At 36.7% G+C, this 144,179-nt stretch overlaps 1 long non-coding RNA gene and 1 other non-coding gene across 4 annotated transcripts; one reads left to right on the forward strand and one right to left on the reverse strand.

Annotated features, from left to right (window-relative positions):
- Positions 1 to 12,115: 12,115 nt before the first annotated feature.
- LOC147369914 (uncharacterized) lies at positions 12,116 to 84,151 on the reverse strand. Of its 3 annotated transcripts, XR_015168103.1 has the most exons (5): positions 83,861 to 84,151; positions 83,086 to 83,193; positions 76,176 to 76,258; positions 36,202 to 36,338; positions 12,116 to 12,852 (listed from the first exon to the last, which is right to left on the reverse strand). It is a non-coding gene; the product is annotated as an uncharacterized LOC147369914 (long non-coding RNA). The 3 variants fall into 3 exon arrangements; XR_015168101.1 differs by lacking the exon at positions 83,861 to 84,151 and having other exon boundaries at positions 83,086 to 83,386; XR_015168102.1 differs by lacking the exons at positions 12,116 to 12,852; positions 83,861 to 84,151 and adding an exon at positions 18,631 to 21,263 and having other exon boundaries at positions 83,086 to 83,387.
- Positions 82,104 to 82,175, forward strand: TRNAY-AUA (transfer RNA tyrosine (anticodon AUA)). Its single transcript has one exon. It is a non-coding gene; the product is annotated as a tRNA-Tyr (tRNA).
- Positions 84,152 to 144,179: the final 60,028 nt, after the last annotated feature.

A 144,179-nucleotide genomic window follows, 5' to 3' on the forward strand; every position in this document is an offset into this window, starting at 1 on the left:
CATTCGGCTCAACACACACACAGACACACACACACACACACACACACAAATTCCTCTTTAAAGTGACTGGCCAGATAAAGCTTCTTTAAAAAACATTTTTTACTAGAAATCTGTTTCAGGCAAAATGATTTTACTGACATAAAGTTCTGAGAGGGCACCAACTCATACACAGACTTACAATCCTCTCACAGAGTCATTGTACTCTGCAAAGAGAGATTTCTAATCCCTTAATCTTTCCCTCTGTGTTCTTAAATTGCAATTTAAATCTGTCCTTGCAAATTCTAGAAAATTTATTTTGGCTTTGCATAATTCATCACTGACAAAATTACCATTTAGCATACTTAGTATGCCTCTGACCAGGAGAAAGGCTTGAAGTTTTCAGGACACTCAACCTGAGTATAACTTAGGTCAAAATTATTTTCACTTGACTTTGGTAGAGTGAGTTAAAATAACTAAATGGATTATTTAAAGACAACACTGAAAATGCAAGTGGATAATAAAAATAAAAACATCAAAATTTGTGGGATGATTAGAGGGAATTTTTTTTACTTTGAATGTATACATTAAAAATGAAGAAAAGGTGAAAATAATTTGTCTAACCATAAACGTTAAGAAGCTACTCTGACTTCCTTAAGAAGTCTTCTTGTAATGCCCAAAGATACTCTTTCATTCTATCTCATTAAATAGAAAATGATGACATAGCCACATCTATATACAAGGAAGGTTAGGAAAAATAACATGTAGCCTGAAACAGGTCTGCTTTATATACAACTGAGATTTCTTGGGAAACGAGAAGTAGGGAATGCCGCATAGCTTAATACAGAGATTACACCTAAGAATTTCCCTTGTAGTAACCCCATGAAGTAACACTTTCCACATAAATACATCTATTTTCCCCTAGGCAGAAATAATGTTAAAATGGAAATTGGCAGCACTCCTTGAGGGATGATTTAGACCAAACTACAGTTTGCATAATCCATGAAGGAAAGTATAATAGAATGATGATATCTATGTTGTCTTGTTTAACACTAATTCATTTAATCCATAAGTATATGGAATGTCTACCTTATGACAAATCCTAATTTACATATTGACAATACAAAGATAAATCAGACAAGATCCCTATTTATAAGGAATTTATATTCTGCTGAGGAGGCATAAACTATTGATAAAAATAAAGAAAAATAATCTACTATAAGTACCAGAAAGAAAATAAAACAGGGTGATATATGGTTGCAGGTAGGGAAAACTTTTGATGAATGTCAAAGAGAGTCTTTCTGAGGAGGTAGCAATTGAGCTGAGAAGGGAATTAGTTAATAACAGTGATTGCGTGTCTCCAAATTATTCTTTATAAATAGCTACCGGAGTCAGTTATCTTATATACTGTACACTAGCTCCCCAGATTTAGATAAAATTTATAGTTACCTTATGATTTAAATGCACCAGCTATATCATGAATGATACTTAAATTATTTAAACTACTTTACATATTTGTGACTGTTTCCTATCTTAAAAAGGGATAATTCATCTAGCCCAGTAAAAGAGACATATTTGTTCAACTAATATTTGAGAATGGAACTAAGAACACTCAATAGAGAAAACACAGTTTCTTCAATAAATGGTATTAGAAAGATTGAATAGCCTGTAGAAGAATGGTATAAGATAGTATACTTTATAAGATAGTATAAGATAATATAAGATAGTATATTTTATGAAGGGTATAAGATAGTCTTATACCTATCTTATACCATTCATAAAAATAAACTCAAATGAATTACAGCTTAAATATAAGATTTGAAACCATAAAAATTCTAGAAGAAAACTTGAAAAATATATTGGACCCAAGTCTTAGCAATAATATTTTTATGACACCTAAAGCACAAGCAAAAACAAAAAATTAACAATTAAAATAAATAAATGGAACCACATCACAAAAAATCCTCTACACAGTAAAATAAATAGGCAGTCTATAGAATGGGAGAAAACATTTGCAAATTATATACCAGATAAAGAGTTAATCTCCAAAATATATGAAGACCTCATACAGTGGTTAAAAGTGATTAAAAGAAAACAACTCAGGGGTTAAGAGAAAAAAAAATCCAACTTTTAAAGTGAGCAAAGAACCTGGACAGACATTTTTCCACGGAAGATATTCAAGTGGATAACAGGTGCATGAAAAGGTATTTAACAATGCTAGTCATTAGGGGAATACAAGTCAACACCACAGTAAGATATCACCTCACTCCTGTGAGAATGGCTATCATCAAAAGGAAAAGACATGACAAATGCTGGAGGCATTTGTAGAAATGTGAACTCTTATTCTGTTGGTGAGAATGTAAATTGGTACAGCCACTATTAAAAAAAAAAAAACAGTTTGGAAGTTTCTCTAAAAGTTAAAAAAAAAGAACTACCATATTATTTAGCAATTCTATTTCTGGGTATATATATATATATGTAGAGGAAAGAAAATCACTATGCCAAAGATATTTCTGCACCCCGTTGTTGATTGCAGCATTATTTACAATAGCTAAGACATGTAAAACACCTAAGTGTCCATCAGTAAATGAATAAAGAAGAAGTAGTGTATATGTGAGTATGTGTGTGTATAGACACACACAATGGAATATTATTTAGCCATAGAAAAAGAAAAATCTTGTCATTTGTGAAAACATGGGTGGACTCTAAGTGAGAACATTATGCTAAATGAAATATGTAAGAGAAAAAAAATACTATCTGACCTCACTTATATGTGAAATCTGAGAAACGAAACTTCATTTAAAAAAGAGATCAGATTTGTGGTTACCAGATTTATGGGTGGAAGAACTGGGTGAAGGTGTTCAAAAGGTATAAACTTCCAAGTATAAGATAAATAAGTATTGGGGATGTAATGTATAACATGATGACTATAGTTAACGCTTCTATATTGCATATTTGAAAGTTGTTAAGAGATTAGCGTTTGCCATCACTTCATGGCAAATAGATGGGGAAATGAAAATGAATGAAATGAAAATAGTGAAATGAAGTGAAACAATGAAAACAGTGACAGATTTCATTTTCTTGGGCTCCAAAATCACTGCAGATGGTTACTACAACCATGAAATTAAAAGAGTTTGTTCCTTTGAAGAAAAGCTATGACAAACCTGGGCACCTATTAAAAAGTAGAGACATTACTTTGCCAACAAAGGTTCATACAGTCAAAACTATGGTTTTTCCAGTAGTCATGTATGGATGTGAGAGTTACACCATAAAGAAGGCTGAGCACGAATTGATACTTTTGAACTGTGGTGTTGGAGAAGATCCTAGAGAGTCCCTTGGAGTGCAAGATCAAACCAGTCAATCTTAAAGGAAATCAACCCTGAAAATTCAAAGGAGGACTCTTGCTAAATCTGAAGCTCTAATATGTTGGCCACCTGATGTGAAGAGCTGACTCATTAGAAAAGACCCTGATGCTGGGAAATTTTGGGAATTAGGGAAAGATTGAAGGTCGGAGAAGGGGACAACAGAGGACGAGATCATTGGATACCATCACTGACACAACCAATATGAGTTTGAGCAAGCTCAAGGAAATGGTGAAGGACAGGGAAGTGTTGCAGTCCATGGGGTTGCAAAGATTCGGACAGGACTGAGCGACTGAACAAACAAACAAAAAGAGTAAAATCCTATGTTTCTATCAAAAGAGAAAAAAATGAGGTTTGAAGCAAATATTAATTATCATTATTGTGGATAAAAACACATAACATTGTTTACCATGTTAATAATGTTTAAATGTACAGGTCAATAGTGTAAAGTATATTTACATTGTTTTGCAAAAGATCTCTAAAATTTTTCATCTTGCAAAACTGAAACTTTATACCCATTAAACACTAATTTTCTCTCCATCCTGCCCCAAGTCTTTGGTAACTACAATTTTACTTTCCATTTAAGTGACTATAACTATTTTAGATATTTAAATGAGTGGAATCATATAGTATTTGTCCTTTTGTGACTGGTATATTTAATTCAACAAAATATCTTCTAGGTTCTTTCATGTTCCAGCATGTGACAGCATTTCCTTTTTTAGTAACTCCTCAAAATATCCCATTCTTTGTATATATCACGTTTTCTTTATCCATTTATCAATCAATGGGTATTTAGGTTGTTTCCACATCTCAGCTACTTTAAGTAATGCTGTAAAGAATATGGAGGTGCAGATATCTCCTTGAAGTCTTGATTTTAATTATCTCCCACAAACAAAAAGCAGGATTGCTAGATCATATGGTAGTTCTATTTTTAACTTTTAGAGGAACTTTCATACCTATTTTTATAATTGTTGCAACATTTTACTTTCCAACCAACAGGCTAAATGTTTCAATTTCTTTAAATACACCTCAACACATGTTATTCTCTGTTCTTTGATGATGGCCATCCTAAGCCTCATAAAAAAATCAAAATTTGAAAATGTAAGTAAAGTGCACAGTGTATTTTGTTTTGGTGTCTTATATTATTTTGTGCCTTTTTAGTACTGTTATAATCCTACCAGTGAATTGAGTCAAACAGTTTGTCAATTCAATCAAATATTTAAGTTTACCAATGTTTGCCTCAGTCACTGAATCTCTAGATTGCATTGATATTTTGTAGACACATTTCCAAATGTTATAGGAAAACACCTTCACAGCTGGAATCTCTTTGACAACTAAGCAACTTTACAAACTTTATTTTTTCCCCCATGTTATTAGGAAAAATGTAGATGAAACAGCTGTAAAAATGTCCTAATTATGTTTATAAATGTGCTAATATGGTTAACTTCTGAATGAACATGTTATAAAACATTTTGCAGACGTAAAGTGCCAGTATAACCCTCTTATCACTATATCTGGAATGAAGCTAGAAAGATCTGGACATGATAAAAGCAGAAGCTTCATTCCAGGACCCTCATGTATTTTCTTTTCCAAGTGAACAAACATCCAAACCAATGATTCTAATGCCTCAGATACAAATTGGGGAAGTCAACCAAGGCAATGGCCACTTGAAAAAATAAAAACAAAAAATTAGTTATGCGAGGCAAAAGAAAACTTTGCCATTAAAAAAAAATGCGTGTACATATAAATCCAGGTAAACACAGAGAAGAAATGCATATCCTACAAAAGAGTTGGCAAACTGTTTCTGTTAAGAGCCAGATTGTAAATATTTTATGCTTTGTGAGCCATAGAGTCTGTAATATTTACTCAATGCTGCCATTATTATACAAAATAGATACAAACAACATTTAAATGAATGGGCATGACTGTGTTCCAATAAAATATTATTCATGGACACTGACATGCAAAATTTGTATTGTTTCCATATCACACAAAATATTGTGTTTCTTTTTTAAATCATTTAAAAATTAAAAGCCACTCATAGCTATGGATTATACAAAAACAGGCAATGGTTTGGTTTTGGTTTTCTTTTTTTTTTTTAATTTTATTTTATTTTTAAACTTTACAAATTGTATTAGTTTTGCCAAATATCAAAATGAATCCGCCACAGGTATACATGTGTTCCCCATCCTGAACCCTCCTCCCTCCTCCCTCCCCATACAATCCCTCTGGGTCGTCCCACTGCACTAGCCCCAAGCATCCAGTATCGTGCATCGAACCTGGACTAGCAACTCGTTTCATACATGATATTATACTTGTTTCAATGCCATTCTCCCAAATCTTCCCACCCTCTCCCTCTCCCACAGAGTCCATAAGACTGTTCTATACATCAGAGTCTCTTTTGCTGTCTCGTACACAGGGTTATTATTAGCATCTTTCTAAATTCCATATATATGCATTAGTATACTGTATTGGTGTTTTTCTTTCTGGCTTACTTCACTCTGTATAATAGACTCCAGTTTCATCCACCTCATTAGAACTGATTCAAATGTATTCTTTTTAATGGCTGAGTAATACTCCATTGTGTATATGTACCACAGCTTTCTTATCCATTCATCTGCTGATGGACATCTAGGTTGCTTCCATGTCCTGGCTATTATAAACAGTGCTGTGATGAACATTGGGGTACACGTGTCTCTTTCCCTTCTGGTTTCCTCAGTGTGTATGCCCAACAGTGGGATTGCTGGATCATAAGGCAGTTCTATTTCCAGTTTTTTAAGGAATCTCCACACTGTTCTCCATAGTGGCTGTACTAGTTTGCATTCCCACCAACAGTGTAAGAGGGTTCCCTTTTCTCCACACCCTCTCCAGCATTTATTGCTTGTAGACTTTTGGATCGCAGCCATTCTGACTGGTGTGAAATGGTACCTCATAGTGGTTTTGATTTGCATTTCTCTGATAATGAGTGATGTTGAGCATCTTTTCATGTGTTTGTTAGCCATCTGTACGTCTTCTTTGGAGAAGTGTCTATTTAGTTCTTTGGCCTATTTTTTGAATGGGTCATTTATTTTTCTGGAGTTGAGCTGTAGGAGTTGCTTGTATATTTTTGAAACTAGTTGTTTGTCAGTTGCTTCATTTGCTATTATTTTCTCCCATTCTGAAGGCTGCCTTTTCACCTTGCTAATAGTTTCCTTTGTTGTGCAGAAGCTTTTAAGTTTAATTAGGTCCCATTTGTTTATTTTTGCTTTTATTTCCAATATTCTGGGAGGTGGGTCATAGAGGATCCTGCTGTGATGTATGTCAGAGAGTGTTTTGCCTATGTTCTCCTCTAGGAGTTTTATAGTTTCTGGTCTTACTTTTAGATCTTTAATCCATTTTGAGTTTATTTTTGTGTATGGTGTTAGAAAGTGTTCTAGTTTCATTCTTTTACAAGTGGTTGACCAGATTTCCCAGCACCACTTGTTAAAGAGATTGTCTTTAATCCATTGTATATTCTTGCCTCCTTTGTCAAAGAAAAGGTATCCATATGTGCGTGGATTTATCTCTGGGCTCTCTATTTTGTTCCATTGATCTATATTTCTGTCTTTGTGCCAGTACCATACTGTCTTGATAACTGTGGCTTTATAGTAGAGCCTGAAGTCAGATAGGTTGATTCCTCCAGTTCCATTCTTCTTTCTCAAGATCGCTTTGGCTATTCGAGGTTTTTTGTATTTCCATACAAATTGTGAAATTATTTGTTCTAGCTCTGTGAAGAATACTGTTGGTAGCTTGATAGGGATTGCATTGAATCTATAAATTGCTTTGGGTAGTATACTCATGTTCACTATATTGATTCTTCCAATCCATGAACATGGTATATTTCTCCATCTATTAGTGTCCTCTTTGATTTCTTTCACCAGTGTTTTATAGTTTTCTATGTATAGGTCTTTAGTTTCTCTAGGTAGATATATTCCTAAGTATTTTATTATTTCCGTTGCAATGGTGAATGGAATTGTTTCCTTAATTTCTCTTTCAGTTTTCTCATTATTAGTGTATAGGAATGCAAGGGATTTCTGTGTGTTGATTTTATATCCTGCAACTTTACTATAATCATTGATTAGTTCTAGTAATTTTCTGGTGGAGTCTTTAGGGTTTTCTATGTAGAGGATCATATCATCTGCAAATAGTGAGAGTTTTACTTCTTATTTTCCAATCTGGATTCCTTTTATTTCTTTTTCTGCTCTGATTGCTGTGGCCAAAACTTCCAAAACTATGTTGAAGAGTAATGGTGAAAGTGGGCACCCTTGTCTTGTTCCTGACTTTAGAGGGAATTCTTTCAATTTTTCACCATTGAGGATAATGTTTGCTGTGGGTTTGTCATATATAGCTTTTATTATGTTGAGGTATGTTCCTTCTATTCCTGCTTTCTGGAGAGTTTTTATCATAAATGGATGTTGAATTTTGTCAAAGGCTTTCTCTGCATCTATTGAGATAATCATATGGTTTTTATTTTTCAATTTGTTAATGTGGTGTATTACATTGACCGATTTGCGGATATTGAAGAATCCTTGCATCCCTGGGATAAAGCCCACTTGGTCATGGTGTATGATCTTTTTAATGTGTTGTTGGATTCTGATTGCTAGAATTTTGTTAAGGATTTTTGCATCTATGTTCATCAGTGATATTGGCCTGTAGTTTTCTTTTTTTGTGGGATCTTTGTCAGGTTTTGGTATTAGGGTGATGGTGACCTCATAGAATGAGTTTGGAAGTTTACCTTCCTCTGCAATTTTCTGGAAGAGTTTGAGCAGGATAGGTGTTAGCTCTTCTCTAAATTTTTGGTAGAATTCAGCTGTGAAGCCGTCTGGACCTGGGCTTTTGTTTGCTGGAAGATTTTTGATTACAGTTTCAATTTCCGTGCTTGCGATGGGTCTGTTAAGATTTTCTATTTCTTCCTGGTCCAGTTTTAGAAAGTTGTACTTTTCTAAGAATTTGTCCATTTCTTCCACGTTGTCCATTTTATTGGCATATAATTGTTGATAGTAGTCTCTTATGATCCTTTGTATTTCAGTGTTGTCTGTTTCATGCCTTCATTTGCCAACCTCTGGTTTACAGTGACTGCTGTAGGGCAAAGTTTATTTCATTCTGTTTTTGCTGCCATGGACTATAATTGTATGTGTTGCATCTTTTCTTTTTTTTTTTTATTTCCAATAATAATGACCAAGAATTTAACCAGTCATGAATGACTTGGGAAAGTCATTTATTCCCTCTGGAACTATATCTTTTTCTAAGTGTCAAAATGATAACTCAAAGTGTTAGTCATTCAGTCATGTCTGATTCTTTGGGATCCCATGAACTGTAATCCACCAGGCTCCTCTGTCCATATAATTCTCCAGTCAAGAACACTGGAGTGGGTTGCCATTTCCTTCTCCAGGGGATCTTCCCAACTGAGGGATTGAACCCAGGTCTCCTGCATTGCAAGCATATTCTTAACTATCTGAGCCACCAGTTCAGTTCAGTTCAGTTGCTCAGTCATGTCCAACTCCAGGGAAGCCTTAACATATAGCAACATCTGAATGCTGTCCAGTACTTAATAGATGTTCAATAAATCCTTACAGATAATTATGAATCTTATTTTTTTATTTTCAAGTCTATTTTGCCTATAAAAATGATTATGAATCTTGGGGTCACATTTTTTTTTACCTTATACAATAGTATTTTATGATATTTAGCAATCAATTGTTTATAAGTAACTATTATCTGTCTATTGCAGATCTAGCCACTGCCATACAAAAAACAATTTTGCTTTTATTGAGTAGCTCATAATCCAGTAATATGGCAGAGAGATTTATAAAACATGGTATTTTTTATAATATGGAATAAGTATACATTGACTTTAATGAATGGATGAATAATTGACATAATTCCTAAAATGCACCAACTTTCTTAGTTACAAAAATTACTAAAGAGAATAGAGACAGCTTGTGATGTTTATCATTATACCTAGAGATGCATATGCATTGATATAATTTACTTTCAACAGTAATTAAATTATTTTATTTACTTTCAACAGTAAGTAAATTATGGTAAAAGTATAAATTATTATTTTTACTCTCAAGTTAGCTAATTTAATAGGGCAGTAGAACTGTGCTACTTGTAGAGTGATTTTTCATGTACTTTTAAAATTTATTATGTTTTAATGGTACATTTTAGGAATTATATCAATTATTCATCCATTCAGACTTCCCTAGTGGCTTATACAGTAAAGAATCTGCCTGCAATGCAGGTGATCAAGGTTCAATCCCTAGGTGGGGAAGACATTCAATTAAAAATATTTGTGACTTAGAAATGGATTTATTAATTTAATTTTACAAAGAAGAAATATGAAACTTGGTAATTTGTTACATTATACAATCTAGTTAAAAGAAGCATTTAAATTAGAAAACAATTTTACTGACTGTTTGGTATACTCTCAACAATATGATATTGATCCTAGTTCTTTACCTTGCAAAGGATGACAGTTTTCTTGTTGCTATGAATAAAATAAAATCAAACAGTATGATATCATAAGGACCATAAAATAAATATTCGAAGTGTGTGATAAAAATGAAACATACCTGTCAAGTGTGGAACATGAAATAAAGCTGCTTACTTACAAAAATGATTAGAGGCAAGATCCATCACCTATGGATTTTAAATGCAAACATAAAATCTTTTGGACTTTCATATCAAGTTCTAGGTGATAGTTTAGGGAAAACTGAACCTCTTTATGGAATCAAAAGAAATATGGGCACAGAATATAGACCAAAAAGCAACTTCTGCTTCCACAGAACACAAATTAGGTAATTTGGGTCATCTCTTATGCCAGAGACAAAATATAAAATTATTTGTCTGTAAACATTAAAGACCTAAGAAAATTGTTTGATTCCAAAAGACAGAGGCTCTTGGGGAAGGAGTCCAGCATTTAGGATCCTTTATCTATGACAGCAATGCCCCTGCTGAAGAGGAGAGACAGAAGGCAGACCTTTTTATACTTTGGTAGAAGTGCTAGAAGTTTTTTGTTTTATTTTTCAAATTAGTATTTGTCTTTAGTGAATGCCCTTTCAGTTTGAGGAGGGTTCAGAAAAAGATACAGCATATGAGATTGTAATTTCCATGTACAATATGATAATATGCAAAGTTGTGAATTTCAAGAAAGAACTAAAAACTGTGAAAAGCAAGCATTCTAATAAAAATTTCAAAAATAAACTATAAAATAATTGAAATTAAGAGTTGTTTGGATATTTTTAACATATTCAGTTCAGTTTGCTTCAGTCGCTCAGTCGTGCCCAAGTCTTTGTGACCCCATGGACTGCAGGACACCAGGCCTCCCTGTCCAGCACCGAATCGTGGAGCTTACCCAAACTCATGTCCATTGAGTCGGTGATGCCATCCAACCACCTCATCTTCTGTCATCCCCTTCTCCTGCCTTCAATCTTTCCCAACATCAGGGTCTTTTCAAATGAGTCAGCTCTTTGCATTAGGTGGCCAAAATACTAGAGTTTCAGCTTTAACATCAGTCCTTCTAAGGAACACCCAGGACCGATTTCCCTTAGGATGGACTGGTTGGACCTCCTTGCAGTCCAAGGGACTCTCAAGAGTCTTCTGCACCACCACAGTTCAAAAGCATCAATTCTTTGGAGCTTAGCTTTCTTTATAGTCCAACTCTCACATCCATGCATGACCAGTGGAAAAACCATAGCCTTGACTAGACGGACCTTTGTTGGCAAAGTAATGTCTCTGCTTTATAATATGCTGTCTAGGTTGGTCATAACTTTTCTTCCAAGGAGTAAGCATCTTTTAATTTCATGACTGCAGTCTCCATCTGCAGTGATTCTGGAGCCCAAAAAGTAAAGTCTGCCACTGTTTCCCCATCTATTTGCCATGAAGTGATGGGACCAGATGCCATGATCTTAATTTTCAGAATGTTGAGCTTTAAGCCAACTTTTTAACATATTTGGCAGCAGTAAATAGAGAAATTCAGTTTGAATAGGTCAGAAGAAGCCAAACAGATCCTTAGTCAACAGAATAGAACAGAAGGAAACAGAGTAAAACTGAGACAGATAAAGGATACTTTTGAAATATAGGAAACAGAGAAAAAGTAAGGGATTTAAAAGATATGAGGAGGTTTAAAAAATTATAATTGAAAATTAGAGATTTCAAAGAATAAGATAAAAGGAATGAGTCAGTAGCAACATTTGAAAAGACAAAAGGAAGAGAAGTTTCCAAAGTTGATGAAAAATAGACTCACAAATTCAATAAGTCTTACTCATTGTCACATGGGAAAAAATATTTTTTAAAATCATACTTTGTCACTTCATGATAAAACTGCTCAAAATAAAATATTAAAATATATTAAAAGTATTGAGAAAAAATTAGAGAAATTGCCAAAAACACAGCAATAGACTGGTGGCAGAAATGACGGAAGCCACAAAAAATAGAATGGTATCATCAGTGTTTTGAATTAAAAGAAATTCCAACTTAGATTTATATATAGTTTAAAAGCTTTTTAAAAATAAACCCCCAAAAACAGTTTCTAAGATAAAAACTGAGGTAATTCATACACTTATTAAACTAAAGAAGTCCTAAAAACACTGTTTTGTAATTATAAACATATTTGTGACAGAAATAATAAAAGAGGAAGAATATATATTAAGTTTTCAGTCTTTTACATTATTGTAACAAGAATAAATCTATCACTAATAATGAAAAAAGATGACTTAGAAATGTTTGTTGTAAGTTGCTACATAAGCATTAAAATAGTAGTTTATAACTTCCAATTTAATAAAGGCATAAATAATGAAATACTGCAACAATATGAAATGCAAAAAAGGAGAAGAACAGTAACATACTGCAGGTAGGGTAAATTAAAATATTTTTTATGAAAGTAGTAGGTATAAATCTAAATATATCTATAATAATATTAAATGTAAATTACATAAGTTCTGTGGTTAAAAGGCCTAGATCATCAAAATTGCTAAAAAGAAGATAAGACAACTATTACTGCATATATGAACTCTCCCAAAACTTAAAGCCATAAAAGACTATCACAATAGTACCACAAAATTATTGGCTAAAAGCAATAGAAATTTATCTCTTATAGTTCAGGGTATAAGATGAAATCTAGATGTTAACAGGACCATGCTTTCTCTGAAGGATCTATGACAGAATTTTTCTTTGCCTTTCCCTAGCTTCTAGTGGTTGCTGGCAATTCTTGTTATTCCTTGGCTTGCAGACAGCTAACTCCATCTGCCTCCGAATTACATATGACACTCACCTGTATGTCTGCATCTAAAATTCTTCCTTTTTATAAGGGCACCAGTTATACAGCATTCAGGACTCTCTGCACAGAATTCATTTTCTTGAACTTATAATACTGGATTTCCTAGTTCCTTCCCAGCTATAATTTTCAAGCCATTCCCAGCTACTAGAAGATGCCATATTTCTTGGCTCTTGGACTTCTTCCTCTATTTTCAAAGCCAGTATCACAGGTCGAACCCTGTTCATATGAAGAACAATAAGATATCACCTCAACTCGTCATAATGGCCATCATGAAAAAAATCTACCAGTAATAAATGCTAGAGATGGTGTTGAGAAAAGGGAACCTTCCTACGCTGTTGGTGGGAATGTAAATTGGTACAGTCAACATGGATATAAGTACCAGTCACTCAGTTCAGTCAGTTCAGTTGCTCAGTCGTATCCAACTCTTTGCGACCCCATGAATCGCAGCACACCAGGCCTCTTATCCATCACCAACTCCCGGAGTTCACTCAGACTCACATCCATCGAGTCCGTGATGCCATCCAGCCATCTCATCCTCTGTCGTCCCCTTCTCCTCCTGCCCCTAATCCCTCCCAGCATCAGAGTCTTTTCCAATGAGTCAACTCTTTGCATGAGGTGGCCAAAGTACTAGAGTTTCAGCTTTAGAATCATTCCTTCCAAAGAAATCCCAGGGCTGATCTCCTTCAGAATGGACTGGTTGGATCTCCTTGCAGTCCAAGGGACTCTCAAGAGATCTCTCCAACACCACATTTCAAAAGCATCAATTCTTCGGCATTCAGCTTTCTTCACAGTCCACTCTCACATCCATACATGACCACAGGAAAAACCATAGCCTTGACTAGATGGACCTTTGTTGGCAAAGTAATGTCTCTGCTTTTGAATATGCTATCTAGGTTGGTCATAACTTTCCTTCCAAGGAGTAAGCGTCTTTTCTTTTTTTTTTAGCATCCAGTTTATTTATTATTTTTTAATTTATTATTATTATTTTGTTTACTTTACAATATTGGTTTTGCCACACATCAACAGGCATCTGCCACGGGTGTACACATGTTCCCAATCCTGAAGCCCCCTCCCATCTCTCTCCCCATACCATCCTTCTGGGTCATCCCAGTACACCAGCCCCAAGCTTCCTGTATCCTGCATCGAACCTGGACTGGTGATTCATTTCTTATATGATATTATACATGTTTTAATGCCATTCTCCCAAATCATCCCCCTCTCCCTCTCCCACAGAGTCCAAAAGACTGTTCTATACATTTGTGTCTCTTTTGCTGTCTCGCATACAGGGTTGTCATTACCATCTTTATAAATTCCATATATATGCGTTAGTATACTGTACTGGTGTTTTTTATTGGAAATAAAAGCAAAAATAAACAAATGGGATCTAATTAAAATTAAAAGCTTCTGCACAACAAAAGGAGTAAGCGTCTTTTAATTTAATGACTGCAATCACCATCTGCAGTGATTTTGGAGCCCAAAAAATAAAGTCTGACACTGTTTCCACTGTTTCCCCATCTATTTCCCAAAAAGTGATGGGACCAGATGCCATGATCTTGGTTTTCTGAATGTTGAGCTTTAAGCCAACTTTTTCACTCTCCTCTTTCACTTTCATCAAGAGGATTTTTAGTTCCTCTTCACTTTCTGCCATAAGGGTGGTGTCCTCTGCATATCTGAGGTTATTGATATTTCTCCCGGCAATCTTGATTCCAGCTTGTGCTTCTTCCAGCCCAGCAATTCTCATGATGTACTCTGCATGTAAGTTAAATAAACAGGGTGACAATATACAGACTTGACGTACTCCTTTTCCTATTTGGAACCAGTCTGTTGTTCCATGTCCAGATCTAACTGTTGCTTCCTGACCTGCATATATGTTTCTCAAGAGGCAGGTCAGGTGGTCTGATATTCCCATCTCTTTCAGAATTTTCCACAGTTTATTGTGATCCACACAGTCAAAGGCTTTGGCATAATCAATAAAGCAGAAATAGATGTTTTTCTGGAACTCTCTAGCTTTTTCCATGATCCAGCAGATGTTGGCAATTTGATCTCTGGTTCCTCTGCCCTTTCTAAAACCAGCTTGAACATCTGGAAGTTCATGGTTCACATATTGCTGAAGCCTGGCTTGGAAAATTTTGAGCATTACCTTACTAGTGTATGAGATGAGTGCAATTGTGCGGTAGTTTGAGCATTCTTTGGCATTGACTTTCTTTGGGATTGGAATGGGAACTGACCTTTTCCATTCCTGTGGCCACTGCTGAGTTTTCCAAATTTGCTGGCATATTGAGTGCAGCACTTTCACAGTATCATCTTTCAGGATTTGAAATAGCTCAACTGGAATTCCATCACCTCCACTAGCTTTGCTCATAGTGATGCTTTCTAAGGCCCACTTGACTTATCATTCCAGGATGTCTTGCTCTAGGTGAGTGATCACACCATCATGATTATCTTGGTCATGAAGATCTTTTTTGTACAGTTCTTCTGTGTATTCCTGCCACCTCTTCTTAATATCTACTGCTTCTGTTAGGCTCATACCATTTCTCCTCTTTATTGAGCCATCTCTGCATGAAATGTTCCCTTGGTATCTCTAATTTTCTTGAAGAGATCTCTAGTCTTTCCCATTCTGTTGTTTTCCTCTATTTCTTTGCATTGATCGCTAAGGAAGGCTTTCTTATCTCTTCTTGCTATTCTTTGGAACTCTGCATTCAGATGCTTACATCTTTCCTTTTCTCCTTTGCTTTCACTTCTCTTCTTTTCACAGCTATTTGTAAGGCCTCCTCAGACAACCATTTTGCTTTTTTTCATTTTTTTCCCATGGGGATGGTCTTGATCCCTGTCTCCTGTACAATGTCATGAATCTCAGTCCATAGTTCATCAGGCATTCTACCTATCAGATCTAATCCCTTAAATCTATTTCTCACTTCCACTGTATAATCATAAGGGATTTGATTTAGGTCATACCTGAATGGTCTAGTGGTTTTCCCTCCTTTTTTCATTTTAAGTCTGAATTTGACAATAAGGAGTTCATGGTCTGAACCACAGTCAGCTTCTCGTCTTGTTTTTGTTGACTATATAGAGCTTCTCCATCTTTGGCTGCAAAGAATATAATCAATCTGATTTCGGTGTTGACCATCTGGTGATGTCCATGTGTAGACTCTTCTCTTGTGTTGGAAGAGGGTGTTTGTTATGACCAGTGCATTTTCTTGGCAAAACTCTATTAGTCTTTGCCCTGCTTCATTCCGTATTCCAAAGCCAAATTTGCCTGTTACTCCAGGTGTTTCTTGACTTCCTACTTTTGCATTCCAGTCTCCTATAATGAAAAGGACATCTTTTCTGGCTGTTGTTAGTTCTAAAAGGTCTTGTAGGTCTTTGTGAATCAAGGCAAATTAGAAGTGGTCAAACAGGAGATGGCAAGAGTGAACGTCGACATTCTAGGAATCAGCGAACTAAAATGGACTGGAATGGGTGAATTTAACTCAGATCACCATTATATCTACTACTCTGGGCAGGAATCCCTTAGAAGAAATGGAGTAGCCTTCATGGTCAACAGAAGAGTCTGTAATGCAGTACTTGGATGCAATCTCAAAAACGACAGAATGATCTCTGTTCATTTCCAAGGCAAACCATTCAATATCACTGTAATCCAAGTCTATGCCCCAACCAGTAACACTGAAGGAGATAAGCATGGAGGCCCCTTAAAAAACTAAAAACAGAGCTACCATATTATTCAGTAATTCTACTCCTGTGCATGTATCTGATGAAAATCATGGTTTGATATGATATATGCACTGTTTACAATAGTCAATACATGGAAGTAAACTAAATGCCCACCAACAGAGGAATGGGTAAAGAAAATGTGGTACAATGGAATACTATACAGCCATCAAAGAGAATGAAATAATATCGTTTGCAGCCAGCTGGATGGAACTAGAGATTGTCATACTGAGTAAAATGTCAGACAGAGAAGCATAAACATAACCTGACATCACTTACATGTGGAATCCAAACAGACATGATACAAATTAACTTCTTTACAAAATAGAAACAAATTTATGGACTTAGAGAAGGAACTTACAGACTTAGAGATCTTCCCAACCCAGAGATCAAACCCAGGTCTCCCACATTACAGGTGGCTTCTTTACCAGCTGAGCCACAAGGGAAGCCCAAGAATACTGGAGTGGGTAGCCTATCCCTTCTCCACTGGATCTTCCTGACCCAGGAATTGAGCCAAGGTCTCCTGCATTGCAGGTGGATTCTTTATCAACTGAGCTATGAGGGAAGTCTGATTTATTTACAAAAGAGAAACAAGCTTACAGACTTAGAGAACCAACTTATAGTTGTCAGGGGGAAGGATGAAGGGAAGGAAGAGTTAGGGAGTTTGAGATGTATATGTACATACTGCTATATTTAAAATGGATAACCAACAAGGATACTGTATAGCACAGGAAACTCTGCTTAGTATCATATGGCAGGCTGATTGGGAGGGGAATCTGGGGGAGAATGGATACATGTGTATGTATGGTTGCGTCCCTTTGCTGTCTGCCTGAAATTATCACAATGTTGTTAATCAGCTAAACTCCAATACAACAAAATAAAGCTTAATTGAAGATGAATGAATAAAATTTGTATTATATCACTATAAAGTAAGCACACAAAGAAGCATATCAGAATTCAGAAAAAATTTGAGAAAATTAATGCAGCATGTGTTTTTTTCAAAAACAAACCAAATTGATAAACTTGCAGCAACACTGATCAAGGAAACACAGATTTTCAATATTAGGCATGAAAGTGAGGGTATCATTAGAGAGATATCAAAAAAATTAATATTAAGGGCTTCCCAGGTAGTGCTAGTGGTAAAGAATCTGCCTGTCAAAGCAGGAGATGCAAGAGATGCAGGTTCGATCCCTGGGTCAGGAAGATCCCCTGAAGAAGTAAATAGAAACCCTCTCCAGTGTTCTTGACTGGAAAAGTCCATGGACCGAGGAACCTGGTGGGCTACAGTCCATGGGGTTGCAAAGAGTCAGACATGACTGAGTGAGCATACACACACACACATACACACATTAAAGTGTTAATTCTATAATATTATAAGAAAATTTATGACAACATGACAGCTTAGATAAAATACATTTCTTGAATTGCACTAATAAATGGATACAGTATGACATACAAATCTGAATAACCCTTTATCTTTGAAAATAATATATCAACAATTTTCTGGTAGAAAAACACCAATTTTATTGGTTTCACAGGAATTATGTCAAATATTTGAGGGAAAAAACAATATATATTGTACAATATCTTTCAAAAAAAGTAGAGAAGATGGAATATTTCCCAACTCATTTTATGGGGCCAAAACAACTCTGATACCCATACTGGCAGACATTATAAAACAATATAAACCAATTTTCTTTCATGGTCAATAATCCTTAAAATATATTAGCAAATAAATCTGACAGCATAAAGAGTATAAAATATCTCAAGTGGCATTTATGTCAAGAATGCAAAGTTGGATTAATATTGGAAAAGAGATCAATATAATGCTTTATATCAGTAGAATGGTAAAAAGCATGTGACTTTCACAATAGATCCAGACATAAAATCAATTAACAAATATCATAACCCATTTATGATTAGGGGCTTCCCTGGTAGCTCAACTGGTAAAGAACGTACTTGCAATGCAGGAGATCCTGGTTCTATTTCTGGGTTCGGAAGATCTGCTGGAGAAGGGATAGGCTACCCACTCTAGTATTCTTGGACTTTACTGGTGGCTCAGCTGGAAAGAATCTGCCCGCAATGGGGGAGACCTGAATTCAATACCTGGGTTGGGAAGATCCCCTGGAGATAGGAAAGGCTACTCACTCCAGTATTCTGGCCTGGAGAATTCCCTGGACTGTATAGTCTGTGGGGTCGCAAAGGGTCGGACATGACTTAACGACTTTCACTTTCAATTGATTTATGATTAGAACTCAAAAAACTCAGCACATTAATATTAAACAAAATTATCTCCACTCAATAAGTAGTTCTCTTAGTCTCTCAGTCATGTCCGATTCTTTGTGATTCCATGCACTGCAGCATGCCAGGCTTCCCTGTCCATCACCAGTTTCAGAGCTTGCTCAAACTCATGTCCATTGTGTCCGTGATGCCATCCAACCATCTCATCCTCTGTCATCCCACATTCTCTTCCCACTTTCAATCTTTCCCAGCACCCGATAGAATCCATAGAATAGCTACAGTTGCCATTCATGTTTATATAGGTTGGCTCTTAATTTTATACATAGGGTGTGTATATGCTTTTGGATCACTAGAACTAAATAATTAATTCTTTCTGTGTAAAAAATTTTAGTTTCCATTAAAACATAATTGAACTAGCATTGATCAGGGTTGTCAGTGGCTTCATTATAAGAGTTTTGTATTCTGCTATGCACTCAAAAATTGCTAATGAGTAGAATATCTGATAAGGAAACAAAACCCACCTCCTACACTACTGAATCTAAAGTAAGATTAATGGTTAAGTGTCAAAAAAACGCTCTTTATTCTCCCTCAGAGGTGACTCATAAAGGTTTGCAATGATCAGGAAAGGTTTGAAATAGGAGAAGAAATACTTCTTGAATAACAAAAGTTTAATCAAATATAAAATTTCCACCTCTATCATCTTTTATTAATATTTGGATAGATATAGATACTAGCCTTTTTTTCATAGCAGACTTAACTGCAAGCATTAGAGTGATAACCCATTTTCCCACCTTTGATGATGCGTATAAAAACATGGCAACCCACCCCAGTACTCTTGCCTGGAAAACCCCATGGACGGAGGAGTGTGGTAGACTACAGTCCACGGTGTCGCAAAGAGTTGGACACGGCTGAGAGACTTCACTTTCACTTTCATAAAAACAGCTACTTTAGAATTAATAGTTTGTTTTACCACACTGAAAAATTTCTGTATAAAATTTTTGTATAAAAACTTCTGCATGAAAAGATACTTGTGGTGTCTCCAGACATTATTTAGACACATATGAGAGGTCTTAGATATAGTAATACTGACCTCTGCCAAGAATACAACTTTTATGTAAGATCACTACCTCAATTGCTGGTGATTGTTAACAAAGGACGCCTTGAAGTTTTTAGTTTATTCACAAACCACAATCTGAAAGGGCACGGTGTACCTCTATCAGCAACTCTGTATCTCTGAAAGTTTCTCTACAGTGCTTCTTCACCACTCTTGACCATGAGAGCAAGGTCAGCTTCTCCTGGACCCTTGTCACACATATGCCTCATTAAATGCTTAATTTTCTTTACTTTTTTATAAGATCCAGCATTAGTGGTGGTGCTGCTGAGGGTGGATTTAATGACAAGTTTCAGTTACTGTATCCAACTTACAGAGAAAAGTAGGAGTATGACCATGTTGCCCAAAGGGGTATAGATCATTGATCCATACTATATTTGGAGCCAAAAATATTAATTGCTTAAACCCTGATCACTAATGTTACTAGCGATTTTGTTTTACAAAAAAGAAACCAATATATTCTAAAAAGAAACATGGTTCAATACATAATCAAACAGCCACATCACCTTTCTCTTCCAACTCAAGTTCTGATCAGACTAAGAAATTCTCTACAAAGAATTAATCTGCATTACTTCACTACATACAATTTAAGTGATTATTTTGTGGTAGGTCCATGAAGATTAAACAAAAATGCATTTAAATAAAAAAAATAAGCTCACATATCATCTACCAGAGAAAATAAGAAATATGAAGAATTTGCAATAAAATGGTTAGGGACAACATATGCAGAGAAGACATAAGGAATAGGGGTATAGAAATACAATTCTTATTCATGAAAGCCATGAATTTTTGCTACAATTAGAACATAAGGAAGAGATTGCAATTGAAATCTGGAAGGTCAGTTTGCAGTCAGATAGTAGAAGATCTCGAGTGCAGTGTAAAGATGTTGGATTACAAAAGGTCTTAAAGGTTGGTAAGGGAAGTAATATGACCAAACAATAGGTTTAGAAACACACTCTGACTAGCATGTGGAACATGGTTTAGAGTGAGTGAGTAGAAACGAGCAAAATGGGGAGTTTTTTTGAGCTCAGGTGAGAGACAAAATTGATACAAGGAGTAGAAATACTTACTTTACAATAAAATGGTAGGTTTTATATGCAGTAAAGTAAAAGGAAAAGAAAAGGGACAGTTCATTAAGAAGAATGTAAGAAAATGATAAGAGTTTACACATATAGGCTTTAGAATCTAAGGAAATCCAGAGGTTGAGGTGAAAATTGGAAAGGAGCAGAAAATTAGATAAAGGAAAAATAGGAAAGCACAATAAATTCATATTTTCCCATCATCAAGTAATTATTTTGGACTATATACATTTTTTTTTCCTGAAACAATATATTACCAATTCTTCACCCTATAGGATGATTGTACAGTATCACAACTCATAACTCAGTTGAAAAAGAAACCACCTGAGATGCAGGATTCCCGGTTCAATTCCTGGGTTGGGAAGATCCGCTGGAGAAGGCATAGGCTATCCACTGCAGTATTCTTGGGCTTCCCTTGCGGCTCAGCTGGTAAAGAATCTGCCCACAATGTGGAGACCTGGGTTCAGTCTCTGGGTTGGGAAGATTCCCTGGAGAAGGGAAAGGCTACCCACTCCATTATTCTGGCCTGGAAAATTCCATGGACTAAGTCCATGGGGTCACAAAGTGTTGGACAGGACTGAGAGACTTCACTTTCACAACTCAGCAGCACTGCTTCCAGAAACTTTAAAATCCAACATCCAACAAATAAATTATTTTCCTGAATTCAGGCCTTTTTTTGACCTACCCATTAAGGACTACTGTAAAATAGGTTTCATTGTTAGCCTTGGGCTTCTAGTAAGCATTTTTGCTTTCTTTAAAGGGAGACTATCACAGACCCTTATACCCTGGGTAATTGCGATATCAGGATAACCTTAATTTTGTTCGTGGAGATTTACATTCAATTTCCATTAACTGTAATAGGAAGTCATTACCTAACTGGCACAGATGATTGGTAATTCAGAATAATTCAAGATAGAGTTACTTAATTTGATATTTTCTGCTACAAATGTCAACAACTTCCTTTTAACACTAAATGTGCATCATGTTATCTACTTTTAGGTAATTCTGTACATAGGCAAAACTATTCATTTTATAGGATATTTTAATATTGTAGGATGGTTGATATCTTTAAAAAATAAAGCCATTTTAATACTCAGTTCTTAAAATTATTCAAAGAAGTATCTAATAACCTTAGAAATAATCTAAAGAAAATTTTCTTCATCTCTGATATGAATGGAAACAGCAGAGTAAATATTATCAGTACATATCAAACAGAAAATTAAACATAAAGCCTTGGTGTTAATATTAAATTTTTAAAATATCCACTTATGAAGCTATGTAATTGGACTGACTATATTATATGAACTCAAATATATAAGCAGACAAATAGATTTGAATTTAAATTGTAAGAAAGTGAAAGTGTTAGTCACTCAGCCGTGTCCTACTGTTTGTGATTCCATGGACTGTGACTCCACAGGCTACAGCCTGTCAGGCTCCAATGTCCATGGAATTCTCCAGAAGAAATATTAAATTACCATGTATGTGTATGAAATCATAAAAGTATCAGCTGATCTTCACTAAGAATAGGGTAGTTGTAGAAAAAAATCATTAATATCACCGTTAAACTCTACCTTGATATTTAAATTGTGTTTTTAACCAACATTTATAGTTACATGTTTTCCATGTATTTTTGGCAGACTGAATTATTATAGAATAATTAATAATAATAATTGTTATTATAGAAACCCACATATTTAATTAAAAACTAGCTCAACTGTGGATGTGAATAAGGACTGGTCATTTTGCAATATGACCACCCATGGTAGTTTTATATGCCACTGGGAGAACCCAAGACACATGAAAGGGGGCTGAAACAACTCTGGGGCAAAACCTAGAGGAGTTAAGTTCTCAAGCAGCACACTGGCCAATCGCACAATCCTCACTAGCCATTTGATTTCAAGAAACCAACTTCAGAGTGGAAAGTAAAGGTTTCAAAACAAAAGAAAAAGAAATGACAGATTGCCAGCCTCCAACCAATACCCCAACCAGGTTTATGTATGTACAAATCTTACAAGAACTCACTTAGTTGCAAGTTAAAGGAAATCTTGCCCTAGAAATAAGGGGGCTCTTTTATTGCATACACAGTTAAATTAAATTTTAAAAGATGGCCTTTAGAATTCTGAGTTTAAATTAAGGACTTCTGGGGGGAATTTACATTTCCCTGTGTCTTTGGAATGTAAATATTCTATATGATCTTCCTAGGACATTCTCTGTGGGTGAGTGTATGTGTATGTGTTTTGAAAGTTTGACCTCTGCCATGCTATTTTTGAGAGTAAATTCTAGATGTTACTTAGGTTACATCTTCCCTGACTCTCTTATGGGAAAGCATCTTATTGGTTTGAATTACTATTAATATATATTTTATTAATGGCCAAATGATGGATCCTTTTTAATTGGAGAAACTAACATGATGGCAAATCTATAGTGCCCTCATTGTAAACAGCTATTTTATTGGTACCTATAAACACAAAAATCAATTAAAGGTATAAAAAACACAATGATTAGCTTAAAAATTTCTTTAGTTTAAAACAAAAGAAAAACTGGTTTTTGAAGCTTTGTTTGTGGTTTTTTGATTCCCCTCTAAGGGTCTTATAGATGCTAAAAACCATTAGAATAAGTAATCATAACAAGAAAAAAAAATTGTAAGGAAGTCCAGATAGTATTTCCAACAAAGTAGAACTTTTAAAAAGAATATCTAATAAATAAAGTAATATTTAGATGACATTTAAAACAGGATAAATAAAATGGATATTTATATGGTTAAAACAGACAGTTTTTATATTGCTATACTGCCTAAGGTCGAAGGGCCAAAAGGGACTCCCTACTGGTCCTCAGTATTAAAAGCCAAAGAGTGAATTCTATTTACTTCAGTTTTAAAATACATATTTAATGGGTTAGAAAAAATTTACACTGAAATACCTGACCGCAATTATTTGGGACAATATTTATGCCAAAGGGCCTGAGTTTCTCAGCTCAGCTCCCCTCTGGCAATCCCAAAGCTTTTTAAATAAAAATAAAATGAACTGGGAAGCTCCTCTGTTCATGGGATTTCCCAGACAAGAAAACTAAACCAGAAATTAGTGCCTGGAGTGGCATATCAACAATAATTTTCAATTGATTTAGAATGAGCCTCCCAGCTCTATGGGACAAAATTTGATCATAAAATATCTCCCAAATATTGGTCAAAATCCTGACCAATAGGAAGATCTTAGAAATGGAATATTGGTAAACAAAGGATGTTCCAGCCATCAGCATTTGCAGCCACTACTAAGAGTGAGCTGGTGAGCTCTGAGGGAACCAAGGAAGAAGAGAATAGATGCCATCTAGCAGCCATCAGACTGCAGCCAATGCCTACAGGGAGCCCTAAGGAAACTTAGGATGTGAACACAGGATACTAGCCTCAGACAGCTGAGGTGCATATCAAAGGAATGATTGCAGTGAGCCCAAACTCTTGCATCTTTCTGTGTATAGAAAAGCATTAAATTCCTTAATTTGGGACACCTGATTTTCTTTAACGGTAATCATTTGATGTTCCCAAGTACCTGCCCCTTGTTGCAAAAACTCCTGTATATGCTATCCCCCACCCTCCCTGCCACCTTCTCTGCAGTTTTCTCAGGGTTACTTGAGATGCTGTTTCCCAGGACTGATGTCCTAAAAATGTCCACCAAACCAAACATAACTAAAAAAAAAATTTTTAACTTTTTAGGATTTTGTTTTTAGTGCTTATCTAATTCATTGGATCTGGGATGAGTGGTCTCAGACTATCCTCTATCAACTTCCATGATAATGCCAACGTTGCTCGTGAAAAGTCCATATTTTGGGTAGTAAGTCCATTTCTCCTAATTTTCCAAGTGATTAAGTACACCAAGTTACTAAATCCCTTGATTCCCAAAGGTCATTAAATCTATAATGGGTAGAACCCTAATTATATTGCTATTATTATCCTACTAGTGACTTGCCAATGTTTTTGTTTTTCCCAATATTACTTATATCATTCTCTTTGGCACATAACTTGTATTTGAGTTCAATTGATTTAATTCAGAACAAACTAAATCACTATTAGTGATTTTCTCCAACAAGTATATTGTTAGTAGAAGGAGAAATGGAAGTTAGGCAGAATGCTGACAACCTTTAGGAGAAGTGAGAAGTTAAACCAGTGTTTGGAGGAATAATAGTCTACAATAACACTATGATACCTTATTTGCATCTGTGGTATGGCTGGTTTAATACAGAAGTACTGCATTGTGTCTCAACTTTGACATGATGATTCAATTCAATTGGCACAAAAATTTCATTTGAATCTAATCTTTAAACCTACATATTTCCCCTTGTGCATTTAGTCAACCATGCCAAATCATTGTAACACAGTTCCCGACTGGTATAGAGATTTTTTTTAGCATGCATAATGAAGTTCATTGTGAATTGGAGTAAGGTTAGAGCTAGGTCTGCCAGCTTGCTTTAAGTTAGAATGAAAAGGTATAGATAGTTGATTTGTATTGATGTAACCTGTAATTTAATTATGTTTCAATTTTCCAGAAGCTTTTAAAATGTGTTGTGCAGTGAAGCTGGATGATTACACATTGTCTTCCACTAATAGTAGATATAAATTCAGCACGTTTTAAAAGCTTGCATGAAAGTGTCAGTTTACAAAGTGATATCGATATTATCCAGAGTAATGGATTCCAAGGAGAAAACAGAGAAAAAAAAATAAGATAAATAGAAATACAACTATCTTTTAAATAGACTCACTGCTGAGGTAAATTTCCACTCAGGTTTTCAAAGGAAAATGGTAACCTAGCAGTCAGAAACAACTGATGGTCTGTAGTAGTTTGAACTGTTTGTCAAGAAATGGACTCACTCATATATTGACAAGTCTCCAAGTAATGTTAACCCAGACATGACATCTCCTAAATCATTCATTTTCATCCTAGGCATGAGAGACAGACAAATGGCTGACAAAAAATAATAATAAACAAGTGTTCCTAATGTCCCTTTCTTTCCCCAATTTTGTCTGCTTAGGACCCTGTCCTTGGTCCACTTCTCCCAGTGACACTCAAGTCCTGGACATTTCTACTCTCTTTCCCCTTTGAAATTAAGAAACTACTCTTTCCAACTATTCTCTTGTTGACAATGTAATCTATTTTAGTGTATTAGTGGTTCACACTTATCTTTATTAATAACTCAGAGGAAATTATGGAACACACTATTTTGATTATTCTCCAGTAAGTATATTGAAGATTGAAGGCAGTAGGAGAAAAGGACAACAGAAGATGAGATGGTTGGATGGCATCACCAACTCAATGGACATGAGTTTGGGTAAACTCCAGGAGTTGGTGATGGACAGGGAAGCCTGGCGTGCTGCAGTCCATGGGTTCGCAAAGAGTCGGACATGACTGAGTGACTGAACTGAACTGAACAGCCTAGAAAGTAACAGTAAGCACAGCAATTTCAGGTACCTTTAAAATCTTTGGGGAATCCTCTAGATTTTAATTTGGGATGTTTGCACACCTATAAATTGCAACACATAATTAACTATAAGTTGTGTCTATTTGTGAGGATGTTTCTATGGAAAAGTAAATGAGTTACATGAGTCATTTGTTTTATTCTAGGCATTTTTGTTTTACGATTAAAATTGAAGTATATTTACTATGTGACTAGTACAGAACCAAATAAACATTAGTAATTTATCTAATTAAAAATGCAAGGGCAATTATATCTCAAGGATTTATTTTATATCACTAGGATCAGAGACGGCTTCAATGTAACATTTTAACTCAAAATCAATTTAAAATCCAAAGTTAGTAGAATTTACTCAGAACTGATAATATAAGTATATACTTGAGCGCACACATGCACACACAGACACACATGCTCATATTCTGGTAGCTGCATGTTTGTCTTTCTATCCCCAACATCACAGGGGACAACTTGGTAAAAAAAAAAAAATGCGGGAGTTAAAGTAGAAAAACATTTAGATAACCTGGTAGCAGATAAGACTCTATGTAACTAGCTGGTCCTTAAAGACAATGAGAAAATTTCAAAAATCTAATAATTCAGTTCAGTTCATTTCAGTAGCTCAGTGATGTCCAACTCTTTGTGACCCCATGGACTGCTTCCCTGTACATCACCAATTCCCGGAGTTGATACAAACTCATGTCCATTGAGTTAGTGATGCCATCCAACCAGCTCATCTTCTGTCATCCACTTCTCCTCCTGCCTTCAATCTTTCCCAGCATCAGGGTCTTTTCAAATGAGTCAGCTCTTCATATCAGGTGGCCAAAGTACTGGATTTCAGCTTCAACATCAGTCCTTCCAATGAACACTCAGGACTGATCTCCTTTAGGATGGATTTGTTCGATCTCTAATTACACACTTGAAAGTCTTTGTAGCAATCAACATGAAATTTAAGTTCACTTCAGGGCTTACTAAAATTTCAGATCGGATCAGATCAGTCACTCAGTCGTGTCTGACTCTTTGCGAGCCCATGAATTGCAGCACGCCAGGCCTCCCTATCCATCACCAACTCCCGGAGTTCACTCAGACTCACATCCATCGAGTCAGTGATGCCATCCAGCCATCTCATCCTCTGTCGTCCCTTTCTCCTCCTGCCCCCAATCCCTCTCAGCATCAGAGTCTTTTCCAATGAGTCAACTCTTTGCATCAGGTGGCCAAAGTACTGGAGTTTCAGCTTTAGCATCATTCCTTCCAAAGAAATCCCAGGCCTGATCTCCTTCAGAATGGACTGGTTGGATCTCCTTGCAGTCCAAGGGACTCTCAAGAGTCTTCTCCAACACCACAGTTCAAAAGCATCAATTCCTCGGCGCTCAGCCTTCACAGTCCAACTCTCACATCCATACATGACCACAGGAAAAACCATAGCCTTGAGTAGACAGACTTTTGTTGGCAAAGTAATGTCTCTGCTTTTCAATATGCTATCTAGGTTGCTCATAACTTTCCTTCCAAGGAGTAAGCATCTTTTAATTTCATGGCTGCAGTCACCATCTGCAGTGATTTTGGAGCCCAGAAAAATAAAGTCTGACACTGTTTCCACTGTTTCCCCATCTATTTCCCATGAAGTGATGAGACTGGATGCCATGATCTTGGTTTTCTGAATGTTGAGCTTTAAGCCAACTTTTTCACTCTCCACTTTCACTTTCATCAAGAGGCTTTTGAGTTCCTCTTCACTTTCTGCCATAAGGGTGGTGTCATCTGCATATCTGAGGTTATTGATATTTCTCCCAGCAATCTTGATTCCAGCTTGCATTTCTTCCAGTCCAGCATTTCTCATGATGTACTCTGCATATAAGTTAAATAAACAGGGTGATAATATACAGTCTTGACCTACTCCTTTTCCTATTTGAAACCAGTCTGTTGTTCCATGTCCAGTTCTAACTGTTGCTTCCTGACCTGCATACAGATTTCTCAAGAGGCAGGTCAGGTGGTCTGGTACTCCCATCTCTTTCAGAATTTTCCACAGTTTATTGTGATCCACACAGTCAAAGGCTTTGGCATAGTCAATAAAGCAGAAAGAGATGTTTTTCTGGAACTCTCTAGCTTTTTCCATGATCCAGCGGATGTTGGCAATTTGATCTCTGGTTCCTCTATCTTTTCTAAAACCAGCTTGAACATCAGGAAGTTCAGGGTTCACATATTGCTGAAGCCTGGCTTGGAGAATTTTGAGCATTACTTTACTAGCATGTGAGATGAGTGCAATTGTGCAGTAGTTTGAGCATTCTTTGGCATTGCCTTTCTTTGGGATTGGAATGAAAACTGACCTTTTCCAGTCCTGTGGCTACTGCTGAGTTTTCCAAATTTGCTGGCATATTGAGTGCAGCACTTCCACAGCATCATCTTTCACGATTTGGAATAGCTCAACTGGAATTCCATCACCTCCACTAGCTTTGTTCGTAGTGATGCTTTCTAAGGCCAACTTGACTTCACATTCCAGGATGTCTGGCTCTAGGTCAGTGATCACACCATCGTGATTATCTGGGTTGTAAAGATCTTTTTTGTACAGTTCTTCTGTGTATTCTTGCCATCTCTTCTTAATATCTTCTGCTTCTGTTAGGTCCATACCATTTCTGTCCTTTATCAAGCTCATCTTTGCATTAAATGTTCCTTTAGTATCTCTGATTTTCTTGAAGAGATCCCTAGTCTTTCCCATTCTGTTGTTTTCCTCTATTTCTTTGCATTGATCGCTGAAGAAGGCTTTCTTATCTCTTCTTGCTATTCTTTGGAACTCTGCATTCAGATGTTTATATCTTTCCTTTTCTCCTTTGCTTTTTGCTTCTCTTCTTTTCACAGCTATTTTTAAGGCCTCCCCAGACAGCCATTTTGCTTTTTTACATTTCTTTTCTATGGGAATGGTCTTGATCCCTGTCTCCTGTACAATGTCATGAACCTCATTCCATAGTTCATCAGGCACTCTATCAAATCTAGGCCCTTAAATCTATTTCTCACTTCCACTGTGGAGCTATCCCACGTTGAAGGTCAGGAAGGGCGGCAGTGAGGAGATAACCCTCGTCCAAGGTAAGGAGCAATGGCTGCACTTTACTGGAGCAGCCGTGAAGAGATACCCCATGCCCAAGGTAAGAGAAACCAAGTAAGATGGTAGGTGTTGCAAGAGGGTATCAGAGGGCAAACACACTGAAACCATAATCACAGAAAATGAGCCAATCTAATCACACTAGGACCACATCCTTGTCTAACTCAATGAAACTAAGCCATTCCCATGGGGCAACCCAAGACGGGCAGGTCATGGTGGAGAGATTTGACAGAATGTGGTCCACTGGAGAAGGGAATGGCAAACCACTTCAGTATTCTTGCCTTGAGAACCCCATGAACAGTATGAAAAGGCAAAATGATAGGATACTGAAAGAGAAACTCCCCAGGTCAGTAGGTGCCCAATATGCTACTGGAGATCAGTGGAGAAATAACTCCAGAAAGAATGAAGGGATGAAGCCAAAGCAAAAACAATACCCAGCTGTGGATGTGACTGGTGATAGAAGCAAGGTCCGATGCTGTAACGAGCAAGATTGCATAGGAACCTGGAATCAGGTCCATGAATCAAGGCAAATTGGAAGTGGTCAAACAAGAGATGGCAAGAGTGAATGTTGACATTCTAGGAATCAGCGAACTGAAATGGACTGGAATGGGTGACTCAGATGACCATTATATCTACAACTGCGGGCAGGAATCCCTCAGAAGAAATGGAGTGGCCATCATGGTCAACAAAAGAGTCTGAAATGCAGTACTTGGATGCAATCTCAAAAATGACAGAATGATCTCTGTTCATTTCCAAGGCAAACCATTCAATATCACTGTAATCCAAGTCTATGCCACTGAAGAAGCTGAAGTTGAACGGTTCTATGAAGAGCTACAGGATCTTTAAGAACTAACACCCCAAAAATATATCCTTTTCATTATAGGGGACTGGAATGCAAAAGTAGGAAGTGAAGAAATACCTGGAGTAACAGGCAAATTTGGCCTTGGAATACGGAATGAAGCAGGGCAAAGACTAATAGAGTTTTGCCAAGAAAATGCACTGGTCATAACAAACACCCTCTTCCAACAACACAAGAGAAGACTCTATACATGGACATCGCCAGATGGTCAACACCGAAATCAGATTGATTATATTCTTTGCAGCCAAAGATGGAGAAGCTCTATACAGTCAGCAAAAACAAGACCAGGACCTGACTGTGGCTCAGACCATGAACTCCTTATTGCCAAATTCAGACTGAAATTGAAGAAATTAGGGAAAACCACTAGACCATTCAGGTATGACATAAATCAAATCTCTTATGATTACTAAAATTTAAGCATAGTCAAATCTTAACTTTTTCTGCATGGTTAGAAGGAACACTGATTTACTCTATAATCTGACATCTCATCTATTATGTTTTTACATCGATTAGTTCACTAAGAGCAGAGTTCATCTGTGCCTATTTCTATTCTATTTTAGCAACAAACAGAACCATAAAACAATATTACTCCATTAATATTTGTTTGCTTTCTAGTTATTCTCAAAAAGATTCTATATATATTTATATTATATAGTTCTATTTCCCCAATCTTTTCAATTCAATAGTTAATTCAGAAAATCTCTCTGAAGATGGATTGCCAATATTTTGACAAAAATTTCTTGGCATAACAGCTTCCCATTTAGCTGAGAAACTGTATTCTAATTAAATTCTTTCTAAGAAGTTATGCAAATTATTGGCAACCTTAGTGCTCCCAGCATGTATCTTTTTTCCCGTTGCAAGATTTCAGGATTTTCATGTAAAATTAATTTACTAGCTACGATATCTTTGGGTGTGTGGTTCATAAAGCTATATTGTTTGGATATATCTCATTCTTTTAAAAGAAAATATAGGGGATAGAGACATTTTTCAATTTTCATTTATTTTCTCTGACTGCAAGGTAAGGTCACTTGGAGGCTAAATCAAAATTTTTGAAAATCTTCAGTCAGTTCAGTTCAGTTCCTCAGTCATATCTGACCCTTTGCAAACCCATAGACTGCAGCACACCAGGCTTCCCTGTCCATAATCAACTCACGGAGCTTGCTCATCTCATGTCATCAAGTCAGTGATGCCATCCAAACATCTCATCCTCTGTTGTCCCCATCTCCTCCTGCCTTCAATCTTTCCAGCTTCAAGGTCTTTCCCAAACAGTCAGTTCTTTACATCAGGTGGCCAAAGCATTGCAGTTTCAGATTTAGCATCATTCTTTCCAATGAATATTCAGGACTGATTTCCTTTATATTGACTGGTTGGATCTCCTTGAGGTCCAAGGGACTCTCAAGAGTCTTCTCCAACACCACAGTTCAAAAGCATCAATACTTTGGTGAAAAGCTTTCTTTATAGTCCAAATGTCACATCCAAACATGACTGCTGGAAAAACCATAGCTTTGACTAGACGGACCTTTGCCAGCAAAGTAATGCCTCTACTTTTTAATATGCTATCTAGGATGGACATAGCTTTTCTTCCAAGGAGCAAGTGTTTTTTAATTTCATGGCTGCAGTTGCCATCTGCATTGATTTTGGAGCCCAAGAAAATAAAGTCTCTCACTGTTTCCATTGTTTCCCCATGTATTTGCCATTAGTGTTCTGAATGTTGAGTTTTAAGCCAAAATTTTTACTCTCCTCTTTCACTTTCATCATGAGGCTCTTTAATTCTTCTTTGATTTCTGCCATAAGGGTGGTGTCATCTGCATATCTGAGATTATTAATATTTCTCCCAGCAATCTTGATTCTAGCTTGTGGCTTACTAAATTCACTAAATTTACTTACTAAATTTTAATCCAGCCTGGTGATTTACATGATGTACTCTGCATACAAGTTAAACAGGCAGAGTGACAAAATTCATCCTTGATATACTCCTTTACCAACTTGGAACCAGTCTGTTGTTCCATGTCCAGTTCTAACTGTTGTTTATTCATCTGCATACAGATTTCTCTAGAGGCAGGTAAGGTGGTCTGATGTTCCCACATCTTGAAGAATTTTCCAGTGTGTTGTGATTCACATAGTCAAAGGCTATTGTGTAGTCAATAAAACAGAAATAGATATTTTTATGAAACTCTCTTGCTTTTTTGTTGATCCAGTGGATGTTGGCAATTTGATTTCTGGTTCCTCTGCCTTTTCCAAATCCAGCTTGAACGTCTGGAAGTTCACAGTTCATGTACTGTTGAAGCCTGGCTTGGAGAATTTTGAGCCTTACATTGCTAGTGTTTGAGATGAGTGCAATTGAGTGGTAGTTTGAACATTCTTCGACATTGCCTTTCATTGGAATTGGAATGAAAACTGACCTTTTCCAGTCCTGCAGCCACTGCTGAGTTTTCCAAATTTGCTGACATATTGAGTGTGGCACTTTCACAGCATTATCTTTTAGGAATTGAAATAGCTCAACTGGAATTCCATCACCTCCATTAGTATTGTTTGTAGTGATGCTTCCTAAGGCCCATTTGACTTTGCATTCCAGGATGTCTGGCTCTAGGTGACTGATCACACCCTCATGGTTATCTGGGTCATGATGATCATTTTTCTATAGTTCTGTGTATTCTTGCACCTCTTATTAATATCTTCTGCTTCTGTTAGGTCCATACCATTTCTGTCCTTTATTGTGCCCATCATTGGATGAAATGTTTCTAATTTTCTTGAAGAGATCTCTAGCCTTTCCCATTCTATTGTTTTCCTCTATTTCTTTGCGCTGATCACCGAGGAAGGCTTTCTTATCTCTCCTTGCTATTCTTTGGAACTCTGCATTCAAATGGGTAATCTTTCTTTTTCTCCTTTGCCTTTGCCTCCTCTTCATTTCTCAGCTATTTGTAGGGCCTCCTCAGATAAGCATTTCGCCTTTTTGCATTTCTTTTTCTTGAGGATGGTCTTGATCATTACCTCCTGTACAATGTCATAAAACTCCATCCATAGTTCTTCAGATCTAATCCCTTGAATCTGTTTGTCACTTCCACTGTATAATTGTAAGGGATTTGATTTAGGTCATACCTGAATGGCCTAGTGGTTTTCCCTAATTTCTTCAATTTAAGTCTGAATTTGGCAGTAAGGAGTTCATGATCTAAACCACAGTCAGCTCTCAGTCTTGTTTTTGCTGACTGTATAGAGCTTCTCCATCTTTGCCTGCAAAGAATATAATCAACCTTATTTCAGTATTTATCATCTGGTGATGTTCATGTGTAGAATCTTCTCTTGTGTTGTTGGAATAGGGTGTTTGCTGTGATCAGTGCGCTATAAATGGTATCATTGATGAAATTGTTCAGTTCAGTCCAGTCACTCAGTTGTGTCCGACTCTTTGCAACCCCATGAATTGCAGCACGTCAGGCCTCCCTGTCCATCACCAACTCCCGGAATTCACTCAAACTCATGTCCATTGAGTCAGTGATGCCATCCAGCCATCTCATACTCTGTCGTCCCCTTCTCCTGCCCCCAATCCCTCCCAGCATCAGAGTCTTTTCCAATGAGTCAACTCTTTGCATCAAGTGGCCAAAGTACTGGAGTTTCAGCTTTAGCATCTTTCCTTCCAAAGAACACCCAGGACTGATCTCCTTTAGAATGGATTGGCTGGATCTCCTTGCAGTCCAAGGGACTCTCAAGAGTCTTCTCCAACACCACAGTTCAAAAGCATCAGTTCTTCGGCACTCGGCTTTCTTCACAGTCCAACTCTTACATCCACACTTGACTACTGGAAAAACCATAGCCTTGACTAAACGGACCTTTGTTGGCAAAGTAATGTCTCTGCTTTTCAATATGCTATCTAGGTTGGTCATAACTTTCCTTCCAAGGAGTAAGCATCTTTAATTTCATGGCTGCAATCACCATCTGCAGTGATTTTGGAGCCCCCAAAAATAAAGTCTGACACTGTTTCCACTGTTTCCCCATCTATTTCCCATGAAGTGATGGGACCAGATGCCATGATCTTCATTTTCTGAATGTTGAGCTTTAAGCCAACTTTTTCACTCTCCTCTTTCACTTTCATCAAGAGGCTTTTCAGTTCCTCTTCACTTGATGACTTTGTATCAAAGCCCAAATTTCAAAAAGGCACAGACATCCTTTACATTCATCATTGCATATTGTGTGTTTTAGCAACCAGCAAAAATTCCTGTTTTGTTTATTTCATTTTTTACCATATATAATACTTTACTCTGAAATCCAAGAGTACTTTTCCTCTTTTTTGTCCACATCAACTGCCTGCTTCCTTATTCTATTGAATATTTCATTTCTGACTGGCCAGAAATTAAGTAACTTATGTTCAGGTTTCTCAGAAATGAACTGAAATATATTTAATTTAACTTTTTATCTCTTAAAATCTAAAAATAATTGAGACAAAACCTCTTAACAGACATTTGTTGAATGAACTTCTCTATATTTGCCTTGACAAGACAGCATTTCCCATCAAGTTCCCTAATAGACTCACTGAAATTCATTGCCAATTATGATAATAAGACTGAATTACCATAGTCAATGTTATTAATCTGTCTGTGGCTCAATCTCTTTGTTGTAATATTGGGATAAAAATAATGTTTAATTATAGAATTAGTATGAGGATTATAAAATATATATTTGTATATGTATATTAATACATATATTATATGTATTGATATCCTTATACGTATGTATTACATGTATTCTATAATATGCTTGGGTCAGCATCCTGCAGATATCATTCATCATCATCATCATTGGCTTGTCCTAACATATGATACCCTTAATTCTTTGAGAGAGAAACTGTTACAAGATAGACAGTTGTAGACATGTGACATGGATAAAGCCAAATTCAGAAACTCAGAATGGAGAAGGCAAACATCAGAAATAATATTAACATTTTAACAGGTTGAGTAGAAACTAAAATAAAATCTTAGGGTTATAGGAAGAACCTGAATTTGAGTCATGTGATAACAAAATGGCAAAGGAGAATGGGAAATTACAAGGCTGATGGGTGTTTCTCTTTTGAAAAATGACATAGAAGACAGCAGGATAGGAATGAGTAAACCATTATAATCACCTTCCCCCCCAAAATATGCATCAACTTAAGCAATATCAAAACCCATTTTACCCGAAACACCCATCTTTTAAACAGACTGATCAAGTCAGCATAATTCAGTTGAAGGGAAACAATATAGCACAATATAATTTTCCTTTAAGAATAACATATTTTGCTTTGTTTCTTACAAATTTAATCTGATACCACATTTTATACATTTATATTTTTATAAGTGAGCTTTTATTATGGTTGAAGTTAGGCTTTGCATATTATATTTACCACATATTCTGAAATTCCCATCTCAGTTTTCCAATCAATTCTATTATTACAAGAGAATAACACAACTATACATTTTAAGTACTTACATGATACCAGTAACCTCTTTAAATCTGTTTTAACCCATTTAATTCTCCTTATAGACCAGTGGAATACTAATGAGAGGTGAGGACAAAAGTAACTCGGTCCTAGACATCATGTTGCTGATGAGTGTGCTACTGTAGTAAAAAAAATAAAGTGGAAGCTTTGTGATGAACCTAGAGACACCATTAGTATATTATTGTGGAATAACTTCTTAAATGAATCAAATAATAGTTTATTTCATTTCTGGCTATCCCTTGTAAGTGTTTTCAGAACATTAAATATATTTTATATAAACAATTAAATTGCCTATGACCAAAAGAGGCCAATGTGGGTGCTTTGCAGTGAAAATTGACCCCTGGACCTCTCATTCAGCCACTTCTATCCCAAGGTAGCACATGTACACATTCAAACATCCTTCCCCTTGAGAAGAACACAGTTGACAATGGATCCAATGCCTCTGGGTGGACCAGAACTTAGATACATAAGTTAAGCCAAGCTTATTTTTACCATAAAGGGGACAAAAAGAGTTGTGCTGTATTTCAGTGTATTAATCCAAGGAGGATAACATACCTTGTACAGTAGTACCAGTTTGCAGTCAGGACACACAGCTGTGATAATGACCCCTTTCTTCCAATTCTTCACTATCAGTTTTTGCTCAATGCTGATGTATCACAAGGAAGAACTGTCCCTGATTGCTTACTTTTCTCCTGAGATTAAGTGAGAGAAATAGTAAATATTAAATCAATTCCTTTATCTTACTTAGGGAGAAACCTCAATAAATCAAAATAATCCTTTGCCTCTCTGAGGTATGTTTGATAAAAGCAAATTAAAATTTCAGCATAAACATATAGAGTGATTTTTCTGTTCAAAGAAGATGTAATTATTATATTCTATAAGAAAATGGGGCTTCCTAGATGAGCTAGTGGTAAAGAACCTGCCAACACAGAAGTTATAAGAGACATGGGTGTGATCCCTGGTTCGGGAAAATCCCCTGGAGGAGGGCATGGCAACCCTCTCCAGTATTCTTGCCTGGAGAATCCCATGGACAGAGGAGCCTGGTGGGCTACAGTCCATGGGTTCGTAAAGAGTTGGACATGATTGAAGAGACTTACCACACGTGTGCCTAACAAAATGACCAAATTCAATCTGACAATTATTTAAAGCTTTCCATTTTGAATATCAAGTTTAAATAATAGCAGACAAGGTTTTAAGACATTTCCATTAAAAATGTTTATATCTTAACGCATATCACTTTAACTATTCCCTTTAGAGTTGGAACAGTATCCATTCAATATTTTGATAGTTTAAGATTGTCTGTTCCTTTCCTACATTTCTTGTTCAAATTTGTCTTCCTAAATATGCTGAAATCAAAGGAATACTTTTCCACAGAGGAAATATGTAAAGAGATTAACCACTATGTATCAAGAAAACCAGTGGTATATAAATTATGCCCCCTAAAGTTTAATATTGGTGTCTAATAAATATACTTTTCTGTAAAAGGTCTAGTAACATATGAAAAACTAGAAAACCATAAGAAAATTACACAAAAATGAATGATATATAAATAACAAAAAGATTGTAAATGAGAAATAGATTTCTATATCCCTAAGGTCTGAAAAATATATTATCTGTGTAGCTGTTTAAATATATATTTTTACTGATTTGTGAAATTTTTACTTTATAAATCTGTCATTTTTTTCTCAATAACTACAGAGACAGTTCTATAGCTTATGAGGAATAACTTAGAGCTAAATGATATAACTATAGGCACCCCATAACTGTACCTCTGTTGAACTCCAGGAAACAATTTGCACAGTGAAATTAATCTTTGAAGAATTGGCAGCCACAATATAGATATTAAAATGACAGGTCTCTTTTTGCTTGTTTTTGTTTTTATCAATTGTTGAACAGCTGTGTTCTTACACAACTCAAACTGCTATAAAATGATTTCAGAAACCTGGGTAAATGAAGGTATTCCAGGTGACAAAATCGTGAATCAAGTATTTCTACATTCATTTTTCACAAAACAAAAATCTCTGTTCTTATATTCTACCAATCATATTCTCCCCTACATAGAAAGCACAGAAAGGAAATCTTCATGTTTTGAATCATGCCTTTTGATTAGAAAACACATTTCAAATGTCTATTACAAGTTTAATTGACTAATCAAGTAAAATATCAATATAATTTGATAGTAAAACCATTAGGAAAAAAGCATCATCTGCTATGAACTTTTATAGCAGTTTTAACTAAAGTTAATGTGGACACATACCAAAGCCTTTATCTGTCAAAGTATAACAAAAAGAAGTATATACATCCTAAGTATACATCCTAAGTATAACAAAAAGAAGACATAAAATGTGAAGATCTCATATCAAGCTACATGTACTAATCAGATAAGTGTTGACGTGGAACAATCAGTGATGAAGAAAGCTTTGAAAATTTCAGGGCAATTCAGGAAGATATGACTATCAACAGAATAATTTAGGGCATCACATAATTTCATGGCAGTAGAAATTTTGTGACCATTTTATTTGATGTTGCCAATATATTGCATGGCACCAATATATTATAGTATAGATTCTATTAAAAAAAAAAAAAAAAACCCACATTTGTTTGTCATAATGCATTCACTGATCCTTTTTAATGTTAATATTTAAGTCAGTGTATTTCATTACAATTATCCAAATTGTGGATTATCCAGTCACTGTTCTTTCTGGATAATTATCTTATGGCCATTTCACCATTGGGACTTCCTAAAATACTCAAGACTAATATATTCATATTAATAGTGAGTAAAAAGCTCTACCCTCAAAACATAAAATTTTCTTGATAAATTAAGGAAAAATTACATTTTGACATGTTGTTATATTTTATTTTTAAATATATTTTTGTATTGATAAAGTAAAATTTAGCCATGTATGAAAAATTTTTTTTAAAAGCTACATGCATTTTTTGTGTGTGTGTGTGAGTTTACTTTTTATTTTTGGCAGCTAAATACAAGTTCCCTGGAATGGAGAGTGTATTCAAGGTTTTCCTGATTTTTCTTTTTTTTTTAAATTAATAAAAAGTGTTTTTTGGGGGATATGTGCATCAATGGATTGTATAAAACAGTATCTCACCCCTCTTTTGATTTTTCAAATTAAAGAAAGTTATGAGGGTAATTCTTTCATTTAAACACTTTTAAATCAGTAACATCAAAGATGGTGATTTAATTCAAACTAGTAAATTACTTTGTTGACACACTTACAATTCAGAATTGCTTAGGATAACAAAAATGAGAAGACCGCAGAAAGTGGTTATTAAAAATAATAATAATTTTCTATTTCCAGTCTAACATATAAAGAATTTAGAAGGCATAACTCCTGTTATCACAAGAAAAAGTTGAACATAAAACAACTGAACATCAACAAACTGAAAACCAACTCTTCTTAGATCAGAGAATTGAAGTAACAGGGCAAACTACCTCCCTGAAAACTTGAGAGAAAGGAGGATACCAAGAACCACATCTTTCCAGAATCAAACAATTCAGAAGCAGAAACCCACCACTGGAGCCAATATTAACAGGAATGTTTAACTATGGGGCTTTTACTATAAACAGTGAATTTCCAGAGAATCTGTGTGGACAAGCTTGAGTGTTACTCTAGAGGATCAGTTTTCATAGGGTTTTGCAAGTTTTACCTTTAGGAGCTCAATCAGTTTCTCAGGATGAAGATTTAAGAAAAATTCATTAACCAACCTAAGGGAGATATACAATTCCAGCCCCCTCTAGCCTTTCTGCCTCATGAAAGTGTGCAGAACAGGTCAGGAAGAGAGCTCAGAGGGAACTATTAAGGCTATAGTCTAGGGGGACAAAATCACTAAAAGACTGAGAGAAAACCATAGGCTTATAGAATACTTTTCTTCCCACATCTTACCATCACCTCAATCAGACTCCTGTAAAAGAACAGTGAATTACATCTAAAAAATCTGCAGGTTTCAGACTCTCTTTTAAAAAGAGTCTCTAGGGAAGCACAAGACACCAGGTGAGATGAAAACAAGGACACTAGTGGAAATTTTAGCTCCTAACACTACCATTGCAGAAAACAGTGAGCACAGCCTACCTCCTAGCCAGAAACAAACCGTAAAATCTCACACTAAAGGCCTCTTTACAACAGTTCCTTTCACAAGATAATCATACGAAACTTTCAACAAAATAGTTGCAAGTCAGTCTAAAAGGAAAATAAAAACACTTTGAAGAGACAAAGCAAGTAACAAGACTCAGATATGGAAGAAATTTTGGAATTATCAGACTGGGAGACTTAAAATTACTATGATTAATACAGTAAGTGCTCTAAAAGGAAAAGTGGACAACATGCTAAATCAGACGCCTAATGTTATCAGAGAGGGAAACTCAAAGAATGAACCAAAAAGTTATAAAAATTAAAAATATGAGAGTGGTCAAGATGACAGAGGAGAAAGATCCTGTGTTTACCTCCTTCCATGGGCATACAAAATTTACAATTATTTATAGAGAAACTATTTATGAGAAATACCAGAAGACTAGAAGAAAATATCTGAAGCTAAAGATAAAAAGAGGGAAACACAATGAGATGTGTAGGAAGGGCAGAGATGTGCTATAGTGAAGACCCATACCTCTGGTGAAAGTGAGTGAAAGTGAAAGTCGCTCAGCTGTGTCTGACTCTTTGCGACCCCATGGACTATACAGTCCACGGTATTGTCCAGGCCAGACTACTGGAGTGGGTAGCTTTTCCCATCTCCAGGGGATCTTCCCAACATAGCGATGGAACCCAGGTCTCCCGCATCGGATTCTGGTAGGCGGATTCTTTACCAGCTGAACCACAAGAGAAGCCCTTTCTCCAGAGGATCTTCCTGACCAAGGAACCGACCTGGGGTCTCCTGCATTGCAGGTAGATTGTTTATGGGAGGATAATTGCAATTGCAAAGATACTCCTCAAGGAGTAAGGAGTCCAAGACCCACATTGGGCTCTCCAGCTTGAAAATCCAATCCTGGAAAGGTGAACCTCCAGAAAGTTTGTCTTTGAGGTCCAGAGAGGTTTATTTTTGGATGAGCCACTGTGCTCTAGGGAATACAGACTCCATCTTAAAACCTCACACTCTCTAGAATGCAGGGCAGAAGCAGTAATTTGAAAGGAGCCTGGGTCAGGCCATCTGCTGATTTTAGACAGCCTCCTAAAGAGACAAGAGGCAAATGAAGCTAAACTGAGGGGTATAGACACTGACGGCAGACATTTGTGGGAGCTCATTCTACCACGTGGACACTGGTGCTGGCAAGCACCATTTTAGAATCCTCCCTCCAGCTTTAATAAGGATCCACCTGGGGAAGGAAATGGCAACCCACTCCAGTACTCTTGCCTGGAAAATTCCATGGACGGAGGAGCCTGGTAGGCTACAGTCCATGGCGTTACAAAGAGTCGGACACAACTAAGCGACTTCACTTTATTTTCTTTCTTTCACTTCCACTCACTCTCTTGCCGTTAGTACTGGGATGCCTCAGACAAAGCAATTAGCCTGAAAGGGACATAGACACACCTACCAGCAGGATAGCTGTCTTAAGACACTGGAGACCACAGCTTCCCTGGAACTCAGTACTGTGCACCAGAGGGCTCAAAATATTGCCCTGGACACCAGTGTATCATCAGTTGACCCAGAACCACTGAGGCCCTTCAGAAAGATGTCCGGATTTGCCTCTGCCTATCAGCAGACTATCATTTTCTTCAGAACCTACCAGGGCCCTACAGAAAGAAAACCTAGGACTCAGCCCTGCACATCAGCGGGTACTTCTTAGCCAGGACCAGTTTCATAAACCAGTAGGCAGGCATCATCTGCAGGATCCCTTGGTCTCTCTCCATCTACGAGAGGATGAGCACCTGCCCAGGACAAGTACAGTCTTGCAACCTGCCTTGTCAGGAACCAACAGTACCTTGGTACTCAGCCCTGAAGACCAGAATGCCAACACAAGCTCTTGAACACCTTGGGCCTCTTAGTCAGCTTTCCCAAGATCCAGCCTCCCCCACTAGTCAGGCAACATTAGGTTTGAAAAACCTTGAACTCACAGACAACTGTGTCAGTTGTTTCTGACCCACTGTTCACTGGCCACTTCCAAACAAGGCAGGGCCTGGCAACCAACTGAACCATGAACTAGCCACGCTTTCCAGATCATCCATATAGTTTGCCTACCATAACAGATATACCTCTTGAGAAACCTATATGCAGGTCAGGAAGCAACAGTTAGAACTGGACATGGAACAACAGACTGGTTCCAAATACAAAAAGGAGTATGCCAGGGCTGTATATTGTCACCATGCTTATTTAACTTATATTCAGAGTACATCATGAGAAACGCTGGGCTGGAAGAAATACAAGCTGGAATCAAGATTGCTGGGAGAAATATCAATAAACTCAGATATGCAGATGACACCAGCCTTATGGCAGAAAGTGAAGAGGAACTAAAAAGCCTCTTGATGAAAGTGAAAGAGGAGAGTGAAAAAGTTGCCTTAAAGCTCAACATTCAGAAAACAAAGATCATGGCATCTGGTCCCATCACTTCATGGGAAATAGATGGGGAAACAGTGGAAATAGTGTCAGACTTTATTTTTGGGGGCTCCAAAATCACTGCAGATGGAGATTGCAGCCATGAAATTAAAAGACGCTTACTCCTTGGAAGGAAAGTTATGACCAACCTAGACAGCATATTCAAAAGCAGAGACATTACTTTGCCAACAAAGTCCATCTAGTCAAGGCTATGGTTTTTCCAGTGGTCATGTATGCATGTGAGAGTTGGGCTGTGGAGAAAGCTGAGTGCTGAAGAATTGATGCTTTTGAACTGTGGTGCTGGAGAAGACTCTTGAGAGTCCCATGGACTTCAAGGAGATCCAACCAGTCCATCCTAAAGGAGATCAGTCCTGAGTATTTATTAGAAGGATTGATTCTGAAGCTGAAACTCCAATACTTTGGCCACCTGATGCAAAGAGCTGACTCATTGGAAAAGACCCTGATGTTGGGAAAGATTTAAGGCAGAAGGAGAAAGGGACAGCAGAGGATGAGATGGTTGGATGGCATCACCAACTCAATGGACATGAGTTTGGGTAAACTCTGGTAGTTGGTGATGGACAGGGAGGCCTCATGTGCTGTAGTCCATGGGGTCGTAGAGAGTCGGACACAAGTGAGTGACTGAACTGACTGAACTAAGCAGTCTAACCAATAATGAGCTCAAGGTAATGATTATAAAGATGATCAATAAAATCAGGGGAAGATTGGATGAGCATATAAATTTTTAAAATGAGAAGTTATAACAGACATCACAGGTAAATATAAATGATTATGAGATTACTACAAGTAATGAATGATACAATAAAATGATAGTATAGAGGAAATGGACAAATTTCTAAAAAAAAAATTCCTAGAATCTCCAAAGACTTAACCAAGGAGTAGAATATATGAACAGAATATTTACCAGTAATGAAACAAAACCAATAATTTAAAACAAAACAAACAAAAGATACAATTCCCCCTAGCAAATGTATTTAGAGAAGAGTTAACACCCAATTTTTCAAATTATTCCAAAAATATGAGAGGAATGAATGCTTCAGGCTCACTGAATGAGGTCAGCATCACAAGAGAACCAAAAAAAAAAAAAGTCACAAACACACACACACACAGAAAATTATAAGCCAATATCCACTAATGAACACAGGTGAAAAATCCTATGAAAATATTAGCAAGCAGAATTAAACAATATTTTAAAAGGCTTATACATCATAAACAATTTGGTTTAACCCCAATGATGGAAGGATGGCTCAATATCAGAAAGTTAATCATCATGACACTGTATATTAACAAATTGAAAAATAAAATTGATATGATCATCTTGATAGATGCAGAAAAACTATTTGACAAAATTCAACATACATTTATGATAAACATTCTCAACAAACTGGTAGAGAAGAAACATCCCTGAACATAAAAAAGTCTATACATGACCAAACTACAGTGAACATCATACTCACAGAAAGGATTAAAGCATTTTCTTTAACACAGGGAACAAGAGAAAGATTCTGCTTTTCACCATTTTCATTCTATTTAAATACTCTTTGCTTAGTATTGGAAGTCCTGGCCAGAGCAATCAGATATGGAAAATAAAGAATATAAATAAAAATTTCCAAACTGGCAAAGAAGTAAAACTGTCAGTGTTTTCAGATACTATATTTAATAAATCCTGAAGACATCACAAAAATACTATTTGAACTCATCAAAGAATTTCAGAAAGTTGAAGAATAAAAAACTGACCCACAAAGACTTGTTGTATTTCTATACACTAACAAAAAGTATCAGAAATTAAGAAACAATCCCATTTATCATTGCATCAAAAAGGATAAAGTACCTAGGAATAAGCCTAAAAATGAGGGGAAAAAAAAAACTTACTCCAGAAACTATAAGATGCTGATCAAAGCACAAGCAAATGAAAAGAAATACTGTGTTTCTGAACTGAATGAATCAATATTGTTAAAATGACCATACTTCCCAAGACAATCTACAAATAAAACACAACCCTTATGAAATTATCAGTGGTATTGTTCACAGAACTAGAACAAATAATTTCAAAATGTATATAAAAACAAAAAGACCCCAAATAGCCAAGACAATCTTGAGAAAGACTATAGCTGGAGGAATCACTTTCCCAGATTTCAAACTATACAAACTCTAGTAATCAAAATAGGACAGTACAGGTTAAAAAACGGACATAAAGGTCAGTAGAATGAAATAGAAGCTCAGAAATGAACCCACTTATATAGGCAATTCATACATGACAAAGGAGGCAAGACCATATCATGGGGAAAAGATAGTTTCTTTAATAAATGGTGTTTAGAAAACTGGACAGCGGTATACAAAAGAATCAAACTGGACTACTTTCTCACACCATATACAAAAATAAACTAAAAATGAATTAAAGACTTAGAGTAAGACTGGAAAGAACAAAGCTGCTTTCCTAGAAGAAAACGTAAGCCGTGCACTCTGACATTGGCCTTAGTGATATTTTCTTTTGGATTTGTTTCCTCAAGAATGGGATAAAAGGGGAAAAAAGTTAAACAGAGTTACACTTCACTAATAAAAAAAAACTTCTGATAGTGAAAGAAACTATCAATAAAATAAAAAAGCACCTTACTGATTGGGAGAAGATATTTACAAAGAATCTACCCCTTCATCTTCAGGTTCACCTCTTACCAAGTTGATGGTCTCATGGAGAAAGTTTTGCCAGTACAACATGTGGAAAGATGTGACTTGTGTTCTTATCAAATCCAGCTCTTCAACCAATCCTCTGGACACATGCATACTGTATGGGGATGCTACCTCACAGACAGTCCTTCAAGACTTCAATAGGTAACTTTTCACCTAATTTTCTAGAAACAGAGAAAGTTACGCAAAATGATAAAACAGTGGAATTTGTTTCCACTGAAAGAATAAAGAAAAAAAAAAAAAAACAACCTGAAAAATACAATTAGTGAAACAGAAACAAGTTACCAGCTAAAGAGTTTGAAGCATTAGTAATAAGACTACTGATTGAATTTGGAACAAGAAGAGAAACATCATGAGGATTTTAACAAGGAACTAGACAAAAAGAAGAAACAGAACAGAAGACTACAATAAGTGAAATTTAAGGAGTCAAAGAAATTAACAGCAGAATATGTAATACAGATGATTTCATGAGTGCTCTGAAAGAATAATAATAATCACCAACCAAAATGGCAAAAAGGAAAATAAATGACAAATCAAAAACTGCTTAAAAGATATCTGGGATAACAATAAGCATAGTAACACTTGCATTAAAGGGGTCCCAAAAATGAGGAGAGAGAATGGGGTCAATAATATATTTGATGGGAAAAAAATTAAATAATATATTTGAAAAAATATATATGTGATGAAATTATTGCTGAACAATGATCAACTTGAAGAATGAAACAAATATCCAAGTATAGGAAGTACAGAGGGTTCAAAAAAAGATGAATTCAAAGTTACAGCAAGATATATCATAATTAAAATAGCAAAATTTAAAGATAAAGAGAATTATAAAAGCAGGAAGAAAAAAAAATCATGTACAAGAGAACTTCTATAAGATTATCAAATAATTTGTCTGGAAACATTGTAGCCAGACAGAGAAGGCAATGGCACCCCATTCCAGTACTCTTGCCTGGAAAATCCCATGGACAGAGGAGCCTGGTAGGCTGCAGTCCATGGGGTCGCGAAGAGTCGGACACGACTGAGCGACTTCACTTTCACTTTTCACTTTCATGCACTGGAGAAGGAAATGGCAACCCACTCCAGTGTTCTTGCCTGGAGAATCTCAGGGACGGCAGAGCCTGGTGGGCTGCCATCTACGGGATCACACAGAGTCGGACACGACTGAAGTGACTTAGCAGCAGTAGCAGCATTGTAGCCAGAAGAGAGCTTGGTAATAGAAAAACCTGCAACATATGATATTCTATTCCAACAAGATAATCATTTAGAATTGAAGGAAAGATGAAAATAAGCAAACACTAAAATAATTTATCAATAGGAAACCTACTCTAAAAATGTTAAGGGTCTTTTCTAAGTGGTGCTCAGCCTTCTTTACGGTCCAACTCTCACATGTATACATGACCACTGGAAAAACATAGCTTTGACTATTTGGATCTTTGTCGGCAAAGTGATGTCTATGATTTTTAATACCGTCTGTCAAGGTTTGCCATAGCTTTCCTTCCAAGGAGTAAGTGTCTTTTAATTTTATGGCGACAGTCACTGTCTGCAGTGATTTTGGAGCCCAAGCAAAGAAAATCAGTCACTGCTTCCACTGTTTCCCCTTCTATTTGCCATGAAGTGGTGGGACTGGATGCATGATCTTAGATTTTTGAATGTTGAGTTTTAACTCAGCTTTTTCACTTTCCTCTCTCAACTTCATCAAAAGACTTTTAAGTTCCTCTTCACTTTCTGCTGTTAGAGTCATATTATCTGCCTATCTGAGGTTTTTGATATTTCTTTTTGAAATATTGATTACATCTGTTATTTGTCCAGCCTGGTATTTTTCATGATGTATTCTGCAGATAAGTTAAATAAACAGGGTGACAATGTACGGCCTTGATGTCCTCCTTTCCTAATTTTGAACCAGTCAGTTGTTCCATGTAAGATTCTAAATGCTGCTTCTTGATCCATATACAGATTTCTCAGGAGGCAGGTACAATATTCTGGTATTCCCATCATTTTAAGAATTATCCACACTTTGTTGTGACACACACAGTCACAGGCAAAGAAGCAGAAGTAGATACTTTTCTGGAATTATCTTGCTTTTTCTATGATCCAACGATGTTGGCAATTTGATCTCTGGTTCCTCTAGCTCTTTGAAACCCATCATGTATATCTGGATGTTCTCGGTTCACATACTACTGAAGCCTTGATTGAAGGATTTTGTATATTATATAACAAGGATGTGAAATGAGCACAATTGTATGGTAGTTTGAACATTCTTTGGCATTGTATTTCTTTGAGATTGGAATGGAACTTGACATTTTTGAATGCCGTGGCCAATGCTGAGTTTTCCGAATTTGCTGACATAATGAAAATAGCACTTTATTAGAATCAGTTGTTAGGATTTTAAATAGCTCAACTGAACTGGAATTTCATCACCTCCACTAACTTTGTTTGTAGTAAAGCTTCTTAAAATCCACTTGACTTCACACTCCAGGATGTGTGGCTCCAGATGAGTGACCACACCATCGTGGTTAAATGGGTCATTATTTCTGTATAGTTCTTCCGTATTCTTATCACTTCTTACTATCTTCTTCTTCTATTAGGTCTTTACTTTTTCCGCCCATTATCATGCTCATCCATGTATGAAAGGTTACCTTGATATCTCTGTTTTCTTGAGGATATCTCTAGTCTTTCTACTGTTTCCCTCTATTTCTTTTCATTGTTCATTTAAGAAGGCTTTCTTATCTCTCCTGGCCATCTTCTGGAATTCTGCCTTTAGGTGGGTCTATCTTTCCCTTTCTCCTTTGCTTTTCGCTTCTCTTCTTTCCTCAGCTATTTTTAAAGCCTCCTCAAACAATCACTTTGACTTCTTGTGTTTCTTTTCCTTTGGGATTATTTTGTTCCTTGCCTCCTATACAATGTCATGAACCTGCGCCCATAGTTCTCCAGGCATTCTGTCTACCAGATCTAATCTCTTGAATCTATTCATCACCTCCAGTGTATAATCATAAGAGATTTAATGTAGGTCACAACTGAATGCCTAGAGGTTTTCTCTACTTTCTTCAATTTAAGCCTGAATTTTGCAATAAAGAACTCTTGATCTGAGCCACAGTCAGCTGCAGATCTTGTTTTTGCTGACTGTATAGAGGCTTCTCCATCTCTAGCTGCAAAGAATATAATCAACCTGATATCATTATGAGGAGCTGGTGATGTCTATGTGCAGAATCCTATCTTGTATTGTTGGTAAAGGGTGTTTGCTATGACCAGTGTGTTCTCTTGACAAAACTCTTTGCCCTGCTTCATGACCAACCTTGCCTGCCACTCTAGATATGTCTTGACTTCCTACTTTTGCATTCCAATTCCCTATGAAGAAAAGGAAATCTTGTGTGTGTGTGTGTGTTTTAGCTCTAAAAGGTCTTATAGGACCCTTCAATTTCAGCTTCTTCAGCATTTGTAATTGGGGCACAGATTTGGATTACTGTGATGTTTGGTACTGTGCCTTGGAAACAAACAGAGATCATTCTGCCTTTTTAAAGACTGTACTCACATAATTCATTCTGGATTATTTTGTTGACTGTAAGAGTTACCCCATTTCTTCTAAGAGCTTCTTGCTCATAGTAGTGGGCAAGAATATAATGGCCATCTGAATTAAATTCACCCATTCACATATATTTTAGTTAACTGATTCCTAGGATGTCAATAGTCACTTGCCATCTCCTACTTTATCATGTCCAATTTACCTTGATTCATCAACCTAGCATATCAGGCCCCTATGCAATATTATTCTTTACAACATCAGACTTTACTTTCAACACCAGACACATCCACAACTGAACATTGTTTCTGCTTTGGCCCAGCAATTTCATTCTTTCTGAAGCTATTAGCAATGACACAAATTGAAGAGGAACTAAAGAACCTCTGAATGAGGGTTAAAGAGGAGAATGAAAATGCTGACTTAAAACTCAATATTTAAAAAACTAAGATCATGGCATCTGGTCCTATCACTTCACGGCAAATAGATAGGAAAAAAATTGGAAAATTGGCAGATTTTAGCTTCTTGGGCTCTAAAATCACCCCAACCATGAAATTAAAAGATGTATGCTCCTTGGAAGAAAAGCTTTGAAAAACCTAGACAGCATATTACAAAGCAGAGACATATCTTTGCTGACACAAGTCTGTATAGTCAAAGTTACAGTTTTTCAGTAGTCATGAACAGATGTGAGAATTGGATCATGAAGAATGCTGAACACCAAAGAATCAATGCTTTGAATTGTGGTGTTGGGGAAGACTCTTGAAAGTCCCTTGGGGAGCAAGGAGATCACACCAGTTAATCCGAAAGGAAATCAACCCTGAATATTCATTGAAAGGGCTGATGCTGAAGCCCTGATATTTTGCTCACCTGATGCAAAAAGCTGACTCATCGGGAAGGACCCTGAGGCTGGGGAAGATGGAAGGCAGGAGGAGAAGGGAGCAATGGAGGATGAGATGGTTGGATGGCAACACCAACTCAATGGAAATGAGTTTTAGCAAACTCCAGAAAATAATAAAGGCCAAAGATGCCTGGCATGCTGCAATCCATGGGGTCACAGAGAATCAGATGACTTAGCGACTGAACAACAACCACTTCCCTGATAGCATATTGGACACCTTCCAACCTGGGGAGCTTGTCTTCCATTGTCATATCTTTTTGCCTTTTTAAACTGTTTATGGGCTTCTTAGGCAAGAATACTGATGTGGTTGCCATTCCCTCCTCCAGTGGACCATATTTTGTCATAAATCTTCCCTGTGACCTACCTATCTGTCTTGGTTGGGCCTCCCCTGCATGGTTCATAGCTTCATTGCATTACACAAGCCCCTTTGCACTGACAAATCTCTGATAAACTTTTAGCCAGGCTCATTAATAAAGAAATAGAGGACCTAAATAAATAAATCAAGAAATGAAGGAAGAAAAATAACAACTAGTATCACAGAGATATAAAATCAGAAAAGAATAGTATGAAGAATTATGTGCCAACCAATTGGACAACCTTGAAGAAAGGAACAAGATTCTAGAAATATACAATCTTGCAAGATTGAATCAGGAAGAAATAGACAATCTGATGAGCTAGATCACTAGTATTGAAACTAAATTTATAGTAAAACAAACAAAAAAAAACCAAACCTCTCAGCAAACAAAAGTGTATGAAAAGTCTTCACAGCAGAATTCTCCCTAAGACATAAAGAAAGCTAATACCTATTCTCTTCAAACTATTTCACAAATATGAAGAAAATGTAACACTGTCAAATTCATTCTGTGAGGTAAAAATTACTCTGATACCTAAACCAGAAATAGATTTTACAAAAAATGATAGGCCATATACATAAATGCAAAATAGACATTATATACATAAATTAAAAATCCTTGAAAAAATAATGACACTAAATTCAACCTTACATAAAAAATTATTATAAACCATGATCAAGTATGATTTATTTCACATATGCAGTGCTGACTTAATATCCACTCAATCAATGTGATACACCACACTAATAAGAGGAAAAAATAAAAATCATATTAAGTACTTAATTTTTTGAAAGTCGTTCAGTCATGTCCAACTCTCTGCAACCCCATGGACTATACAACCCGTTGAATTCTGCAGTCCAGAATACTGGAGTGGGTAGCCTTTCCCTTCTCCAGAGGATCTTCCCAACCCAGAGATCGAACCTAAGTTCCCTACATTGTAGGCAGATTCTTTACCAGCTGAGCCACAAGGGAAATCCTAAGATCTTAAAGCATTTGACAAAACCATTTGATAAAAGATAAAAGTCAAGATCCATTTGTGACAAAAACTCTTATGAATGTTGAAATAGAGGGAACATAATCCTACATAACTAAGACTATTTATGACAAACCCACAACTAACATCAAACTCAATTGTGAAAAGCTGAAAACTTTTCCGTTAAATTCAGGAACAAGATAAGGATGTCCACTCTCATCACATTTGTTCAACATACTATTGCAAGCCATAGCCACAACAATCAGATAATAAGAATACATAAAAGACATATAAATTGGAAGGAAAGAAGTAACATTGTCACCTTTCAGACAACATAATACTATATATACAAGACATTAACATTTAGACCAAAAAAACAAAGCTATTAGTGCTAATAAATGAATTCAATAACATTGCATGACACAAGATTAATACACAGAATTCTGTCATTTTTCTATACACTAATAATTAACTATCAGGGTGTAAAATGTAAAGAAAAAAATTCCTTAATCTCAAGATAAGTATCTAGGAGTAAACTAAACCAAGGAGTTGAAAGATCTATACTCTGAAAACTATAAAACATTATGAAGGAATTTGAAAGCAATAAAAAGTAATGGAAAGATATCTTGTGTCTTTGATTAGAAGAATTAATATTTTAAAATGTCCATATTATACAAAGGATCTATAAATTTTATGCAAGTCTTATCAAAATATCCATGATATTTTTCACAGAACTAGAACAAATAATCCTAAAATTTATATTAACCAAAAAGACTGCAAATTTCCATAACAATTTCGAGCAAAAAATGGAACACAAGAGAGAGCCTAGAAATAAACACATGTACCTATCATCAGTTAATCTTTGATAAAGGAACCATAATAATAAATGGAGAGATGCCAGTCTCTTCCATGCATCTGTTGGGTAAACCTGACAGCTGAATGTAAAATAATGAAATCAGAACTTTTCCTCACATCATCTTAAAACAAAACAAACAAACAAAATAACTTCAAAATGGAAAAAAGACTTAAGTGTGACCCCTGAAACTACAAAACTCCTAGAAGAGAATATGAGCAGAACACTCTTTAACATAAATTGTAACAATTATTATTTTATCTGAACCTAAGACAAAAGAAACAGCAAAAGTAGGAAAAAAAAAACAAAAGCAAACACCTATGTAATCCCCTCAAAAACAAAACAAAAACCTGGAACTTCATTAAAAGGGTTTATACAGCAAAGGCGGAGAAGGCAATGGCAACCCACTCCAGTACTCTTGCCTGGAAACTCCCATGGACGGAGGAGCCTGGTAGGCTGCAGTCCATGGGGTCGCGAAGAGTCGGACACGACTGAAGCGATTTAGCAGCAGCAGCAGCAGCAGCATACAGCAAAGGAAACCATCAACCAAAAGAAAAAAAAAAACTGCAGCTTTGGAAAATATTTGTGAATTATATGACTAATAAGAGATTAATATCTAAAATAGATAAACAGCTGTTATAAATCAATATAAAAAACCTGATTACAAAAATGATAGGAAGACCTGAATACACTTTTTTTTCCAAAGAAGATATATTTAATGAACAAACACAAGAAAAAGTGCTCAACATCACTGATCAACAGAGAAACTATCTTAAAACTATGATGTGATATCAGCTCACACCTGTCAAAATGGTTATCTTCAAAAAGTGTACAGATAATATATATTGGCAAGGATGTGGAGAAAAGGAAATTCTAGTACAATGTTGATGAAAATGTTTATACACACCCACACACACAAACATACACATAATGGAATATTACCTAAACATAAAAATCACTCTAATGACAGAAAGTGAAGAGGAACTAAAAAGCCTCTTGCTGAAGGAGAAAGAGGAAAGTGAAAAAAAACTGGCTTAAAACTCCACATTCAAAAACTAAGACCATGGCATCTGGTCCCATCACTTCATGGCAAACAGATGGGGGAAAATTGAAACAATGACAGACTTTATTGTCTGAGGCTCCAAAAATCACTGCAGACAGTGACTTCAGCCAAGAAATTAAAAGATGCTTGCTCCTTGGAAGAAAAGCTATGACAAATCTAGACAGCATGTTAAAAAGCAGAGACATCACTTTTCCGACAAAGCTCCATATAGTCAAAGCTATGTTCTTTGCAATAGTCTTGTACAGATGTGAGAGTTGGACCACGGAGAAGGCTGAGGGTTGAAGAACTGATGCTTTTGAACTGTGGTGCTGGAGAAGACTCTTGAGTCCCCTGGACACAAGGAGATCAAACCAGTCAATCCTAAAGGAAATCAACCTGGAAGGATTGATGCTGAAGCTGAAGCTCCAGTACTTTGGCCACCTGATGTGAGGGGACAAATCACTGGAAAAACCCTGATGCTAGGAAAGACTGAGGGCAGGAGGAGAAGTGGGCAACAGAGGATGAGTTGGTTGGATGGCATCATCAACTCAAGGGACATGAGTTTGTGGAAGATCCAGGAGATAGTGAAGGACAGGGAGGTCTCACAAGCTGCAGTCCGTGGAGTCGCAAAGAGTCAGACAAGACTGAGAGACTGAACAGCAACAAAAAAAAGTGTAATTCTGTCATTTGCAACAAAATGAATGAACTTTGAGGGTATTATGCTTAATGAAATGTCAGACAGAAAAGCAGAAACACTGTATGTTATCACTTGTATGTGAAATCTTAAAAATACAACACACAAATGAATACACCAATATAGATACAGACCCACAGATAAGGAGAACAAAGCAGTGATTAGCAGTAGGGAGAGAAGGGGAGAGGGGCAAGATGAAGTTATGAGATTAAGGGACACAAACCACCATGCATAAAATAAGTAAGCAACAAGGATATATTGCACAACTTGGATAAATATAGGTATTATTTTATAATAATTGAAATATAATCTATAAAACTTTAATCACTATGGTATACACTTATAAATCAATTAGAAACATATATAGTTACAATGCAAATTTTTAAAGTCATATTTTTTGACAGCTCATAGTACAGCAGAGGCTAATAATCTGATATTCTCCTCTGTTGTTTTGATTATGTCCAGTAGCTGAGAAGAATTACTAATAGCCACAGAAAGTATGAAACACCTGGACCAAAGCAGAAACAATGCTCCATTGTGGATGTATCTGGTGATGAAAGTAAAATCCAATGCTGCAAAGGACAGTTGCATAGGAACCTGGAATGTTAGGTCTATGAATCAGGATAAATTGGATGTGGTCAAGCAGGAGATGGTAAAAATAAACATTGAGATCTTAGGGATCAGTGAACTAAAATGAACAGTAATGGGTGAATTTAATTCAGACCATTATAACTACTACTGTGGGCAACAATCCTATAGAAGAAATAGAGTAGCCCTCATAATTAACAAAAAAGTCCAAAATGCAGTATTTGGATGTAACCTCAAAAATTACAGAATGATCTCAGTTCGTTTCAAGGCAAGCCATTAAACATCAGAGTAATCCAAATCTATGCCCTTACTACTGATGCCAAAGAAGCTGAAATTGATCAGTTTTATGAAGACCTACAAGAACTTCTAGAACTAACACCAAAAAAATAAAAAAAGAAAGAAAGAAGAGAAATAGATGTTCTGTTCATCACTGGGGATTGGAATGCAAAAGTAGGAAGTCAAGAGATACCTGGAGTAACAGGCAAGTTTGACCTTGGAGATTAAAATGAAGCAAGGCAAATGCTAACTGAATTCTGTCAAGAGAATGCATTGGTCATAGCAAATACCCTTTTTCAACACAAGAGACAACTTTATACCTGGACATCACCAAATGGCCAATACCAAAATCAAATTGATTACATTCTTAGTAGCTAAAGATGGAGAAGTTGTATAAAGTCAGCAAAAACAAGACCTGGAACTGACTGTGACTCAGATCATCAGCTTCTCAAAGCAAAATTCAGGCTTAAACTAAAGAAAGTGGAGAAAATCACCAGGCCAGCCAGGTATGACTTAAATCAAATCCCCTGCGAATATGCAGTGGAGGTAACAGATTCAAGGGATTAGTACTTGCAGTGTGCCTGAAGAACTATGGACAGAGGTCCATAATATTGTACAGGAGGCAGAGAATAAAGCAATCCCAAAGAAAAAGACAAGCAAGAAGGCAAAGTGGTTATCTGAGGAGGCCGTACAAATAGCTAAAGAAAGAAGAGAAGTGAAAAGCAAGGGAGAAAGGGAAAGGTATATCCAACTAAATGCAGATTTCCAAAGAACAGCACAGAGAGACAAAAAGTCCTCCTTCAATGAAGAGTGTATGCATGAAACTAGAAGAAAACAGAAGGGGAAATACTAGAAATCTCTTTAGGAAAATTGGAGACATCAAGAGAATATATGCCCAAAGAAGGGCACAATTAAGGACAAAAATGGTAGACCTAGTAGATGCTAAAGAGACCAAGAAGAGATGGAAAGAATACATGAAGAGCTGTACAAAAAAGATCCAAATAAGCCAGATTCTGACAATGGTGTGGTCAGTCACCCAGAGCCAGACATTCTGGAGAGCGAAATCAAGTGGGCCTTAGGAAGCACTGCTGTTAATAAAGCTAGTGAATGTGACAGAAATCCAGTAGAACTATTCAAAATCCTAAAGAATGATGCCATCAAGGTGCTGCATTCAATATGTCAGTAAATCAGGAAGACCCAGAAGTGGCCACAGGACTGGAAAAATTCAGTCCTCATCCCAGTTCTCAAGAAGGGTAGTGCTAAAGAATTTGCTAACCATCAGACAATTGCACCCATCTCCCATGCTAGTAAGGTTATGCTTAAAATCTTGCAAGCTAGACTTCAGCATTATGCAAACAAAGAACATCCAGATGTCCAAGCTGGGTTTAGAAAAGGATGAGGAACCAGAGATCAAAATGCCAACCTTTGCTGGATCATAGAGAAAGCCAGGGAATTCCAGAAAAAAACATCTACCTCTGTTTCATTGACTATGCCAAAGCCTTGACTGTGTGGATCATAATAAACTGTGGAAAGCTCTTAAAGAGATGGGAATACTAGACCATCTTACCTGTCTCCTGAGAAACCTGTATGCAGGTCAAGAAGCAACAGTTAGAACTCTGTATGAAAGAAATGATTGGTTCAAGATTGAGAAAGGAGTACGCCAGGGCTGTCTGCTGTCACTCCGTTTGTTTAATCTATATGCTGAGCACATCATGAGAAATGCCAGGCTGGATGAGTTACAAGCTGGAAACAATATAGGTGGCAGAAACATTAACAACCACAGATATACAGATGATACCACTCTAATTCCAGAAAGGGAAGAGGAACTAAAGAGGCTCTTGATGAGGGTGAAGGAGAGTGACAGAGCTGGCTTAAAACTAACATTTAAAAAATAATAAGATCATTGCATCCAGTCCCATTATTTCATGGCGAATAGAGGGGGATAAGGTGGAAGCAGAGACAGATTTCCTCTTCTTGGGCTCTAAAATCACTGCGGATGGTGACTTCAGCCATGAAATCAGAAGACTTTTGCTTACTGGCAGGAAAGCTATGACAAACCTGGACAATGTTGAAAATAAGAGACATTACTCTGCTAACAAAGGTCTGTATGGTCAAGGCTATGGTCTTCCCAGTGGTCAGCTATAGTTTTAAGAGCTGGACTGTAAAGAAGGCAGAGTGCCAAAGAATTGACGCCTTTGAACTGTGGTGCTGGAGAAGACTCCTGAGAATCCCTTGTATAGCAAGGAAATCAAACCTGTCAATCTTAAGGGAAATCAACCCTGGATATTCATTGGAAGGACTGATGCTGAAACTGAAACTCCAGTATTTTGGTCATCTGATGCGAATAGCTGACTCGTTGGAAAAGTCCCTGAATCTGGGAAATATGGAGGGCAGAAGGAGAAGAGGGTGTCAGAAGTTGAGAAGGCTGGCTGGCATCACTGACGTAATGGACATGAACTTGGGCAAACTTGTGGAGATGATGGGGGACATAGAGGCCTGGAGTGCTGCAGTCCACGGGTCGCAAAGAGTTGGACATGACTGAATAACAACAATGAGTTCTACAGGAGCCCCAGAGAAGTCTTAAAGCATTTGTATAATTGTGCTGCTCAGGCTATATAAATAGAAATGCCATTTTGTAGGGAGAAACATTAATCATTACTTTCATATATCAGCAGTTTTGCATACACATTTTCTGGAAAAGGTGTAAAGGGAAATAACCTTGAACAATCACCTCAAATATACATAAAATTTTAACATATTAATGTATGAGTAAAGGGGAAAATCATATTCACATTCTGTTTGAATTCTTCTAAAAACTTTAATCAAATAATAGAATTGCAGATAACTCATTTGTAAACTGAATTAATAGCTTCTCTCAGTCCACATAATTATGAAATTGTGTTATTCTTAAAATGATACCATTCATCATGCACTTAAAATATACTGCCATTCATTAACTGCTATATTTAATCATAAAATTTAAAAAAACATTAGAATTGTATGAAATTTATCTCAAGATGTTACTCTGATTGAAAATATGTTTTAATAGTATATTTTCTTTATCTTCAATATTGTAAACACTTAAATATATTTATCTTCTGCAGATTTTCCTAGGACTTATATGATAAACTTAACAATAAATTGTTTAATATATAAACCGGTTTCAGTAAACTACAGTTCAGGGCAAAACTTGTGATGTTTGGACTTCAATTACTTTGAAACTGATCCATTTAGCCAAATCTCCTTTCATTTTTCCCAGTGTTAGACGATAACTTGGGAGATATGGGTCAGGATTGAGTCTTCTATTTTTAGATAGCTCTAAGAGATTTTAGAAATGCAAAAATTACTTTTATTCATCTCTCTCTGAACACTACTGACTCAATATATTCTTGTTTTCCCAGTTAATTTCTTTCAAATACTAAGGGGAAAACAGATTATAAATAACAACTATTTCTTATAGTCAGTTCATAAAGGTCAGTTTTCCTAAATCCTTAAGTGCAAAGGGAAATCTTTTTTTTTTAATTTACTACAAAATATGACAAAATGAATCAAAGAACAACTAGCTAAATAGAGAGATATCCCATGTTTATGATATGAAAGTCACTCAGTCATGTCCAACTCTTTGTAACCCCATGGATTATACAGTCCATGGAAATTCTCCAGGCCAGAATACTGGAGTGACTAACCGTTCCCTTCTCGAGGAGGTCTTCCCAACCCAGGAATCAAATGCAGGTCTTCCACATTGCAGGCAGATTCTTTACCAGCTGAACCACCAGGAAGCCCTATCATGTTTATGATAGGACTACTCAATATTGTCAAGATGTTAGTTCTTTGCAGTTTGATTTATAGATTCAACACAATCCAAACCAAAATTTCAGCAAGCAAGTATACAGACACACACACAGACACATTATTGTTATTATTTAGTCGTTAAGTCATGAATGTTTTTTTGGGAACCTATGGACTATAGCCTACCAGGACCCTCTCTCCATCAGATTTCCCAGGCCAGATTACTGGAGTGGGTTGCTATTTTCTTCTCCAGGGGATCTTCCCAGTTCAAGGATCAAACTCACATTTCCTGTCTTGGCAGGCAGATTCTTTACCACTGAGCCAAAGGGAAGCCCATATGTGTGTGTGTGTGTGTGTGTGTGTGTAAATATATACACATATATATTGGGTTAGCCAAAATGTTCATTTGAGTTTTTGGAATCATCATATGGAAAAGCCTAAACAAACTTTTTGGCCAAACCTTTATATATAGTACTGGCTAATACATTATCTCAACAAACTCATTGCTGGAGGACTGATGCTACCCAGTCTCAAGACTTACTACAAAGATATAGTGCTCGGGACAGTGTTGTCTGGTAACAGAGTAGAAAAAATGATCAATAGAGTAGAATAGAAAACTTATAAATAGGCCCGTACGGTTACAGTAAACCAGTTAAATTATTCTAACAAAGAAGCAATTGCCATTTCCTTCTCCAGGGGATCTTCCCAATCCAGGGATCGAACCCAGGTCTCCCGCATTGTAGACAGACACTTAACTGTCTGAGCCACCAGGGAAGATTAGTTTTTTCATAATCAGTTATGAGAAAATTATCTTTTTTCCATTTTACTAGCTTTGCTTCTTTGTTAGAATAATTTTACTGGTTTAGTGTAATTGTACGGGCCTATTTATAAGTTTTCTATTCTACTCTATTGATCAATTTTTCTACTCTGTTACCAGACAACACTGTCCCGAGCACTATATCTTTGTAGTAAGTCTTGAGACTGGGTAGCATCAGTCCTCCAGCAATGAGTTTGTTGAGACAATGTATTAGCCAGTACTATATATAAAGGTTTGGCCAAAAAGTTTGTTTAGGCTTTTCCATATGATGATTCCAAAAACTCAAATAAACGTTTTGGCTAACTCAATATATATGTGCATATATTTATACACACACACACACACACACACATACACACACACACATGAAATCATTGAGAAGCTGGACTTCATTAAAATTAAACATGTTTGATCTGCAAAAAAATGTCTAGAGAATGAGAAGATAACTGAGACTAAACAGAAATATTTGGAAATTATGAATTTTTTCAGTTACTCATAAAACTAAACATTCTCCTACCTTATGATCCGGAAATTGTGCTCAATGGTAATTATCCATAGGAGTTTAACACTTCAGTTCAGTTCAGTTCAGTCACTCATTCATGTTCGACTCTATGCAACCCCATGAATTGCAGCACGCCAGGCATACCTGTCCATACCCAACTCCCAGAGTTCACTCAAACTCACGTCCATCAAGTCAGTGATGCTATCCAGCCATCTCATCCTCTATCGTCCCCTTTCTCTCCTGCCCCCAATCCCTCCTATCATCAGAGTCTTTTCCAATGAGTCAATTCTTTGCATGAGGTGGCCAAAGTACTGGAGTTTCAGCTTTAGCATCATTCCTTCCAAAGAACACCCAGGACTGATCTCCTTTAGAATGGGCTGGTTGGATCTCCTTGCAGTCCATGGGACCCTCAAGAGTCTTCTCCAACACCACAGTTCAAAAGCATCAATTGTTTGGTGCTCAACTTTCTTCACAGTCCAACTCTTGCATCCATACATGACCACTGGAAAAACCATAGCCTTGACTAGACGGACCTTTGCTGGCAAAGTAATGTCTCTGCTTTTGAATATGCTATCTAGGTTGGTCATAACTTTTCTTCCAAGGAGTAAGTGTCTTTTAATTTCATGGCTGCAGTCACTACCTGCAGTGATTTTGGAGCCCCCCCCCCCCAAAATAAAGTCTGACACTATTTCTACTGTTTCCCCATCTACTTCCCATGAAGTGATGGGACCAGATGCCATGATCTTAGTTTTCTGAATATTGAGCTTTTAGCCAACTTTACTTATAAACACACAAAAACTTACATGCAAGTTTTTTATAGTAGCTTTAGTCACAATTTCCCATATTTGGAAGCAACTAAACTGTCTTTCTGTCAGTGAACAGATAAATAAATGGTTCTATATCCAATAATGGAACGCTGTACAATACTAAGAAGAAAGAGATAAAGCCATGAAAAGACATGGAGGAATTTTAAGTGCATATTACTAAATGAAAGCAGCTATATCTAAAAAGGCTATGTACTATATTATAACAACCATATTGACATTTTGGAAAAAGCAAAACCATGGAAACAGTAAAAAGATCAGTGTTTGCCAGAGGCTGGGAATGCAGAGGAATAGTTAGAGCACAAAGGATTTAGGGAATTGAAATTATTAATACTATGTATAATACTATAACCATGGATACATCTGTTATAAATCCATCCAAAGCTATAGAATGTACAACACTAAGAGTGAATCCTAATGGAAACTGTGGACTTTGTGTTACAATGATGTCAACATAGGCTTCTGAATTAAAAAAAAAAAAATGTATATATATATATACCCATTGTAGGTAGGGAGAAAGCTAACTGTGGAGGAGGCTATACATATGTGGGGCCAGGGTGTATATGGAAAATCTGTGCACCTTCTTATTAGTATTCTCTGAACCTAAAACTATTCTAAAATATGAAGTCTATTAAAAAAGAAAAATATTTATGTCAAGTCACGCTGTGTAGCAACAGAAATTAAACTTCAACTTTACAAGGTATAGTCATTATAATCTCAAAAGATTTACCCTTTTCAGTCCAAAGTATACCTTATTATAGGATAATCTTCACACCAGTTTTTATTAAGAATTGATTTCTTTTTCTTATCTTACCAACTTCTGACAGATGTGCACATAGTAAATATTTTCCTTTAGAATTTCACAGTGGCCTAGTGACTTAAAAACATTTCAAAGTTTATCATGTTAATAACAAAAATGCAAAGGAGATTATAGGATTGCATTCTTCTTCATTTAGAAATAGAAATATCATTGATTTATAAAAGTAAAACACCATAAGAAAAAATTAGGCAAATAAAGATAGTAGATAAAATAAGGAAATAGGTGAATAGAGGAGAAGAATACAGGAAAACTATAATTCTGAAATTTACTTCTAGCTGGATTTTCAAGTAGTGTGTTCTTTCTGAATTGATACTGACATAGCAATAAGACAGGATAGTTTGCAGATAAAGATTTCTTCAGATTAATGGAACAAACTTGCGGTTCCTTCCAGATCTTTAATCTGCTAGTAAATAGTTCTGTTATCTGAGATTTATATCAATCTTTTGCTTTAATGATCTTGGGCTTTAAATTCTGTTGAGTAACTCAATAACTGTTTGACTTTCCTGAAATTTGCTTCCTAAAGAGAGCACATATAAAAAAAGATGTAAAAGTCACCAGAAGCAGGGTTCCATGAAATTTAAAACCACCAAGTCACCTGTACAAAGTGTGAAAAATAATTATTTGAAATATAGCCTAACACACTGTGTTATTGAGGAGAAAACATATGAAACAAATTCTTGTTTAGCTGGCATTTCTTTATGGAGTAATTTCTTCTAAATCATATCCAACTTTCTACTTATTTATCAACTGGGGTGTATGGATCAACGCATTTCTCAATAGAATAAGACAGCCATACAACTCATTATTAAGATAGGTGGGACTACAAATCAATCATTTTTTCTCCTCTTATAACCCATTGTTTATAAAATGAATAATAGTACATTCTGAGGAGGAAGTAAACACTCAAGAATAGTTTAGCAACTGTAAAATTTGTATTTACTCTGCATTGTCCCAGCTTGGGCTATTCTAGAAGAGTTACTTGCATTAAAGAAAAAGAAAATCTCATATTTATGATACATAAATACTTTTTATAATGTAGTAAAAATGAATTACTATAAGAATAAAAAAGGATTTAGAATTATCCAAAATTATCAATAAATTCAACAATATCCCTCACAATGTTTCCTAATAAATATGATCAGAACAAGCAAAACATAGAAAAATTAGAAAGAAATCAATAAAAATGTACATGTTGCTTATTGAAAGTACACTTGTAGACAGTTAATAAAAAATAATTAACATATCATCTCACACTTATTGTAACTTCCCTGGTGGCTCAGAGGTTAAAGCGTCTGCCTCCAATGAGGGAGACCAGGGTTCCATCCCTTGGTCGGGAAGATCCCCTGGAGAAGGAAATGGCAATCCACTCCAGTATTCTTGCCTGGAGAATCCCATGGATGGAGAAGCCTGGTAGGCTACAGACCACAGGGTCGCAAAGAGTTGGACACAACTGAGCGACTTCACTTACTTACTTACTTATATTCATAAGTAAATACAAATTACAAAGAGATAATTCTCTGTATAAAATGCCTATATGCCCATTTTGAAAAATGTGTATATAAATATTGAATTTTAAGGTGATATATCTTGCCTGTTAATTTATCTAGTACAGATCAGACTGACAGCATGATTATTACCAATATCAAAACTGTTAACAACTTTATAATAGAGAAGCCAATCTTCCTGAATTACACTTATGGAGATAAAAAATAATAATTTTCTGAAAATTCAGGATATTCATTTTTAAATTTTTATTAAAAATTTTAGCAAAAATTGTGTTCTCTTAATAATTTTTTTGGTTATTTATTAGCTTGCTTAGGGAACAGTCCAGTGTTTCCATAGAATATATAAGTAGAAACTCATGCTTCTTGTTTATTAAACATATTCATTAGAGCCAAAGAGCTTTTCCAATATTTTTAGTGAAAGTATTCTTAGAAACACTCATAGAAAGTTATCTATGAGAAATACGGGCTGGATGAAATGCAAGCTGGAATCAAGATTGCTGGGAGAAATATCAATAACCTCAGATATGCAGAAGAGTGAAGAAGAACTAAAGAGCCTCTTGATGGAAATGAAAGAGGAGAGCAAAAAAGTTGGCTTAAAGCTCAACATTCAGAAAACGAAGATCATGGCATCTGGTCCCATCACTTCATGGGAAATAGATGGAGAAACAGTGGAAACAGTGGCCGACTTTATTTTCTTGGGCTCCAAAATTACTGCAGATGGTGACTGCAGCCATTATATTAAAAGATGCTTGCTCCTTGGAAGAAAAGTTATGACCAACCTAGACAGCATGTTAAAAGGCAGAGACATTACTTTGCCAACAAAGGTCTGTCTAGTCAAGGATATGGTTTTTCGATTAGTAATGTATGGATGTGAGAGTTGGACTGTGAAGAAAGCTGAGCACCGAAAAATTGATGCTTTTGGACTGTGATGTTGGGGAAGACTCTTGAGAGTCCCTTGGACTGTAAGAAGATCCAACCAGTCCATCCTAAATGAAATCAGTCCTGAATGTTCATTGGAAAGACTGATGTTGAAGCTGAAACTCCCATACTTTGGCCACCTGATGTGAAGAACTGACTCACTGGAAAAGACCCTGATGCTGGGAAAGATTGAAGGCAGAAGGAGAAGGAGACGACAGAGGATAAGATGATTGAATGGCATCAGCGACACAATGGACATGAGTTTGACTAAACTCTGGGAGTTGGTGTTGAGCAGGGAGGCCTGGCATGCTGCAGTCCTTGGGGTCGCAAAGAGACACGACTGAGTGACTGAACTGAACTGAACTGATCTTAGAAATCAATTATTCCAAACTTCTCTTTTCCAGATGAGAAATATATAGGTGGGAATGAAAACTAATACAGCCACTATGGAGAACAGTGTGGAGATTCCTTAAAAAACTGGAAATAGAACTGCCATATGACCCAGCAATCCCACTGCTGGGCATACACACTGAGGAAACCAGAAGGGAAAGAGACACGTGTACCCCAATGTTCATCACAGCACTGTTCATAATAGCCAGGACATGGAAGCAACCTAGGGCATCTGCTGATGCCCATCAGCAGATGAATGGATAAGAAAGCCGTGGTACATATACACAATGGAGTATTACTCAGCCATTAAAAAGAATACATTTGAATCAGTTCTAATGAGGTGGATGAAACTGGAGCCTATTATACAGAGTGAAGTAAGCCAGAAAGAAAAACACCAATACAGTATACTAACACATATATATGAAATTTAGAAAGATGGTAACAATAACCCTGTATACGAGACAGCAAAAGAGACATTGATGTATAGAACAGTCTTATGGACTCTGTGGGAGAGGGAGAGGGTGGGAAGATTTGGGAGAATGGCATTGAAACATGTATACTATCATGTATGAAACGAGTCGCCAGTCCAGGTTTGATGCACGATGCTGGATGCTTGGGGCTGGTGCACTGGGACGACCCAAAGGGATGGTATGGGGAGGGAAAAGGGAGGGGGTTCAGGATGGGGAACACATGTATACCTGTGGCAGATTCATTTCGATGTTTGGCAAAACCAATGCAATATTGTAAAGTTTAAAAATAAAATAAAATAAAATAAAAAGAAAGTTAATTATCATGCATAGAGTGCCTGGGGAAGATTATTTTCAAAGATAGATGCCATGATTTCTCACTTTTGCAATGGAATTTGCTTTTCTTCTTGTCAGTGGGTATAATATATTTCTGCCACACTGAATATGGCTGGCCTGTGATTTAAGTAGGATGAGGTAGAATGACTTTGGAAACTAGATTTTAAGAAGTCTTATAACTTCCTTTCTCACCCTCATAAGAAGCCTCAGGTACCATATAAAGAAACCTAGATTGTAATACTGAGGAGGCTAGATGTAAATACTCTGTAGAATGGAGGGTTGCAAAACCATGCAAGGAAAGAGGAGTTTTTACGAAAAATGGATTATGAGTGCAAAGAAGTCTCAATATTCCAAACATCCTAGATGTAGGATTAGACACATCAAGCCATATTAAGTCCTCAACCTCAATGAGGAGCAAAGAAAACCTATCAGTATTAAGCCCTCTTGAATGACTACTCACAGGAAAAAACAAAATGACTGCTGTTTTAAGTCATAAAGTTTGGAATAGTTTAAGTCATTAAATTTTGAAGTAGTTTGTTATTCAGTGGGTTTTCCTGGTGGCTCAGATGGTAAAGAATCTGCCTGCAATTCAGGAGGCCTGGGTTCAATCCCTGGGTCAGGAAGAAGCCCTGGAGAAGGGAAGGGTGACCCACTCCAGTATTCTTGCCTAGAGAATTCCATGGACAGAGGAGCCAGGCGAGATACAGGTTGCAAACAGTTGAACATGACTGAACAACTAACACACTTTGCTATTCAGCAATTAATGAAACTATGAGTGCTCATGAACTAGGCAATTAAAAATAAGAGATAGCATATAATTACAAGTATACAGTTTAGAGGTGGTTAGTGATAAATTCATACAGAATTATCTTTAAGAACATTATAAGCACCATATTGGCATAAATTCAAAATGTCACCAGAACGGTGCAAAGTACATAAAGAGTAATAGATTAGCAAATATTTCACAAAAGGAGTGACAGTGGAACCAATTTTCACTCGATCCTCATTTACTCATCAAATATCTAATGGGCACATCTCCTGTGCATTGTAATCAAAGAAGGGGAAAATCTAATATTTTGTCACAAAAGAAGTGATGTTCTAAAAACTGGATTGAAGAATCCTATGAAGAAATGTTATGAACTTGAAGAATTAGGTAGGAATTATATCACAGAAGATTATCAAACGATTCTAAAGACTTTAGGCCGCTTCTGTCTTTGTAAAATGGGAAAATACCTCAGAGCATTTATCTTGTAACAAATCATTTGAAATCTAAAGAATGAAAAAATTAAACTTCTGGACTCTTATAAGAAAGGATCAGCTATTATTAGGTGGTTGAATGGATCTACTAAAGGAAGAAGATTAATGAAAACCACACAACACTCCATAAATTAAAGACTATCATTTTAAAATTACTTATACAAATTCCAAACGCCAGATTTTAATAAATGCATCAAAATCAGTTTAGATCTAAGTTTCCCAGTGCAAGTACTCCTAAGCTTGATTACCATAAAAGCATGCCATTGAAATACTAATTTGTAAATTAATATTTGTGCAAAGTTTCTATTGACATACAAAATTATAGAATGTCCCTTTGATGTGAAATAGAGCTTTTAATATGTTTCAGGGCAAGAAAAACTAAAAATTAATTGTACAGATCTTTGCTTGTTTTTTTTGCACTCCAAGGTTTATTTTATTCAACAGTTAATCATTACTTTATTTAATATATATTAAATATTAAAAAGAATAATTTATCTTTTCCTTATACAAAATAAGTTTCAAGTTAGATATAGAAGAATTATGACTCTAATTTTCGTTTTCACAAGTTAATATACTAAATAATGAATCATTCACAAAGGTCCTGCACTTCTAATATCACAGATTTACTTTGGTTTTTGACATATAATAAATGAAGTTTGCTTTAGGAAGAGTGGCATATTGAAATTATTGAAACGGAATTTTTACTCAATATAACTTTAATTATGAAGAGAACTCTGGCTTCTGGTTGGGAAAAAAGAAACTATCCATCATTTTGAGAATTTTATCAGTTCACAGTTTTATCAAACTAAAATATTTTCCATACATAATATAAAAGTTTAAACATAACATAAAATCCTAACAAAACTCCAAAATAGATATCATCATGAATTTAGAATATACTTGGCTCAACTCACAGTCTTATCTACAATGAAAAATTTGGAACTACTAGAATACTATTTCTAGGGAAAACATTTCAGAATTTGTTCTATAAAATCTTTATTGTATAATCCCTTTTTACCATTTACATTTAAATAATTTATTAAACAAACCTATTTTCTCCCTTTTAATATTTATGCTCATGTAATCATATTCGACTAAACTTATTTTCCCCTGCTTTATGGAGATATGATTGACATATAACATTGTGTAAATTTTAGCTATAAAACATGTTAATTTTATACATTTGATATTGCAAAATGGTTGTCACCACAGCACTAGCTAACTCCTCTATCACTTTACATAACACCATTTTTTGTAGTGAAAACATTTAAGATCTATTCTCTTAGCAACTTTCAAGTGTATAATGCAATATTATAAAGTATAGTTACCATCCTTTACATTGATCCCCAGAACTTAATTCATCTCCTAACTGGAAGCTTATACCTTTGACCAACATCTCCCAAATCCTTCACCCACAGCCCCTAATAACTACCACTCTATTCTCTGTTTCTGTGAGTGAAGCTTTTTTAGATTCCATGTATTAGTGAGATCATACAGTGTTTGTGTTTCTATGATACTTCATTTGGTATAATGCCCTCAGGATTCTTCCTTTTTGTCACAAATGGCAGGATTCCCTTCTTTTTCATGACTAATAGCCCATTGTATGTGTATCACACCTTCTGATAAGAACTTATCACAAGTTCTGATAAGAACTTACTTTTTTAGCATAGATTGAGTATAGTTCAGATAACCATTTAAGTTTGGCTCTTCAACAGATGAATTAGCTTTGTTTCTCTTAACTAAATTGGTCTGGTAATAAGCTACTTAAATATGATTTTTAACAGATTCTCTTATTAATAATGGAATACCGCCTAAAGTAACAAACCTATATGATGGTTTCTCAATATGTTTACAAGTAATTAGCACTCAGTGTATACCTAAGTAGTAAGTTAAGCTTCCTGGTTAAAAGGAAAGAGAAAAAAAAAAATCTTAGTTATTAAGGTTTAGATAATGGGTAAACTTTATTTCATATGACTTCTGATGAAATATGATGGATTAGAAGCATTTTCATCCTTCCCTCTTGTATTATCAATACATCAGACTGGAGCAATATACTAGTGTTAATGCAACATTCAATACAAGCAAGCAGACGAAAGTATTACTGATGATATCAACAAGCTTTTTGAAGATTGAAACTATCTAGATTAGCAGCAGAAGCTGAAGAAGTTTAATATCAAGTGATTGCAAAAGAAAAAAAAAAAAAAAAAACAAGTCCTTAAACAGGTAACATGCTAAGGCTCAGGAATTAAGGCTATCAATTATCGTTGAAAGTGAGGAATGGGGGAGTCATAAAAATCAGTTGAAAAATATAAGGGAAATTAGATCCCTAATTTATTCCCACATCCCATGCTGTGAGACAACTATCCTCCTTCCTTGTCACCATCAATTCCTCATATTTGTTACAAGAGGTGGAGGAATTTACTAAACTATAAATCAGCCAGACCCAGGAATATCATGAATAACAAAGGACAGGGAAGTATGTTTTAGAAAAAATAGAGATGTTAATTAAAAGTCAACTTACTCAAAAATAAACTCAAAATGGATTAAAGATCTAAACGTAAGACCAGAAACTATAAAACTCCTAGAGGAGAACATAGGCAAAACACTCTCCGACATAAATCACAGAAGGATCCTCTATGACCCACCTCACAGAATATTGGAAATAAAAGCAAAAATAAACAAATGGGACCTAATTAAAATTAAAAACTTATGCACAACAAAGGAAACTATAAACAAGGTGAAAAGACAGCCTTCAGAATGGGAGAAAATAATAGCAAGTGAAGCAACTGACAAACAACTAATCTCAAAAATATACAAGCAACACCTGCAGCTCAATTCCAGAAAAATAAATGACCCAATCAAAAAATGGGCCAAGGAACTAAACAGAAATTTCTCCAAAGAAGACATACAGATAGCTAACAAACACATGAAAAGATGCTCAACATCACTCATTATCAGAGAAATGCAAATCAAAACCACTATGAGGTACCATTTCATGCCAGTCAGAATGGCTGCGATCCAAAAGTCTACAAGCAATAAATGCTGGAGAGGGTGTGGAGAAAAGGGAACCCTCTTACACTGTTGGTGGGAATGCAAACTAGTACAGCCACTATGGAGAACAGTGTGGAGACTCCTTAAAAAACTGGAAATAGAACTGCCTTATGACCCAGAAATCTCACTGCTGGGCATATACACTGAGGAAACCAGAAGAGAAAGAGACACGTGTACCCCAATGTTCATTGCAGCACTGTTCATAATAGCCAGGACATGGAAGCAACCTAGATGTCCATCAGCAGATGAATGGATAAGAAAGCTGTGGTACATATACACAATGGAGTTACTCAGCCATTAAAATGAATACATTTGAATCAGTTCTAATGAGGTAGATGAAACTGGAGCCCATTATACAGAGTGAAGTAAGCCAGAAAGAAAAACACCAATACAGTATACTAATGCATATACATGGAATTTATAACAATGGTAACGATAACCCTGTATGCAAGACAGCAAAAGAGACAGATGTATAGAACAGTCTTTTGGACTTTGTAGGAGAGGGAGAGGGTGGGATGATTTGGGAGAATGGCATTGAAACATGTACAATATCATATAAGAAATGAATCACCAGTCCAAGTTCGATGCAGGATAGAGGATGCTTGGGGCTGGTGCACTGGGATGACCCAGAGGGACGGTATGAGGAGGGAGGGGGGAGAGGAGTTCAGGATGGGGAACACGTGTACACCCGTGGCGGTTCATGTTGATGTATGGCAAAACCAATACAATATTGTAAAGTAATTAGCCTCCAATTAAATAAATTTAAATTTTAAAAAAAAATTAAAAAAAAAATCAACTTGCTAAATGTCTGGTGGCTAAGCAGCCCCCTTCTGCTACAAATCTCGAAGAACACTCCAATAGTATTCAAAGTCCCACCTCAACTTCTCCCTTCCTGCTGGCCTCTCCTCTAACATGTACATGCACACACACACACACACACACACATTTTATCACAGAATAAATCGATGTTTTAATCTCTAGAGAATTTGAACAACACTATCTTTATATTCTGAAATGTGTCTACATTCCAAAAAATAACTGGATTCCCAGCAGCACACTCCATGGAAAAATCCACCACTTCACAAGTTCCACCAATGCACACAGAGCTTATAATCAATTATTTAGCATCTTATTTAAATATGACTGGACTAGCAATAATCACCAGGCATTCTAGGAAATATTGTAATATGAAAAATGAGAAGTGGAAGAGTGGGGAAGGACAGAGAGAGAGAGGAAGAAATCATACTGAAAGGAAAAAATAAGAACATATTTAAAATGTATAAATTGCATAATTAGAGAAGTAAGTTGATACTGATCATGAAATTTGAAAAAGATTGACAATGAAATAAAAGAGAAAATAATAATCTCTCATATATTAAATCCATGACAGAGATACAAGTTGCTGAGGCCCAAATTATAAGAAATTTAAAGAATATGAAAGATAAAGAGAAAGGAATTAAATTTTTAAAAAATACCTATCCATGAATCAAGGCAAATTGGAAGTGGTCAAACAAGACATGGCAAAAGTGACTGTCGACATTCTAGGATTCAGCAAACTGAAATGGACTGGAATGGGTGAATTTAACTCAGATGACCATTATATCTTCAACTGCGGGCAGGAATCCCTCAGAAGAAACGGAGTGGCCATCATGGTCAACAAAAGAGTCCGAAATGCAGTACTTGGATACAATCTCAAAAACGACAGAATGATCTCTGTTCGTTTCCAAGGCAAACCATTCAATATCACTGTAATCCAAGTCTATGCCACAACCAGTAACGCTGAAGAAGCCGAAGTTGAACGGTTCTATGAAGACCTACAAGACCTTTTAGAACTAACACCCAACAAAGATGTCCTTTTCATTATAGGGGACTGGAATGCAAAAGTAGGAAGTCAAGAAACACCTGGAGTAACAGGCAAATTTGGCCTTGGAATATAGAATGAAGCAGGGCAAAGACTAATAGAGTTCTGCCAAGAAAATGCACTGGTCATAACAAACACCCTCTTCCAACAACACAAGAGAAGACTCTATACATGGACATCACCAGATGGTCAACACAGAAATCAGATTGATTATATTCTTTGCAGCCAAAGATGGAGAAGCTCTATACAGTCAACAAAAACAAGACCAGGAGCTGACTGTGGTTCAGACCATGAACTCCTTATTGCCAAATTCAGACTTAAATGGAAGAAAGTAGGGAAAACCACTAGACCATTCAGGTATGACCTAAATCAAATCCCTTATGATTATACAGTGGAAGTGAGAAATAGATTTAAGGGCCTAGATCTGATAGATAGAGTGCCTGATGAACTATGAAATGAGGTTCGTGACATTGTACAGGAGACAGGGATCAAGACCATTCCCATAGAAAAGAAGTGCAAAAAAGCAAAATGGCTGTCTGGAGAGACCTTGGATAAGGATAATGGATAAGAAAGCTGTGGTACATATACACAATGGAGTTACTCAGCCATTAAAATGAATACATTTGAATCAGTTCTAATGAGGTAGATGAAACTGGAGCCCATTATACAGAGTGAAGTAAGCCAGAAAGAAAAACACCAATACAGTATACTAATGCATATACATGGAATTTATAACAATGGTAACGATAACCCTGTATGCAAGACAGCAAAAGAGACAGATGTATAGAACAGTCTTTTGGGCTTTGTAGGAGAGGGAGAGGGAAGGATGACTTGGGAGAATGGCATTGAAACATGTATAATATCATATAAGAAATGAATCACCAGTCCAGGTTCGATGCAGGATAGAGGATGCTTGGGGCTGGCAAGAAACTGGTAAGTTTCTATGGCAGAAACTTACAAATAGCTGTGAAAAGAAGAGAAGTGAAAAGCAAAGGAGAAAAGGAAAGATATAAACATCTGAATGCAGAGTTCCAAAGAATAGCAAGAAGAGATAAGAAAGCCTTCTTCAGCGATGAGTGCAAAGAAATAGAGGAAAACAACAGAATGGGAAAGACTAGGGATCTCTTCAAGAAAATCAGAGATACTAAAGGAACATTTCATGCAAAGATGAGCTCGATAAAGGACAGAAATGGTATGGACCTAACAGAAGCAGAAGATATTAAGAAGAGATGGCAAGAATACACAGAAGAACTGTACAAAAAAGATCTTCACAATCCAGATAATCACAATGGTGTGATCACTGACCTAGAGCCAGACATTCTAGAATGTGAAGTCAAGTTGGCCTTAGAAAGCATCACTACGAACAAAGCTAGTGGAGGTGATGGAATTCCAGTTGAGCTATTCCAAATCCTGAAAGATGATGCTGTGAAAGTGCTGCACTCAATACGCCAGCAAATTTGGAAAACTCAGTGGTGGCCACAGGACTGGAAAAGGTCAGTTTTCATTCCAATCCCAAAGAAAGGCAATGCCAAAGAATGCTCAAACTACTGCACAATTGCACTCATCTCACACGCTAGTAAAGTAATGCTCAAAATTCTCCAAGCCAGGCTTCAGCAATACATGAACCGTGAATTTCCTGATGTTCAAACTGGTTTTAGAAAAGGCAGAGGAACCAGAGATCAAATTGCCAACATCTGCTGGATCATAGAAAAAGCAAGAGAATTCCAGAAAAACATCTATTTCTGCTTTATTGACTATGCCAAAGCCTTTGACTGTGTGGATCACAATAAACTGTGGAAAATTCTGAAAGAGATGGGAATACCAGACCGCCTGACCTGCCTCTTGAGAAATCTGTATGCAGGTCAGGAAGCAACAGTTAGAACTGGATATAGAACAACAGACTGGTTCCAAATAGGAAAAGGAGTTCGTCAAGGCTGTATATTGTCACCCTGTTTATTTAACTTATATGCAGAGTACATCATGAGAAACGCTGGACTGGAAGAAACACAAACTGGAATCAGGATTGCTGGGAGAAATATCAATAACTTCAGATATGCAGATGACACCACCCTTATGGCAGAAAGTGAAGAGGAACTCAAAGGCCTCTTGATGAAAGTGAAAGTGGAGAGTGAAAAAGTTGGCTTAAAGCTCAACATTCAGAAAATGAAGATCATGGCATCCGGTCCCATCACTTCATGGGAAATAGATGGGGAAACAGTGTCAGACTTTATTTTTCTGGCCTCCAAAATCACTGCAGATGGTGACTGCAGCCATGAAATTAAAACATGCTTACTCCTTGGAAGGAAAGTTATGACCAACCTAGATAGCATATTCAAAAGCAGAGACATTACTTGGCCAACAAAGGTTCGTCTAGTCAAGGCTATGGTTTTTCCTGTGGTCATGTATGGATGTGAGAGTTGGACTCTGAAGAAAGCTGAGCACCAAAGAATTGATGCTTTTGAACTGTGGTGTTGGAGAAGACTCTTGAGAGTCCCTTGGACTGCAAGGAGATCCACCCGGTCCATTCTGAAGGAGATCAGCCCTGGGATTTCTTTGGAAGGAATGATGCTAAAGCTGAAACTCCAGTACTTTGGCCACCTCATGTGAAGAGTTGACTCATTGGAAAAGACTCTGATGCTGAGAGGGATTGGGGGCAGGAGGAGAAGGGGACGACAGAGGATGAGATGGCTGGATGGCATCACTGACTCGATGGACGTGAGTCTGATTGAACTCCGGGAGTTGGGTATGGACAGGTAGGCCAGGGGTGCTGCGATTCATGTGGTGGCAAAGAGTCGGACACAACTGAGCGACTGATCTGATCTGATCCTATATACTACTAATAATAATTCTAGGAACTGAGAATAAAGAGAATAGAAGGGAGTAAATCAAATAAGAAAATTTCCTAGAACTCTGAACATAAGCATCCCCATTAAAATAAGTTACTGACTATATGACCAATGAATTAAAATATGCACATATAAAAATAAAAATAGCATGATTATGAACCATCAAAGTAACGGGGAAGTTTTCAGAAAAAGAAGGAAAGAAAAAAATGTCAGTGAATAAGAATTGTAATAGTATTCTCAGCAAGAAAGGTAGATGAGAGAGTAAATAAATGGACTTCAAAAGTTTGGAGGGAAACTAGTTCTAACGTTCCCAAACTGATATCTCAGTTAGGTACAAATTTGTTTGTTTGCTTATTTTTCCTTTTAATGGCATTTTCAGGTAATTTATATCTTAAAAACAAAACAAAGACAAACTTTGTGATATGTACCGTTTTTCTCTTAATAAACCAGAGACTGTGCTTTGTTCAAAATAAGGAATAAAATCAAGAACAAGCCATGTGATCCAGGATACAGAGGATCAAATAAGAAGAGTGATCAAGAAAATTCCCAGGATACTAGGCCAGATCAGAGGACAAAGTATTTCAGGAGAAAGAGCTCAAGGACTGGGTGAGGAGTTTGGTAACAATTACTAACTCTAGAACAACAAACAAATCAAAGAACATGTAACTGCACTTGACTCTCCACTGAAGAATATTTGCATAATCAAAATTATAAAATTTCATCAATTGTGCACTAGAAGGTAAGAAACTGGGAAATAATAGAGAGGTTGAGCCCCAGATGAAAGAAAATGAATTACAACAGAATGCTGCTGTTTTTCCATCATAAGCTTTAGTTTCATTGGGACAGTTCCTCTAAATTAAAAAAAAAAGAATAAATTTGAAATCTTGGAAAATAAGGTATTTGGACTACCCTCTTAATGAGTAAAACTAAAAATCTTGAAAATATTTTTAATATCATTTTTTTAGAACAGTTTTAAGTTCACAGAAAATTGTCTAGAAAATACGGAGAGCTTCCATATACCCCCTGCCTTAAAAATCTGTGTTGTACCTGAAAACATATATTTTTAAAATCTGTTTGAAGCTATCAAAGAGTTAACTAGATAGTGAAAAATTACTGAGCCATGATGTAGAAAAAGAGAAACCCAAAGAAGTGACTACAGCTTTGTGGTTACCTTACCTATAGAAATATCTTTCTGGAAGGGGCAGCTGAGAGACTGAAAAGCTGAACAGCATTTTTTAAAGCCCCCAGGGCACTGAGCCATGGAGTCAGCCCAGGGTCTACCAAGTGGAAAACAGAGTGGAGTGTACACAACAGGAATATCAGTGAATCAGAACTATATTACCCCTCACAAGAACTGTACCCAATCATTAAATCATACCTATTTAATTTCCAATCTGCTATCATTTTCTTTGTGTAAAAAAATTCCTTGAAATTGTTAAAGAGAATTCTGATGGCAAGAAATTCTCTCAACTCTTTTAGAATCTGAAAATGTCCTTATTTTACTTTTGAAAGATACTTTCAATAAGTGTAGAATTGATCTGGGTGTGTGTGTGTGTGTGTGTGTTTAGTACTCACAATTGTTAGTTTTATTGTTTCTGGTGTGCCTGGTTTATGATGAAAAATCTAAGACATCATCCTCTTGAGAACTTTTCCTCAGTGCTCAATATATTATGAAGCCACTTCCCTCTGATAAAAAAGCAAACTCTTTTCAGCCTGTGTAAACTCTTGGAATTATTCTATTTCCAGCTTTTTATTTGTATTTCATGAAACATGAAGAACTATATTATTTTATCCAACTATATAAATTATTACATTTGACACCCTTCCTCCTTTCTTCTAAAATTACTTTAATCTTTTTCTCTTTATACTTTTTCTTTGTGTGTATTTTTCCCTGTCCTCTCCCTTCTCCTCTTTCCACATAAATCTTTCTCTAACTAGCCTCTTTATCTCTACTTGGAAGGTAACCCATCAGTCTTGTTTAAACGAAGGAATAATGACAAAGGTAACTCTGTAGTGGGCACTCTCATTGTATTTGTTCAGTCACAAGAGTGTCTTTCTAGAGTAACTTATATGTTCAGAATAAAAGCTCCAAGGCAGTGCTTCATAACCATAGTGGCTCATGGTGTTGGTACATTCAGGATCAGAAAAGAAAAGAAAAAAAAAAAAAAATGGCAGTGTTTACCCTACTGCTGAGAATTGGGCATGTATTTAGTCCATGCTATGTTGCAGATTCATGGACCTAACATTTCAGGTTCCTATGCAGTATTGCTCTTTACAGCATCGGACCTTGCTTCTATCACTAGTCTCATCCACAACTGGGTATTGTTTTTGCTTTGGCTCCATCCCTTCATTCTTTCTGGAGTTATTTCTCCACTGATCTCCAGTAGCATATTGGGCACTTACTGACCTGGGGAGTTTCTCTATCAGTATCCTATCATTTTGCCTTTTCATACTGTTTATGGGGTTCTCAAAGCAAGAATACTGAAGTGGTTTGCCATTCCCTTCCCCAGTGGATCACATTCTGTCAGACCTCTCCACCATGACCCATCTGTCTTGGGTGACCCCATGGGTATGGCTTAGTTTCACTGAGTTAGACATGGCTGTGGTCTGTGTGATCAGATTGGCTAGTTTTCTGTGATTATGGTTTCAGTGTGTCTGCCCTCTGATGCCCTCTCACAACACTTACCATCTTACTTGGGTTTCTCTTACCTTGGATGTGCTGCAGATGTGCAATTTAACCTGAAATGAAGGATGCTGGGCTTTCCTGGTGCCTCAGTTGGTAGGGAATCCACCTGAAATGCAAGAGACCCCAGTTTGTTTCCTGGATCAGGAAGATTCCACAGGAGAAGGGACAGACTACTCACTCCAGTATTCTTGGGCTTCCCTGGTTGTGTAGTCAGTAAAGAATCTGCCTGCAATGTGGGAGACCTGGGTTCAACCCCTGAGTTGAGAAGATCCCCTGGAGGACAGCGGGCAACCCAATCCAGTATTCTTGCCTAGAGAATCCCCATGGACAGAGGAGCCTGGTGGGCTGCAGTCCATGGGTTTGCAAAAAGTTGGGCATGACTGAGTGACTAAGCACAGCATAGCACATGAAGGATGCTGAATAAAAGAGTGAGTAGGAAAATCATAAAATTCAAAAATATTAAAACAAAATATAGGAAATACATATATACACACACACACATATATATAATATATATATATAGTTATATATGATTTTGACATCAGCAAAAAAGGGAAAAACTGCTGTCCAAGAAAAGTTCAAAATACACTACTAAAAAATGGTAAGAGCAATATATTATCTAGCTCAGCCTCATTAATTGTAGCAAAACAGGAAATCAGTTGTTTAGGGGGACACATGAACCAAAATTAACCCTCAGTTCAGTTCAGTTCAGTTGCTTAATCGTATCTAACTCCTTGCAACCCCATGAATCGCAGCATGCCAGGCCTCCCTGTCCATCACCAACTCCCGGAGTTCACTGAGACTCATGTCCATCGAGTCAGTGATGCCATCCAGCCATCTCATCCTCTGTCGTCCCTTTCTCCTCCTGCCCCCATCCCTCCAAGCATCAGAGTCTTTTCCAATGAGTCAACTCTTCCCATGAGGTGGCCAAAGTACTGGAGTTTCAGCTTCAGCATCATTCCCTCCAGAGAAATCCCAGGGCTGATCTCCTTCAGAATGGACTGGTTGGATCTCCTTGCAGTCCAAGGGACTCTCAAGAGTCTTCTCCAACACCACAGTTCAAAAGCATCAATGCTTCAGTGCTCAGCCTTCTTCACAGTCCAACTCTCACATCCATACATGACCACAGGAAAAACCAAAGCCTTGACTAGACGGACCTTGGTTGGCAAAGTAATGTCTCTGCTTTTCAATATGCTATCTAGGTTGGTCATAACTTTCCTCCCAAGGAGTAAGCGTCTTTTAATTTCATGGCTGTAGTCACCATCTGCAGTGATTTTGGAGCCAAAAAAAAAAAAAAGTCTGACACTGTTTCCACTGTTTCCCCATCTATTTCCCATGAAGTGATGGGACTGGATGCCATGATCTTCGTTTTCTGAATGTTGAGCTTTAAGCCAACTTTTTCACTCTCCTCTTTCACTTTCATCAAGAGGCTTTTTAGTTCCTCTTCAGTTTCTGCCATAAGGGTGGTGTCATCTGCATATCTGAGGTTATTGATATTTCTCCTGGCAATCTTGATTCCAGTTTGTGTTTCTTCCAGTCCAGCGTTTCTCATGATGTACTCTGCATATAAGTTAAATAAGCAGGGTGATAATATACAGCCTTGATGTACTCCTTTAGGAAAATAGGAAAATTAACCCTAGGGACACCCAATTGAGATTTCCTGATCTTCAGAGCAAAAATTGGTGATAATTGCAAATCTAAGAAATATTAACTTATAATATTAAAGATATTTACATAGATATTTGAATGTGTTTACATTTCCTCTTAACACATATGGTAAACTTTTTCACTGAAATTTTTTGATGGTTATTAGGACATATATCCATAGAACTATGGTTTAATGTCTGCCTTTCTTTTTTATGGTCTTTCAGGGCTTCTTTGGTAGCTTGGCTGGTAAGGAATCCACCAGCAATGCAGGAGACCCTGGTTTGATTCCTGGGTCAGGAAGATCTCCTGGAGAAGGGAGAGGCTACCCACTCCAGTATTCTGGTCTGAAGAATTCATGGACTATATAGTTCATGCAGTCACAAAATGTCAGACACGACTGAGCAACTTTCATTCACTGGGGGCTCAGTGGTAAAGAATCCATCTGCCAATACAGAAAATGTGGGTTTGATCCCTGGACCAGGAAGATTTCCTGGAAAAGGAAATGACAACCCTCTCAGTACGCTTACCTGGGGAATCCTACAGAGAAGCCTGCGGCTACCATCCATGAGGTTGAAAAGAGTCAGACATAACTTAGTAACTAATCAACAACAAAATAATGCATTCTGAACAAAACCAAGACTGGGAGATAACTGTGGCTCAGATCATGAATTCTTATTGCCAAAACCAGACTGAAATTGAAGAAAGTAAGGAAAACCACTAGGCCATTCAGGTATGACCTAAATCAAATCCCTTACAATATACAGTGGAAATGAGAAATAGATTCAAGGGACTAGATCTGATAGACAGAGTGCCTAATGAACTATGGATGGAGGTTTGTGACATTGTACAGGAGACAGGAATAAAGGCTATCCCAAGAAAAAGAAATGCAAAAAAGCAAAATGGCTGTCTGAGGAGGCCTGACAAATACTGTGAAAATAAGAGAAGTGAAAAGCATAGGAGAAAAGGAAAGATATACTCATTTGACTGCATAGTTCCAAAGAATAACAAGGAGAGATTAAAAAAAGCCTTCATCAGTGGTCAATGCAAAGAAATAGAGGAAAACAACAGAATGGGAAAGACTAGAGATCTCTTCAAGAAAACTAGAGATACCAAGGGAACATTTCATGCAAAGATGGCTCGATAAAGGACAGAAATGGTATGGACCTAATGAGCAGAAAATATTAAGAAGATGTGGCAAGAATACACAGAAGAAATACACAAAAATGAGCTTCACCACCCCGATAATCACGATGGTGTGATCACTCAGTTGAGAGCCAGACATCCTGGAATGTGAAGTCAAGTGGGCCTTAGGAAGCATCACTACGAACAAAGCTAATGTAGGCGATGGAATTCCAGTTGAGCTATTTCAAATCCTAAAAGATGATGCTGTGAAAGAGCTACACTCAATATGTCAGCAAATTTGGAAAACTCAGCAGTGGCCACAGGACTGGAAAAGGTGTTTTCCTTTCAATCCCAAAGAAAGGCAATGTCAAAGAATTCTCAATCTACCACACAACTGCACTCATCTCACTAGTAAAGTAATGTACAAATTTCTCCAAGCCAGGCTACAACAGTACGTGAACCATGAACTTCCAGATGTTCAAACTGGTTTTAGAAAAGGCAGAGGAACCAGAGATCAAATTGCCAACATCCACTGGATCGTTGAAAAAGCAAGAGAGTTCCAGAAAAACATCTATTTCTGCTTTATTGACTATGCCAAAGCTTTGACTATGTGGATCACAATAAACTGTGGAAAATTCTTCAAGAGATAGGAATACCAGACCGCCTGACCTGTCTCTTGAGATACCTCTATGCTGGTCAGGAAGCAACAGTTAGAACTGGACATGGAACAACAGACTTGTTCCAAATAGGAAAAGGAGTATGTCAAGGTTAAATATTGTCACTCTGCTTACTTAACTTCAATGCAGAGTATATCATGAGAAACGCTGGGCTGGAAGAAGCAAAAGCTGGAATCAAGATTGCCGGGAGAAATATCAATAACCTCAGATATGCAGATGACACCACCCTTATGGCAGAAAGTGAAGAGGAACTCAAAAGCCTCTTGATGAAAGTGAAAGAGGAGAGTGAAAAAGCTGGCTTAAAGCTCAACATTCAGAAAATGAAGATCATGGCATCTGGTCCCATTACTTCATGGCAAGTAGATGGGGAAGCATTGGAAACAGTGACAGATTTTATTTTGGGGGGCTCCAAAATCACTGCAGATGATGACTGCAGCCATGAAATTAAAAGGCGCTTACTCCTTGGAAGAAAAGTTATGGCCAACCTAAACAACATATTAAAAAAGCAGAGACATTACTTTGCCAACAAAGGTCCATCTAGTCAAGGCTATGGCTTTTCCATTAGTCATGTATGGATATGAGAGTTGGACTATATAAAGAAAGCGGGGCACCAAAGTATTGATCCTTTTGAACTGTGGTGTTGGAGAAGACTCTTGAGGGTCCCTTGGACTGCAGTGAGATCCAGCTAGTCCATCTGAAAGGAAATCAGTCCTGACTATTCATTGGAAGGACTGATGCTAAAGTTGAAACTCCAATACTTTGGCCACCTCATGCGAAGAGCTGACTCATTTGAAAAGAACCTTATGCTAGAAAAGACTGAGGGCAGGAGGAGAAGGGGACAACAGAGGATGAGATTGTTGGATGGTATCACTGACTCCGTGGACATGAGTTTGAGTAACCTCCAGTATTTGGTGGTGGACAGGGAGGCCTGGTGTGCTGCAGTCCTTGGGGTCTCAGAGTCAGACATGACTGAGCAACTGAACTGAACTTACTGAACTGAACAAAAGCAAAGTCTATCACTGTATTTAAAAGTGTTTTTTATGGAGTGTAAACTGAATTTCATAGAAATATATCTCTAAATATACAGTAAGCTGTCCAAGATTTCAGATTTTACTTCTTCTCTTTGAATGGCCACATCAAATTCTGTCTAAATTGTTTTTTTTTTTTAAGACAAACCCCTAGGTTTCAATTTTCAGTGTTCTATATTCAGATTAATCATGAAATTGTGTGATATTATAAGAAACAAATAACATAAAAGAAAATAGTATTATCGTTTCAATGGCTCTGGGTTTGTCTCACCATACATTACTCGTTTGGTTGATACTTATTTCTAGAGTAACTAACTTCAGGAGTAGCAGTCAGGACCACAGGCACCAAAACTTCACTACATATTAGACCTCGATTCTGCTAAATGCTCATTATTTCTCTAATATTGTGCAAACTACCCAGCTTGCACAGAAGGTCAGAAAGCATTAAACCAAGTTCAGGTTTTGCACAAACAGAGTGAAATGTGGAATGACATACTACCTAACACAGTCAGCTGTGATTCAAGATAACTGATGTCCAAGGGCAAAGTTATCAACTTGCTGAAATTGAACTAGCCTAAATCACTTTACTCCCTCTGAGGCAAGGAAACCAGCAAGGAGACTATAATTCAGTATCCCAAACATGGACAAAATGGACTCTACATGGAATTCTAACTTCAGACCAAATATCTGGAGGCAATAGCCAAGCATCCAAACATCACTCTAGTGAATAAATAAAATTCAGTTTGAAAAATGAATCAATTCACGGGGGGTAGGGTAGAAAGAGTATTTCCTATAATATTTAACTTCATAATTTTTATCTTTTAAAATCATATAGTTTTGCTTTATATATTTCCATGAGTGTAATCAAGTAATTTAGGCTGAGTGCTTATAGAGTGAATTTTTGAAATCTTTGAGATGTATATTCTGGTGAATGGAACTGAAAAAGAAATTTACTATGTAGAACAAAATGCATTTGTGTCAATGTTTATTAATGACTCTCACTTTGACAGGTATTAGCTTATTTATGTTATAGGAGGATTCACTATAAATGGTTAATTTCAAGTAGACTAATAGAAGATTTTAAACTATGGGCCACTGCCAAAGTATTACATCTGTGTTATTACACAGAACTCTTCAGCATTGTGGTATTTACCCTACTGGGAATTCATTTATGATTATTAGGTAACATTTATGGATTTGAATGTTAAAATAGGCAAGCTAAGCAAAAATGTTACCTAAATAAGAACATTAAAATAATATTGCATAGATTCATATTAAAACAATGCAGTGAAAGTCCAGTTATTTGGCTTCACCAAAAATGGAATACTTATGGTAAAATTATTGGCAGTTTGTAAAATATGTTTATCTAGATTCAATCAGAGTGCCAAATTTTTGTTACTACTAATACAGAAGTTATTTCAGTAGGAAGTATATACAATTTACTTAAATATTATACCTCATTATTTATATGGTGGCTTCCCTGGTGGCTCAGTTGGTAAAGCATCTGCTTATAATGCAGGAGACCCGGGTTCGATCCCTGGGTCGGAAAGATCCTCTGGAGAAGGAAATGGCAACACACTCTAGTACTCTTGCCTGGAAAATCCCATGGACACAGGGGTTGCAAGGAGTCGGACATGACTGAGCGACTTCACTTTCACTTTCATTATTTATATAGGAGTGTACTTACTCCTTGTAGGAAGACAATGCGTGTATCTCTCCCTCATGAGGTAAATGAGTTGCCTGAGGAACTGTTCTACCTCTTTTCCTAGATTCCATTGTAGTAGTTAGGATTTGATTAAAGCAAAATTCGGCATGTCACAAGTCTTATATGAAATTAAAATGACTAAATGACAAAGAAGCTATAAGGGTTAACCAGCATGTACCAGCAGGTGCCAAGAGAGTATGACTGATACAGGATCTTGAAGGTGTTTGATTAAGAGGGCCAGAACACAAATCTAAGGTAGAATTTATTAAAATTCGGGGCACTCTCTCAGGATATGAAATTTTACACCTTGGCAAGAACCCCGTGTATGTGTGCTCAGTTATGTCTGACTCTTTGCAACTCCATGGACTGTAGCCCTCCAAGCTCCCCGTCCATGGAATTTTCCAGGCAAAATTATTGGAGCAGGTTGCCATTTCCAACTGCAGGTGATCTTCCTGACCCAGGGATTGAACCGGGTTTTTTTCTGTCTTCTGCATTGGCAGGCAGATTCTTCAACACTGTGCCACCTGAGAAGCCTGGCAAGAATGCTAGGGGATGATAAACATCCTAGTGCTAGGTTGGCTTCTAGAAATCTAAAGAAAATTATAGCTTGTAGTGAGCAAAACCAAAAGGCCTAAAATTTCAGGTGTAGGAAGGGATTATAATAATCAGGGAAGCAAGGATACTGGAGTGGATATATTGCATGAGGACAATTGTCCCACCAGATTTGTTTCATAGGAAGGCCCAGGGTACTCACCAGCCATGTAAGCGGTGGATCTCTGCTGCAGACCAGGGCAGTTTGTAGAAGAGGGTGATGTAGAGCTTCACCTTTTGATACCAATGGGGATGAGTGGCTCTGGACCAACTGGCATCAGGTGAAAGTGAAGTGAAAGTCACTCTGTCATGTCTGACTCTTTGTGACCCCATAGTCTATACAGTCCATGGAATTCTCCAGGACAGAATACTGGAGTGGGTAGCCTTTCCCTTCTCCAGGGGATCTTCCCAACCCAGGGATCAAACCCGGGTCTCCTTCATTGCAATCAGATTCTTTACCAGCTGAGCCACAAGTTTAAATTACAATAGCCAGGAGATCACAATTAGCATAATGACCAATAAGACAGTGTGAGACAAAGTGGTCTGACCTACCAAGAGTTGTAAATACACTTTATAAAAACTAGCATCCTAAAGACAAAATAAATGGGAAACAAACTAGGAATCAAAAAAGCAAGAATAGAGGAGCATGAAGTTTCTCTATAGAAAGTTACAAATCCTTAGAAATTTCCCAGATACGAACCACTTTGCTGTCACATTGACTGAAGAGAAAATTGAATCCCCAGGACAAAGAACACTACTACTACATAATAAATACACACAGCAATGATTCCCCTTTTATTTCTTGAGACTGCATGTAGGTAAAAAGGGATTACTTTTTGAGGTATATTAGATACAGGATCTGAGTTGATATTGATACCTGGAAAACTGGACTGTCTTTATACCTTTCTGGTTATACTGGAGGCTAGTTAAAAACTTACTAGTTAAAAAGTCTGCTGCTGCTGCTGCTGCTGCTAAGTCGCTTCAGTCATGTCTGACTCTGTGCGACCCCATAGACAGCAGCCCACCAGGTGCCCCGTCCCTGGGATTCTCCAGGCAAGAACACTGGAGTGGGTTGCCATTTCCTTCTCCAATGCATGAAAGTGGAAAGTGAAAGTGAAGTCGCTCAGTCATGTCCGACTCTTAGCAGCCTCATGGACTGCAGCCTACCAGGCTCCTCCATCCATGGGATTTTCCAGGCAAGAGTACTGGAGTGGGGTGCCATTGCCTTCTCCGGTTAAAAAGTCTAGTTAGCAGGAATTACATTGATTCCACAGACTCACCTGGTCTCGTTTCATCAGGAAATTAATGTATAATTTGGATTGAGGTACTTAACAATTGAGGGCTTCCCAGGTGGTATCAGTGTTAAAGAATCCATCTGCCAAGCAGGAGACCTGGGTTCGATCCCTGGGTCAGGAAAATCCCCTGGAGGAGGGCATGGTGACCCACTTCAGTATTCTTGCCTGGAGAATCCCATGGACAGAGAAGCCTGACAGGCTACAGTCCATGGGGTCACAAAGAGTCAGACATGACTGAGCAACTTAGCATGCATGCACCTAACAACTGAAGTAAATCTCACTTCATGGATCATGGTCTGTGTGAGGAGAGCTATCATTGTTGAGAAAGCAGAGTGGAAGTCTCAATGACTGATACCCCACAGAGACAAGTTAACAAATCAAAGTCAATATTGCATCTTGGAAAGATGAGAGAGACTGGGGCTGCCTTTAAAGATCTAAAGGATGCAGCAATAGTAGACCCTATTATATCTTTGTTTAATTTATCAATAGAATCGTTGCCAAAGCAGGTGGCGATCAGAGGGTGGTTGTAGACCATCAGAATCACAATTGAACAGCAGTGCTTTCTGAGAGCATTTGCATGCTGGATATGCTACTGTTGCTGGAGATTAATGCAGCTTCGGGAACATGGTATACAAACGCTGTTTTAATACATGTGCACTTTTCTTTTACAACTGGGAAAATGGGTCAGAAAGTTACATTTATATGAAAGAACAAAAATATACACTTGCAATTTTGCCTCAGGGCTGTGTTAAGGTTCCCAAACTGTATCTTGAAATAGTTAAAAGATATTAGGACCATCTGGACATCCAAAAGAATATCACATTGATTTATACATTAATGACAGGAAATGGAAACTCACTCCAGTACTCTTGCCTGGAAAATCCCATGGATGGAGGAGCCTGGTAGGCTACAGTCCATGGGGTCACAAAGAGTGGGACACGACTGAGTGACTTCATTTCTTCTTCTTCACAAATAAAGTAGGATAATCAAGAAGTATCTTGCATGTGGGAACTCTTGGTATGATACACACACTCCAGAGATTTGGAAATAAACTCTGTAAAAATTTAAGAACTATCCACTTCAGTTAAGGTTGTAATGGACAATTAGTCCAGGCCACTCAGAACATCCCCTCCAAAGTAGAAGAGAATTTGCCTCAATTTTCATACACTTCCACAAATAAAGAAGATCAATGAACTTTGGGGCTCTTCAGATTCTGGAGGAAACACATAACAATGCTAAAATTACTGCTCTGGTATAGTGACAGACAGTGGTAGGTGCCACTGTCTTCCCTGGTGGCTCAGATGGTAAAGAATCTGCCTGCAAGGCAGGAGACCTGGGTTTGATCCCCAGGTCAGGAAGATATCCTGGAGAAGGGAATGGCAACCCACTCCAGTATTCTCATCTGGAGAATTCCATGAACAGAGGAGGCTGTCAGGCTAAAGTCCATGGGGTCACAAAAGTCAGATATGACTGAGCAACTAATACTACCACTACTACTATTCACAGTAGGTAACACAAAATGTTGCCCCCATTGAGTGGAGCCTGGAGAAAAGAAGCATTCTGTACCAGCTCAGTGTCCCAATTCTTGCTTCCGGAATTGAAAAGAACCAACAAGCCTACTGTGATGGAGGTGTCAGTGTAAAAACTGATGCCAGGTAGAGTTTACAGCAAACTCCAGTAGGAGAATCACAGCATAGGGTTCTGGGTTTCAGGCAGATTTGGCAGGTTTCCTTGCCATCTAACAGTAATTTCACACTTGATACAGCTCTTGGTGCATTTTGATTCCTGTTAAAAATGAACGTGTGACCATATGGCATCAAGTGTTCATGAGTTTTGAGCTGCCCATTAAGAAAGGCATCCTATTGGACACACCAAGGCATACATTCAATTGTTCCTGGGAGCATTCTGTTGTATGCTGCCTGGCAGTATTCTGTTGCAGGATTGACCTCAAGCTAGACCAGAGGGAATATGTAAGCTATATTAGCAGGTAGCCCAGATTTTCCAAAAACCACCATGGTAGGACCAGTGTCGCTCCCTCAGCTCACAACTGAAGACACATGGTACATCTCATACACTTTACTGGTGGGAAAGGGTACAGCTCAGACTTGATTTACAGATGAGTTGGGACACTGTGTACATGAAAGTCAAAAATGGATGGCAGCTGAATTGGAGGATACTCAGTCATAGCTTTGAACAAAGTGATGAGGAAAAAAATAAAAATCTTCTCAATAGGTGTAGCTTTAGTAAGACTACATTTTCATTTATTTTGTATGGAAGGAGAAGCAACCCAGGCTTATGGACAGTATGGCAACTGAAAGGCAAACATTTGGAAGACTGCAGATGAAGATATCTTGGATACAAAGGATAAGGATGCACACATGGTGGTGGACACAAAGGGTGAAGTCCTTTGAAACAAATATTCATACTCACTAGAAAGCACCCACCATAGAGAAGTTACTATATAACTGAGTAGACCAAAAAGAAAAGAAAAGATTAGTTGACAACAGCTAGCATAATTTTGATCAGTGGATAATCCAATTACAACATTATGGACAAACACATTAAGTCTAACTTAAGCTAAACACCATAGAAGACCACTTATCAAAAGTGATCTAGCTGGAGTCACTCCAGTGTCCAACATGTCTTTAATAAACACAAATGCAAATATACTTATACTACATTATGATTATGGAGAGCAATTGAGCACTTTATGGAAAGTAGATTGACTACATAAGGCTCCTCATATCCTGAAAATACCAATTATTTTTTCTCACAAGAATGAACAGTTATTCCGGGTGTAGAATAATACCCACTGAGCTTCAACCAGCAACACTATCTGGGAGAATTACCAAGTGCCAGATGCACACTCCCAGAATCTCAAACAGCATAGTATCCAAACAGAGATCTGTTTGAACTTGAAGGAGGTCAGGAGGTAGGTCTACCACATAGGATGCATTGGTAATATCATATAATACACCAAACAAAAACAGGCCTGACAGAGACAGGGGATGGCATTCTCTGGATATAATTAAAGCACTAAGGACTGAATCAATATTCTGCAAATATTGGGGGGAGGGCAATATTCTCCAGATTTCAGTACATAAACTAAATCAGAAATATCTATATGATACTGTATCCTCAATAGAAAGTATCTAAAATTCAAAGATTCAAAGCAGGAATGGCTCTACTTATCATTTCCAAAAACCTACTTAGCAACGTTGTGTTCTCCATATCTGCAACTCTGGCCCTCCAGACAACCCAGATTCCCCAAAAGGTAAACTCTAGACAATGTAAGTTGCAATGATTCCATTTAATTCCAAGCTATATGTACAACCTGAGCACTTTAGACTGTATCTATAAACAGAGATAATAATTAATTCTAAACTTGTAGTCAGAGAAGTCTTAAAAACATCACTTTCATTTAAGGTAGATTTTGAATATTATTTATTTCTAATAAGGTAAAATATGAATGACTGCTGGCTTAATTTTAGTAAAAGTAGAAAGAAGAGTAATAACATTTCTCTTCCCTGAGAAGCTAAAGTTGCCAGCCTCTGCAGGATGAGTGTTAGGGAGGTTGGGGAAGAAAATCTCATAGTTTTGAACCACACTGTCTGCTATGAGGCAATTCTAAGGTCTAATTTGAGAAATTAAAGACTAATTCTTATGCATACATCAATTAATTGAGGTCTTTAGTATAGACCTAAGAAAACTACTGTAGTAAAATACTAAGAAATATGCATGAGTCAATATTTTATACCACATTTTTTTTTTGTTAGAATATGTTAAAACATATTTTAATGTTAAAAAAAGCCTTTTCAACCATTTGGTGTTAATAATAAAGCATACTGAAATGGATTCTCAATCAGCAAAATATATGTTATTTTTCCACTAATTTCTTGCTTCCAATAGGTTCAGCCTTCTGTATTTTTGTGTTTACATGGGATTAAAAAGCTGTTTTAGCCCTCACTGTCTGCAGTGATATCTATCCTTGGAACAACAGCTACATAATGTGTCCAACCTCAGATGATTTTACCTATTATCTTTGTATTTGAAGGAGTCAGCTTTAGTGACATGATAATTGTATTAACTATTCAATAAGTTTTGCACTCTTTGACTCAATGAAGGAAGATAACAGAAATGCAAAAATGCTTGGGTTTCTCTAAAATATCCTGCTTCAAACTGGTAAAAATCTATAACCAGCTAGGAAAACAGTAAAAGTGTATTTATTTTAACATTAATTATCTTGAAACAAGGCACATATGAGTTGGAAGACAAGAAATAACACAGATGGTGTAGAATTATTTCACTAATTGTTTTGGCTTCCAATAATGCAGTACCATTGTTTCAATTCCCACCTAAACAGAATGACTTATGGGTTTTGTTATCTTGAGAGAAGCATATTATCTGCTGTATTTGCAGCTTCATGGATTATTTAGATGAATTGAAATGTGTGTGGACTTAGGAAGCACCAATTCCTGATTTAACAATTTCACAAGATTTAGAAAGAATTCAAAGGCAACTGTTTAACCTTAGAACTCTGGGTGAAAAAAAAAATACAGCAAGACTAATTGAAGAAGAACCAATTAAATTTAACCACAGTGCTCAAAACTACTTGTCCATTATTCTCTCTTTAGACTAATAGTGAAAAATAGGAAAGAAGACATCATCTATAGTTCTGTAATCCAGTGTTGATATTATGTTTATTATTGGCATACATTTATAAGCAAATTATCTGTTAATTCTTATTGGTCACATGTAATCATATGTAAGCTTCTTATTTTTAAAGTAAATCCATAAGAATGTCAATGTATGGCAAAACCAATACAATATTGTAATAAGCCTCCAATTAAAATAAATAAATGTATATTAAAAAGAATTAAAAATAATCAGTTATTATATAGCTTTTATTTTTTGATTTTTTTAAATGTTCGTTTTGTTATTATTAATATTATTTGAGTGTGCCTTGCAGCATGCAGGATCTTATTTCCCCCTTCACCCACCAGTGATCGAATCCATGCCGTCTACCATGACATACAGAGCTCTAACCACTGGGAATTCTCTTATATAGATTTTAACATCACTTTTATTGTCTATTTTATGTTTTTAGAAATTAACCTTAATTTAACATTTTTGTGGAAAAAATTTCCTATATTGTAAATAGTTTCTGTATTTAGGAGGGATTATTCAAATTAGAATAATTATTAAAGGATATAAAAGATGATAGAGAAGCCTGGCTGGCTACAGTCTATGAAGTCTTAAAGAGTTGGACACAATTCAGTGACTAAAACTTTTACTTTCATGAAAAGATATTAGGTTATTAGGATACAGCAGATGACGAGTTTCCTAGAGAAATTTTGCAATTCCAAGATTAATGTAGAATTTAAATGATTTAGGTCAGTACACAGGGCTTCCCAGATGGAACTAGTGGTAAAGAATGTGCCTGCCTATGAAAGAGACATAAGAGAAGTGCGTTTGCTCCCTGGGCCAGGAATATCCCCTGGAAGAGGAACGGCAACTTACTCCAGTATTCTTGCCTGGAGAATCCCCGGGACAGAGGAGCCTGGTGCGCTATGGCGCATAGGGTCACAAAGAGTCAGACAGAACTGAAGTGACTTAACACACACCCAGGTCAATATATATGAACTGAGATCACACTACAGTCCAATTTTAAGGGAGCCACATGGGCAGTATTGAAGGGATATTGTCACAGGTAAGAAATGAGTTTTTGATATTTGATTGTTCAGATATTTGATGAGCTCCTGGTTAACTTCATATAGGGTAGGAAACAGGATACTATTAATCCATATTATACAATAAAATGAAAATTACTCAGACTATTAGAGGTTATATCACAAGTAGGAAGCACAAGTAGGAAGAAAAGGTTTGAGAGATACTTAGTCACTATGGTGACAAGTAATGACTACAAAGACTTTGGGGATGGATTTGTTGCCTGACTGCTTTTGAATGACTTTAAGAGTATAACTAAAGGAATTAAAAAAAAAAAAAAAAGAAGAAGAAGAAGAAGAAGAAAGGAAGGAGAAGAAGAAAAAGAAAGAAAAGAACTTGAAGTATTGACTTTCCAAATCAAGTTGCAAGTAAAGCAACAGATTTATAATAACTTAGACTTGAATTTCCAAACCAAGTTTCAAGTAAAGCATCAGATTTGTGGTGCCTTAAAAAAAGTTGCTAAAGTGGCAAGACAGACAAGCCTGAGGATCAAGGCCACAGCTTGGTGGTAGAGTGCAGAATTGCTAAATCATTTAAATGTGCAATTGTAATAGATTGCAAGCTAAAGTAAACTGTTTATACAAAAATAAGGCTTTGAGATTTGGGTTGAGACATTTAGACAGACTCGGATGAGGCTGAGAGCTTTGACATCCTAATATCCCTTGACATATGTTGAACATTGAAAAAATAAAAACTATCCTTTCCCCTTCTAAGAGACCATAATTTTCCTGCATTAAAATAAACAACTTTTAGTTACTCTCCCTAGTGTACTTGCCCCAAAAGGAAATCTATTTTATTACTATCCCTCATTCATACTGAGGTCTAGATGCCAGCATCATTCAAAAGTGGGGCTTCCCTGGTGGCTCAATGGTAAAGATTTCATCCTTCTGCCAATGTGGGTTTAATCCCTGGATTGGGAAGATCGCTTGGAGAAGAAAATGACAACTCACCCCAGTATCCTTGCCCAGGAAATCCCATGGACAGAGGAGCCTAGTGGGCTACAATCCATAGGGTTGCAAAAAAGAGTCAGACAAGACAATGACTAAATAACAACATCACTCAAAAGTAGAATTGGAACTTCTTGGGAGATCAGATATGTCAAAGAAGTTGTAGGGTGTTGATTATTTACATTAGAAAAATTCTAAAGACAAAAATGATGATAGACTGTAACAGAAATCAATCAGTAAATATAAAGCATAAGATTGGATCAGACCAAATTTAATGATATGTATTTACTACCAAAGGGATTAAGGATGTAATGTGTTCAGAGTCCAGTTAACAATTGGCTAGACTGGCTACTTAAGTCTGGACTTAACAGATCTGTTTCTGTGACTTTTTCCCCACTTTTGTTATTATAACAAACATAATGGCCTGCCTCAGGGAACCCTGGCCCCCTCTGCCTGAAACTGAAAATGAAAGTTGCTCAGTCATGTCCGACTCTTTGCGATCCCAGGGACTATAAGGTCCATGGAATTCTCCAGGCTAGAATACTGGAGTGGGTAGCCTTTCCCTTCTCTGGGGGATCTTCCTGACCCAGGGATCGAACCCAGGTCTCCAGCATTGCAGGCGAATACTTTACCAGCTGAGCCACAACAGAAGCCTAAAAGTGTCTTTGTTTAGCTAACAGGGAGATGACCTGACTCTGCCTGCCTGTGAAGGACTGTGGTGTTCTTGATTTCCTCTTGTGGGAAATGGCACTGCTCCTCTGCTGCTTGCTGGCATGGCTCAGAAATTCACATTTTGTTGGGGCTGGGATTGCAGATAGTTGTGGCATCCTTGTTTAGCGATATGGCAGGAGATATTCTATTTCACACCACCTGTGAAATGGCTGTGAGGAAGTGAAACTAGCATATCCCCCTGTCTGAGGCTTGCTATTCTAGAAGAAATTTGGAAGAATTAAATGGCATTTTAACTTTGTTTCCTCACCCCCACCCCCATCTCTGATCCATAAAACAACCCGACATCCAGTTCCTGATGAAGTTAGTTTGACACATTAGTCTGCCATGTTCTTGGTCAGCTAGCTTTCTGAATAAAGTTGTATTCCTTGCTTGAACACCTTGCCTCCCAGATTTATTGGCCTATTGTGCAGCGAGCAGAGTGAGCTTGGACTCAGTAACATATTTACAGAATTTGACTTGCATTCTAACAAGATCCCCAAGAGATTTATATGCATATTAAAATTTAAGAACCACTGACTTTAAGTCAATGAGACTCCCTAGTCATTTGATAGAGGAAGGAGTTCTAAGAATCAGGATTCATGAGTGTTAGAGTAGGTTCACTGTACTTGTTCAGATACCCTCTAAATATACCGTGCAGGGGTGTTCATGGACACTCTCTTCATTAAAACATTATGAAGTGTATGATGAGAAAGCCAGCATGCTTGAAATGTATTGAAAAATCTTTGTTATAATTTAGGTATTGCCATTCATTAGGCAGAGGACTGCAGTGGAAATATTGCCATAGATGGTCTAAAAATATAATTACTAATTAGGTTTCAGATTGATTAGTACTTTCAATATTTATTTCTTTCTCCTTTATCCCTTTACTCCTTCTGCTACTTTATATAATGAATGATATTAATAGAGAGTGCTGTAATTTAGATTTTAATAGTGAATGTGACTAAATGGCTGCTTTCATTCTACAACAGTAGAGTCAAATAATTAGGACAGAGACTTGTATGATAAACACAAATATTGGCTATCTCTAGAGAAAATGAAAAAGTTGGCTTAAAGCTCAACATTCAGAAAACTAAGATCATGGCATCCGTTCCCTTCACTTCATGGCAAATAGGTGGAGAAACTGAAAACAGTGGCAGACTTTATTTTGGGGGGCCCCAAAATCACTGCAGATGGTGACTGCAGCCATGAAATTTAAAGATGCTTGCTCCTTGGAAGAAAAGTTATGACCAAACTAGACAGCATGTTAAAAAGCAGAGACATTACTTTGGCAACAAAGGTCCATCTAGTCAAGGCTATGGTTTTTCCAGTGGTCATGTATGGATGTGAGAGTTGGACTATAAAGAAAGCTGAGCACTGAAGAATTGATGCTTTTGAACTGTGGTGTTAGACAAGGCTCTTGAGAGTCCATTGGACTGCAAGGAGATCCAATCAGTCCATCCTAAAGGAAATCAGTCCTGAATGTTCATTGGAAGTGTTAGGTAGTTAGAATAGGAAAACAGTAGTCCAAAATGGTGGTGGCTAAAAGACAATGAAGGAAAAAGCCCGTGAAAATAGAATAAAGCAAGGTCAAAGGAAGGTCCAAGGACCGGAGTGAGAACCTCAGTTAGAAAAACCAGCACTCCTGGCTAGCCCAATTTACATAGGACAGGCCAGCGGGGAGGAAAAAACATAAAAATAGAAGCCAAAGGGCCAAGTCTCTCTCTCCCACGCATGCACGCTCTCTGTCTCTGTCTTCTCTTCATGTCTTTGGGTGGGCATTCCCTCATGTCTCAAGGATGTGTTTTCCTGCTATTTTCTAAATAAAACTGAGCTGTAACACGGAGCTGTAAGACTGATCTGTCTAAGAGCTCTAACATGGTCTGTCCAAGAACTGTGATGTCCTGAGGGCTTTAATGTCTGTTGCTTCGAATCATTGTTGTGACGAGAGAACCAAGGAGAATACACTCGCCTGACAGAAGGACTAATGTTGAAGCTGAAACTCCAATACTTTGGCCACCTGATGCGAAGAACTGACTCACTGGAAAAGACCCTGATGCTGGGAAAGATTGAAGGCAGGAGGAGAAGGGGATGACAGAGGATGAGATGGTTGGATGGCATCACCGACTCAATGGGCATGAGTTTGGGTAGGCTTCAGGAGTTGGTGGTGGACAGGGAGGCCTGGCGTGCTACAGTCTATGGGGTCGCAAAGAGTCAGAAGCAACTGAACTGAATCCAAGCACTGAGCGACTGAACTGAATCCAAGCAAACCATATGATTAGAAATTTAATGATAAAAGATTTGCCTGTGCTATTGTAACAGACAAGAGTAAAACCTAACTCCAAGTTGGAGCTGCCTTTTCTACTTTATCCTTTGCTTTTGTTATTATAAGTCTGAGATACTGAACAACAACACAACAACAATGGTTGTAAGTATACATAAAGAACTGCTTCTGAGAACCTGCCCCTCTGCCTGAATGTAAACTAAAGTGCCTTGTTCAGCTCACAGATGAATGGCTGCCCACCTGTGAATGGCTACAGAAAGGAAGAAATGAAAGCATCATCTCTCTGATGCAGGCCAAACCCACCCAGAGCCTGAAAAAGTGGTTTTGGAGGACAATAGTACACCATCTTATTGGTCTTCCAGCTTTCCAAATAAAGTCACTATTCCTCGCTTTGACACCCTGTCTCCTGATTTATTGGCCTGTTATGCAGAGAGCAAATCAAGCTTGGACTAGGTAGCACTAACTAATCCCTGACGGCTCAGAAGGGAAATAATCTACCTGCAATGCGAGAGACACAGGAGACCCTGGTTCAGTCCCTGGCTTGGGAAGATCCACTGGAGAAGGAAATGGCAGCCCACTTCAGTATTCTTGCCTGAAAAGTCCCACGGACAGAGAACCCAAACAGGCTATGTCCATGGGGTCACAAAAGAGATGAACTTAGAAACTAAACCACCACCACCAAAAACCTTATAAGTGACTTTTCAGTTCCCTTAGCCCTGATCACAATTCTGGGAACAGTCCCTTCATTATACTTGTTTCAAATACAATTTTAAATGTTGTATTCATTTCCTTTTGGCAACACAAATGGATTCATAATGCTATCAGTTATTCACTGTACAGTAATTTTACTGCTTTGATATATCAATATATGAATAGGCTTATTTCTTAAAATTCTTTCCACTTCACTGATCAATTTATTTTTTAAAATTTTTACCTGTAAAGTACTAACTTAGGTGTTTCAAATTTATAAACAAGTAGTAAGACACTAAGAGGGTAGTGCTTGGGAGATATTGACCTTTGCATGGAGGAGAATTTTTATCACTGATATGGTTTAGAATTGCCAATCATGTTGTTAACATAAAAAAAAATTCAGTTTGTTACATATCATGAACATTTTATTGTCTGCAATGAGTACAATCAATCACCCCCTAAAGATGTGCACAACACAATGATTAAGTATGAAAGAGTAGGACAACTTGCCCGCCTTTTTCTTCTTCAGAAGGATTTTCCTACTCTCACCATTTTAATTCCTTTTGAAAATAAATTTTAGGGCCAATTTATCATTATTTGGTTTTGATTTAAATTACATTGGATTTATTGGGTTGGTTTTTTGTTAAGTTTTATATTTTTATATTATCAGGTCTTAAATGAAGATGAGCTGTCTTGAGGTTAATTTTTCAATAAAATTTATAATTTCCCATTATCTTGAATATATCTTTTAGGTTTCTTTCCAGTACATAAAGGTCATTATGGTCGTAACAATGTAGTCTTTTTTAAAAAGTTATATACTCTGTTTTTGATGCTATATAACTATTAAACACATTTTTTTTTTTTTTTTTTTGCCTACTGAGCTTAGGTACAGACAATTTGTTAAACTTCCATTATTTCTAATAATACATATGTAAATTTTCTAAGAGACCTTCCATGTGGAAAATTGTCACTTTTTAATAAAGGTTTTTCTGTTTTTCCTTTCAATCCTTATGCCTTTATTTGTTCTTTTCCTTCTTGCTAATTTCCTTGGTCAGAGGAGCAGATGATGATGAATGAAAGTGGTGATAATAGGCATTCTTGTTTTTGTTTTTCTTGATTTTAAAGGGAATGCTGCTAATGATTCCCCCTTAACAACATGCTCTGCTGTAGGTTTTTTGTAAAACTATTGCCAAGTTTAGGAATTTCTCTTTAAGGTGTTTCTAGAGTAACACCAAAATCTTGAATAAGCTTTAAATTTTATCAAAAACTTTGCATATGTATAAACACCAATTTTACATTTTCTAGTGACAACCTCCCCCCCATGTTTTAGGATAAACATATTTTGGCCTTGGTATGTTATACTTTATTTAAAGTAGTTTTGTTTGCTTCTTTAATTCCTAACAATCTACATTTATGAGTGAGTGAGATTGGCTTGCTTAAACTATTATTGCACAGTTATGGTATCAGAGATCTACTGTCCTCTTAGAAAAAGTGAGAGCAGGCTTTCTTATCTCTCCTTGCTATTCTTTGGAACTCTGCATTCAAGTGGTTATATCTTTCAGTTTCTCCTTTGTCTTTAGCATCTCTTCTTTCCTCAGCTATTTGTAAGGCCTCCTCAGACAACCATTTTGCCTTTTTGCATTTCTTTTTCTTAGGGATGGTCTTGATCATTGCCTCCTGTACAGTGTCACAAACTTCCACCCACAGTTCTTCAGAGACTCTGTCTATAAGATCTAATCCCTTGAATCTATTTGTCACATCCTCTCTATAATCGTAAGGGATTTGATTTAGGTCATCCCTGCATGGTCTAGTGTTTTTCCCTACTTTCTTCAACTTAAGTCTGAATTTGGCAATAAGGAGTTCATGATCTGAGCCACAGTCAGATCCTGCTGTTGTCTGTGCTGACTGTATAGAGCTTCTCCATATTTGGCTGCAAAGAATATAATCAATCTGATTTCAGTATTGACCATCTGATGATGTCCATGTGTAGAGTCCTCTCTTGTGTTGTTGGAAGAGGGTATTTGCTATGACCAGTGTGTTCTCTTGGCCAAATTCTGTTAGCCTTTGCTTCACTTTGTACTCCAAACCCAAATTTGCCTGTTACTCCAGGTATCTCTTGACTTCCTACTTTTGCATCCCAGTCCCCTATAATGAAAAGGACATCTTTTTGGGTGTTAGTTCTAGAAGGTCTTGTAGGTCTTCATAGAGCCATTCAACATCAGCTTCTTCAGCATTACTGCTTGGGGCATAGACTTGGATTACTGTAATATTGAATGTTTTGCCCTGGAATTGAACAGAGATCATGTGCAGGAATAGAAATCAATCACTGTAGCCTCTAATTTGTGCTATAATGCATTTTTATCTTCATAATATTCATTTGTTTTCTCCCTCTGTGTGTCTGTCTCCATCTCTGTCTCTGCCTCTCTCTTTTTCTCTCCATGCCCTGGCTCTCTCTCTTTCCTTGTTTTAAGGAAACAATAAAGCTTGTTTTATTATGCTTTTCAAATTTGGATTCATTGATTCTTTTATTATGTAATCTCATTTCTTTGTAATTATATTTATTTTTCTAAAATTTTCCTTCTGTTTGCTTCTTATTTGTAACTTCTGAGTTGGATGCAACTCATTTATTTTAATTGTTTTGATTTTATTGTTGTCATTTATTTTCTAATTCAAGCATTTAAGGTATTAATTACTTTTGTATATCAACTTTACTTCATTCCACATGATTCAGTAACATTATAATTGTTCTACTTTTTTTGCGTTTTTAAAATTTGTGTCATGATTTCTTTTTTTACTCTTGAGATATTTATAAATTACTTTAAATTCTTTTCCTGATGGTGCACAGGAATATATTGTTTTGTGCACTTCATTTCATTGCACTTCATGGATATTGCATTTTTAAAAAATAAGTTGAATGTTTGTGTCAATCCTGAATCATACCAGTCTACTGGTACCATTTTCTGAACAACATTTGCTCACTTCATTCCTCTATGCCACATTTTGGTAAATCCTGAAATATCTCAAACATTGTTTTTGTATTGGTTATGGTGTTCTGTGTTCAGTGAGGCTTGATGTTACTACTGTAATTTGAGCAGGAATCCACAATGTTGTTGTTCACCCATTAAATTGTGTCTTATTCTTTGCAACCCTATGAACTACAACACACCAGGAGATAGTAAACTCCACTATCTCCTGGAGTTTACTCAAATTCATGTCCATTGAGTCGAGGACGCATGCTATCTAACCATCTCATTCTCTGCCACCCCCTTCTCCTTTTGCCTTCAATCTTTCCCAGTATCAGGGTCCTTTCCAATGACTCTTTTCCAATGAGTCAACTCTTCGCATGAGGTGGCCAAAGTACTGGAGTTTCAGCTTTAGCATCATTCCTTCCAAAGTAATCCCAGGGCTGATCTCCTTCAGAATGGACTGGTTGGATCTCCTTGCAGTCCAAGGGACTCTCAAGAGTCTTCTCCAACACCACAGTTCAAAACCATTAATTCTTTGGTGCTCAGCTTTCTTCACAGTCCAACTCTCACATCCATACATGACTACAGGAAAAACCATAGGCTTGACTAGACGGACCTTTGATGGCAAAGTAATGTCTCTGCTTTTGAATATGCTATCTAGGTTGGTCATAACTTTCCTTCCAAGGACTACGCGTCTTTTAATTTCATGGCTGCGATCACCATCTGCAGTGATTTTAGAGCCCCAAAAAATAAAGTCTGACACTGTTTACACTGTTTCCCCATCTATTTCCCATGAAGTGATGGGACCGGATGCCATGATCTTCGTTTTCTGAATGTTGAGCTTTAAGCCAACTTTTTCACTCTCCTTTTTCACTTTCATCAAGAGGCTTTTGAGTTCCTCTTCACTTTCTGCCATAAGGGTGGTGTCATCTGCATGCATATCTGAGGTTATTGATATTTCTCCTGGCAATCTTGATTCCAGCTTGTGCTTCTTCCAGCCCAGCATTTCTCACAATGTACTCTGCATATAAGTTAAATAAACAGGGTGACAATATACAGCCTTGACATACTCCTTTTCCTATTTGGAACCAGTCTGTTGTTCCATGTCCAGTTCTAACTGTTGCTTCCTGACCTGCATACAGATTTCTCAAGAGGCAGATCAGGTGGTCTGGTATTCCCATCTCTTGAAGAATTTTCCACAGTTTATTGTGATCCACACAGTCAAAGGGTTTGGCATAGTCAATAAAGCAGAAACAGATGTTTTTATGGAACTCTCTTGCTTTTTCCATGATCCAGCAGATGTTGGCAATTTGGTCTCTGGTTCCTCTGCCTTTTCTAAAATCAGCTTGAACAACTCGAAGTTCACGGTTCGTGTATTGCTGAAGCCTGGCTTGGAGAATTTTGAGCATTACTTTACTAGCATGTGAGATGAGTGTGGAGAAGGCAATGGCACCCCACTTCAGTACTCTGCCTGGAAAATCCCATGGATGGAGGAGCCTGGAAGGCTGCAGTCCATGGGGTCGCTGAGGGTCGGACATGACTGAGTGACTTCACTTTCACTTTTCACTTTCATGCATTGGAGAAGGAAATGGCAACCCACTCCAGTGTTATTGCCTGGAGAATCCCAGAGAAGGGGGAGCCTGATGGGCTGCCTTCTATGGGGTCGCACAGAGTCGGACAAGACTGAAGTGACTTTGCAGCAGCAGCAGCAGCAGCAGAGATGAGTGCAATTGTGTGGTAGTTTGAACAGTCTTTGGCATTGCCTTTCTTTGGGATTGGAATAAAAACTGACCTTTCCAGTCCTGTGGCCACTGCTCAGTTTTCCAAATTTGCTGGCATATTGAGTGCAGCACTTTCACAGCATCATCTTTCAGGATTTGAAGTAGCTCAACTGGAATTCCATCACCTCCACTAGCTTTGTTCGTAGTGATGCTTTCTAAGGCCTACTTGACTTCACATTCCAGGATGTCTGGCTCTAGGTCAGTGATCACATCATCATGATAATCTGCATTGTGAAGATCTTTAGATCTTTTTTGTACAGTTCTTCTTTGTATTCTTGCCACCTCTTCTTAATATCTTCTGCTTCTGTTAGGTCCATACCATTTCTGTCTTTTTTGAGCCCATCTTTGCATGAAATGTTCCTTTGGTATCTCTGATTTTCTTGAAGAGGTCCCTAGTCTTTCCCATTCTGTTGTTTTCCTCTATTTCTTTGCATTGATTGCTGAAGAAGGCTTTCTTATCTTTTCTTGTTATTCTTTGGAACTCTGCATTCAGATGCTTATATCTTTCCTTTTCTCCTTTTCTTTTCATTTCTCTTCTTTTCACAGCTATTTGCAATCCTTCCAGACAGCCATTTTGCCCTTTTGCATTTCTTTTCTATGGGGATGGTCTTGATCCCTATCTCCTGTATAATGTCATGAACCTCAGTCCATAGTTCATCAGGCACTCTATCTATTAGATCTAGTCCCTTAAATCTATTTCTCACTTCCATAATCATATAATCATAAGGGATTTGATTTAGGTCTTACGTGAATGATCTAGTGGTTTTCCCTACTTTCTTCAATTTAAGTCTGAATTTTGCAATAAGGAGTTCATGGTCTGAGCCACAGTCAGCTCCTGGTCTTGTTTTTGCTGACTGTATAGAGCTTCTCCATCTTTGGCTGCAAAGAATAAAATCAATCTGATTTCGGTGTTGACCATCTGGTGATGTCCATGTGTAGAGTCTTCTCTTGTGTTGTTGGAAGAGGGTGTTTGCTATGACCAGTACATTTTCTTGGAAAAACTCTATTAGTCTTTGCCCTGTTTCATTCCTTTTTTCAAGGTCACATTTGCCTGTTACTCCAGGTGTTTCCTGACTTCCTACTTTTGCATTCCATTCCCTTATAATGAAAAGGACATCTATTTTCGGTGTTTGTTCTAAAAGGTCTTGTAGGTCTTCATAGAACTGTTCAACTTCAGCTTCTTCAGCATTACTGGTTGGGGCATAGACTTGGATTACTCTGATACTGAATGGTTTGCCTTGGAAACGGAGATCATTCTGTCGTTTTTGAGATTGCATCCAAGTACTGCATTTTGGACTCTTTTGTTGACCATGATGGCTACCCCATTTTTTCTGAGGGATTCCTGCCTGCCATAGTAGATATAATGGTCATCTGAGTTAAATTCACCCATTCCAGTCCATTTTAGTTTGCTGATTCCTACCAACAGTCAATTTCTTCATCTAATTCATTGAGAAATTAGATAAAAATTATTTTAAGTTCATTGACCATCATCTCTTCTTTGGCAAAATTTCTGTTTTCCCTTGCCCCTGTTATTTTTTATCTGTCCTTTAATCTTAACCATTCTTCCTTAATGAGACTGAGCTTTCTAGCTATGTTCACACTTGAGTCTTCTTACAACTTAACGTGAGTATTTCCTCATCAAATGCCCTTCTGTAATTTCAGTTTAAGTTTCTTTCTCTACTGATTCCTTTACCTGGGTCTAAAAATGTGCTCATCAGTCTTAGAAATAGTGTGCCAGAAATTCCTTTCCTTGTGATAAACTCAGTTTTAATATATTGAGATATAAAATAAAGGAATGAAGAGTAGGAAGTATAATTTTCAAAGCATTCTTATTAAAAGAAGAAAAACAAAGAAGGAAATCATATTCAAAGGTAGAAATATTGTATGTTAATAAACTAACTAGAAATCGTCTTACTGACATTTATCAAGAGACATAAATCAAAAGAAAATTCAGTTTTTAAAAAAATTTTATTTATGGCACTATTAATATGTTACTATAGCCAAAGAGATGTTTAATCTATTCCTCACTCAGCATTTCAGAATGCATTTTGTACTATTCATTTTATAAAGTCTTTTTATTAGAGCTGTATCAGAGTATATTATAAAAGATTAGAATATAATTTCTTTTGGCACTCTATTTATGTTTACTACTGACTTCAAAGGACATTTAGGATGTAGAAGAGTTATTTTTCAAGGAGTATAAATGAAAAATAATCCTGTCAGCAATTCTCATAGACAAGTGATGAATAGGCAGTTTTAGCAAAGACATAGTCTCCTTTTAACCAGAAATGATTTGTGTGTTTTCTTGAAGATCTCTATTTGCAGCAATGTTAACATTGACATCAGTAGCTGGAAATGACAGCAGGAGACAAATGCTTCTCAGGTGCAAATCTTGACAAGGGAGAGCTTTAGCCTTTGGGAAAATGTCAGGAGGACCATGAGTCATCATACCCAAAAGAGTCAAAAACCAAAACTTTTGCTTAAAGGGCATGATTCTAAAATGATCCCTGTAGAATTCAAAGAATGGCAGCTAATTACTGTTACAATGGTACAACTAATATCTAGATAAGTCAAGGAGAGTAATTAGGTGAAAATCCCTAGGGCATAGAAAAATGTTGGTGAACACTGCAAGTAGTCATAGTCACATGCAAAACTGGGTATGTTTTTGCTATTAAACTATTTATTTTTGTTGTCTATAGCACAGCTTTGTTCACTAAAGTAAATAAGTAAATGAATGAATGAATAAAATAAAAATCTATTAGTATTTATATTACAGCCAACAAAATATGTAAAATATGGAAGGATATGGGGAATATGCATTTATATATCAAAGAATTAAAGCCAAGTAATTCTCTACTTCCAGAAATATATGTTTTGCAATCCTAGAACAGCATTTAAAATCTGTGTCACATGAACTCTGAGAATCCCAGCTCATGTTCTAAACAACTAAGAAGGTCTCAAAAGGTCACAATTTCTTCTGAATTACTTATTAGTAATATTCATGTATTTAATAATACAATTGAATATAATGTGACTATTAATTATAATAAAGGATAAAAATTTTAATAATAGAGCTATAGTACTGGCAAAATTTGCATTCTAAATGGGATGTCTCAGTGCATCATTTTTAATTTACAAGATACTTTTGCATTCTATACCCTTATGTAAGGTCACAGTAGGGCCAATAAATAGCTTATATTTATTGCTAAACAAATTTAGTTTAGACTTATTTCTAGAAACAATAAAAAATCTTATTATATTTTAATATACTTTAATTTAATCACTTGTCTATTTGTATATCTTGAGCTTTTGAAAGTCCTTTAGCAGTGTAGAAAATAAATATCAGGAAAGAAGTGACAAAGGTACAAGGAATACTTTAGTTATATGTATTTGATAAAATAAGATGTTTCTGCATTATAAAAGGAGTAAATATGGCTGGTTTAAATTCAAGACATTAATCCCTCAGTAAACAGTTACTGAATTTATTGTGTGAATGAAGATCTAATAATACAAAAGTGGACAATTTAGCCTAGTAAGGAAGCAAAACATGTAAACAAATAATGAATGTAAAGTGTGGGAAAATACAGAATGAGGGTAAACATTAAATGCAGCTTCATAAAGATGAATCAACTGTTGAAATAAATTGAGAAATATTTTTCAGTAAGGGTAGAATTTTAACTGTCTGGAAGGATGAGCAAGAATTTGTCCATAGAGAGATGAGAACTTTTCTGATAAAGGGAGTAGTACTGTGAATTATTACTGTGAATAATTTCAAATGATGAAGTTCAGTGCAAAATCAGGGAAAGAGGAATTGTTCTGTGAGAGGACAACTTTATGGTCAAAGTGAATGAAACAAATGAGGCCAGGAAACTGTATGTCTTTAAAAGAACAAATTGCAAAGTGCTTTATCTATGATGTCAAGTTCTGGGCACATTGACTTTTAGATGGTTCACAATATCTAGAGAAAATAAGTCTCTAACATTTGGCATTTCTTATGATTTTCAGTGTGGAGAGGATTTTTTGTCAATCAAAAATGTATTTAAGGTTCAATAAGTAGCAGTAAGGCTTCCCTAGTGGCTCAGATGGTAAAGAATCTGCCTGTAATGCAGGAGGCCCAGATTTGACCTGGGTTGGGAAGATTCCCTGGAGAAGGAAATGGCAACCCACTCCAGTATTCTTGCCTTGAGAATCCTATGGACAGACCAGTCCATGGGGTTGCAAAGGGTCAAACATGGCTAAGCGACTAACACACACACACACACACACACACACACACAAATAGGAGTCAGAGAACTAGATGATGTAGGAAAGATATAGGTAAAGCAAAAGTCTTCTATGTTTTAGAGTAACTCATATACAGTGTTTCAGGAGAAATTACATTTTTAGTCTGACACGTGAAGACCTTGGAAGTTTTCATTTCCATCCTGACAATAAAAAATGAATGCTGGAGAACTGAAAAAAAAAAAAAAATGACTACTTTTCCTGGCCTCATAAGAAAACAGTTCACGGGGAAAACCACCACCTTGAAATCTAGAGAGACAGATGAATCCAGAGGGTTGCAACTTGAACTTAGATCAGAAGCTACTAGAGCCACAAACTGATAGGAATATTTAAACATAGTTTTGAAGACTGAGTGTGAACTAGCGTGAACATGAATCTAGCATCATCATGATACCAAAACCATACAAAGATATCACAAAAATGGAAAATCATAGGTCAGTATCAACTGATGAACACAGATGCGAAAATCCTTAACAAAATACTAGCAAACTGAACCCAATAATATATTGAAAAGATCATACACTATGATTAAATAGGATTTATCCCAATATCCATGAGTCAATAAAAATGATATTCCACATTAAAAAATTGAAAAAAACCCATATGATAATCTCAATAGATGCTAAAAAATACTTTTGATAAAATTCAACAGCTATCTATGATAAAAACCTTCTATAAGGGGGATGTAGAAGGAACATTCCTCAGTATAATAAAGATCATATGTGACTAATCAACACCTAATACACTCAACAGTGAAAAGATTAACATTTTCAGATGATATGATATGATGCATAGAGAATCCTAAAAGCACCACAAGAAAACTACTACAGCTCATCAGCCAATTTAGTAAAGTTGCAGGATACAATCTGTTTCATCTCTATACACCTTAGTTTATATTCCAGAACTAACAACAAAGTAACTGAAAAAGAAATTAAGGGAAAAAAATCCCACTTACAATTGCATCAAAAAGAATAAAGTACCTAGAGATAGACCTACCTAATGAGGCAAAATACCTGTACTCGGAAAACTATAGGATGCTAATGAAAGAGATTGAAAGCGATAAAGATAGACGGAAAGATATATTGTGTTCTTGGACTGGAAAAAATATTGTTAAAATGAACATACTATCCATGGCGAGCTGAAGATTCTATATCATCCCTAAGACCAATGCCAAGGACATTTTTGGCAAAGCTTGAACAAATTAAAAAAACAAACAAACAAACAAAAAAACTGTACAGCGAAATGACCCCGAATAGACAAAACAATCTTGAGAAAGAAGAACAAAGCTGGAGGACTCATGCTCCCTGAATTCCGACTGTACTACAAAGCTAGGGTCATCAAAACATTATAGTGCTGGGACAAAAACAGATCCATAGATCAAAGGAACAGGATAAAAAGCCCAGAAACAAGCCCACACTTTTATGGGCAATTAATCTACAGCAAAGGTGGCAAGAATATATAATGGAGAAAAGACAATCTTTTCAATAAGTGCTGCTGGGAAAACTGAAAAGCTATATGTAAAATAATGAGATCAGAACATTCTCTAACACAATGGTCAAAAATAAATTCCAAGTGGGTTAAAGACCTAGATGTAACACCAGAAATCATAAAAAATATAGAGGAAAACATAGGGAGAATACTCTGCCATAAATCACAATATGTGTGTGTGTCCACTAAAGGCACTTCAGTCATGTCTGATTCATCATGACCCTATTTTTTGTAGCCTGCCAGGTTCCTCTGTCCAAGGCATTCTCCAGGCAAGAATATGGGAGTGGGTTGCCATGCCCTCTTCCAGGAATCTTCAAACCCATGTATCCTATATCTCCTGAATTGGCAGGCAGGTTCTTTACCACCAGCATCACCTGGGAAGCCATATATATATATATGGCTTAGTGTATATATATATATATATATATATATATATATATAATTAGATCTGTCTCCTAAAGTAAGCAAAATAAAACCAAAAATAAGGAAATGAGATATAATTAAGTTTAAAAGATTTGCATAGTAAAGGAAATCACTGACAAAGCAAAAAGTCAACCTACTGAATGGGAGAAAATATCTGTAAATGCTATGATGAATAAGGGACTAATATCCAATTTGTATAAGCAGCTTGCATAATTCAACATAAAGAACAAAAAAAATGAAACTCACTTGATTATAAGTGGGCAAAAGATCTGAATTGATATTTTTCCATACAGGAGATGTAGATGGCCAATAGAAACATGAAAAGGTGCCCAATATTGCTAATCATCAGGAGAACACAAATCAAAACCGCAATGAGAAACTGCTTTACGCTGGTCAGAATGGCTATCACAAAAGAACACAGATAATAAATGTTGTGGAGAAAGTAAAGAAAAGAGAATCCTCACACACTGTGAAAATGTAAATTAGTGCAGCCACTGTGGAAAATAGTATGAAGATTTCTAAAAGAACAAAAAATAGAGCCACCATCAGTTCAGTTCAGTTCAGTCGCTCAGTCGTGTCTGACTCTTTGTGACCCCATGAATCACAGCACGCCAGGCCTCCCTGTCCATCACCAACTCACGGAGTCTACTCCATATGACTCAGCAATTCCAATTCTGGCTATATATACAAAGAAATCAAAAGCTCTTATTTGAAAAGACACAGGCACCCTAATGTTTATAGCAGTGTTACTTAACAATTGACAAAATACGGAAGCAACCTGAGTGTCTACCAACAGATGAATGGATGAAGAAGATGTAGTATATATGTATAATGGAATACCACTCAGCCATAAAAAATAACAAAAATTTTGCCAATGGCAGCAAACATGGATGGACTTGGAAGGCATTATGCTAAGTGACATAAGACAGAGAAAGACAAATACTCTGTAATATTACTTATATGTGTAATCTAAAAAATATAACAAACTAGTGAACATAACAAAATATAGAGTCTCTTAGATATAGCAAACAAACTTTGGTTACCACTTTAAGAAGGGGCAATATAGGACTGGAGAAGTGGGAGTTACAAACTACTTTGTATGAGACAGGGTTAAGGATGCAGTGTACAACACAGGGAATCTAGCCAATATTTTGTAATAACTGTGTTATAAGTGGGTTTAAAAGTTTTATACAGTTTTTTAAATCGCATTAAAAATTAAAAAAAAAAAATACAAAGTCCCATTGCCTTCGTTTCTATTACCCAATCTATCACTTTGACTTTCAAGGGAAAAAAAAAAAAAAATACAAGGTACAAGAAAAAAAAAAAATGAAGAGACAAGTGACAAAAGCAAGCATCAGAATCAGATGTAGCATTTGCTTAGGTGGAATGCCTGTAGGAAAACAAAAAGACAATAGAGCAGAAGAAACGTTTAAGTCCTAGTGGATGAAAAAATATCCAAAAGTAATAAGAGGTCCCATAACAAGATCAGAAAGTTCACATAATACCAAACAGGATAAATGCCAAAAAACCCAGTAAGAATATTATATTCAAACAGCAGAAAATCAAAGAAAAGAAATGATCTTGAAAGAAGTCAGAAGAAATAAAACATGTTAACTACAAGGAAACAAGGAGAAGGATTGAAGATAACTTTTAAATAAAAATTCATAGAAGTTAGAAGAAACTTGATTGAAATATTTAAATATTGAAAGAATTCTATATGCAATGAAATTATCTTTCAAAAGTGTGGAAAAATAGTTTTTCCACACAAACAATGAAATAATTAATAGTAGATTTACCACACATGTTGCATTAAAAGTAGTTTTTCAGGGAAGAGAAAAATAATACACATGAGAAACTAAGAATTAAGTAAAGAAAGAAAGATCATTGGGGAAAAATGAAGCTAACATATTTTATTTTTTTACACTTAATTGATCTAAAGGATAACTGATTAAAGTAGTAATAGTGATAACATATTGTGGATAAATGAAATAAATGGTAGCAATGACAAAAAGGATGGAAAAAAAAAGTGAAAATACACTGCCTCAAGTAACCTTTACTATACATGAGACAGTACAGTAATATTTGAAGATTTACATGGATTAGGTAAAAAATATAGATTGCAATCTCTAGGGAATATATTATACATGAATTAAAAACAGAAGTATTATTTATGTGCCAAAACAGAAAATAATATGAATTCACAGGACGTGCCCAATTCCAAGATCATAGAAAAAAGGGCAAGACAAGTAACACATACAAAAACAGAAAATAGTTGCAAACATGATTGATGTTAACCCAACTACATTGCTATTCAGTATACATTGATTTGATATAAATGTCAGTTAAAGAACCGACAATATCAGGAATAAAAAAATGTCCAACAATATATTGTTTACAAGATGCCAACTATAAAAAAAAGACTCAGATATGTTAAGAAAAAAATTTTGACTTCCCAGCCCAGGTGACACAGTGGTAAAGAACCTGCTTACAATGGAGGAGACCACCTGCAATACAGGAGACTAGGTTTAGTCCCTGGGTCAGGAAGATCCCCTGGAGTAGGAAACAGCAACCCACTACAGTATTCTTGCCTGGAAAATTCCATGGACAAAGGAGCCTGGTGGGCTACAGTCCATGGAGTCACAAAGAGTTGGACATGACTGAGCACACACATACGTGCACAAACCTACCACATGTTAAAATTAAAGGGATATTTAATTACACCTGAATAATTCATTAAAACAATAAAAAACAAATATTTTATCATGAGCATTAATCAGAGTACACCTAGAGTATATATTCATATTCACACCCAAACTAGACTTCAAGAAACAGAAAATAATTACAGATAAAGAAAGCACAATACAAAGAAAAGAGGTCAAATTTCAGATACCATCTTTTAGCGGTCATATAGCTACAAATGAATCATCAAACTACATTTAAAAGACAAAAATAAAGACAAAATTTATAGAACATCAAGGTGGAATAGACAAATAACTATGAGCCTTCAATGATCTTCCTTCGGAAACTGATAGATTCAGCAGGCAGAAAATCAGTAAGGATAAAGTCAACCTAATAAGCAGTATGAATTAACTTGATTGAATTGATCTTTATAGAATATTTTGTCAAGCAAATGTATAGTACATATTCTTCTTAAGTTCATGTGGAACATTCACTAAATAGATGGCTTTCTGGACTATAAAATATGAATTAACAAATTGAAAATAATATAAATCGTATAAGGTGTATTGTCTTAAAAGTGGAGTTAAACTTGAAATGAATTACAGAAAAACAAATGAAAAATTACCAGACACCTGGAGGTTAAATAGCACACTTCTAAATAGCATATGGGTCAAAGAATAAGTCTCAGAATATATTTGAAAAAAATATTTTGAACTAAGCAAACATTAAAGTCAACATCAATATTTGAGAAAAATAATGAAAACAGTGCTTAGAAATTTATAACATTAAATGCAGTTATGAGTAAAGAAGACAGATCTAAAACAACAATCTAAGATTCCATTTTAAAAACTAGAAAAATGGAAAAACAATTCGAACAGAGGTCAATGAAATTGAAAACAAAAAAGCAACAGGAAAATATCTGCAAACCCCAAAGTTGATTCTTTCAAAGATCAATAAAATTTATAAATCTCTGACTAGGGTAACCAAGAAATGCAAAGTAGAAGACATGAATATATGAAAGTATATAGATAGAAATACTGATATCGGTAAAATGCTTCATAAAATATTATATTACCACACATTTGAAAACTTAGAAATATAAGTTCCTAAAGACAATACTACCAAAACTCACACAAAGAAAAGATAGATAATTTTAAAAGATATTGATTTGATTATTAATAAGTTTCATAAAAAGGGAAGTGCTGGTTCTGGATGGATTCACTGGTGAACTTTACCAAACTTTTAAGGAGAAATGATATCAATTTTCCATAATATTTTCCAAATAATATAAGCGAAGGGAATATATTTATAGTTGGCCTTTGAAATCTTCAGCTTCTGTATCCTAAGATTCAACCAATTGAAGATGATGCACTCTGTTTACGACTCCTAGTTGGTTGAATTTAGACAAAGAATCCACAGATATAAAGGGCTGTCTATGAGACCTAAGCATCTGCAAATTTTAGTGTCTGTAACCAGTCCTGAACACAATCCTCTGTGAATACCTATGGATGACTGTATACCATGACAAATTAGGATTAGAAATCAAAGAAGATCTAAATAAATGAAGAGATAGTCATCATGAAGTGGAATACTCAATATTTTAACATGTCAGTTCTTCCCAATATACTCTAACAAATCTATATAATCCCAGTCGCTATCACAGAAAACTATTATAACAAACTGATTTTAAAGTTTATATAAAAATGAAAGATCTAGAATCACCAGCACTACATTGAAGAACAATCAAACTGAAACACTTCACTGAATCAAGACTCACTATAAAGGTACAGTAATTAAGGTATCATGGTATTGGCCAAATACTAGACACATAGATGAATATAACAGAATGCAGAACACAGATAGAGACCCAATAAATAGAATTAACTGATATTTGACAAATGAGCAAAGGCAATTCAAGGGAGCAAAAACAATCTCTCATAAAAATTAATAAAAATGTTTTATAAATGATTTTAAATGTAAGAACTTATAAATGAAAATATAGGTTAAAACCTAGGTGATTTTGAATTTGGTGGTTATTTTTAGATATATCACCAAAAATGCAACCCATAAAAGGAAAAAAAAATATTATAAGTTGGACTTTACTAAACTGAAACCTTTCTGTTCTGTGAAAGACACAGTTAAGAGATTCAAAAAACAATGGTTTAGGAGGTTATGAGATCTGAGGACAGAATGCAGAATGAAACACAATTAACTGTATTACAAATGTAGTGAAGAAACTGGCTGGAGAAAAAGGTGATGAAACTATGCAACTTTGGTTAGGAATGGCAATTGTAAGAGTAGAGGTAATCAATTTACATAAGCATTGAAAGTTAGTTAATAAAGTTTTTTCCTAGTGAAGGATGAATTAATAATTCTGATACTGCCATTATACATACTGAAATTCTACTATTAAGTAAACGTGTGGCAACGAGATTTCTCATTGTAGGAACGGGTAATAACTGATAAGGGAGGAAAATAAGCTAGAATGAGCCATGTAGTAATGGATTATACTTGGAGATATCAGACTGAACTCATTGAAACGACTAGTTTACAGGAAATCTAAAATCTAAGGGGAGAGAGAGTTGCCTGCTGGGAGGGATGAGATCCAAGCCCAGACTCAATAGTGCACGAGACAGTTGGACACCAGTAGGAAGAGCTTGCTAGAATGACTAGTAAATTGTTGGTGTACACCAAGCATGCACTGACGAAAGATGTTGAAGCTCCTTGACTCTGCAAATATAGAATGATTTTGTACCTTTGTAAGGTTTTGTACAGGCTTTTTCTCAATGAACCCCACTGGCTCTCAGCAAAGATTGCTCACTAATGATGCAGAACTGGGGAAGGGAAGCAGCCATCACTGTAGGAAAGTCAGAATAATCCACCAGAACTCTATCTTCCTTATTGAACAAAACCATTAAATCATGGGAAGAAAGCCAACAAAAACTGTCACAAATCATGCATCAGTGAGGAAATCCATTGCAACTGGGGTAAGGAATCAAGAAAAAAACAAAACAAAACAAAACTGTCTGACTCTAAGGGAGAGGTAATGATGCATGCTGATTCAGGCTACCCACCCTGGAGAGTCTGGAACACAGGAAAGGCCATGCGTCTTAGATCCAGAGGTACCGTGTCTACTATGGACTAAGGTTTAACCAGAATAGCAGAGAATACCACCTATCCTCAATCTGAGCAACAGAAAACTTCCAGTCATTAACAAAGAAAACTAATAATTATTTATAGCGAGCTAATTACAAGAGACAGACTATCTGAAGCACAGTGCAAAAGGAAGACTAAAGGTTTAAAGGGAAACAAGCATTACTGGATGCTTGGGGCTGGTGCACTGGGACAAGCCAGAGGGATGGTATGGGGAGGGAGGAGGGAGGAGGGTTCAGGATGGGGAACACATGTATACCTGTGGCGGATTCATTTCAATATTTGGCAAAACCAATACAATATTGTAAAGTTTAAAAATAAAATAAAATTTAAAAAAAAGACAAAAAAAAAAGAAAAACAAACACTCTGGCAAAGCAGACTGTACTCTAAATATAACATATTTTTAAAAGGATTTAAAGTATGTGCTAAGGTAACATTACCAAACAAAAAGCACCCCCACCACCACAGGGGTAGCCCAAGCCTTAACTAATAAATACAGAATCCCTATTAGAAAACTAACATTAGGAAAGGCGAGTCACTTTACAAACCGTCACTCTCTAATGTCTTACACAGGTATCCGGTTTTCAGCAAAAAATTATGAAGCATATGAATAGAAAAGATAGCACATTCCCTGAAGAAAAAGCAATCATGAGAATCAGACTTAGATATGACGTCAAAGTGAAGGTGAAGTCGCTCAGTCCTGTCCGATTCTTTGCAACTGCATGGACTGTAGCCTACCAGGCTCCTCCGTCCATGGAATTTTCCAGGCAAAAGTACTGGAGTGGGTTGCCATTTCCTTCTCCAGGGAATCTTCCTGACCCAGGGATCGAACCCGGTCTCCTGCATTGCAGGCAGTTGCTTTACCATCTGAGCCACCAGGGGATATGACATAGTTTAGAAATATCTGACAGATTTTAAAAATATAGAAACATTGTAAAGGCCCAAGTATGCAAGTAAAGATGGGTAATTTCTCCAGGGAGAAATTATAATTTCTCTTATAATTCTTAGAAATTATAAGAAATTGTCTAATGGAAATACTGCAAATGAAAACCTAGAAGAATACATTGAACAGGAGTATTAATTGGTTTGTCACAGTCAAGGAGCAGTAAACTTGAAGATAGGTGTACAGAAATTACTCAAGTTGAATTGTATTTTTTATCTTTCCTGATTACTTGAGTTTATTGTTCTCTGCTTTCACTAGTATCTTAATGAGTAAACTTAAATTACTGGTGTGATATCATTGTTTAAGTCTGTATTTATAAGTTGGTAAATATGTTTCTCGCAAGAAGATGAGCTATAAGCTCTGCAACTAGTTGATATGCATATTAGTAACTGAACAGATAAACAAATATGTAATGGGAAATGAGAGCCAGATTTCTAACAACTTTATAAAAGGGATCACAAATATGATAAAGGATGAGTTTAGAATGAACCTCGTAGCTGTTGATTGGTATCACAGGCTTCAGTATGAACTCATTTATATAGATAGATAGGGAAGTTAATACATAGACTACTGTGTATGCATGCATTAATACACAAATGTGCAGTTCCTAATTCTGTCACTTATGATGCTCCAGAAGCAATGAGCATATCTAGCACCCAAATGTTAGTTCCTAAATAGTACTATTTAGTAAAAGAATTGTGGATGCAAATTTTCAGTAATCAGTGGCCTAGACTCTAGCTTATTTTTGGAGTTTAGTCTTTAGAGGGCATCTTTTCTATGAAAATTTCTCTACCAGAAGCTTAGAATAGAGAGCAATTTGATGCAAATTATGATGATTTTTAGATATATTTAATCTGAAAGGGTTACTTAAATTTTATAATTAATAAAAATTTTAATAAGGTACCAAAAAAATTACTTAAACTAGTGCCCACATTTGATGTGGAAAAAACTAGCTAAAGGCTGAAAATCAATACATTGAAATGATAATCATGGTGACAAGCATTCAAAAATTTTGTTAATTATATAATCTATCCAAACCATTCGACTTTTTCATAAAATTGCTCCATAATCCAGCAGCCAATATTCAATTGGAAATGCTAGTGCTACTGAGCAGTATCTCATCCCTTTATATAAGGTGGGGAAGATGAATTGCATATGTAGTTAGTTATGTTACTAAGAGGGCTTTCCTGATAGCTCAGTTGGTAAAGAATCTGCCTGCAATGCAGGAGACCCCGGTTTGATTCCTGGATCAGGAAGATCCACTGGAAAAGGGTTAGCTACCCATTACAGTATTCTTGGGTTTCCCTGGTGGTTCAGCTGGTAAAGAATCTGCCTGCAGGGTGGGAGAGCTGGGTTCGATCCCTGGATGGGAAGATCTCCTGGAGAAGGGAAAAGATACCCTCTCCAGTATTCTGGCCTGGAGAACACTTTCACTTTCATGTTACTAAGATACATCTGTTCTACTCCTTTCCAGGGATTTTATTTGAGTCTGTTTTTACCAGATAGACTGTCTGTTTACTTGCAAAGTAAACACTTTTTTTTTTTTTAAGGAAATGACACAGAATATTGTAAAATATGTATTCAACACTTGTCTACATGTTAGAATATGTCTATATGCTTGACAAATGTTGGCAGCCAAGATAAAAACAAAGTCTATCAGTCAGGTGATGAGCTGACTATATTTTTCCTAATCAATTTAGCAATTAAACTAGGTTTGGGGAGCATATGAAGAAACACTTTCACTGACAGTGAGCACTGATTTAAGGTAGAATACATGACTAGTAAAATAATTTTTAAAAATAACTTCACTAATATAAGAAACTTTTGCTTTTAGTATAAGCAACTGAAGATAAGATAAATAGAATATTACAAATCTTTTTTTAAATGAGAATATATTTTGACATATTTTTAAATATTTACATAGCTTCATTACTGATGAAATACAATAATTTCATCTGTATCACTGAGTGAGAGAATTTAGCATGGCATTTTAAAAAATTTAAGTGCATTTGAACTAAGTGTTGAGAAATAAATGAATTTATCTTAAAGACAATTAATCTTTAAGTTCAGTTTTACTAGTTAATGCAGAACTAGATGATTTATAGAAACTCACATTCTTCCCTACATAATACATATATACATAGTTGCATATGCATATATAGCAAATCCAGATAAAATACAGTGATATTTAGTTTGCCAAATTGCAGATACAACATTCCCAAATTTCATACTGAGAAATTATTCAATAGAATGGAAATAAAGACTTCAACTGAAAACTATCAGTTCATCATTCATTGGATAGTGATGCAAGTCTGGCAGAAAATAGAGGATAACAATTTAAGAGAATAGTAGCACTAGAGGTTTTAATCTAAAGGCAAGCCTGAGTCAGTGTTTCAAGTGTAATCTAGAACTGAGGAAGAAATTCAAAGATACACCAGCTAGAAAACTAAAAAGACAGAATTCACGGATACTATAGCATTTGAGAAATAAGAAGTCCTGGAAAGGAAAGAATCATAGATTAGAACCTTAAATTCTGAATAAACACTCTTCCTAAAATTTCAAGTGACCCCTACGGTCTATATCTAAGGGCAAACCACAGATAAGTGATTGACTCTCAGAGGCCGGCACAGGAAAGGAGGAGTATATGGCTTTAAAAACTAATAAGATCAGATCAGATCAGATCAGTCGCTCAGTGTGTCTGACTCTTTGCAACCCCATGAATCGCAGCACGTCAGGCCTCCCTGTCCATCAACAACTCCCGGAGTTCACTCAGACTCACGTCCATCAAGTCAGTGATGCCATCCAGCCATCTCATCCTCTGTCATCCCCTTCTCCTCCTGCCCCTAATCCCTCCCAGCATCAGAGTCTTTTCCAATGAGTCAACTCTTTGCATGAGGTGGCCAAAGTACTGGAGTTTCAGCTTTAGCATCATTCCTTCCAAAGAAATCCCAGGGCTGATCTCATTCAGAATGGACTGGTTGGATCTCCTTGCAGTCCAAGGGACTCTCAAGAGTCTTCTCCAACACCACAGTTCAAAAGCATCAATTCTTCAGCGCTCAGCCTTCTTCACAGTCCAACTCTCACATCCATACACGACCAAAGGAAAAACCATAGCCTTGACTAGACGAACTTTTGTTGGCAAAGTAATGTCTCTGCTTTTGAATATGCTATCTAGGTTGGTCATTACTTTCCTTCCAAGGAGTACGCGTCTTTTAATTTCATTACTGCAGTCACCATTTGTAGTGATTTTGGAGCCCAGAAAAATAAAGTCTGATACTGTTTCCAATATTTCCCCATCTATTTGCCATGAAATGATGGGACCAGATGCCATGATCTTCGTTTTCTGAATGTTGAGTTCAAGCCAACTTTTTCACTCTCCTCTTCCACTTTCATCAAGAGGCTTTTGAGTTTCTGCCATAAGGGTGGTGTCATCTGCATATCTGAGGTTATTGATATTTCTCCCGGCAATCTTGATTCCAGCTTATGTTTTTTCCAGTCCAGCGTTTCTCATGATGTACTCTGCATATAAGTTAAATAAACAGGGTGACAATATACAGCCTTGACGAACTCCTTTTCCTATTTGGAACCAGTCTGTTGTTCTATGTCCAGTTCTAACTGTTGCTTCCTGATCTGCATACAAATTTCTCAAGAGGCAGATCAGGTGGTCTGGTATTCCCATCTCGTTCAGAATTTTCCACAGTTTATTGTGATCCACACAGTCAAAGGCTTTGGCATAGTCAAAAAAGCAGAAAGAGATGTTTTTCTGGAACTCTCTTGCTCTTTCTATGATCCAGCAGATGTTGGCAATTTGATCTCTGGTTCCTCTGCCTTTTCTAAAACCAGCTTGAACATTAGGAATTTCACGGTTCACATATTGCTGAAGCTTGGCTTGGAGAATTTTGAGCATTACTTTACTAGCATGTGAGATGAGTGCAATTGTGCGGTAGTTTGAGCATTCTTTGGCATTGCCTTTCTTTGGTATTGGAACAAAAACTGACCTTTTCCAGTCCTGTGGCCACTGCTGAGTTTTCCAAATTTGCTGGCATATTGAGTGCAGCACTTTCACAGCATCATCTTTCAGGATTTGGAATAGCTCAACTGGAATTCCATCACCTCCACTAGCTTTGTTCGTAGTGATACTTTCTAAGGCCCACTTGACTTCACGTTCCAGGATGTCGCCTCTAGGTCAGTCATCACACCATCATGATTTTCTGGGTGCTGAAGATCTTTTTTGTACAGTTCTTCTGTGTATTCTTGCCATCTCTTCTTAAATCTTCTGCTTCTGTTAGGTCCATACCATTTCTGTCCTTTATCAAGCCTATCTTTGCATGAAATGTTCCTTTAGTATCTCTGATTTTCTTGAAGAGATCCCTAGTCTTTCCCACTCTGTTGTTTTCCTCTATTTCTTTGCACTGATCGCTGAAGAAGGCTTTCTTATCTCTTCTTGCTATTCTTTGGAACTCTGCATTCAGATGTTTATATCGTTCCTTTTCTCCCTTGCTTTTTGCTTCTCTTCTTTTCACAGCTATTTGTAAGGCCTCCCCAGACAGCCATGCTTTAATAGGATTTCTTGGGTGGCACAGTGATAAAGAATCTGCCTGCTAATACAGGATGCAAGAGACTCAGCTTCGATCCCTGGGTTGGGAATATCTGTTGCAGTAAGAAATAGCAACCCACTCCAGTATTCTTGCCGGGAAAGTTCCATGGACAGAGGAGCCTGGTGAGCAACACTTCTTCAATTTTCAAAACGTTGGACATAACGGAGCATGAATTGATTATACAGTCGTAGAGGACATTTTTTGTGGACACAGAAGGGGAAGGAGAAGGAAGGATGAGTTCAGAAAGAAGCATTGACATATATACACTATCATGTGTAAAATAAATAACTAGTGGGAATCTGCTATATAATACAGGGATCCCAGCCCGGTGCTCTGTAATGACCTAGAGGGGTGAGATGGGAGGCAGCAAAGGAGGCTCAAGAGGGAAGCAATGTTCATGTCTGATTTGCATTGTTGTATGGCAGAAACCAACACATAGCTGTAAAGCAATTATTTTCCAATTAAAAAAATAATAACAAGAAAGAAAGATCTTTGATAATTGAATTGTACTCTATTTTGCCTATATCAATGTGAATATCTTGATTTTTGATACAATATTATAGGCTGTAAGATGCTGTCATATTGGGACACTGGATAAGGGATGTAAAATACCTCCACATTATTTCTTAAGCTGTATGTGAATCTATGTTTAAAAAAAATAATTTGATTGGAAATTGTAATGGCCATAAAAGAGCCAAAATAAATTTAAATGAAATTCTAAAACAGAGTCTACTAAATTCAGTGTATGCATAAAAGGAGAAAAAGAAATGAAAAGAAACAGATGAGATTAGCAAGATACAAATGACAAAATTGCATACCAGAAATGTTTCTAAGAGTTAGGATTAGCAATCTAGCTGTGGTGGAGCAGGTGTTTTCCTCAAAGATCCTAGTTATTCATAAGCAATCAATACAGCTTCAAAATAATAAAGATGTCTAACCATTTACTTTAACAAAGATATGAATTAGATGACACTAGGGTGATATGATTCTATAATTAACAAATTATTTTATTTCATTTTTGTGTTTTGGTATAGAAAAGACATGTAGGAGAGTACAGTAAACCAAGGAAATAGGTACTAAAGTACCATGGAGATTAGCACACACATTGGCTATTAGATAACAAAATGGAGGTGGTAAAGGAAAGAAGCAATGGGTTTGCTATGTGTCAGCTTCCCAATGGACATGTGTATTTACTGTTACCATATGGGTCTTTTTTTTTTTTAATTTTATTTTATTTTTAAACTTTACATAATTGTTAGACGTCAGGACTATGGTTTTTCTAGCCTTAAATTGCCAAAACACTGGTTTAAGTTTGTGGCTCTGTCTTAGAATCTATTTATTTCTTTCATTTTTTTTTTTTAGAAACTAAGGAATTTTTGTTTCTATGTCATTAATATAATTTTATATAAATCTATTTTATATAATAAGACATATATTAATATTTTTAAAATTTGTTATATTTTTACTAACATTCTAAGGGAAAAATCAACATGGTTACAATACATATGCATACCGTTTTCATAAGTATTATTATTATTATTATAAAATTTGGATGCAAAAATGCAAAAAAAAAAAAAAAAAACAAATCCCAAGCATTTATCTTATGTTAGCCCCCCAAAAATAGGCACTAAAATCATTATAACTGATTATTTAAAATGTTTAGTGGTGTTTGGATCTGTGTTTCAACTTATATCAATTATTTTTTGCCTTATTTCACAGTGATTTTTTTCAAAAAATTTTACAATCTATCTAGGTTACTAAATGGGAGAAGGCAATGGCAACCCACTCCAGTACTCTTGCCTGGAAAATCCCATGGAGGAAGGAGCCTGGTAGGCTGCAGTCCATGGGGTCGCTAAGAATCGGATACAACTGAGCGACTTCACTTTCACTTTTCAGTTTCATGCATTGAAGAAGGAAATGGCAACCCACTCCAGTGTTCTTGCCTGGAGAATCCCAGGGACGGTGGGGCCTGGTGGGCTGCCGTCTATGGGGTCGCACAAAGTCGGACACGAAGGAAGCGACTTAGCAGCAGCAGTAGCAGCAGGTTACTAAATGCCTATCTGTTCAATGCTTTTGACTTTTTTATTGAATTCCTTTGTAAGCATCCAACCAAGTTTCCTTATCATTTATCCCATGCTGAATGCTGAACTGAATTTCTAACCTTGTCTGTTTTCTTATAAATGACCTTAAGTACGCACTTTGTATTTTTTTTAATTTAATTTTGATTTCATTTTTTTTAAGAATGTGACTATTTCCCTTTTAATTGATATCGGTAATCAGCAAACATTTTTCTGAAAATGACCAGATAAATATTTTTGGATCTGTGTGACATGTAGTCTCTGTTACAACTACTCTACTTTTCTATTGTAGCAAGAAAGCAATCATAAGCAACACATAAAGAAATGACTGTGGCCAGATTTGACCCAGTGTAGGCCCTAGGCTATAGTTTATCAATGCCCAGGTTTCAATTTAAAACTAAGTTAAACAAATTAATTAAATTAAACACCTAAATATAGATCCCTTACCCCCAAGATGGATAGAAATATAACATCTTAATGCTAACTTGTTGGACAAAATCTTTACAAATTTACTTAATCACCATTATTTTTCCACATTTTTAAAAAGTGTTTCTGCAATAATTTCTCTTACTTCAGAAATACTTCTAAGATAATTTACATAGAAGACATTCCCAAAACTTCTAGCCTAAAAGTATATTTATTGTGCCTCTCTCTCTCTCTATATATATATATATATATATAGCTCTCTCTCTCTCTCTATATATATATATATATAGATCTCTCTCTCTGTCTATATATATATATATAGCTATAAAATCTAACTTTGATATTATTTTTCTTAAAACTTTGAATAATATTATGCAATATTTTATCTGTATGTTATTGCTGGGACTTACAGTATAAATTTGATTTTTTATTATATCTTTTGATATGTTGTTATTAACCTGTGTAGTAAGCAGAATAATACCCCCCCACCCCCCCACAGCCATACATAGAACAACTGACTGGTTCCAGACCTTACATATGCAGGTAATACCATCCTAATGTCAGAAGCAATGAGGAACTAAAGAGGCTCTTGATAAAGGTGAAAGAGGAGAGTGAGAAAGTTGGCTTAAACTCAACATTCAAAAAACAAAGATCATGGCTTCTAGTCCCATCACTTCATGGCTTATTGGGCTCCAAAGTCACTGCAGACGATGACTGTAGCCATGAACATTTGCTCCCTGGAAGAAAAGCTATGACAAACCTAGACAGCATATTAAAAAGCAGAGACATCACTTTGCTAACAAAGGCCCATATAGTCAAAGCTATAGTTTTTTCAGTAGTCATGTACAAAGGTGAGAGCTGGACCATTAAGAAAGGTGAATGTTGAAGAACTGATGCTTTCAAATTGTGGTGCTAGAGAAGACTCTTGAGAATCCTTTGGACACAAGGAGATCACACCAGTCAATCCTAAAGGCAATAAACCCTGAACATTCATACGAATGACTGATGCTAAAGCTGAAGGTCCAATACTTTGGCCACCTGATGTGAAGAGCTGACTCACTGGAAAAGACCTTGATGCTGGGGAAGATTGAGGGCAAGAGAAGAAGGGGGCGACAGAGGATGCGGTGGTTGGATGGCATCACCGACTCAGTGGACATGACTTTGAGAAAACTCTGGGAGATAGTGAAGAACAGGAAAGCCTGTCATGCAGCAGTCCATTGGGTTGCAAAAATTTGGACAGGATGCAGCAACTGAACAACAAAACAAATCCTCAAAAAGTGTTCAGAGTCTAATTTTTAGAACTCACAAATTTAGGTACATGGGCAAAGGTAATTAAGGTTGTAGACAACAAAGTTTTCTAATCATCTAAATTTGAGATGGAGAGATTATTCTGGATTATATGACCATGGCTTAGGTCTTTAGACCTAAGATCTCAAAGTTTCTTAGAAATGGATGGGAGAGGCAGAGAGCAGGTCAGATGATAAAGTGTGTGAACAGTTCAACCTGCCATTGTAGGCATTAAAAATGGAAGAAGTCAAGAAATGCAAATAAGTTCTAGAAAGGCACAAGAGTGCATGATCTCCAATAGTCTTCAAATAAACACATAGCCTTGCTATCAACCTGATTTCAGCCCAGTTATATTTGTATCAGACTTCTGAACTCAAGGCAGAGCTTCCCTGGTGGCTCAGAGGTTAAAGTGTCTGCCTGCAATGTGGGAGATCTGGGTTCGATCCCTGGGTCGGGAAGATCCCCTGGAGAAGGAAATGGCAACCCACTCCAGTATTCTTGCCTGGAGAATCCCATGGACAGAGGAGCCTACAATCCACAGGGTCACAAAGAGTTGGGCATGACTGAGTGACTTCACTTTCACTTTTCTGAACTCTATAGGATAATAAATCTGTGTTGTTTTATGCCACTAAGCTTATAAGTTGTTATAAACTTACATTAGCAGCAGAAAACTAATATGCTTTTGGGTGCTTTAGCAATTTCTTTGTCACTGTTTCAAATTTTTATTACAATACCCCTATATGTGTCATTTCTCAGTTAGCAGACAACTGGTCCTCCTGTCCAAAACGTCCATAAGACATTTGTTCCACACCAAAAAGTGCTTATCTGAACATGTCCAAAACTATTTGGCATGGTCCAAATGTGTTCATGGATGTTTTGGACAGTATCAAATTTCGAGGACTTTTAACATGGACAACATTTCTTATGAACCAAATGGTTCTGCAAGGTTTTCTTACATATCAAAGTTGGCAATATATGATTATATTTATATCAATATTTTTACAAAGGTTATTAGTTTTGCAAGTGCAGTGATGGAAGAGTGCACAAAGAACTGGATTGACCAGACTACACACATCTCTTCTTATCCAATCCTTTCTATAGCTGGACACTTATTACATGACAATATGTCTCAGCTAATCATAGGCACGTTAGAATGGAGTTGCTATTTTTCTATCTTTTCCTAGAATCTCAATGGTCTTCTAACGTTATAATGGGGCAGAGAAAATGGCCCAGCAAAAGGAAAGTGTAAAGCAAATTCATAGGATCTGTCTTATGAAAATATAAAGCAAGGAAAAATGAGTAAGGAAAGAACAATCCAGGTTTTAGAAATGGTTGAGAAGTTCAAGCTTGATGAATAAGCTAGAAGAAATCATTTGACTTGGGTCTTTTTGTTCTTAATCCAAGAACGTCAATTTTCCAGTAAGACTTACAAATAGTTTACATCATAAAATGTTATTTTTAGAATTTTGCTTATGGAGAATGCCAGCACACTTTCCAAATGAGCTTAGAGTCAAATTAAAGACAAATATATAGTATTGCTCATATATCCAAGATAAATTCAATAGCATCTGTGCGGTAATGAATTTTATTATTTTCAAAAACAGGTATTCATATAAACTTTTGGTAAGTCTTTGTTCAAGTATAAATCCAAAAGTCTCCTTTATTTATTTTTTTATTGACTAGTTAAATGGCACTTTGTGCTTAGTTTCTCAGTTGTACCCAACTCTTTGCGGCCCCATGGACTGTAGCCCACCAGGCTTCTCTGTCCATGGGGATTCTCAGGGCAAGAATACTGGAGTGGGTTGCCATGCCCTCCTTCAGGGGATCTTCCCAACCCAGGGATTGAATCCAGGTCTTCTGCATTGCAGGTGGATTCTTCACCATCTGAGACACCACTAAAGTGAATGGCACTTTGGGTGCCATTATTAATGTGACAAAGTCTCTTGTAGAATGTTTGTGCCACATACTGCCATCTCTGTGCCATAACCCAAAGTGAGATTGATGAAGTCTTAGGTACTTGTCAGTTAGATGCAGTTGCAATTTAATTATTTCAGTCCTTTATCAGTAATACTCCATTTACAAGAGACGAGGTTTAAACAAGTTGACCTTTGAAAGTACTCAATGATTGACTTTGGTATTTTTTCACAGCTGCAATTGTATGTCATAATGACAAAAATCATAAAGGTAGTGACAATGCCCATGGAAATACATAATGGAGTAGGTTCATTGTAACAATGATAGAAATAAATTTGCCACTAATACTCTTTCCATCGGTCGTTCACCATAGTCAAAGGTGATAACAGTATGTAATATTAGTTAAGCTGCAAAAGAACTGCAGATGTGATGAGAAACATATACTTCTCTGCAGAAATGGTATAAACACAGCCTAACGTGAAGTCAGCAATTGTGGGTTGGTTTGTAGAAGCTAGGCACTTTTCAGGCTGTGTCTTTTGAATTGAGGAGCTACTTACATTAAGGCTGTTACGGGATTGGATGACAAATCTTCAAATTTTGTAAAACAGTGATCATTTGATTGTGAAAGAGGTATGGCAATAAACATGAAGAATTGAATAGTCAGCAGAACTTTAGAGTTCTGTTTTTCAAAATGGGGCTGCAATCCCTGAAGTGTACATAAAAACAATTTGAAGAGATGTTGCTAATATTTAAAAATAGAATAGAATATTAAAATATGTCACAGATATTTCTAAATGAAGCTGTTATATGCATCTGTGTGTATGTTTGCTATTTTACATAAAACAAATTGTCTACTAAGGGCTGTAAGAAAAAATACTTGAAGCCACAAGTTAGAAAATTTAGCATGCTATTATTAACATTTAGTTATCTCTTGTGTAGGACTTTGGCATCAATTTGTTATTTGATGTCTTTATAATAGTAATTAACATTTATTGAGCTTCTATTATATTTCAAAGGTTAATTACACACACAATATTTAATTTATTCCCACCATATAGTTGTCTAAGGTCACACAGCAAGGAGTAGAATTGTCTTTGACTCCTTAATGGAAAAGTAGGTATACTGTGGGATTTATTAGGTTGGTACAAAAGTAATTGTGGTTTCTGATCATGAATTTTAAGTCAATATAATTAGGCTCAAATCATGTTTGTTAAAATAAGAAACATTATAATCAACACATTTCTGTCAAGGAGAAATGTTTGTTTATTTCTGGAGCATAAAAGTCTGCACTTTGGGATTCAATGAACTCTTGGAAAACATTTTCTGTCTCCTGATTATTGTGGAAGCATTTTCCCTGCAAAAAGTTGTCGAGATGCTTGAAGAAGTGGTAGTCAGCTGGCAAGAGGTCAGGTGAATATGGTGAATGAGGCAAAACTTCCTAGATCAATTATTTCAACTTTTGAAGCATTGGTTGTACAACATGAGGTTGTTTGTTGTCAGGGAGAATTGAACCCATTCTGTTCGCCAATATTGGCTGCAGGTCTTGCAGTTTTCAGAGAATCTCATTGATTTGCTGAACATACTTCTCAGATATAATGGTTTTTGCCAGGATTCAGAAATCTGTTGTAGATCAGACCTGCAGCAGACCACCAAACAGTGACCATGACTTTTTTGGGTGCAAATCTGGCTTTGGGAAGTGCTTCTTCTCTGTCCAACCACCAAGCTGGTCATCACCAGTTGTATAAAATTGACTTTTTGCTGCACATCACAATCCAATCAAGAAACAGTTTGTTTGTGTTGCACAGAATAAGAGAGGATGACGCTTCAAAACAACAATCTTTTTGATTTTCAGTCCACTCATGAGGCACCCACTTATTGAGCTTTTTCACCTTTCCAGTTTGCTTCAAAAGCTGAAAGACCGTAGAGTGGTTGACATTGAGTTCTTTGGCAGCTTCTCACATAGTTGTAAGGGGATTGGTTTTGATGATTGCTCTCAATTTGTCATCAACTTCCAATGGCCAACCAGGATGCTCCTCATCTCCAAGGTCTCTTTTGCAAAACTTCTTGAACCAACACTGCACTGCACATTCACTAGCAGTTCAAGGGCCAAATGTGTTGTTGATGTTGAAAGTTGTCTCCTCTGCTTTATAACCCATTTTGAACTCTAATTAAAAAAATTGGTCAAATTTGCTTTTTGTCTAACATCATTTCCAAAGTTTAAAATATATATATAAAGTAAACATCAAGTAATGTCATTGGCCAAATAAATAAATAAACAAATAAACCAAAAAATGTGCATTAAAATGATGTATAACATAAACACATTTATTTAAGAATGTATTCCAATATCAAATGGCGAATTTCAACAATGCAAAGCCGCGATTACTTTTGCACCAATCTAAATATCCTTCAACTTTTTTGACAATTATCTATAACACATAATAAAAGTAAAACGTAAGAAATCTTTCAGGATACACTAAGACTATAGCATTGTATCAGTTAGAAATATTTTTGCAAGGGATGCCCAATTTTAAATAGATTTTAATAAAGAGGAGTTGTATTTCTTTATGTTGGCACAATTATTGCTAGAAACAAGACTGAGACCTGACTTTTTCAATCTGTGGATTTGCTCCCCTTAAAAACTCTGTTGTTCTTTGGCTCTAACTGTTTCTGCCTTTGAACAACAAGGAAATCTGGACAGGAGTTGTGAGGAAAAGTTAATCTACCCCCTACTTTCAGACTGTATCCCAGTGACTCACAGTATGCAGTGGAAAAGATTATTAATTCTTATGCAAGGGACACACAGTTGAAATTGTTAGAATTCAGGGGTAGTAATCTTTCCAAAGTTTTTGCATCTATGTGCTCAGTTGCTCAGTCATGTCCAACTCTTTGGGACCTCATAGACTGTAACCCATCCAGCTCCTCTGTTCATGGGATTTTCCCAGAAAAAATAGGGCAGTGGGTTGCCATTTCCTCTTCCAGGGGTTTTTCCAGACCTCAGGATCAAACCAGTGTCTCTTGCAGCTCCTGCATTGCAGGTGGATTCTTTACTGCTGAGCCACCAGGGAAGCCCACAAGTAAAAGAAAAGAAAACCTTACAGGTATAATCATTTTATGCTAATTTTTAATTAATTAGATCATAATCAATGGCCACCAAGGGTTTGATGTAGAGAGTAATAAGCTCAAATCAACTGGCGTGCTGCAATTCATGGGGTCGCAAAGAGTCGGACACGACTGAGCAATTGAACTGAACTGATATATATATATATATATACACATATATACATATATATATACTCTTTTTTAGATACTGTAACCATATATGCCATTACAAAATACTGAGAAAAGCTTCCTGCATTATACAGTAGATACTTATTAGTTATCTAGTATGTGTGTGTGTGTATATATATACATATATATATATATAGTAGCATGCACATGTCAATCCCAATCATCCATTTTATTGAAGTAGGGAAACCTTAAGGATTCATTTTTATATCACATTATTTTTCTTTCCTGGAATGTTTCTAATTTAATTTTCATAAGAAATCAACTTAAAAGCCTGTAAATACAGTCTCAAAACATCCTAGAATATGGTAATATAACTATAAGAGGGGAAAATTTGGAACAAGGTAATATTTGTTTTTAGCATGTCCTTTTCCTGTTTTAACACCCCTCTTTTTCTCTGTCTCATCACCTTTATTAAAACACAGCTTTAGTGCTATCATGTCATATAGGTCATTTGTCTGTATCAGTCATTAAGATGACTATGTCTTGCAAAACTTCCTTGGAAGTCTGATCTCTGGTATCTGATGAGATGTACTACTCTCTGCTAAGATGTTTATAGGTCCTAAGGCAATGGCACCCCACTCCAGTACTCTTGCCTGGAAAATCCCATGGACGGAGGAGCCTGGTAGGCTGCAGTCCATGGGATCCCTAGGAGTCGGACACGACTGAGCGACTTCCCTTTCACTTTTCACTTTCATGCATTGGAGAAGGAAATGGCAACCCACTCCAGTGTTCTTGCCTGGAGAATCCCAGGGATGGGGGAGCCTGGTGGGCTGCCGTCTATGTGGTTGCACAGAGTCTGCCATGACTGAAGTGACTTAGCATAGCCATTGCCTTCTCCACATACTACATTAAGTCATTTAGATGTGCCTTTGTCACACACACACACAGAAAACCACTAACAGCAGATATTTCTGTCTGAAAAGTAAGTCTACAAAAAGTAGATTTGGGAATGAATTAGAGGATGATTCTAATTCTGTGTACTTATTTTAGGAAGTGCTTTTGATTTGGGTAACAAAGGAAAATCTATGAAATGGTCAAATAGTACAAGTTATCAAGTTATCTAGAGATTTTGGTTAGTAGAGTAGAAAATTTAGGAATTCGAACTGGATTCTCTTGGACTTGAATGATTGACTAGAGAATTAAAAATGTATGTTTAAGTCTAAAATTCAACCTATATTACTTCTTGAAACCAAACAAAATACTCAAAGACTATATTTTCACATATTTTTCTCCTAGAAGAAGAAGAATCAGAAAATTGGCATTGGATGAATTCAACACTAAATTTACAGGTAATTGGACAGAATCAAGTTTGCTTTGATTACTTAAAATACTAATAATAACAAAATGCCTATCTTTAGATTTATCTTACCAAATCAATATTGATAGTGAAAAGTGTAAGGAAGGACAATACACACTATTGAATAGTTAGAAGAATTAACTTTTAAGGTAACACCTATTTAATTTTTGACAAGAATGTAATTTATAAGTATTAATTATGAGAAAAATATTGATAAATATGAAAAGAATGAATAATCTAAGAAGTATTCCACAAGTACTTATTAATTCATTTAAGCACAAACTTACTCTTGAATAGAGTATGTGTACAAAATCAAAATTGACAGATCCTGTCACATTTAAAGAATCCCAAGTGACTTTTATTAAAAGACTAAGTGAATTTACTACTAAAGAATAGAAGGTATTTCTGGTTTGAACCACATCTTATTACCCACCTGCTATTCTTCCCATGCATCTAAGCTATTAATCAAAAGAAACACCAGGTATATATCTTTTCTTTTTTTTCTTTAATTTTTACAAGTAACTTTTATTCAATTGACTTGTAGGCATATTTTGGCCATAATTTTTTTTGGATGAGATTAATATTTTTTATTGAAAGATAATACTTGACAGTTTTGTTGTTTTCTATCAAACCTCTTCCTTTTGAGCCTCCCTCTCATTTGGAAACATATGTGTGTATGTATATATATATATATATATATATATATATATCAGTCCAGTTCAGTTCAGCGGTGTCCGACTCTTTGCAATCCCATGAACCACAGCACACCAGGCCTCCTTGTCCATCACCAACTCCCAGAGTCTACCCAAACCCATGTCCATTGAGTCGGTAATGCCATCCAACCATCTCATTCTCTGTCGTCCCCTTCTCCTCCTGCCCTCAATCTTTCCCAGCATCAGGGTCTTTTCAAATGAGTCAGCTTTTTGCATCAGGTGGCCAAAGTATTGGAGTTTCAGCTTCAACATCAGTCCCTCCAATGAACACTCAGGACTGATTTCCTTTAGGATGGACTGGTTGGATCTCCTTGCAGTCCAAGGGACTCTCAAGAGTCTTCTCCAACACCACAGTTCAAAAGCATCAATTATTTGGCACTCAGCTTTCTTTATAGTCCATCTCTCACATCCATACATGACTACTGGAAAAACCATAACCTTGACTAGACAGACCTTTGTTGGCAAAGTGATGTCTCTGCTTTTGAATATGCTCTCTAGGTTGGTCATAACTTTCCTTCCAAGGAAAGTGTCTTTTAATTTCATGGCTGCAATCACCATCTGCAGTGATTTTGGAGCCCAGAAAAATAAAGTCTGATACTGTTTCCACTATTTCCCCATCTATTTGCCATGAAGTGATGGGACCGGATTCCATGATCTTCATTTTCTGAATGTGAAGCTTTAAGCCAACTTTTTCACTCTCCTCTTGCACTTTCATCAAGAGACCCTTTAGTTCTTCCTCACTTTCTGCCATAAAAGTAGTGTCATCTGCATATATAGGTATATATACATATATTTTTGCACACGTGGTTTTTGAGATGTGTGTATGCTTGCAAAGTCTCTTCAGACGTGTCTCACTCTTTGCAATGACTGTAGCTCTCCAGACTCCTCTCCTCATGGGATTTCCCTGGCAAGAATATTGGAGTGGATTGCCATTCCCTCCTCCAGGGGATCTTCCTGACCAGGGATTGAACCTGCTTCTCCTGGGGCGTCTGCATTTCAGGAGCATTCTTTACCACAGAGGAAACCCATATATTGAGATGTATAGGTATATTTGGTGTGTACATGTTTATTTACATGATTATGCCACCTAGGCTGGCAAGTCCAAAATCTGCAGAACCAAAGTCTCTGTTTGAGTCTGGAGGTTGGAAGTTACTGTATCTTCCAGAAAGAACCAATATTTCAGTTTGAAGGCCATCATACAGAATCCTCTTACTCAGGGAAAAATCAGATTTTGTTCTGTTCAGGCCTTCAAATTGTATGAGGCCCAGGTTGCCTGGTAGATCAGATAGTAAAGAATCTGCCTGCAGTGTAGGAGACCTGGATTTGATCCCTGGGTCGGGAAGATCCCCGGAGAAGAGGATGACTACCCGATCCAGTATTCTTGCTTGGAGAATTCCAAGGACAGAGGAGCTTGGTGGGTTAAAGTTCGTGGGGTTGCAAAGAGTCAGACACAACTGAGCAAATAACACTTTCATATTATTGGGAGGGGGCAATATGCTTTACTTTCTGCTGCTGCTGCCAAGTCACTCCAGTTGTGTCCGACCCTGCTGCAACCCCATAGACGGCAGCCCACCAGGGGCCCCCATCCCTGGGATTCTCCAGGCAAAAATACTGGAATGGGCTGCCATTTCCTTCTCCAATGCATGAAAGTGAAAATGAAAGTGAAGTCACTCAGTCATGTCCGACTCTCAGCGACCCCACAGACTACAGCCCACCAGGCTCCTCCATCCATGGGATTTTCCAGGCAACAGTACTGGAGTGGAGTGCCATTGCGTTCTCCACGCTTTACTTAGTATACTGATTTATTAAATAAATGTTAATCTCACCCAAAAGCATTCTCACAGAAACAGTCAAAATGTTTGACCAAATATCTAGGCACATTGAGGCCCATTCAAGGTGACACATAAAATTAACTATCACAGTGTGGATGTCCTTATACTTTTTACCCGGATACAAATAGTGGGAGCTAAATAAGTATAACAAACACAGATCTCCACTTGCAGTTTGAGAAATGTCTTTGAAATAATTATACAGTTCTCTTTTCAAAAAACTTCAACAATATTTTGACCCCATAAAGCTTATAAATTCTGCTGCTGCTGCTGCTAAGTCGCTTCAGTCGTGTCTGACTCTGTGTGACCCCATAGACAGCAGCTCACCAGGCTCCCCCGTCCCTGGGATTCTCCAGGCAAGAACACTGGAGTGGGTTGCCATTTCCTTCTCCAATGCATGAAAGTGAAAAGTGAAAGTGAAGCCGCTCAGTCGTATCCGACTCTTAGCGACCCCATGGACTGCAGCCTACCAGGCTCCTCCATCCATGGGATTTTCCAGGCAAGAGTACTGGAGTGGGGTGCCATTGCCTTCTCCATTATAAATTCTAACAGGCTTTAAAAATAGTAAATAATCTGATTACTACATTTTTTCAGAGCCAAGTAAATTAAGATCCAAGTTGATACTGCCTGGAGTTATGCAATACTACAAGCATGTTTTTTTATGGTTTTTGTTATGTATAAAATGTCTATGCACGTTTTCACATAAAAGATTCTATGTATAGCTGACCCTTGAACAACATGATTTGAATTGCACAAATCCATTTCTGTGCAAATGTTTCAATAATTATGTGCTACAATATTACTCAAATCCTGCTTGGTTGAAGCCACAGATGCAGAAATCCCTATAAGAGGGAAGACTATAAAATTACATGAGGGGTTTTCAGCTGTGCAGGGCACTGGTGCCCTAAATCCTCAGATTGTTCAAAGATAAACTGCACATATGTTTTTATTTCTCTTGGGTAAATACTGAAATGTAGAATGGCTGATTATATGTGAGAGCATACATTATATGCTGATTATATGTGAGAATTGGTTATTTTATCAAATAACCTATGGTGTTGTCAATATTTTTATTTTAGATATTTTAGGTAGGTGTATATTGATACCTTACTATGGCTTAAATGGCATGGGTATTTAATGAATAATGATATTGAAAATGTCTTTGCTTTATTATTGGCCACTTACATAACTTACTCTATGAAATGTCATTTCAGGTTTCCTTTTATTCCCTCATTTTTTAGTTGGACGGATTGCCTCTTACCTATTTAAATATAGAAGTCACATATGTTCTGAGTACAGTCATTTCTCAAACTTGTATAATGAGTTCTGCCCCCAATTCTAGTGTGTGTGTTAAGGGAGAGTGTTTCCCAGTACTAGCTGGGTGTTCTACAAATCAACTAAATTCTGACACTACTTGAAAAGAGATGGTATTCAGAAATGAATATCCAGAGATGGGATTCAATCTATATCATAACCTATATCACAATCTATATCACAGGACTCTCCCTCCCCTTTAGATAACAGAAGCAAGCTCAAGTTATCACCTATGCATCTGACTGAGTAGCTTTAGATTGGAGGTTCCAGGGGTCCCCTTCTTGGGTCTGACTAATTTGCTAGAGTGACTCACAGGACTTAGAACTATTTTACTTACTAGATTACTGGTTTATTGTGGAATAATACAGGTCGGGAAAAAACAAACAAACAAATGGAATAGATGCATAGCACATGTGGGAAGGAGCATGGAAATTCCACACTCTTTGAGCATGCCACTTTCCCCAAATTACTATGTGTTGGCCAACCCAGATGGTCTCTGAAAGCCATCCTTAGGGTTTTTATGAAGGCTTCATCATACATTCATGACTGATTAAGATCATTGACCATTGTTGATTGGCTCAACCTCCAGGCTCTCTCCCCTCCTCAGAGGTCAGTGGGTGAAACTGAAACTTCCAGTCCTCTCTAATCACATCATTGGGTGTCCTGGCTACTAGAGCCCAAACTTGGGTTACCTAAGTGTTTCACAAAAGTCACCTCATTGACATAGCAAATGACACCCTTATCAATCTCATCACAATAAATTCAAAGAGTTTTATGGGCTCTGTACCAGAAATGGGGACAAATAAATTCTTAATATAAGTCACAATATCATACAATGTACTACAATATTTTCTCCCTTTCTTTGGTTTCCTTTGCAATTATAACAATCCCACCAAATTTTATTAGGAAAAAATTCAAGTAGCCAAATTTTAAAAAGCTTAAAATTAACACATAACCACACGTAGATCCTACTTTCATATTCTTGCTTTCTGTATTAATCTATTAACTCATCCTGTTTTGAATACATCTCAAAGTAAATTATATATCTCAAATGGAATACATTGAATGGTATATCATTTCTTACAACAGAAATAGAAAAATACAAATGCATCACCTTCTCATTGAAATGACTGCTGGCATAATTTTATAAAAATTCCACTTTATGTAATGAGTAAAGCTTTAATACATAATAAAGACTCTCCTAAGTACTTCTAACATTTGTCTGTAAAGTACAATGCTTTCTTTCTAGGACAGAAATGCACAGTATGTTAATATAGTAATTTATTTTTCAATGTATTAATGATCATTAATCCTTTTGAAGCCTTCAATAGCATCTTTATTTGGTATTGCTATTTATTTATAACAAATGTCATTTTTTTGGTATCCCCTTAATAATATACTTCAAAGGGATCAGCCTGTAGGAATCTTAAAATATTATTGGATCACCTTGTACATCTTTTACTCTAGTATTGCTTTAAAAAATTCAATTGCAAATTGTAGGCTTTTATTCCTTCTATATTTGTGGTGAGAAAATTTGACATATGGGCTCAGGCTCTGAGGGAAAAAGAATCCAAATTTGAACAAAATCTCTTGAAATTTTTACTACATTTAGAATTTTGAAGTGTTGAGCTGAAGTGTCAAGGGAACAATATTTTGTTGACAGTGTCATAATACAATAAAATTTATTATGAAGAGCATCCTCTGCTTCTAAAATATATTGTTATTCCTTCGTTGAATTCTCTGTTTTCTTGCTAGAACATAGCTATCATTTCTCTGTTGCCAATAAGAGATAACCAATCAAGCCAAATAAAGAAAACAGTTTAGAATAATTGTTATTAACCATATCAGATAATATAAAATCTATTTTTATATATGGATAGCATATTAACAAATACAGTTTAATTTTTCTTCTTTAGCTACCATGCTTTTTGAAGGGAGTCACTAAGTAAGGCCCATATGTAAGGAGTGGGGAGTTATGCTTCAATTCCTTAAGAATATCTACATAATTCATTGGAAATTTTTATAAACAAAATAGTGTTCTATTTATTCTGTTTATTTTTTCAGCCATCTATTTATATTAGAATGAACTTACAGGTAATAATTTTGTATTTTACATTACAATCCCATGCTAGTTTATTTATTTGGTTGTTCAGATCTTTAAATGGGATTCTTTTGGTTGGCTTGTGTGTTCCTTTGACATATCTTCACCATTAAAAAAAAATATTTCCTTATTTTCTGACATTACAGAATGCTCCAACTTACCTGATATATTCCCTGACCAGACAGAGTCAAGCCCTTTCTCCAGAGACACTTTCTTCCTTTTCTTGGAGAAACAATATTAGAAATCAAAATCTGGGTACTAGCTATGTTCATTGCTACTGTAGTATCAAAGGAAAGACACAGAAATATATGTGTGTGTGTATGCATACTCAATTGTATCTGACTCTTCCTGACTCCATGGACTGTAGCCTGCCAAATTCCTTTGTCCGTGGGATTTTCTCAGTAGAAATATTGGAGTGGGTTCCCATTTTCTCCTCCAGGGCATCTTTCAAACCCGGGCATCCAACGTGTATCTCTTGTAGCTTGCAAGAATCCATTGGTAGGTGGATTCTTTACCACTGAACCAACAGGGAAGACCTGCATGTGTGTATACCAACTTTATACACTCGAATTTATATTGATTCCTTCTAATTTAATCCATTACCACACAGAATGGCCTAGCCTTCTCCTTAATTGTAATGCCCCTCTCCAAGAGAGATCAATCCTTCTTTACTGTCATCCATTTGCTTAATAATTTCATTTCCAAATATGTGTACAATGATTTATGAAATTGTAATCAGTATCCCCCTGGTAAAGAAATTTATCAGCTAGAGTAGGGTGCTTATATAGAGAGTTATTTTTGCCAAGGAAATATAGACTCAATTTCCTTGAAAAGATACTTGGGTGAGCATTTCCACACACCTCCCCACACACCTGCCACTGTTCATGTGCACACGCACACACACACACACACACACAAACCTGTACACACAGGACACATACTTCATTGATGTCATTTCATAAATAATTAGATTATTTTTTCACAGTTCTGCATTCCATTGTGGAGTTGCATTATCTCCTTAATATATGTATTTTTAAGTTTGCATGCATTAGCATTCACTCTGTGTTATAAAGTTCTATGGATTTTAACAGATTCATATTATGCATCTACCATTAGAGCATTATGAGGAATGATGTCAACATCTCAAAACTATCAACACATTTCTACAATCATTTATCTTTTACTGTCTCTATACTGTTGCATTTTCTAGATTGTCCCCTAAATGGAATCATACAGTATGTAGCTTTTCCACTCTGGTTTCTTTCATTTAGCAGTATTTATACATGATTTTTTCCAAGTTTTTACTTGACTTTACAGATTATCCTTTTTTTATTGTTGAGTAGTAGTCAGATGCATGGATGTACAGTAGTTTATCTTTTTTTATTTATTTAAGGACATCTTGTTTGCTTCCAGTTTTAGTTAATATGATCAGAATTTCGTACATACCTGTGTCATGTTTTCACATCAATTTGGTAAAACTCTCAGATCATAATTGTGTTGGATTATTATGGATAATCATTATCCATAATAGCTGGATAAATCATTATTCAAAATAGGAAACAAATCATTGATTCAAATCATTATATTTATAACTCACTGTAGCATTATGTAATTTGTATCCTGACTTTGAAATTTAACACCAAAATCAAACACACAAAATCGTTAGTAATTATACCAGAGCTGACTTAACAGCTGTCAGTTTCTGCAAAGAGTAGCAGGACAGCAATTCCCCTGACATTCAAGATGGTGTAACTGTGGCTGTCATTGCCTATGTCTTTGCTGAGGTTGACAGTGATCATAAGACACTTTCTTGGTTCATTTACTCAGGCTGTTTATTAACATAGCTGCAATGCCAGAACAGCATTACATCAATTGAACTGCTACTGCCATTTAGATATTGACAGTATCAAGGATTCTTTTTCAATAGAATGTGTTTCAAAGTATATTTTAGAACACCATACACTGCTTCAAGGTCATTAATACTAAGGCCTTTAGGTGTGAGTTTGTGTTTTTTGTGTGTATGTGTAAATGGTTTCCATAGCAATAAATGGTGATGTTCAGAGTCCCAGAAATTACACTCTCTGGCACCAAAGCCATAAGATCATTGGTCTCATTATTCTATGAATGTGTTTGGATGTACTGAATAATCACTGCACACATTTACCTAATCTTATGAGTTTTAAAAGCCCATTCTTTTCCATTATCTCGCTTGATATTTGCTTCTATACAACCCAACGACAAAAGAAAAGTAGACACACTAAACAATTGTAAAGGTGAGAAACTGAGGTTCTAGAGGTTAAGTGATTGTTCAGTATGATGGTTGGAACAGATACCATGCTAACACATGTCCACAGAACTTCTTTTTCCCATAGAAGCAGATAATTCTCTCCACATTTGAAAAAGCCATATTCTTGATAACATACTGACAGTAAATATGAAAGCATTTCTACTATTTCCACACTGATTATATCATTTTGGATAAAGTAGCATTTGGATAATGTACAGGCTACATTGGTCACTCAGACAGTAAAGAATCTGCCTGCAGTGTAGGAGACCCAGGGTCAATCCCTGTGTCAGGAGGATGCTCTGGAGAAGGGAATGGGAACCTACTCCAGTATTCCTTCCTGGAGATGTCCATGGACAGACCAGCCTGGAGGGCTACTACAGTCCATGGAGTCACAAAGAGTCATACATGACTGTGTGACTGAACACAAAAAGCACAATTAAAGCTTAGGAAATAACAATAATCTTTAGGTCATAGTTTGGTCCCTCAAGTACACAAACAGAAATTCATATTTGAGAGCATTTAATATGTGGCCTGTAATAAATATCATACCCCTTCAGAGGGTTACATCTGAGAGAAAATAAATATATGTTGAGTATTTTAATAGCACCTTTCGATCTCCATAAGTAGCTTCTTAAATTTATTGTTCCTTTTCTCTCACACACCAGTTCTACAATTAAGCTCTGTAAAGTCAGGTGGGCCTTAGGAAGCATCACTACAAACAAAGCTAGTGGAGGTGATGGAATTCCAGTTGAGCTATTTCAAATTCTAAAAGATGATGCTGTTAAAGTGTTGCACTCAATATGCCAGCAAATTTGGAAAACTCAGCAGTGGCCACAGGACTGGAAAAGGTCAGTTTTCGTTCCAATCCCAAAGAAAGGCAATGCTAAAGAATGCTCAAACTACCGCACAATTGCACTCATCTCATGCTAGTAAAGTACTGCTCAAAATTCTCCAACCCAGGCTTTAGCAATATATGAACTGTGAACTTCCAGATGTTCAAGCTGGTTTTAGAAAAGGCAGAGGAACCAGAGATCAAATTGCCAACATCCACTGGATCATCAAAAAAGCAAGAAAGTTCCAGAAAACCATCTATTTCTGCTTTATTGATTATGCCAAAGCCTTTGACTGTGTGGATCACAATAAACTGTGGAAAATTCTGAAAGAGATGGGAATACCAGGCCACCTGACCTGCCTCTTGAGAAACCTGTATGCAGTTCAGGAAGCAACAGTTAGAACTGGACATGGAACAATAGACTGGTTCCAAATAGGAAAAGGAGTATGTCAAGGCTGTATATTGTCACCCTACTTATTTGACTTATGTGCAGAGTACATCATGAGAAATGCTGGACTGGAAGAAGCACAAGCTAGAATCAAGATTGCCAGGGGAAATATCAATAACCTCAGATATGCAGATGACACCACCCTTATGGCAGAAAGTGAAGAAGAACTAAAGAGCCTCTTGATGAAAGTGAAAAAGGAGAATGAAAAACTTGGCTTAAAGCTCAACATTCAGAAAACGAAGATCATGGCATCCAGTCCCATCACTTCATGGCAAATAGATGGGGAAACAGTGGAAACAGTGGCTGACATTATTTTTCTGGGCTCCAAAATCACTGCAGATAGTGATTGCAGCCATGAAATTAAAAGACACTTGCTCCTTGGAAGGAAAGTTATGATCAACCTAGACAGCATATTAAAAAGCAGAGACATTACTTTGCCAACAAAGGTCCATCTAGTCAAGGCTATGGTTTTTCCAGTGGTCATGTATAGATGTGAGAGTTGGACTGTGAAGAAAGCTGAGAGCCGAAGAATTGATGGTTTTGAACTGTGGTGTTGGAGAAGACTCTTGAGAGTCCCTTGGACTGCAAGGAGATCCAACCAGTTCATTTTAAAGGTGATCAGTCCTGGGTGTTCTTTGGAAGGAATGATGATAAGCTGAAACTCCAGTACTTTGGCCACCTCATGCCAAGAGTTGACTCATTGGAAAAAACTCTGATGTTGGGAGGGATTGGGGGCAGAAGGCGAAAGGGATGACAGAGGATGAGATGGCTGGATGGCATCACTGACTCGATGAACATGAATTTGGGTGAACTCCGGGAGTTGGTGATGGACAGGGAGGCCTGGCTTGCTGCAGTTCATGGGGTCGCAAAGAGTTGGACATGACTGAGCTACTGAACTGAACTGATGCTGCCTCTGTCTGTAATCCTAAACTCTGATTGGTTTGGCCTGATTTTATTTCTCACTCTTGTATCTGTAGGTTTTATCTCTCAGCAAAATCTTATTACAGAATTTTTGTGTCTAAATTTATGGGAAACTGTGTTAAGACAGTAAATGTTAAACACATGTATTTTAAAAATTTACTTAATTATCAGGTGAACATAGGGGTTGGATTAATGAATTGGAATTTATATCCTTAATAATTTCGATAATATGAGACCTCTTTTATAATAGGTAAGGGATTTTTTTTAGTAAATTGTTTTAATTTATAATGAACGAATGGAATGTTATTTCACTCTGAATATCTTTTGATGACTCTTTATTGTAGACATCAGATATGGTGGGGCTTCCCAGTTAGCTCAGATGGTAAAGAATCAGCCCACAGTAAAGGAGACCCAGGTTTGATCCCAGGTAGGGAAGATCCCCTGGAGAAGGGAATGAATACCCAGTGCAGTATTCTTTCCTGGAGAATTCCATGGACAGAGAAGCCTTGTGGCTATAGCCCATGGGATTGTAAAGAGTTGGACATGACTGAGAAACTAACACACACACTTAAGACAAGGTAACTCAGCCTACTTATTTTGTAATTGCAGCTATATTAAATTATAGTATAATTTTTCTTGTTCAAAAAAATCAAAGAATCATAATTTCTTTAGTTATTTCTCTGAGTTTTACTGATAACAAAATTGATCATAAAACATTCTTCAGTTCAGTTGCTCAGTCATGTCCAACATTTTGCAATCCCACAGACTTCAGTATGCCAGGCTTCCTTGTCCATCACCAAAACATTCTTAAAATCTTTAATTTTTACCATCTGTAATTCTTAAGCTCAATAACTTTTGTCACATCACTAACCACAATTTATCACTAATTGTATATTTACTTTGTTGTCAGTATGGTAGAGGTAATGAAGATAATGGTGACCTCCTTCAAAAGGTCCCATGCATGCACTGCTACACTCTGTAGCAGTGCCCCCAACCCTTAAGCAGTCCAACACTGACCCACGCCTCTGCTGGAGACTCCTGGATACACACAGGCAAATTTGGGCCAGTCTCTTGTGGGGTCACTGCTCCTTTCTCCTGGGTTCTAGTGTGCACAAGGTTCTGTTTGTGCCCTCCAAGTGTCCATTTCCCAGTCCTGTGTAAGTTCTGGCAACTCTGTGGTGGGGTTAATGGCAACCACCTCCAGGAGGGCTTATGCTATACCCAAGTCGGCTGCACCCAGAGCCCCTGCCCCTGTGGCAGGCCACTGCTGACCCGTACCTCCACAGGAGATACTCAAACACAGTTCTGTCTCAGTCTCTGTGGGGTCTCTGGGTCCTGGTGCACACAAGGTTTGTTTGAGCCCTCTAAGCATCTCTGGCAGGTATGGGGTTTGATTCTAAACATGATTTTGCCCCTCCTACCATCTTGCTGAGGCTTCTCCTTTGCCCTTGGACGTGGGGTATCTCCTCAAAATCACTCCAGCACCGCACAGCTGCTGCTCCTTGGAAGAAAAGTTATGACCAACCTAGACAGCATATTAAAAAGCAGAGACATTTCTTTGCCAACAAAAGTCAGTCTAGTCAAAGCTATGGTTTTTCTGGTAGTCATGTATCAATGTGAGAGTTGGACTCTAAAGAAACCTGAGCACTGAAAAATTGATGCTTTTGAACTGTGGTGTTGGAGAAGACTCTTGAGAGTCCCTTGGATTGCAAGGAGATCCAACCAGTCCATCCTAAAAGATATCAGTCCTGAATATTCATTGGAAGGACTGATGCTGAAACTGAAACTCCAATACTTTGGTCATCTTATGTGAAGAACTGACTAATTTGAAAAGACCCTGATCCTGGGAAAGATTTAAGGCAGGAGGAGAAGGGGACAACAGAGGATGAGATGGTTGAATGGCATCACCAACTCAATGGACATGAGTTTGAGTAAACTCTTGGAGTTGGTGATGGACATGGAGGCCTGGTGTGCTGCAGTCCATCGGGTCCCAAAGAGTCAGACATGACTGAGCGACTGAACTGAACTTGTTGTCAATATAGCCCTTCCCAAACTCCTCCTTGGAATTTTCTTGCAAGACTCCTTGTGGGACTCCCTCTTCACTTTGGATGGAAGCTGTTTATTATATCACCCTGCACCCCACCCACCCCCAGGTAACATGTACATGACACAGTCAGAATATCTTAGATATGACAATAAACATTTCCTTGAGATTTACATAAGGATACTAACAGAGGAAATATACTTTTCCATATGCTAAAACTAGTAAAAGAATAAAGTCAGAGAACACACAGAGCCAAAATATGATCAATATTCTAGCATTGTAATTCAAAACATAGGCTATAATTTGCACCTAAAGTCAACTCCTCTTCACTCCTCTTCCTCAAAGACAGATATATTCTCTAGTTGGAACTGGGTTTCTCATTTTTGAAGAAAACAAATAGACTAATCTATTCTTCTAACTCTAATCATGCCAACACAAATACATTTATAATTGACTGGATCATTTATCAATGTTTTCAAGTGCTAGACTGATGCTAGAAGGAAAAGTTAAAAATAAATACTATCAAAATGTCTGTTATTAAAATTTTCAACTATCACATTGCTTGTACAGCTTCTCATATAATTTGATATTAATATTCCTTGAAAATGTGGGTGATATATAATAGCTAGCTATAAATATAGAATGCTTAACAACTAATATAAAGATACTGAAGAATACTGCTTATAAGTGATGAAAGAAATGTTCAAAGTATATGGTGTCCCCTTCTGGAAGTGAGTACGTAAGGTAAAAAAGACTTGGTAGAAAGTATAAAAAAATAAAAGATATACAATCAACCTGATAACTTCTAGATGTGACAAGAGTTTATACAAATTGCTGTTGTTGTTTAGTCTTTAAGTAGTGTTTGACTCTTTTGCAACCTTAAGGACTGTAGACAGCTACTTTTCTCTGTCCATAGGATTTCTCAGGAAAGAATACTGGAGTGGGCAGCCATTTCCTTCTTCAAGGGATTTTCCTGATCCAGGGATTGAACCCAAGTCTCCCGCTTGGCAGGCAGATTCCTTCCCACTGAGCCACCTAGGAAGCCATTTACACAACTTATAGGTATCATTTACTGAAACTTACAGATATTCAACATGTCCTTGGTAAACTCATGAAGTGAGCAACAACTATATATCTGTCTGGGTATATAAAGTCAAACAGCCTAGTCCTCACTCTCAAGATGTTTAAATCAAACAGAATAAATTAGCAACTATCTGAGTATATATAATGACTAGATAAATGATCAAATGGATAATTGAATCACATATAAATCTAACTGGAAGTATAACATAATTAAAGATGAAATAATAGCAATGTAAATTTATAAGTGACATATTAAATGCTATGTAGAGGAATAATTGTTTTAAAGAGTGATATTTAAAGACATAGTCAAAGAAGTATGCAAAGGTTGATATCAAAAAAGAAGGGATATTTATCAAGCACAGGAAAATTTAGAGCACATTTGGTGTTCAGTTCAGTTCAGTCACTCAGTCGTGTCTGACTCTTTGTGACCCCATGAATCACAGCACGCCAGGCCTCCCTATCCATCACCAACTCCCGGAGTTCACTCAGACTCACATCCATCGAGTCGGTGATGACATCCAGCCATCTCATCCTCTGTCGTCTCCTTCTCTTCATGTCCGCAATCCCTCCCAGCATCAGAGTCTTTTCCAATGAGTCAACTCTTCACATGAGGTGGCCAAAGTACTGGAGTTTCAGCTTTAGCATCATTCCTTCCAAAGAAATCCCAGGGCTGATCTCATTCAGAATGGACCCGTTGGATCTCCTTGCAGTCCAAGGGACTCTCAAGAGTCTTCTCCAACACCACGGTTCGAAAGCATCAATTCTTCAGTGCTCAGCCTTATTCACAGTCCAATTCTCACTTCCATACATGACCACAGGAAAAACCATAGCCTTGACTAGACGGACCTTTGTTGGCAAAGTAATGTCTCTGATTTTGAATATGCTATCTAGATTGGACATAACTTTCCTCTCAAGGAGTAAGCATCTTTTAATTTCATGGCTGCAATCACCATCTGCAGTGATTTTGGAGCCCCCAAAAAATAAAGTCTGATACTGTTTCCACTGTTTCCCCATCTATTTCCCATGAAGTGATGGGACCAGATGCCAGGATCTTCATTTACTGAATGTTGAGCTTCAAGCCAACATTTTTACTCTCCACTTTCACTTTCTTCAAGAGGCTTTTTAGTTCCTCTTCACTTTCTGCCATAAGGGTGGTGTCTTCTTCATATCTGAGGTTATTGATATTTCTCCCAGCAATCTTGATTCCAGCTTGTGTTTCTTCCGGTCCAGCGTTTCTCATGATGTACTCTGCATATAAGTTAAATAAGCAGGGTGACAATATACAGCCTTGACGTACTTCCTTTCCTATTTGGAACCAGTCTGTTGTTCCATGTCCAGTTCTAACTGTTGCTTCCTGATCTGCATACAGATTTCTCAAGAGGCAGGTCAGGTGGTCTGGTATTCCCATCTCTTTCAGAATTTTCCACAGTTTATTGTGATTCACACAGTCAAAGGCTTTGGCATAGTCAATAAAGCAGAAAGAGATGTTTTTCTGGAACTCTCTTGCTTTTTCTATGATCCAGCAGATGTTGGCAATTTGATCTCTGGTTCCTCTGCCTTTTCTAGAACCAGCTTGAACATCAGGAAGTTCACGGTTCACATATTGCTGAAGCCTGGCTTGGACAATTTTGAGCATTACTTTACTAGCATGTGAGTTGAGTGCAATTGTGCGGTAGTTTGAGCATTCTTTGGCATTGCCTTTCTTTGGGATTGCAATGAAAACTGACCTTTTCCCGTCCTGTGGCCACTGCTGAGTTTTCCAAATTTGCTGGCATATTGAGTGCAGCACTTTCAAAGCACCATCTTTCAGGATTTGAAATAGCTCAACTGGAATTCCATCACCTCCACTAGCTTTGTTTGTAGTGATGCTTTCTAAGGCCCATTTGACTTCACATTCCAGGATGTCTGGCTCTAGGTCAGTGATCACACCATCGTGATTATCTGGGTCATAAGAGTAAATGCATCTAACCTATGGGAGATAAGTAAATTACATAGCAAGTAAACCATGGAGAATAGTTCACTTGTATATGTACTAAAGGAAAATATATAAAGTATTAATTGAATCCTAGAGAATGTGTAGCATAGATTATGGATATGTGGTTTATCCTTTAAGTTCAGTTCAGTTCAGTTCAGTTGCTCAGTCACGTCCGACTCTTTGTGACCCCATGAATCACAGCACGCCAGGTTTCCCTGTCCATCACCAACTCCCAGAGTTCACCCAGACCCACGTCCATCGAGTCAGTGATGCCATCCATCCATCTCATCCTCTGTCGTCCCCTTCTCCTCCTGCCCCCAATCCCTCCCAGCATCAGAGTCTTTTCCAATGAGTCTTTTCCTTTAAGTGATTCAATACAAAAATATACAGATAATCTTTAAAAAAATGCCAGCCATCAAAAAATATTAAAAAGCCTTCTTTTTAGTGGTAGGTAGAATAGGAAAATGGAGTTCAAAATGTCAGTGGCTAAAAGACAAAGGAAAAAGTCCATGAAAATGGAACAAAAGAAAATCTGAGGAATGGTGTAAGAACCTCAGGTGAAACAAATAGTCCGCCCCCCCCACCCCTGCCCATCTTCCTGGGGAGTCCAATTTGCATAGGGCAGGCTCAAGGGGAGGAGATAAAACATATAAAAAGAGGAAGCTAGGTGGATTGAGACCTCTCCTTTGGGGTCAGCCACCCTCATGCATTAAGGGTGTACTATCCTTTGGTTGCTGAATAAAACTCTGAAGTATAACTGAGCTGTAACACTGATCCACCATCTTAAATCTTTGTTGAGACAACACAGACTGAGGAAATTACACACTAGCATCTGCTCATTTCCAGATATAGATACTATAACCATGGAACTATCAAGCTACAAAAAGTGATACACATAATCTCCTTCCAGGAATCAGTTCACTTCAGTCACTCAGTCGTGTTTGACTCTTTGTGACCCAATGGACTACAGCAAGCTAGGCTTCCTTGTCCATTACCAACTCCTGGAGCTTTTCAAACTCATGCCCATTGAGTCAGTAATGCTATCCAGTCATCTCATCTCTTGTTGTTCCCTTCTCCTCCTGCCTTCCAGGAATAGGCACTAACTGACTTCAGCATGCCGTTGGTTGATGACACTGATCTAGTACAGAGATTTTTTATGTCTGGTAAGTGCTATGTCCAGCGAACCAGATTGAACACCAGATATAGGAAAGAAGCTCATCTAGAAAACAATTGACATTTTATAATCATGTGGGTAAGGGCCTATGATAGAAAGTGATATTGAGAATGAGAAAGAAGAAATATGTCTTTGAGGATTAACAAGAAGGGAGAAATGTTCATTATAGATTTGAAAAAGGAAGAACGAGGAGAAACACTTAGTGTGCAAGTAAAGAAATACAGTAATACTTTTTCACTGGGCGGGGGAGGAAGGAAGTACGGAGGTATAGAGAGAATAA

The sequence above is a fragment of the Bos grunniens genome, chromosome 7, assembly GCF_055505025.1.
Source record: "Bos grunniens cultivar Pamir isolate PY7600 chromosome 7, Bosgru_T2T1.0, whole genome shotgun sequence".
In the NCBI taxonomy this organism is placed as follows: Eukaryota; Metazoa; Chordata; class Mammalia; order Artiodactyla; family Bovidae; genus Bos; species Bos grunniens.